Below are 144,179 nucleotides of genomic sequence, written 5' to 3' on the forward strand. Positions count from 1 at the left end.
CCTAACCCGTACGCTGACACTAACCCGCGCCCTCACACGTACGCTCCCCCTAAAGCGTAGTCGTACCCTCACCTGGACCCTAAACCGTCCCCGTCCCCTAACCCTAACCCTAGCCCGAACCCTAACCCTAACCCTTCCCCGAAGCCTGACCCTCACCCGTCCCCTAATCCTAACCCGTACGCTGACACGAACCCGCGCCCTCACACGTACGCTCCCCCTAAAGCGTTGTCGTACCCTCACCTGGACCCTAAACCGTCCCCGTCCCCTAACCCTAACCCTAGCCCGAACCCTAACCCTAACCCTTCCCCGAAGCCTGACCCTCACCCGTCCCCTAATCCTAACCCGTATGCTGACACTAACCCGCTCCCTCACACGTACGCTCCCCCTAAAGCGTTGTCGTACCCTCACCTGGACCCTAAACCGTCCCCGTCCCCTAACCCTAACACTAGCGCGAACCCAAACCCTAACCCTTCCCCGAAGCCTGACCCTCACCCGTCTCCTAATCCTAACCCGTACGCTGACACTAACCCGCGCCCTCACACGTACGCTCCCCCTAAAGCGTAGTCGTACCCTCACCTGGACCCTAAACCGTCCCCGTCCCCTAACCCTAACCCTAGCCCGAACCCTAACCCTAACCCTTCCTCGAAGCCTGACACTCACCCGTCCCCTAATCCTAACCCGTACGCTGACACGAACCCGCGCCCTCACACGTACGCTCCCCCTAAAGCGTAGTCGTACCCTCACCTGGACCCTAAACCGTCCCCGTCCCCTAACCCTAACCCTAGCCCGAACCCTAACCCTAACCCTTCCCCGAAGCCTGACCCTCACCCGTCCCCTAATCCTAACCCGTACGCTGACACGAACCCGCGCCCTCACACGTACGCTCCACCTAAAGCGTTGTCGTACCCTCACCTGGACCCTAAACCGTCCCCGTCCCCTAACCCTAACCCTAGCCTGAACCCTAACCCTAACCCTTCCCCGAAGCCTGACCCTCACCCGTCCCCTAATCCTAACCTGTACGCTGACACGAACCCGCGGCCTCACACGTACGCTCCCCCTAAAGCGTTGTCGTACCCTCACCTGGACCCTAAACCGTCCCCGTCCCCTAACCCTAACCCTAGCCCGAACCCTAACTCTAACCCTTCCCGGAAGCCTGACCCTCACCCGTCCCCTAATCCTAACCCGTACGCTGACACTAACCCGCGCCCTCACACGTACGCTCCCCCTAAAGCGTAGTCGTACCCTCACCTAGACACTAAACCGTCCCCGTCCCCTAACCCTAACCCTAGCCCGAACCCTAACCCTAACCCTTCCCCGAAGCCTGACCCTCACCCGTCCCCTAATCCTAACCTGTACGCTGAGACGAACCCGCGGCCTCACACGTACTTTCCCCCTAAAGCGTTGTCGTACCCTCACCTGGACGCTAAACCGTCCCCGTCCCCTAACCCTAACCCTAGCCCGAACCCTAACCCTAACACTTCCCGGAAGCCTGACCCTCACCCGTCCCCTAATCCTAACCCGTACGCTGACATTAACCCGCGCCCTCACACGTACGCTCCCCCTAAAGCGTAGTCGTACCCTCACCTGGACACTAAACCGTCCCCGTCTCCTAACCCTAACCCTAGCCCGAACCCTAACCCTAACCCTTCCCCGAAGCCTGACCGTCACCCGTCCCCTAATCCTAACCCGTACGCTGACACTAAACCGCGCCCTCACACGTACGGTCCCCCTAAAGCGTTGTCGTACCCTCACCTGGACCCTAAACCGTCCCCGTCCCCTAACCCTAACCCTAGCCCGAACCCTAACAGTAACCCTTCCCCGAAGCCTGACCCTCACCCGTCCCATAATCCTAACCCGTACGCTGACACGAACCCGCGCGCTCACACGAACGCTCCCCCTAAAGCGTTGTCGTACCCTCACCTGGACCCTAAACCGTCCCCGTCCCCTAACCCTAACCCTAGCCCGAACCCTAACCCTAACCCTTCCCCGAAGCCTGACACTCACCCGTCCCCTAATCCTAACCCGTACGCTGACACTAACCCGCGCCCTCACACGTTCGCTCCCCCTAAAGCGTAGTCGTACCCTCACCTGGACCCTAAACCGTCCCCGTCCCCTAACCCTAACCCTAGCCCGAAACCTAACCCTAACACTTCCTCGAAGCCTGACCCTCACCCGTCCCCTAATCCTAACCCGTACGCTGACACTGACCCTCGCCCTCACACGTACGCTCCCCCTAAAGCGTAGTCGTACCCTCACATGATCCCTAAACCGTCCCCGTCCCCTAACCCTAACCCTAGCCTGAACCCTAAACCTAACACTTCCCCGAAGCCTGACCCTCACCCGTCCCCTACTCCTAACCCGTACGCTGACACGAACCCACGCCCTCACACGTACGCTCCCCCTAAAGCGTTGTCGTACCCTCACCTGGACCCGAAACCGTCCCCGTCCCCTAACCCTAACCCTAGCCCGAACCCTAACCCTAACCCTTCCCCGAAGCCTGACACTCACCCGTCCCCTAATCCTAACACGTACGCTGACACGAACCCGCGGCCTCACACCTACGCTCCCCCTAAAGCGTTGTCGTACCCTCACCTGGACGCTAAACCGTCCCCGTCCCCTAACCCTAACCCTAGCCCGAACCCTAACCCTAACCCTTCCCCGAAGCCTGACCCTCACCCGTCCCCTAATCCTAACCCGTACGCTGACACTAACTCGCGCCCTCACACGTATGCTCCCCCTAAAGCGTAGTCGTACCCTCACCTGTACCCTAAACCGTCCCCGTCCCCTAACCCTAACCCTAGCCCGAACCCTAACCCTAACCCTTCCCCGAAGCCTGACCCTCACCCGTCCCCTAATCCTAACCCGTACGCTGACACGAACCCGCGCCCTCACACGTACGCTCCCCCTAAAGCGTTGTCGTACCCTCACCTGGACCCTAAACCGTCCCCGTCCCCTAACCCTAACCCTAGCCCGAACCCTAACCCTAACACTTCCCCGAAGCCTGACCCTCACCCGTCCCCTAATCCTAACCCGTACGCTGACACTAACCCGCGCCCTCACACGTACGCTCCCCCTAAAGCGTAGTCGTACCCTCACCTTGACCCTAAACCGTCCCCTTCCCCTAACCCTAACCCTAGCCCGAACCCTAACCCTAACCCTTCCCCGAAGCCTGACACTCACCCGTCCCCTAATCCTAACCCGTACGCTGACACTAACCTGCGCCCTCACACGTACGCTCCCCCTACAGCGTTGTCGTACCCTCACCTGGACCCTAAACCGTCCCCGTCCCCTAACCCTAACCCTAGCCCGAACCCTAACCCTAACACTTCCCCGAAGCCTGACCCTCACCCGTCCCCTAATCCTAACCCGTACGCTGACACGAACCCGCGCCCTCACACGTACGCTCCCCCTAAAGCGTTGTCGTACCCTCACCTGGACACTAAACCCTCCCAGGCCCCTAACCCTAACCCTAGCCCGAACCCTAACCCTAACCCTTTCCCGAAGCCTGACCCTCACCCGTCCCCTAATCCTAACCCGTACGCTGACACGAACCCGCGCCCTCACACGTACGCTCCCCCTAAAGCGTAGTCGTACCCTCACCTGGACCCTAAACCGTCCCCGTCCCCTAACCCTAACCCTAGCCCGAACCCTAAACCTAACCCTTCCCCGAAGCCTGACACTCACCCGTCCCCTAATCCTAACCCGTACGCTGACACTAACCCGCGCCCTCACACGTACGCTCACCCTAAAGCGTTGTCGTACCCTCACCTGGACCCTAAACTGTCCGCGTCCCCTAACCCTAACCCTAGCCCGAACCCCAACCCTAACCCTTCCCCGAAGCCTGACCCTCACCCGTCCCTTAATCCTAACCCGTACACTGACACTAACCCGCGCCCTCACACGTACGCTCCCCCTAAAGCGTTGTCGTACCCTTACCTGGACCCTAAACCGTTCCCGTCCCCTAACCCTAACACTTCCCCGAAGCCTGACCCTCACCCGTCCCCTAATCCTAACCCGTACGCTGACACTAACCAGCGCCCTCACATGTACGCTCTCCCTAAAGCGTTGTCGTACCCTCACCTGGACCCTAAACCGTCCCCGTCCCCTAACCCTAACCCTAGCCCGAACCCTAACCCTAACCCTTCCCCGAAGCCTGACCCTCACCCGTCCCCTAATCCTAACCCGTACGCTGACACTAATCCGCGCCCTCACACGTACGTTCCCCATAAAGCGTTGTCGTACCCTCACCTGGACCCTAAACCGTCCCCGTCCCCTAACCCTAACCCTAGCCCGAACCCTAACCCTAACACTTCCCCGAAGCCTGACACTCACCCGTCCCCTAATCCTAACGCGTACGCTGACACTAACCCGCGCCCTCACACGTACGCTCCCCCTGACGCGTTGTCGTACCCTCACCTGGATCCTAAACCGTCCCCGTCCCCTAACCCTAACCCTAGCCCGAACCCTAACCCTAACACTTCCCCGAAGGCTGACCCTCACCCGTCCTTTAATCCTAACCCGTACGCTGACATGAACCCACGCCCTCACACGTACGCTCCCCCTAAAGCGTTGTCGTACCCTCACCTGGACCCTAAACCGTCCCCGTCCCCTAACCCTAACCCTAGCCTGAACCCTAACCCTAACCCTTCCCCGAAGCCTGACCCTCACCGGTCCCAAAATCCTAACCAGTACGCTGACATGAACCCGCGCCCTCACACGTACGCTCCCCCTAAAGCGTAGTCGTACCCTCACCTGGACCCTAAACCGTCCCCGTCCCCTAACACTAACCCTAGCCCGAACCCTAACCCTAACACTTCCCCGAAGCCTGACCCTCACCCGTCCCCTAATCCTAAGCCGTACGCTGACACTAACCCGCGCCCTCACACGTACGCTCCCCCTAAAGCGTTGTCGTACCCTCACCTGGACCCTAAACCGTCCCCATCCCCTAACCCTAACCCTAGCCCGAACCCTAACCCTAACCCTTCCCCGAAGCCTGACCCTCACCCGTCCCCTAATCCTAACCCATACGCTGACACTAACCCGCGCCCTCACATGTACGCTCCCCCTAAAGCGTTGTCGTACCCTCACCTGGACCCTAAACCGTCCCCGTCCCCTAACCCTAACCCTAACCCTAAGCCTAACCCTTCCCCGAAGCGTGACCCTCACCCATCCCCTAATCCTAACCCGTAAGCTAACACTAACTCGCGCCCTCACACGTACGCTCCTCCTAAAGCATTGTCTTACCCTCACCTGGACCCTAAACCGTCCCCGTCCCCTAACCCTAACCCTAGCCCGTACCCTAACCCTAACCCTTCCCCGAAGCTTTACACTCACCCGTCCCATAATCCTAATCCGTACGCTGACACTAAACCGCGGCCTCACACGTACGCTCCCCCTAAAGTGTTGTCGTACCCTCACCTGGACCCTAAACCGTCCCCGTCCCCTAACCCTAACCCTAGCCCGAACCCTAACCCTAACCCTTCCCCGAAGCCTGACCCTCACCCGTCCCCTAATCCTAACCCGTACGCTGACACTAACCCGCGCCCTCACACGTTCGCTCCCCCTAAAGCGTAGTCGTACCCTCACCTGGACCCTAAACCGTCCCCGTCCCCTAACCCTAACCCTAGCCCGAAACATAACCCTAACCCTTCCTCGAAGCCTGATCCTCACCCGTCCCCTAATCCTAACCCGTACGCTGACACTAACCCGCGCCCTCACACGTACGCTCCCCCTAAAGCGTAGTCGTACCCTCACCTGGACCCTAAACCGTCCCCGTCCCCTAACCCTAACCCTAGCCCGAACCCTAACCCTAACCCTTCCCCGAAGCCTGACCCTCACCAGTCCCCTAATCCTAACCCGTACGCTGACACGAACCCGCGCCCTCACACGTACGCTCCCCCTAAAGCGTTGTCGTACCCTCACCTGGACACTAAACCCTCCCAGTCCCCTAACCCTAACCCTAGCCCGAACCCAAACCCTAACACTTCCCCGAAGCCTGACCCTCACCCGTCCCCTAATCCTAACCCGTACACTGACACTAACCCGCTCCCTCACACGTACGCTCCCCCTAAAGCGTTGTCGTACCCTCACCTGGACCCTAAACCTTCCCCGTCCCCTAACACTAACCCTAGCCCGAACCCAAACCCTAACCCGTCCCCGAAGCCTGACCCTCACCCGTCTCCTAATCCTAACCCGTACGCTGACACTAACCCGCGCCCTCACACGTACGCTCCCCCTAAAGCGTAGTCGTACCCTCACCTGGACACTAAACCGTCCCCGTCCCCTAACCCTAACCCTAGCCCGAACCCTAACCCTAACCCTTCCCCGAAGCCTGACCCTCACCCGTCCCCTAACCCTAACCCGTACGCTGACACTAACCCGCGCCCTCACACGTACGCTCCCCCTAAAGCGTTGTCGTACCCTCACCTGGACCCTAAACCGTCCCCATCCCCTAACCCTAACCCTAGCCCGAACCCTAACCCTAACCCTTCCCCGAAGCCTGACCCTCACCCGTCTCCTAATCCTAACCCGTACGCTGACACTAACCCGCGCCCTCACACGTACGCTCCCCCTAAAGCGTAGTCATACCCTCACCTGGACCCTAAACCGTCCCCGGCCCCTAACCCTAACCCTAGCCCGAACCCTAACCCTAACCCTTCCTCGAAACCTGACACTCACCCGTCCCCTAATCCTAACCCGTACGCTGACACTAACCCGCGCCCTCACACGTACGCTCCCCCTAAAGCGTAGTCGTACCCTCACCTGGACCCTAAACCGTCCCCGTCCCCTAACCCTAACCCTAGCCCGAACCCTAACCCTAACCCTTCCCCGAAGCCTGACCCTCACCCGTCCCCTAATCCTAACCCGTACGCTGACACGAACCCGCGCCCTCACACGTACGCTCCCCCTAAAGCGTTGTCGTACCCTCACCTGGACCCTAAACCGTCCCCGTCCCCTAACCCTAACCCTAGCCCGAACCCTAACCCTAACCCTTCCCCGAAGCCTGACCCTCACCCGTCCCCTAATCCTAACCCGTACGCTGACACTAACCCGCTCCCTCACACGTACGCTCCCCCTAAAGCGTTGTCGTACCCTCACCTGGACCCTAAACCGTCCCCGTCCCCTAACCCTAACACTAGCCCGAACCCAAACCCTAACCCTTCCCCGAAGCCTGACCCTCACCCGTCTCCTAATCCTAACCCGTACGCTGACACTAACCCGCGCCCTCACACGTACGCTCCCCCTAAAGCGTAGTCGTACCCTCACCTGGACCCTAAACCGTCCCCGTCCCCTAACCCTAACCCTAGCCTGAACCCTAACCCTAACCCTTCCTCGAAGCCTGACCCTCACCCGTCCCCTAATCCTAACCCGTACGCTGACACGAACCCGCGCCCTCACACGTACGCTCCCCCTAAAGCGTAGTCGTACCCTCACCTGGACCCTAAACCGTCCCCGTCCCCTACCCTAACCCTAGCCCGAACCCTAACCCTAACCCTTCCCCGAAGCCTGACCCTCACCCGTCCCCTAATCCTAACCCGTACGCTGACACGAACCCGCGCCCTCACACGTACGCTCCACCTAAAGCGTTGTCGTACCCTCACCTGGACCCTAAACCGTCCCCGTCCCCTAACCCTAACCCTAGCCTGAACCCTAACCCTAACCCTTCCCCGAAGCCTGACCCTCACCCGTCCCCTAATCCTAACCTGTACGCTGACACGAACCCGCGGCCTCACACGTACGCTCCCCCTAAAGCGTTGTCGTACCCTCACCTGGACCCTAAACCGTCCCCGTCCCCTAACCCTAACCCTAGCCCGAACCCTAACTCTAACCCTTCCCGGAAGCCTGACCCTCACCCGTCCCCTAATCCTAACCCGTACGCTGACACTAACCCGCGCCCTCACACGTACGCTCCCCCTAAAGCGTAGTCGTACCCTCACCTAGACACTAAACCGTCCCCGTCCCCTAACCCTAACCCTAGCCCGAACCCTAACCCTAACCCTTCCCCGAAGCCTGACCCTCACCCGTCCCCTAATCCTAACCTGTACGCTGAGACGAACCCGCGGCCTCACACGTACTTTCCCCCTAAAGCGTTGTCGTACCCTCACCTGGACCCTAAACCGTCCCCCGTCCCCTAACCCTAACCCTAGCCCGAACCCTAACCCTAACACTTCCCGGAAGCCTGACCCTCACCCGTCCCCTAATCCTAACCCATACGCTGACATTAACCTGCGCCCTCACACGTACGCTCCCCCTAAAGCGTAGTCGTACCCTCACCTGGACACTAAACCGTCCCCGTCCCTAACCCTAGACCCTAGCCCGAACCCTAACCCTAACCCTTCCCCGAAGCCTGACCGTCACCCGTCCCCTAATCCTAACCCGTACGCTGACACTAAACCGCGCCCTCACACGTACGGTCCCCCTAAAGCGTTGTCGTACCCTCACCTGGACCCTAAACCGTCCCCGTCCCCTAACCCTAACCCTAGCCCGAACCCTAACAGTAACCCTTCCCCGAAGCCTGACCCTCACCCGTCCCATAATCCTAACCCGTACGCTGACACTAACCCGCGCCCTCACACGTACGCTCCCCCTAAAGCGTAGTCGTACCCTCACCTGGACCCTAAACCGTCCCCGTCCCCTAACCCTAACCCTAGCCCGAACCCTAACCCTAACCCTTCCCCGAAGCCTGACCCTCACCCGTCCCCTAATCCTAACCCGTACGCTGACACGAACCCGCGCCCTCACACGTACGCTCCCCCTAAAGCGTTGTCGTACCCTCACCTGGACCCTAAACCGTCCCCGTCCCCTAACCCTAACCCTAGCCCGAACCCTAACCCTAACCCTTCCCCGAAGCCTGACCCTCACCCGTCCCCTAATCCTAACCCGTACGCTGACACTAACCCGCTCCCTCACACGTACGCTCCCCCTAAAGCGTTGTCGTACCCTCACCTGGACCCTAAACCGTCCCCGTCCCCTAACCCTAACACTAGCCCGAACCCAAACCCTAACCCTTCCCCGAAGCCTGACCCTCACCCGTCTCCTAATCCTAACCCGTACGCTGACACTAACCCGCGCCCTCACACGTACGCTCCCCCTAAAGCGTAGTCGTACCCTCACCTGGACCCTAAACCGTCCCCGTCCCCTAACCCTAACCCTAGCCTGAACCCTAACCCTAACCCTTCCTCGAAGCCTGACCCTCACCCGTCCCCTAATCCTAACCCGTACGCTGACACGAACCCGCGCCCTCACACGTACGCTCCCCCTAAAGCGTAGTCGTACCCTCACCTGGACCCTAAACCGTCCCCGTCCCCTAACCCTAACCCTAGCCCGAACCCTAACCCTAACCCTTCCCCGAAGCCTGACCCTCACCCGTCCCCTAATCCTAACCCGTACGCTGACACGAACCCGCGCCCTCACACGTACGCTCCACCTAAAGCGTTGTCGTACCCTCACCTGGACCCTAAACCGTCCCCGTCCCCTAACCCTAACCCTAGCCTGAACCCTAACCCTAACCCTTCCCCGAAGCCTGACCCTCACCCGTCCCCTAATCCTAACCTGTACGCTGACACGAACCCGCGGCCTCACACGTACGCTCCCCCTAAAGCGTTGTCGTACCCTCACCTGGACCCTAAACCGTCCCCGTCCCCTAACCCTAACCCTAGCCCGAACCCTAACTCTAACCCTTCCCGGAAGCCTGACCCTCACCCGTCCCCTAATCCTAACCCGTACGCTGACACTAACCCGCGCCCTCACACGTACGCTCCCCCTAAAGCGTAGTCGTACCCTCACCTAGACACTAAACCGTCCCCGTCCCCTAACCCTAACCCTAGCCCGAACCCTAACCCTAACCCTTCCCCGAAGCCTGACCCTCACCCGTCCCCTAATCCTAACCTGTACGCTGAGACGAACCCGCGGCCTCACACGTACTTTCCCCCTAAAGCGTTGTCGTACCCTCACCTGGACCCTAAACCGTCCCCGTCCCCTAACCCTAACCCTAGCCCGAACCCTAACCCTAACACTTCCCGGAAGCCTGACCCTCACCCGTCCCCTAATCCTAACCCATACGCTGACATTAACCTGCGCCCTCACACGTACGCTCCCCCTAAAGCGTAGTCGTACCCTCACCTGGACACTAAACCGTCCCCGTCCCCTAACCCTAACCCTAGCCCGAACCCTAACCCTAACCCTTCCCCGAAGCCTGACCGTCACCCGTCCCCTAATCCTAACCCGTACGCTGACACTAAACCGCGCCCTCACACGTACGGTCCCCCTAAAGCGTTGTCGTACCCTCACCTGGACCCTAAACCGTCCCCGTCCCCTAACCCTAACCCTAGCCCGAACCCTAACAGTAACCCTTCCCCGAAGCCTGACCCTCACCCGTCCCATAATCCTAACCCGTACGCTGACACGAACCCTCGCGCTCACACGAACGTTCCCCCTAAAGCGTTGTCGTACCCTCACCTGGACCCTAAACCGTCCCCGTCCCCTAACCCTAACCCTAGCCCGAACCCTAACCCTAACCCTTCCCCGAAGCCTGACACTCACCCGTCCCCTAATCCTAACCCGTACGCTGACACTAACCCGCGCCCTCACACGTTCGCTCCCCCTAAAGCGTAGTCGTACCCTCACCTGGACCCTAAACCGTCCCCGTCCCCTAACCCTAACCCTAGCCCGAAACCTAACCCTAACCCTTCCTCGAAGCCTGACCCTCACCCGTCCCCTAATCCTAACCCGTACGCTGACACTGACCCTCGCCCTCACACGTACGCTCCCCCTAAAGCGTAGTCGTACCCTCACATGAACCCTAAACCGTCCCCGTCCCCTAACCCTAACCCTAGCCTGAACCCTAAACCTAACACTTCCCCGAAGCCTGACCCTCACCCGTCCCCTACTCCTAACCCGTACGCTGACACGAACCCACGCCCTCACACGTACGCTCCCCCTAAAGCGTTGTCGTACCCTCACCTGGACCCGAAACCGTCCCCGTCCCCTAACCCTAACCCTAGCCCGAACCCTAACCCTAACCCTTCCCCGAAGCCTGACACTCACCCGTCCCCTAATCCTAACACGTACGCTGACACGAACCCGCGGCCTCACACCTACGCTCCCCCTAAAGCGTTGTCGTACCCTCACCTGGACGCTAAACCGTCCCCGTCCCCTAACCCTAACCCTAGCCCGAACCCTAACCCTAACCCTTCCCCGAAGCCTGACCCTCACCCGTCCCCTAATCCTAACCCGTACGCTAACACTAACTCGCGCCCTCACACGTATGCTCCCCCTAAAGCGTAGTCGTACCCTCACCTGTACCCTAAACCGTCCCCGTCCCCTAACACTAACCCTAGCCCGAACCCTAACCCTAACCCTTCCCCGAACCCTGACCCTCACCCGTCCCCTAATCCTAACCCGTACGCTGACACGAACCCGCGCCCTCACACGTACGCTCCCCCTAAAGCGTTGTCGTACCCTCACCTGGACCCTAAACCGTCCCCGTCCCCTAACCCTAACCCTAGCCCGAACCCTAACCCTAACACTTCCCCGAAGCCTAACCCTCACCCGTCCCCTAATCCTAACCCGTACGCTGACACTAACCCGCGCCCTCACACGTACGCTCCCCCTAAAGCGTAGTCGTACCCTCACCTTGACCCTAAACCGTCCCCTTCCCCTAACCCTAACCCTAGCCCGAACCCTAACCCTAACCCTTCCTCGAAGCCTGACCCTCACCCATCCCCTAATCCTAACCCGTACGCTGACACTAACCCGCGCCCTCACACGTACGCTCCCATTAAAGCGTAGTCGTACCCTCACCTGGACCCTAAACCGTCCCCGTCCCCTAACCCTAAGCCTAGCCCGAACCCTAACCCTAACCCTTCCCCGAAGCCTGACCCTCACACGTCCCCTAATCCTTACCCGTACGCTGACACGAACCCGCGCCCTCACACGTACGCTCCCCCTAAAGCGTTGTCGTACCCTCACCTGGACCCTAAACCGTCCCCGTCCCCTAAACCTAGCCCGAACCCTAAACCTAATCCTTCCCTGAAGCCTGACCCTCACCCGTCCCCAAATCCTAACCCGTACGCTGACACGAACCCGCGCCCTCACACGTACGCTCCCCCTAAAGCGTTGTCGTACCCTCACCTGGACCCTATACCGTCCCCGTCCCCTAACCCTAACCCTAGCCCGAACCGTAACCCTAATCCTTCCCCGAAGCCTGACCCTCACCCGTCCCCTAATCTTAACCCGTACGCTGACATGAACCGGCGCCCTCACACGTACGCTCCCCCTAAAGCGTTGTCATACCCTCACCTGGACCCTAAACCGTCCCCGTCCCCTAACCCTAACCCTAGCCCGAACCCTAACCCTAAGCCTTCCCCGAAGCCTGACCCTCACCCGTCCCCTAATCCTAACCCGTACGCTGACACGAACCCGCCCCCTCACACGTACGCTCCCCCTAAAGCGTTGTCGTACCCTCACCTGGACCCTAAACCGTCCCCGTCCCCTAACCCTAACCCTAGCCCGAACCCTAACCCTAACCCTTCCCCGAAGCCTGACCGTCACCCGTCCCGTAATCCTAACCCGTACGCTGACACTAACCCGCGCCCTCACACGTACGCTCCCCCTAAAGCGTTGTCATACCCTCACCTGGACCCTAAACCGTCCCCGTCCCCTAACCCTAACCCTAGCCCGAACCCTAACAGTAACCCTTCCCCGAAGCCTGACCCTCACCCGTCCCCTAATCCTAACCCGTACGCTGACACGAACCCGCGCGCTCACACGTACGCTCCCCCTAAAGCGTTGTCGTACCCTCACCTGGACCCTAAACCGTCCCTGTCCCCTAACCCTAACCCTAGCCCGAACCCAAACCCTAACCCTTCCCCGAAGCCTGACCCTCACCCGTCCCCTAATCCTAACCCGTACGCTGACACTAACCCGCGCCCTCACACGTACGCTCGCCCTACAGCGTTGTCGTACCCTCACCTGAACCCTAAACCGTCCCCGTCCCCTAACCCTAACCCTAGCCCGAACCCTAACCCTAACCCTTCCCCGAAGCCTGACCCTCACCCGTCCCCTAATCCTAACCCGTACGCTGACACTAACCCGTGCCCTCACACGTACGCTCCCCCTAAAGCGTAGTCGTACCCTCACCTGGACCCTAAACCGTCCCCGTCCCCTAACCCTAACCCTAGCCCGAACCCTAACCCTAACCCTTCCCCGAAGCGTGACCGTCACCCATCCCCTAATCCTAACCCGTACGCTGACACGAACCCGCGCCCTCACACGTACGCTCCCCCTAAAGCGTTGTCGTACCCTCACCTGGACCCTAAACCGTCCCCGTCCCCTAACCCTAACCCTAGCCCGAACCCAAACCCTAACCCTTCCCCGAAGCCTGACCCTCACCCGTCCCCTAATCCTAACCCGTACACTGACACTAACCCACGCCCTCACACGTACGCTCCACCTAAAGCGTTGTCGTACCCTCACCTGGGCCCTAAACCGTCCCCGTCCCCTAACCCTAACCCTAGCCCGAACCCTAAGCCTAACCCTTCCCCGAAGCCTAACACTCACCTGTCCCCTAATCCTAACCCGTACGCTGACACGAACCCGCACCTACACACGTACGCTCCCCCTAAAGCGTTGTCGTACCCTCACCTGGACCCTAAACCGTCCCCGTCCCCTAACACTAACCCTAGCACGAACCCTAACCCTAACCCTTCCCCGAAGCCTGACCCTCACCCGTCCCCTAATCCTAACCCGTACGCTGACACTAACCCGCGCCCTCACACGTACGCTCCCCCTAAAGCGTAGTCGTACCCTCACTTTGACCCTAAACCGTCCCCGTCCCCTAACCCTAACCCTAGCCCGAACCCTAACCCTAACCCTTCCTCTAAGCCTGACCCTCACCCATCCCCTAATCCTAACCCGTACGCTGACACTAACCCGCGCCCTCACACGTACACTCCCATTAAAGCGTAGTCGTACCCTCACCTGGACCCTAAACCGTCCCCGTCCCCTAACCCTAAGCCTAGCCCGAACCCTAACCCTAACCCTTCCCCGAAGCCTGACCCTCACACGTCCCCTAATCCTTACCCGTACGCTGACACGAACCCGCGCCCTCACACGTACGCTCCCCCTAAAGCGTTGTCGTACCCTCACCTGAACCCTAAACCGTCCCCGTCCCCTAAACCTAGCCCGAACCCTAACCCTAACACTTCCCTGAAGCCTGACCCTCACCCGTCCCCTAATCCTAACCCGTACGCTGACACGAACCCGCGTCCTCACACGTATGCTCCCCCTAAAGCGTTGTCGTACCCTCACCTGGACCCTAAACCGTCCCCGTCCCCTAACCCTAGCCCGATCCCTAACCCTAACCCTTCCCCGAAGCCTGACCCTCACCCGTCGCCTAATCCTAAGCCGTACGCTGACACTAACCCGCGCCCTCACACGTACACTCCCCCTAAAGCATTGTCGTACCCTCACCTGGACCGTAAACCGTCCCCGTCCCCTAGCCCTAACCCTAGCCCGAACCCTAACCCTAACCCTTCCCCGAAGCCTGACCCTCACCCGTCCCCTAATCCTAACCCGTACGCTGACACTAACCCGCGCCCTCACACGTACGCTCCCCCTAAAGCGTTGTCGTACCCTCACCTGGACCCTAAACCGTCCCCGTCCTCTAACCCTAACCCTAACCCTAACCCTAACCCTAACCCTGCCCCGAAGCCTAACCCTCACCCGTCCCCTAATCCTAACCCGTACGCTGACACGAACCCGCGGCCTCACACGTACGCTCCCCCTAAAGCGTTGTCGTACCCTCACCTGGACCCTAAACCGTCCCCGTCCCCTAACCCTAACCCTAGCCCGAACCCTAACCCTAACACTTCCCCGAAGCCTGACCCTCACCCGTCCCCTAATCCTAACCCGTACGCTGACACGAACCTGCGCCCTCACACGTACGCTCCCCCTAAAGCCTTGTCGTACCCTCACCTGGACCCTAAACCGTCCCCGTCCCCTAACCCTAACCCTAGCCCGAACCCTAACCCTAACACTTCCCCGAAGTCTGACCCTCACCCGTACCCTAATCCTAACCCGTACGCTGACACTAACCCGCGCCCTCACACGTACGCTCCCCCTAAAGCGTTGTCGTACCCTCACCTGGACCCTAAACCGTCCCCGTCCCCTAACCCTAACCCTAGCCCGAACCCTAACCCTAACCCTTCCCCGAAGCCTGACCCTCACCCGTCCCCTAATCCTAACCCGTACGCTGACACGAACCCGCGCCCTCACACGTACGCTCCCCCTAAAGCCTTGTCGTACCCTCACCTGGACCCTAAACCGTCCCCGTCCCCTAACCCTAACCCTAGCCCGAACCCTAACCCTAACCCTTCCCCGAAGCCTGACACTCACCCGTCCCCTAATCCTAATCCGTACGCTGACAATAACCCGCACCCTCACACGTACGCTCCCCCTAAAGCGTTGTCGTACCCTCACCTGGACCCTAAACCGTCCCCGTCCCCTAACCCTAACCCTAGCCCGAACCCTAACACTAACCATTCGTTGAAGCCTGACCCTCACCCGTCCCCTAATCCTAAGCCATACGCTGACACTAACCCGCGCCCTCACACGTACGCTCCCCCTAAAGCGTTGTCGTACCCTCACCTGGACCCTAAACCGTCCCCGTCCCCTAACCCTAACCCTAACCCTTCCCCGAAGCCTGACCCTCACCCGTCCCCTAATCCTAACCCGTAGGCTGACACGAACCCGCGGCCTCACACGTACGCTCCCCCTAAAACATTGTCGTACCCTCACCTGGACCCTAAACCGTCCCCGTCCCCTAACCCTAACCCTAGCCCGAACCCTAACCCTAACACTTCCCCGAAGCCTGACACTCACCCGTCCCCTAATCCTAACGCGTACGCTGACACTAACCCGCGCCCTCACACGTACGCTCCCCCTAAACCGTAGTCGTACCCTCACCTGGACCCTAAACCGTCCCCGTCCCCTAACCCTAACCCTAGCCTGGACCCTAACCCTAACCCTTCCACGAAGCCTGACCCTCACCCGTCCCCTAATCCTAACCCGTACGCTGACATGAACCCGCACCCTCACACGTACGCTCCCCCTAAAGCGTTGTCGTACCCTCACCTAGACCCTAAACCATCCCCGTCCCCTAACCCTAACCCTAGCCCGAACCCTAACCCTAACCCTTCCCCGAAGCCTGACCCTCACCCGTCCCCTAATCTTAAACCGTACGCTGACACTAACCCGCACCCTCACACGTACGCTCCCCCTAAAGCGTTGTCGTACCCTCACCTGGACCCTAAACCGTCCCCGTCCCCTAACCCTAACCCTAGCCCGAACCCTAACCCTAACACTTCCCCGAAGCCTGACCCTCACCCGTCCTCTAATCCTAACGAGTACGCTGACACTAACCCGCGCCCGCACACGTACGCTCCCTCTAAAGCGTTGTCGTACCCTCCACTGGACCCTAAACCGTCCCCGTCCCCTAACCCTAACCCTAGCCCGAACCCTAACCCTAACCCTTCCCCGAAGCCTGACCCTCACCCGTCCCCTAATCCTAACCCGTACGCTGACACTAACCCGCGCCCTCACACATACGCTCCCCCTAAAGCGTTGTCGTACCCTCACCTGGACCCTAAACCGTCCCCGTCCCCTAACCCTAGCCCTAGCCCGAACCCTAACCCTAACCCTTCCCCGAAGCCTGACCCTCACCCGTCCCCTAATCCTAACCCGTACGCTGACACTAACCCGCGGCCTCACACGTACGATCCCCCTAAAGCATTGTCGTACCCTCACCTGGACCCTAAACCGTCCCCGTCCCCTAACCCTAACCCTAGCCCGAACCCTAACCCTAACACTACCCCGAAGCCTGACCCTCACCCGTCCCCTAATCCTAACCCGTACGCTGACACTAACCTGCGCCCTCACACGTACGCTCCCCCTAAAGCGTTGTCGTACGCTCACCTGGACCCTAAACCGTCCCCTTCCCCTAACCCTAACCCTAGCCCGAACCCTAACCCTAACCCTTCCCCGAAGCCTGACCCTCACCCGTCCCCTAATCCTAACCTGTACGCGGACACGAATCCGTGCCTTCACACGTACGCTCCCCCTAAAGCGTTGTCGTACCCTCACCTGGACCCTAAACCGTCCCCATCCCCTAACCCTAACCCTAGCCCGAACCCTAACCCTAACCCTTCCCCGAAGCCTGACCCTCACCCGTCCCCTGATCCTAACCCGTACGCTGACACTAACCCATGCCCTCACACGTACGCTCCCCCTAAAGCGTTGTCGTACCCTCACCTGGACCCTAAACCGTCCCCGTCCCCTAACCGTAACCCTAGCCCGAACCCTAACCCTAACTCTTCCCCGAAGCCTGACTCACACAGGTCCCCTGATCCTAACCCGTACGCTGACACTACCCCACGCCCTCACACGTACGCTCCCCCTAAAGCGTTGTCGTACCCTCACCTGGACCCTAAACCGTCCCCGTCCCCTAACCCTAACCCTAGCCCGAACCCTAACCCTAACCCTTCCCCGAAGCCTGACCCTCACCTGTCCCCTAATCCTAACCCATACGCTGACACTAACCCGCGCCCTCACACGTACGATCCCCCTAAAGCGTTGTCGTACTCTCAACTGGACCCTAAACCGTCCCCGTCCCCTAACCCTAAACCTAGCCCGAACCCTAAGCCTAACCCTTCCCCGAAGCCTGACCCTCACCCATCCACTAATCCTAACCCGCACGCTGACACTAACCCACGCCCTCACACGTACGCTCCCCCTAAAGCGTTGTCGTACCCTCACCTGGACCCTAAACCGTCCCCGTCCCCTAACCCTAACCGTAGCCCGAACCCTAACCCTAACCCTTCCCCGAAGCCTGACCCTCACCCGTCCCCTAATCCTAACCCGTACGCTGACACTAACCCGCGCCCTCACACGTACGCTCCCCCTAAAGCGTTGTCGTACCCTCACCTGGACCCTAAACCGTCCCCCGTCCCCTAACCCTAACCCTAGCCCGAACCCTATCCCTAACCCTTCCCCGAAGCCTGACCCTCACCCGTCCCATAATCCTAACCCGTACGCTGACACTAACCCGCGCCCTCACACGTACGCTCCCCATAAAGCGTTGTCGTTCCGTCACCTGGACCCTAAACCGTCCCCGTCCCCTAACCCTAACCCTAGCCCGAAACCTAACCCTTCCCCGAAGCCTGACCCTCACCCGTCCCCTAATCCTAACCCGTACGCTGACACTAACCCGCGCCCTCACACGTACGCTCCCCCTAAAGCGTTGTCGTACCCTCACCTGGACCCTAAACCGTCCCCGGCCCCTAACCGTAACCCTAGCCCGAACCCTAACCCTAACCCTTCCCCGAAGCCTGACTCTCATCTGTCCCCTAATCCTAACGCGTACGCTGACACTAATCCGCGCCCTCACACGAACGTTCCCCCTAAAGCGTTGTCGTACCCTCACCTGGACCTTAAACCGTCCCCGTCCCCTAACCCTAACCCTAGCCCGAACCCTAACCCTAACCCTTTCCCGAAGCCTGACCCTCACCCGTCCCCTAATCCTAACCCGTACGCTGACACTAACCCGCGCCCTCACACGTACGCTCCCCCTAAAGCGTTTTCGTACCCTCACCTGGACCCTAAACCGTCCCCGTCCCCTAACCCTAACCCTGGCCCGAACACTAACCCTAACCCTTCCCCGAAGCCTGACCCTCACCCGTCCCCTAATCCTAACCCGTACGCTGACACGAACCCGCGCCCTCACACGTACGCTGCCCCTAAAGCGTTGTCGTACCCTCACCTGGACCCTAAACCGTCCCCGTCCCCTAACCCTAACCCTAGCCCGACCCCTAACCCTAACCCTTCCCCGAAGCCTGACCCTCACCCGTCCCCTAAATCTAACCCGTACGCTGACAAGAACCCGCGCCCTCACACGTACGCTCCCCCTAAAACGTTGTCGTACCTTCACCTGGACCCTAAACCGTCCCCATCCCCTAACCCTAACCCTAGCCCGAACCCTAACCCTAACCCTTCCCCGAAGCCTGACCCTCACCCGTCCCCTAATCCTAACCCGTACGCTGACACTAACCCGCGCCCTCACACGTACTCTCCCCCTACAGCGTTGCCGTACCCTCACCTGGACCCTAAACCGTCCCCGTCCCCTAACCCTAACCCTAGCCCGAACCCTAACCCTAACCCTTCCCCGAAGCCTGACCCTCACCCGTCCCCTAATCCTAACCCGTACGCTGACACTAACCCGCGCCCTCACACGTACGCTCCCCCTAAAGCGTTGTCGTACCCTCACCTGGACCCTAAACCGTCCCCGTCCCCTAACCCTAACCCTAGCCTGATCCCTAACCCTAACACTTCCCCGAAGCCTGACCCTCACCCGTCCCTTAAACCTAACCCGTACGCTGACACTAACCCGCGCCCTCACACGTACGCTCCCCCTAAAGCGTTGTCGTACCCTCACCTGGACCCTAAACCGTCCCCGTCCCCTAACCCTAACCCTAGCCCGAACCCTAAGCCTAACCCTTCCCCGAAGCCTGACCCTCATCCGTCCCCTAATCCTAAGCCGTACGCTGACACTAACCCGCGCCCTCACACGTACGCTCCCCCTAAAGCGTTGTCGTACCCTCACCTGGACCCTAAACCGTCCCCGTCCCCTAACCCTAACCCTAGCCCGAACCCTAACCCTAACCCTAACCCTTCCCCGAAGCCTGACCCTCACCCGTCCCCTAATCCTAACCTGTACGCTGACACGAACCCGCGCCCTCACACGTACGCTCCCCCTGAAGCGTTGTCGTACCCTCACATGGACCCTAAACCGTCCCCGTCCCCTAACCCTAACCCTAACCCTAGCCCGAACCCTAACCCTAACCCTTTCCCGAGGCCTGACCCTCACCCTTCCCCTAATCCTAACCCGTACGCTGACACTAACCCGCCCGCTCACACGTACGCTACCCCTAAAGCGTTGTCGTACCCTCACCTGGACCCTAAACCGTCCCCGTCCCCTAACCCTAACCCTAGCCCGAACCCTAACCCTAACCCTTCCCCGAAGCCTGACCCTCACCCATCCCCTAATCCTAACCCGTACGCTGACACTAACCCACGCCCTCACACGTACGCTCCCCCTAAAGCGTTGTCGTACCCTCACCTGGACCCTAAACCGTCCCCATCCCCTAAACCTAACCCTAGCCCGAACCCTAACCCTAACCCTTCCCCGAAGCCTGACCCTCACCCGTCCCCTAATCCTAACCCGTACGCTGACACGAACCCGCGCCCTCACACGTACGCTCCCCCTAAAGCGTTGTCTTACCCTCACCTGGACCCTAAACCGTCCCCGTCCCCTAACCCTAACCCTAGCCCGAACCCTAACCCTAACCCTTCCCCGAAGCCTGACCCTCACCCGTCCCATAATCCTAACCCGTACGCTGACACTAACCCGCGCCCTCACATGTACGCTCCCCCTAAAGAGTAGTCGTACCCTCACCTGGACCCTAAACTGTCCCCGTCCCCTAACCCTAACCCTAGCCCGAACCCTAACCCTAACCCTTTCCCGAGGCCTGACCCTCACCCTTCCCCTAATCCTAACCCGTACGCTGACACAAACCCGCCCCCTCACACGTACGCTCCCCCTAAAGCGTTGTCGTACCCTCACCTGGACCCTAAACCGTCCCCGTCCCCTAACCCTAACGCTAGCCCGAACCCTAACCCTAACCCTTCCCTGAAGCCTGACCCTCACCCGTCCCTTAATCCTAACCCGTACGCTGACACTAACCCGCGCCCTCACACGTACGCTCCCCATAAAGCGTTGTCGTTCCGTCACCTGGACCCTAAACCGTCCCCGTCCCCTAACCCTAACCCTAGCCCGAACCCTAACCCTTCCCCGAAGCCTGACCCTCACCCGTCCCCTAATCCTAACCCGTACGCTGACACTAACCCGCGCCCTCACACGTACCCTCCCCCTAAAGCGTTGTCGTACACTCACCTGGACCCTAAACCGTCCCCGGCCCCTAACCGTAACCCTAGCCCGAACCCTAACCCTAACCCTTCCCTGAAGCCTGACCCTCACCCGTCCCCTAATCCTAACGCGTACGCTGACACTAATCCGCGCCCTCACACGAACGTTCCCCCTAAAGCGTTGTCGTACCCTCACCTGGACCCTAAACCGTCCCCGTCCCCTAACCCTAACCCTAGCCCGAACCCTAACCCTAACACTTCCCCGAAGCCTGACCCTCACCCGTCCCCTAATCCTAACCCGTACGCTGACACTAACCCGCGGCCTCACACGTACGATCCCCCTAAAGCATTGTCGTACCCTCACCTGGACCCTAAACCGTCCCCGTCCCCTAACCCTAACCCTAGCCCGAACCCTAACCCTAACACTACCCCGAAGCCTGACCCTCACCCGTCCCCTAATCCTAACCCGTACGCTGACACTAACCTGCGCCCTCACACGTACGCTCCCCCTAAAGCGTTGTCGTACGCTCACCTGGACCCTAAACCGTCCCCTTCCCCTAACCCTAACCCTAGCCCGAACCCTAACCCTAACCCTTCCCCGAAGCCTGACCCTCACCCGTCCCCTAATCCTAACCTGTACGCGGACACGAATCCGTGCCTTCACACGTACGCTCCCCCTAAAGCGTTGTCGTACCCTCACCTGGACCCTAAACCGTCCCCATCCCCTAACCCTAACCCTAGCCCGAACCCTAACCCTAACCCTTCCCCGAAGCCTGACCCTCACCCGTCCCCTGATCCTAACCCGTACGCTGACACTAACCCATGCCCTCACACGTACGCTCCCCCTAAAGCGTTGTCGTACCCTCACCTGGACCCTAAACCGTCCCCGTCCCCTAACCGTAACCCTAGCCCGAACCCTAACCCTAACTCTTCCCCGAAGCCTGACCCACACAGGTCCCCTGATCCTAACCCGTACGCTGACACTACCCCACGCCCTCACACGTACGCTCCCCCTAAAGCGTTGTCGTACCCTCACCTGGACCCTAAACCGTCCCCGTCCCCTAACCCTAACCCTAGCCCGAACCCTAACCCTAACCCTTCCCCGAAGCCTGACCCTCACCTGTCCCCTAATCCTAACCCATACGCTGACACTAACCCGCGCCCTCACACGTACGATCCCCCTAAAGCGTTGTCGTACTCTCACCTGGACCCTAAACCGTCCCCGTCCCCTAACCCTAAACCTAGCCCGAACCCTAAGCCTAACCCTTCCCCGAAGCCTGACCCTCACCCATCCACTAATCCTAACCCGCACGCTGACACTAACCCACGCCCTCACACGTACGCTCCCCCTAAAGCGTTGTCGTACCCTCACCTGGACCCTAAACCGTCCCCGTCCCCTAACCCTAACCCTAGCCCAAACCCTAACCCTAACCCTTCCCCGAAGCCTGACCCTCACCTGTCCCCTAATCCTAACCCGTACGCTGACACGAACCCGCGCCCTCACACGTACGCTCCCCCTAAAGCGTTGTCGTACCCTCACCTGGACCCTAAACCGTCCCCGTCCCCTAACCCTAACCCTAGCCCGAACCCTAACCCTAACACTTCCCCGAAGCCTGACCCTCACCCGTCCCCTAATCCTAAGCCGTACGCTGACACTAACCCGCGCCCTCACACGTACGATCCCCCTAAAGCGTTGTCGTACCCTCACCTGGACCCTAAACCGTCCCCGTCCCCTAACCCTAACCCTAGCCCGAACCCTAACCCTAACCCTAACCCTTCCCCGAAGCCTGACCCTCACCCGTCCCCTAATCCTAACCCGTTCGCTGACACTAACCCGCGCCCTCACACGTATGCTCCCCCTAAAGCGTTGTCGTACCCTCACCTGGACCCTAAACCGTCCCCGTCCCCTAACCCTAACCGTAGCCCGAACCCTAACCCTAACCCTTCCCCGAAGCCTGACCCTCACCCGTCCCCTAATCCTAACCCGTACGCTGACACTAACCCGCGCCCTCACACGTACACTCCCCCTAAAGCGTTGTCGTACCCTCACCTGGACCCTAAACCGTCCCCCGTCCCCTAACCCTAACCCTAGCCCGAACCCTATCCCTAACCCTTCCCCGAAGCCTGACCCTCACCCGTCCCATAATCCTAAACCGTACGCTGACACTAACCCGCGCCCTCACACGTACGCTCCCCATAAAGCGTTGTCGTTCCGTCACCTGGACCCTAAACCGTCCCCGTCCCCTAACCCTAACCCTAGCCCGAACCCTAACCCTTCCCCGAAGCCTGACCCTCACCCGTCCCCTAATCCTAACCCGTACGCTGACACTAACCCGCGCCCTCACACGTACGCTCCCCCTAAAGCGTTGTCGTACCCTCACCTGGACCCTAAACCGTCCCCGGCCCCTAACCGTAACCCTAGCCCGAACCCTAACCCTAACCCTTCCCCGAAGCCTGACTCTCATCTGTCCCCTAATCCTAACGCGTACGCTGACACTAATCCGCGCCCTCACACGAACGTTCCCCCTAAAGCGTTGTCGTACCCTCACCTGGACCTTAAACCGTACCCGTCCCCTAACCCTAAACCTAGCCCGAACCCTAACCCTAACCCTTTCCCGAAGCCTGACCCTCACCCGTCCCCTAATCCTAACCCGTACGCTGACACTAACCCGCGCCCTCACACGTACGCTCCCCCTAAAGCGTTTTCGTACCCTCACCTGGACCCTAAACCGTCCCGGTCCCCTAACCCTAACCCTGGCCCGAACACTAACCCTAACCCTTCCCCGAAGCCTGACCCTCACCCGTACCCTAATCCTAACCCGTACGCTGACACGAACCCGCGCCCTCACACGTACGCTGCCCCTAAAGCGTTGTCGTACCCTCACCTGGACCCTAAACCGTCCCCGTCCCCTAACCCTAACCCTAGCCCGACCCCTAAACCTAACCCTTCCCCGAAGCCTGACCCTCACCCGTCCCCTAAATCTAACCCGTACGCTGACAAGAACCCGCGCCCTCACACGTACGCTCCCCCTAAAACGTTGTGGTACCTTCACCTGGACCCTAAACCGTCCCCATCCCCTAACCCTAACCCTAGCCCGAACCCTAACCCTAACCCTTCCCCGAAGCCTGACCCTCACCCGTCCCCTAATCCTAACCCGTACGCTGACACTAACCCGCGCCCTCACACGTACTCTCCCCCTACAGCGTTGCCGTACCCTCACCTGGACCCTAAACCGTCCCCGTCCCCTAACCCTAACCCTAGCCCGAACCCTAACCCTAACCCTTCCCCGAAGCCTGACCCTCACCCGTCCCCTAATCCTAACCCGTACGCTGACACTAACCCGCGCCCTCACACGTACGCTCCCCCTAAAGCGTTGTCGTACCCTCACCTGGACCCTAAACCGTCCCCGTCCCCTAACCCTAACCCTAGCCTGATCCCTAACCCTAACACTTCCCCGAAGCCTGACCCTCACCCGTCCCTTAAACCTAACCCGTACGCTGACACTAACCCGCGCCCTCACACGTACGCTCCCCCTAAAGCGTTGTCGTACCCTCACCTGGACCCTAAACCGTCCCCGTCCCCTAACCCTAACCCTAGCCTGAACCCTAAGCCTAACCCTTCCCCGAAGCCTGACCCTCATCCGTCCCCTAATCCTAAGCCGTACGCTGACACTAACCCGCGCCCTCACACGTACGCTCCCCCTAAAGCGTTGTCGTACCCTCACCTGGACCCTAAACCGTCCCCGTCCCCTAACCTTAACCCTAGCCCGAACCCTAACCCTAACCCTAACCCTTCCCCGAAGCCTGACCCTCACCCGTCCCCTAATCCTAACCCGTACGCTGACACGAACCCGCGCCCTCACACGTACGCTCCCCCTGAAGCGTTGTCGTACCCTCACATGGACCCTAAACCGTCCCCGTCCCCTAACCCTAACCCTAACCCTAGCCCGAACCCTAACCCTAACCCTTTCCCGAGGCCTGACCCTCACCCTTCCCCTAATCCTAACCCGTACGCTGACACTAACCCGCCCGCTCACACGTACGCTACCCCTAAAGCGTTGTCGTACCCTCACCTGGACCCTAAACCGTCCCCGTCCCCTAACCCTAACCCTAGCCCGAACCCTAACCCTAACCCTTCCCCGAAGCCTGACCCTCACCCATCCCCTAATCCTAACCCGTACGCTGACACTAACCCACGCCCTCACACGTACGCTCCCCCTAAAGCGTTGTCGTACCCTCACCTGGACCCTAAACCGTCCCCATCCCCTAAACCTAACCCTAGCCCGAACCCTAACCCTAACCCTTCCCCGAAGCCTGACCCTCACCCGTCCCCTAATCCTAACCCGTACGCTGACACGAACCCGCGCCCTCACACGTACGCTCCCCCTAAAGCGTTGTCGTACCCTCACCTGGACCCTAAACCGTCCCCGTCCCCTAACCCTAACCCTAGCCCGAACCCTAACCCTAACCCTTCCCCGAAGCCTGACCCTCACCCGTCCCATAACCCTAACCCGTACGCTGACACTAACCCGCGCCCTCACATGTACGCTCCCCCTAAAGCGTAGTCGTACCCTCACCTGGACCCTAAACTGTCCCCGTCCCCTAACCCTAACCCTAGCCTGAACCCTAACCCTAACCGTTCCCCGAAGCCTGACCCTCACCCGTCCCCTAATCCTAACCCGTACGCTGACACTAACCCGCGCCCTCACACGTACGCTCCTCCTAAAGCGTTGTCGTACCCTCACCTGGACCATAAACCGTCCCTGTCCCCTAACCCTAACCCTAGCCCGAACCCTAACCCTAACCCTTCCCCGAAGCCTGACCCTCACCCGTCCCCTAATCCTAACCCGTACGCTGACACGAACCCGCGCCCTCACACGTACGCTCCCCCTAAAGCGTTGTCGTACCCTCACATGGACCCTAAACCGTCCCCGTCCCCTAACCCTAACCCTAGCCCGAACCCTAACCCTAACCCTTTCCCGAGGCCTGACCCTCACCCTTCCCCTAATCCTAAACCGTACGCTGACACTAACCCGCCCCCTCACACGTACGCTCCCCCTAAAGCGTTGTCGTACCCTCACCTGGACCCTAAACCGTCCCCGTCCCCTAACCCTAACGCTAGCCCGAACCCTAACCCTAACACTTCCCTGAAGCCTGACCCTCACCCGTCCCTTAATCCTAACCCGTACGCTGACACTAACCCGCGCCCTCACACGTACGCTCCCCATAAAGCGTTGTCGTTCCGTCACCTGGACCCTAAACCGTCCCCGTCCCCTAACCCTAACCCTAGCCCGAACCCTAACCCTTCCCCGAAGCCTGACCCTCACCCGTCCCCTAATCCTAACCCGTACGCTGACACTAACCCGCGCCCTCACACGTACCCTCCCCCTAAAGCGTTGTCGTACACTCACCTGGACCCTAAACCGTCCCCGGCCCCTAACCGTAACCCTAGCCCGAACCCTAACCCTAACCCTTCCCTGAAGCCTGACCCTCACCCGTCCCCTAATCCTAACGCGTACGCTGACACTAATCCGCGCCCTCACACGAACGTTCCCCCTAAAGCGTTGTCGTACCCTCACCTGGACCTTAAACCGTCCCCGTCCCCTAATCCTAACCCTAGCCCAAACCCTAACCCTAACCCTTCCCCGAAGCCTGACCCTCACCCGTCCCCTAATCCTAACGCGTACGCTGACACTAATCCGCGCCCTCACACGTACACTCCCCCTAAAGCATTGTCGTACCCTCACCCGGACCTTAAACCGTCCCCGTCCCCTAACCCTAACCCTAGCCCGAACCCTAACCCTAACCCTTCCCCGAAGCCTGACCCTCACCCGTCCCCTAATCCTAACCTGTACACTGACACTAACCCACGCCCTCACACGTACGCTCCCCCTAAAGCGTTGTCGTACCCTCACCTGGACCCTAAACCGTCTCTGTCCCTTAACCCTAACCCTAGACCGAACCCTAACCCTAACCCTTCCCAGAAGCCTGACCCTCACCCGTCCCCTAATCCTAACCCGTACGCTGACACTAACCCGCGCCCTCATACATACGCTCCCCCTGAAGCGTTGTCGTACCCTCACCTGGACCCTAAACCGTCCACGTCGCCTAACCCTAACCCTAGCCCGAACCCTAACTCTAACCCTTCCCTGAAGCCTGACCCTCACCCGTCCCCTAATCCTAACCCGTACGCTGACACTAACCCGCGCCCTCACACGTACGCTCCCCCTAAAGCGTTGTCGTACCCTCACCTGGACCCTAAACCGTCCCCGTCCCCTAACCCTAACCCTAGCCCGAATCCTAAACCTAACCCTTCCCCGAAGCCTGACCCTCACCCGTCCCCTAATCCTAACCCGTACGCTGACACTAACCCGCGCCCTCACACGTACGCTCCCCCTAAAGCGTTGTCATTCCCTCACCTGGACCCTAAACCGTCCCCGTCCCCTAACCCTAACCCTAGCCTGAACCCTAACCCTAACCCTTCCCCGAAGCCTGACCCTCACCCGTCCCCTAATCCTAACGCGTACGCTGACACTAATCCGCGCCCTCACACGTACACTCCCCATAAAGCGTTGTCGTTCCCTCACCTGGACCCTAAACCGTCTCCGTCCCCTAACCCTAACCCTAGCCCGAACCCTAACCCTTCCCCGAAACCTGACCCTCACCCGTCCCCTAATCCTAACCCGTACGCTGACACGAACCCGCGCCCTCACACGTACGCTCCCCCTAAAGCGTACTCGTACCCTCACCTGGACCCTAAACCGTCCCCATCCCCTAACCCTAACCCTAGCCCGAACCCTAACCCTAACACTTCCTCGAAGCCTGACCCTCACCCGTCCCCTAATCCTAACCCGTACGCTGACACTAACCCGCGCGCTCACACGTAAGCTCCCCCTAAAGCGTAGTCGTACCCTCACCTGGACCCTAAACCGTCCCCATCCCCTAACCCTAACCCTAGCCCGAACCCTAACCCTAACCCTTCCCCGAAGCCTGACCCTCACCCGTCCCCTAATCCTAACCCGTACGCTGACACGAACCCGCGCCCTCACACGTACGCTCCCCCTAAAGCGTAGTCGTACCCTCACCTGGACCCTAAACCGTCCCCATCCCCTAACCCTAACCCTAGCCCGAACCCTAACCCTAACCATTCCCCGAAGCCTGACCCTCACCCGTCCCCTAATCCCAACCCGTACGCTGACACGAACGCGCGCCCTCACACGTTCGCTCCCCCTAAAGCGTTGTCGTACCCTCACCTGGACCCTAAACCGTCCCCGTCCACTAACCCTATCCCTAGCCCGAACCCTAACCCTAACCCTTCACCGAAGCCTGACCCTCACCCGTCCCCTATTCCTAACCCGTACGCTGACACGAACCCGCGCCCTCACACGTACGCTCCCCGTAAAGCGTTGTCGTACCCTCACATGGACCCTAAACCGTCCCCGTCCCCTAAGACTAACCCTAGCCCGAACCCTAACCCTAACCCTTCCCCGAAGCCTGACCCTCACCCGTCCCCTAATCCTAACCCGTACGCTGACACGAACCCGCGCCCTCACACGTACGCTCCCCCTAAAGCGTAGTCATACCCTCACCTGGACCCTAAACCGTCCCCGTCCCCTAACACTAACCCTAGCCCGAACCCTAACCCTAACCCTTCCCCGAAGCCTGACCCTCACCCGTCCCCTAATCCTAACCCGTACGCTGACACGAACCCGCGCCCTCACACGTACGCTCCCCCTAAAGCGTTGTCGTACCCTCACCTGGACCCTAAACCGTCCCCGTCCCCTAACACTAACCCTAGCCCGAACCCTAACCCTAACCCTTCCCCGAAGCCTGACCCTCACCCGTAACCTAATCCTAACCCGTACGCTGACACTAACCCGCGCACTGACACGTACGCTCCCCCTAAAGCGTTGTCGTACCCTCACCTGGACCCTAAACCGTCCCCGTCCCCTAACCCTAACCCTAGCCCGAACCCTAACCCTAACCCTTCCCCGAAGCCTAACCCTCACCCGTCCCCTAATCCTAACCCGTACGCTGACACTAACCACGCCCTCACACGTACGCTCCCCCTAAAGCGTTGTCGTACCCTCACCTGGACCCTAAACCGTCCCCGTCCCCTAACCCTAACCCTAGCCCGAACCCTAACCCTAACCCTTCCCCGAGGCCTGACCCTCACCCGACCCCTAATCCTAACCCGTACGCTGACACTAACCCGCGCCCTCACACGTACGCTCCCCCTAAAGCGTTGTCGTACCCTCACCTGGACCCAAAACCGTCCCCATCCCCTAACCCTAACCCTAACCCGAACCCTAACCCTAACCCTTCCCCGAAGCCTGACCCTCACCCGTCCCCTAATCCTAACCCGTACGCTGACACTAACCCGCGCCCTCACACGTACGCTCCCCATAAAGCGTTGTCGTTCCCTCACCTGGACCCTAAACCGTCTCCGTCCCCTAACCCTAACCCTAGCCCGAACCCTAACCCTTCCCCGAAACCTGACCCTCACCCGTCCCCTAATCCTAACCCGTACGCTGACACTAACCCGCGCCCTCACACGTACGCTCCCCCTAAAGCGTTGTCGTACCCTCACCTGGACCCTAAACCGTACCGGTCCCCTAATCCTAACCCTAGCCCGAACCCTAACCCTAACACTTCGCCGAAGCCTGACCCTCACCCGTCCCCTAATCCTAACCTGTACGCTGACACGAACCCGCGCCCTCACACGTACGCTCCCCCTAAAGCGTAGTCGTACCCTCACCTGGACCCTAAACCGTCCCCATCCCCTAACCCTAACCCTAGCCCGAACCCTAACCCTAACACTTCCTCGAAGCCTGACCCTCACCCGTCCCCTAATCCTAACCCGTACGCTGACACTAACCCGCGCCCTCACACGTAAGCTCCCCCTAAAGCGTAGTCGTACCCTCACCTGGACCCTAAACCGTCCCCATCCCCTAACCCTAACCCTAGCCCGAACCCTAACCCTAACCCTTCCCCGAAGCCTGACCCTCACCCGTCCCCTAATCCTAACCCGTACGCTGACACGAACCCGCGCCCTCACACGTACGCTCCCCCTAAAGCGTTGTCGTACCCTCACCTGGACCCTAAACCGTCCCCGTCCCCTAACCCTAACCCTAGCCCAAACCCTAACCCTAACCCTTCCCCGAAGCCTGACCCTCACCCGTCCCCTAATCCTAACCCGTACGCTGACACTAACCCGCGCCCTCATACATACGCGCCCCCTGAAGCGTTGTCGTACCCTCACCTGGACCCTAAACCGTCCACGTCCCCTAACCCTAACCCTAGCCCGAACCCTAACTCTAACCCTTCCCTGAAGCCTGACCCTCACCCGTCCCCTAATCCTAACCCGTACGCTGACACTAACCCGCGCCCTCACACGTACGCTCCCCCTAAAGCGTTGTCGTACCCTCACCTGGACCCTAAACCGTCCCCGTCCCCTAACCCTAACCCTAGCCTGAATCCTAACCCTAACCCTTCCCCGAAGCCTGACCCTCACCCGTCCCCTAATCCTAACCCGTACGCTGACACTAACCCGCGCCCTCACACGTACGCTCCCCCTAAAGCGTTGTCATTCCCTCACCTGGACCCTAAACCGTCCCCGTCCCCTAACCCTAACCCTAGCCCGAACCCTAACCCTAACCCTTCCCCGAAGCCTGACCCTCACCCGTCCCCTAATCCTAACGCGTACGCTGACACTAATCCGCGCCCTCACACGTACACTCCCCCTAAAGCATTGTCGTACCCTCACCTGGACCTTAAACCGTCCCCGTCCCCTAACCCTAACCCTAGCCCGAACCCTAACCCTAACCCTTCCCCGAAGCCTGACCCTCACCCGTCCCCTAATCCTAACCCGAACGCTGACACTAACCCGCGCCCTCACACGTACGCTCCCCCTAAAGCGTTTTCGTACCCTCACCTGGACCCTAAACCGTCCCCGTCCCCTAACCCTAACCCTAGCCCGAACACTAACCCTAACCCTTCACGAAGCCTGACCCTCACCCGTCCCCTAATCCTAACCCGTACGCTGACACGAACCCGCGCCCTCACACGTACGCTGCCCCTAAAGCGTTGTCGTACCCTCACCTGGACCCTAAACCGTCCCCGTCCCCGTCCCCTAACCCTAGCCCGAACCCTAACCCTAACCCTTCCCCGAAGCCTGACCCTCACCCGTCCCCTAATCCTAACCCGTACGCTGACAAAAACCCGCGCCCTCACACGTACGCTCCCCCTAAAACGTTGTTGTACCTTCACCTGGACCCTAAAGCGTCCCCATACCCTAACCCTAACCCTAGCCCGAACCCTAACCCTAACCCTTCCCCGAAGCCTGACCCTCACCCGTCCCCTAATCCTAACCCGTACGCTGACACTAACCCACGCCCTCACACGTACTCTCCCCCTACAGCGTTGCCGTACCCTCACCTGGACCCTAAACCGTCCCCGTCCCCTAACCCTAACCCTAGCCCGAACCCTAACCCTAACCCTTCCCCGAAGGCTGACCCTCACCCGTCCCCTAATCCTAACCCGTACGCTGACACGAACCCGTCCCCTCACACGTACGCTCCCCCTAAAGCGTTGTCGTACCCTCACCTGGACCCTAAACCATCCCCGTCCCCTAACCCTAACCCTAGCCCGAACCCTAACCCTAACCCTTCCCCAAAGCCTGACCCTCACCCGTCCCCTAATCCTAACCCGTATGCTGACACGAACCCGCGCCCTCACACGTACGCTCCCCATAAAGCGTTGTCGTACCGTCACCTGGACCCTAAACCGTCCCCGTCCCCTAACCCTAACCCTAGACCGAACCCTAACCCTAACCCTTCCCCGAAGCCTGACCCTCACCCGTCCCCTAATCCTAACCCGTACGCTGACACTAATCCGCGCCCTCACACGTACGCTCCCCCTAAAGCGTTGTCGTACCCTCACCTGGACCCTAAACCGTCCCCGTCTCCTAAGACTAACCCTAGCCCGAACCCTAACCCTAACCCTTCCCCGAAGCCTGACCCTCACCCGTCCCCTAATCCTAACCCGTACGCTGACACGAACCCGCGCCCTCACACGTACGCTCCCCCTAAAGCGTTGTCGTACCCTCACCTGGACCCTAAACCGTCCCCGTCCCCTAACCCTAACCCTAGCCCGAACCCTAACCCTAACCCTTCGCCGAAGCCTGACCCTCACCCGTCCCCTAATCCTAACCCGTACGCTGACACGAACCCGCGCCCTCACACGTACGCTCCCCCTAAAGCGTTGTCGTACCCTCACCTGGACCCTAAACCGTCCCCGTCTCCTAACCCTAACCCTAGCCCGAACCATAACCCTAACCCTTCCCCGAAGCCTGACCCTCACCCGTCCCCTAATCCTAACACGTACGCTGACACTAACCGCGCCCTCACACGTAAGCTCCCCCTAAAGCGTAGTCGTACCCTCACCTGGACCCTAAACCGTCCCCGTCCCCTAAACCTAACCCTAGCCCGAACCCTAACCCTAAACCTTCCCCGAAGCCTGACCCTCACCCGTCCCCTAATCCTAACCCGTACGCTGACACGAACCCACGCCCTCACACGTACGCTCCCCCTAAAGCATTGTCGTACCCTCACCTGGAGCCTAAACCGTCCCCGTCCCCTAACCCTAACCCTAGCCCGAACCCTAACCCTAAAACTTCCCCGAAGCCTGACCCTCACCCGTCCCCTAATCCTAACCCGTACGCTGACACTAACCCGCGCCCTGACACGTACGCTCCCCCTAAAGCGTTGTCATACCCTCACCTGGACCCTAAACCGTCCCCGTCCCCTAACCCTAACCTAGCCCGAACCCTAACCCTAACCCTTCCCCGAAGCCTGACCCTCACCCGTCCCCTAATCCTAACCCGTACGCTGACACTAACCGCGCCCTCACACGTACGCTCCCCCTAAAGCGTTGTCGTACCCTCACCTGGACCCTAAACCGTCCCCGTCCCCTAACCCTAACCCTAGCCCGAACCCTAACCCTAACCCTTCCCCGAAGCCTAACCCTCACCCGTCCCTTAATCCTAACCCGTACGCTGACACTAACCGCGCCCTCACACGTACGCTCCCCCTAAAGCGTTGTCGTACCCTCACCTGGACCCTAAACCGTCCCCGTCCCCTAACCCTAACCCTAGCCCGAACCCTAACCCTAACCCTTCCCCGAAGCCTGACCCTCACCCGACCCCTAATCCTAACACGTACGCTGACACGAACCCGCGCCCTCACACGTACGCTCCCCCTAAAGCGTTGTCGTACCCTCACCTGGACCCTAAACCGTCCCCGTCCCCTAACCCTAACCCTAGCCCGAACCCTAACCCTAACCCTTCCCCGAGGCCTGACCCTCACCCGACCCCTAATCCTAACCCGTACGCTGACACGAACCCGCGCCCTCTCACGTACGCTCCCCCTAAAGCGTTGTCGTACCCTCACCTGGACCCTAAACCGTCCCCGTCCCCTAACCCTAACCCTAGCCCGAACCCTAACCCTAACCCTTCACCGAAGCCTGACCCTCACCCGTCCCCTAATCCTAACCCGTACGCTGACAAGAACCCGCGCCCTCACACGTACGCTCCCCGTAAAGCGTTGTCGTACCCTCACATGGACCCTAAACCGTCCCCGTCCCCTAAGACTAACCCTAGCCTGAACCCTAACCCTAACCCTTCCCCGAAGCCTGACCCTCACCCGTCCCCTAATCCTAACCCGTACGCTGACACGAACCCGCGCCCTCTCACGTACGCTCCCCCTAAAGCGTTGTCGTACCCTCACCTGGACCCTAAACTGTCCCCGTCCCCTAACACTAACCCTAGCCCGAACCCTAAACCTAACACTTCCCCGAAGCCTGACACTCACCCGTAACCTAATCCTAACCCGTACACTGACACTAACCCGCGCCCTGACACGTACGCTCCCCCTAAAGCGTTGTCGTACCCTCACCTGGACCCTAAACCGTCCCCGTCCCCTAACCCTAACCCTAGCCCGAACCCTAACCCTAACCCTTCCCCGAAGCCTGACCCTCACCCTTCCCCTAATCCTAACCCGTACGCTGACACTAACCGCGCCCTCACACGTACGCTCCCCCTAAAGCGTTGTCGTACCCTCACCTGGACCCTAAACCGTCCCTGTCCCCTAACCCTAACCCTAGCCCGAACCCTAACCCTAACCCTTCCCCGAAGCCTAACCCTCACCCGTCCCCTAATCCTAACCCGTACGCTGACACTAACCACGCCCTCACACGTACGCTCCCCCTAAAGCGTTGTCGTACCCTCACCTGGACCCTAAACCGTCCCCGTCCCCTAACCCTAACCCTAGCCCGAACCCTAACCCTAACACTTCCTCGAAGCCTGACCCTCACCCGTCCCCTAATCCGAACCCGTACGCTGACACTAACCCGCGCCCTCACACGTAAGCTCCCCCTAAAGCGTAGTCGTACCCTCACCTGGACCCTAAACCGTCCCCATCCCCTAACCCTAACCCTAGCCCGAACCCTAACCCTAACCCTTCCCCGAAGCCTGACCCTCACCCGTCCCCTAATCCTAACCCGTACGCTGACACGAACCCGCGCCCTCACACGTACGCTCCCCCTAAAGCATTGTCGTACCCTCACCTGGACCCTAAACCTTCCCCGTCCCCTAACCCTAACCCTAGCCCGAACACTAACCCTAACCATTCCCCGAAGCCTGACCCTCACCCGTCCCCTAATCCCAACCCGTACGCTGACACGAACGCGCGCCCTCACACGTACGCTCCCCCTAAAGCGTTGTCGTACCCTCACCTGGACCCTAAACCGTCCCCGTCCCCTAACCCTAACCCTAGCCCGAACCCTAACCCTAAACCTTCCCCGAAGCCTGACCCTCACCCGTCCCCTAATCCTAACCCGTACGCTGACACTAACCGCGCTCTCACACGTACGCTCCCCCTAAAGCGTTGTAGTACCCTCACCTGGACCCTAAACCGTCCCCGTCCCCTAACCCTAACCCTAGCCCGAACCCTAACCCTATCCCTTCCCCGAAGCCTAACCCTCACCCGTCCCCTAATCCTAACCCGTACGCTGACACTAACCACGCCCTCACACGTACGCTCCCCCTAAAGCGTTGTCGTACCCTCACCTGGACCCTAAACCGTCCCCGTCCCCTAACCCTAACCCTAGCCCGAACCCTAACCCTAACCCTTCCCCGAGGCCTGACCCTCACCCGACCCCTAATCCTAACCCGTACGCTGACACTAACCCGCGCCCTCACACGTACGCTCCCCCTAAAGCGTTGTCGTACCCTCACCTGGACCCAAAACCGTCCCCATCCCCTAACCCTAACCCTAACCCGAACCCTAACCCTAACCCTTCCCCGAAGCCTGACCCTCACCCGTCCCCTAATCCTAACCCGTACGCTGACACTAACCATGCCCTCACACGTACGCTCCCCCTAAAGCGTTGTCGTACCCTCACCTGGACCCAAAACCGTCCCCGTCCCCTAACCCTAACCCTAACCCGAACCCTAACCCTAACCCTTCCCCGAAGCCTGACCCTCACCCGTCCCCTAATCCTAACCCGTACGCTGACACTAACCCGCGCCCTCACACGTACGCTCCCCATAAAGCGTTGTCGTTCCCTCACCTGGACCCTAAACCGTCTCCGTCCCCTAACCCTAACCCTAGCCCGAACCCTAACCCTTCCCCGAAACCTGACCCTCACCCGTCCCCTAATCCTAACCCGTACGCTGACACTAACCCGCGCCCTCACACGTACGCGCCCCCTAAAGCGTTGTCGTACCCTCACCTGGACCCTAAACCGTACCCGTCCCCTAACCCTAACCCTAGCCCGAACCCTAACCCTAACCCTTTCCCGAGGCCTGACCCTCACCCTTCCCCTAATCCTAACGCGTACGCTGACACTAACCCGGGCCCTCACACGAACGTTCCCCCTAAAGCGTTGTCGTACCCTCACCTGGACCTTAAACCGTCCCCGTCCCCTAACCCTAACCCTAGCCCGAACCCTAACCCTAACACTTCCCCGAAGCCTGACCCTCACCCGTCCCCTAATCCTAACCCGTACGCTGACACTAACCGCGCCCTCACACGTACGCTCCCCCTAAAGCGTTGTCGTACCCTCACCTGGACCCTAAACCGTCCTCGTCCCCAACCCTAACCCTAGCCCGAACCCTAACCCTTCACCGAAGCCTGACCCTCACCTGTCCCCTAATCCTAACCCGTACGCTGACACTAACCCGCGCCCTCACACGTACGCTCCCCCTAAAGCGTTGTCGTACCCTCACCTGGACCCTAAACCGTCCCCGTCCCCTAGCCCTAACCCTAGCCCGAACCCTAAACCTAACCCTTCACCGAAGCCTGACACTCACCCGTCCCCTAATCCTAACCCGTACGCTGACACTAACCCGCGCCCTCACACGTACGCTCCCCCTAAAGCGTTGTCGTACACTCACCTGGACCCTAAACCGTCCCCGTCCCCTAACCCTAACCCTAGCCCGAACCCTAACCCTAACCCTTTCCCGACGCCTGACACTCACCCTTCCCCTAATCCTAACCCGTACGCTGACACTAACCCGCACCCTCACACGTACGCTCCCCCTAAAGCGTTGTCGTACCCTCACCTGGACCCTAAACCGTCCCCGTCCCCTAACCCTAACCCTAGCCCGAACCCTAACCCTAACCATTCCCCGAAGCCTGACCCTCACCCGTCCCCTAATCCCAACCCGTACGCTGACACTAACCCGCGCCCTCACACGTACGCTCCCCCTAAAGCGTTGTCGTACACTCACCTGGACCCTAAACCGTCCCCGTCCCCTAACCCTAACCCTAGCCCGAACCCTAACCCTAACCCTTCCCTGAAGCCTGACCCTCACCCGTCCCCTAATCCTAACCCGTACGCTGACACTAACCCACGCCCTCACACGTACGCTCCACATAAAGCGTTGTCGTTCCGTCACCTGGTCCCTAAACCGTCCCCGTCCCCTAAACCTAACCATAGGCCGAACCCTAACCCTTCCCCGAAGCCCGACCCTCACCCGTCCCCTAATCCTAACCCGTACGCTGACACTAACCCGCGCCCTCACACGTACGCAACCCCTGAAGCGTTGTCGTGCCCTCACCTGGACCCTAAACCGTCCCCGTCCCCTAACCGTAACCCTAGCCCGAACCCTAACCCTAACCCTTCCCCGAAGCCTGACCCTCACCCGTCCCCTAATCCTAACGCGTACGCTGACACTAACCCGGGCCCTCACACGAACTTTCCCCCTAAAGCGTTGTCGTACCCTCACCTGGACCTTAAACCGTCCCCGTCCCCTAACCCTAACCCTAGCCCGAACCCTAACCCTAACACTTCCCCGAAGCCTGACCCTCACCCGTCCCCTAATCCTAACCCGTACGCTGACACTAACCGCGCCCTCACACGTACGCTCCCCCTAAAGCGTTGTCGTACCCTCACCTGGACCCTAAACCGTCCTCGTCCCCAACCCTAACCCTCGCCCGAACCCTAACCCTAACCCTTCCCCGAAGCCTGACCCTCACCCATCCCCTAATCCTAACCCGTACGCTGACACTAACCCGCGCCCTCACACGTACGCTCACCATAAAGCATTGTCGTTCCCTCACCTGGACCCTAAACCGTCTCCGTCCCCTAAACCTAACCCTAGCCCGAACCCTAACCCTTCCCCGAAGCCTGACCCTCACCTGTCCCCTAATCCTAACCCGTACGCTGACACTAACCCGCGCCCTCACACGTACGCTCCCCCTAAAGCGTTGTCGTACACTCACCTGGACCCTAAACCGTCCCCGTCCCCTAGCCCTAACCCTAGCCCGAACCCTAAACCTAACCCTTCACCGAAGCCTGACACTCACCCGTCCCCTAATCCTAACCCGTACGCTGACACTAACCCGCGCCCTCACACGTACGCTCCCCCTAAAGCGTAGTCGTACCCTAACCTGGACCCTAAACCGTCCCCGTCCCCTAACCCTAACCCTAGCCCGAACTCTAACCCTAACACTTCCTCGAAGCCTGACACTCACCCGTCCCCTAATCCTAACCCGTACGCTGACACTAACCTGCGCCCTCACACGTAAGCTCCCCCTAAAGCGTAGTCGTACCCTCACCTGGACCCTAAACCGTCCCCGTCCCCTAACCCTAACCCTAGCCCGAACCCTAACCCTAACCCTTCCCCGAAGCCTAACCCTCACCCGTCCCATAATCCTAACCTGTACGCTGACACGAACCCGCGCCCTCACACGTACGCTCCCCCTAACGCGTTGTCGTACCCTCACCTGGACCCTAAACTGTCCCCGTCCCCTATCCCTAACCCTAGCCCGAACCCTAACCCTAACCATTCCCCGAAGCCTGACCCTCACCCGTCCCCTAATCCTAACCCGTACGCTGACACGAACCCGCGCCCTCACACGTACGCTCCCCCTAAAGCGTTGTCGTACCCTCACCTGGACCCTAAACCGTCCCCGTCCCCTAACCCTAACCCTAGCCCGAACCCTAACCCTAACCCTTCACCGAAGCCTGACACTCACCCGTCCCCTAATCCTAACCCGTACGCTGACACGAACCCGCGCCCTCACATGTACGCTCCCCCTAAAGCGTTGTCGTACACTCACATGGACCCTAAACCGTCACCGTCCCCTAACCCTAACCCTAGCCCGAACCCTAACCCTAACCCTTTCCCGACGCCTGACACTCACCCTTCCCCTAATCCTAACCCGTACGCTGACACTAACCCGCACCCTCACACGTACGCTCCCCCTAAAGCGTTGTCGTACCCTCACCTGGACCCTAAACCGTCCCCGTCCCCTAACCCTAACCCTAGCCCGAACCCTAACCCTAACCATTCCCCGAAGCCTGACCCTCACCCGTCCCCTAATCCCAACCCGTACGCTGACACGAACGCGCGCCCTCACACGTACGCTCCACCTAAAGCGTTGTCGTACCCTCACCTGGACCCTAAACCGTCCCCGTCCACTAACCCTATCCCTAGCCCGAACCCTAACCCTAACCCTTCCCCGAAGCCTGACCCTCACCCGTCCCCTAATCCTAACCCGTACGCTGACACGAACCCGCGCCCTCACACGTACGCTCCCCGTAAAGCGTTGTCGTACCCTCACATGGACCCTAAACCGTCCCCGTCCCCTAAGACTAACCCTAGCCCGAACCCTAACCCTAACCCTTCCCCGAAGCCTGACCCTCACCCGTCCCCTAATCCTAACCCGTACGCTGACACGAACCCGCGCCCTCACACGTACGCTCCCCCTAAAGCGTTGTCGTACCCTCACCTGGACCCTAAACCGTCCCCGTCCCCTAACCCTAACCCTAGCCCGAACCCTAACCCTAACCCTTCCCCGAGGCCTGACCCTCACCCGACCCCTAATCCTAACCCGTACGCTGACACTAACCCGCGCCCTCACACGTACGCTCCCCCTAAAGCGTTGTCGTACCCTCACCTGGACCCAAAACCGTCCCCGTCCCCTAACCCTAACCCTAACCCGAACCCTAACCCTAACCCTTCCCCGAAGCCTGACCCTCACCCGTCCCCTAATCCTAACCCGTACGCTGACAATAACCCGCGCCCTCACACGTACGCTCCCCATAAAGCGTTGTCGTTCCCTCACCTGGACCCTAAACCGTACCCGTCCCCTAACCCTAACCCTAGCCCGAACCCTAACCCTAACCCTTCGCCGAAGCCTGACCCTCACCCGTCCCCTAATCCTAACCCGTACGCTGACACGAACCCGCGCCCTCACACGTACGCTCCCCCTAAAGCATAGTCGTACCCTCACCTGGACCCTAAACCGTCCCCATCCCCTAACCCTAACCCTAGCCCGAACCCTAAACCTAACACTTCCTCGAAGCCTGACCCTCACCCGTCCCCTAATCCTAACCCGTACGCTGACACTAACCCGCGCCCTCACACGTAAGCTCCCCCTAAAGCGTAGTCGTACCCTCACCTGGACCCTAAACCGTCCCCATCCCCTAACCCTAACCCTAGCCCGAACCCTAACCCTAACCCTTCCCCGAAGCCTGACCCTCACCCGTCCCCTAATCCTAACCCGTACGCTGACACGAACCCGCGCCCTCACACGTACGCTCCCCCTAAAGCATTGTCGTACCCTCACCTGGACCCTAAACCGTCCCCGTCCCCTAACCCTAACCCTAGCCCGAACCCTAACCCTAACCATTCCCCGAAGCCTGACCCTCACCCGTCCCCTAATCCCAACCCATACGCTGACACGAACGCGCGCCCTCACACGTACGCTCCCCCTAAAGCGTTGTCGTACCCTCACCTGGACCCTAAACCGTCCCCGTCCCCTAACCCTAACCCTAGCCCGAACCCTAACCCTAACCCTTCACCGAAGCCTGACCCTCACCCGTCCCCTAATCCTAAACCGTACGCTGACACGAACCCGCGCCCTCACACGTACGCTCCCCGTAAAGCGTTGTCGTACCCTCACATGGACCCTAAACCGTCCCCGTCCCCTAAGACTAACCCTAGCCCGAACCCTAACCCTAACCCTTCCCCGAAGCCTGACCCTCACCCGTACCCTAATCCTAACCCGTACGCTGACACGAACCCGCGCCCTCACACGTACGCTCCCCATAAAGCGTTGTCGTACCCTCACCTGGACCCTAAACCGTCCCCGTCCCCTAACACTAACCCTAGCCCGAACCCTAACCCTAACACTTCCCCGAAGCCTGACCCTCACCCGTAACCTAATCCTAACCCGTACGCTGACACTAACCAGCGCCCTGACACGTACGCTCCCCCTAAAGCGTTGTCGTACCCTCACCTGGACCCTAAACCGTCCCCGTCCCCTAACCCTAACCCTAGCCCGAACCTTAACCCTAACCCTTCCCCGAAGCCTGACCCTCACCCGTCCCCTAATCCTAACCCGTACGCTGACACTAACCGCGCCCTCACACGTACGCTCCCCCTAAAGCGTTGTCGTACCCTCACCTGGACCCTAAACCGTCCCCGTCCCCTAACCCTAACCCTAGCCCGAACCCTAACCCTAACCCTTCCCCGAAGCCTAACCCTCACCCGTCCCCTAATCCTAACCCGTACGCTGACACTAACCACGCCCTCACACGTACGCTCCCCCTAAAGCGTTGTCGTACCCTCACCTGGACCCTAAACCGTCCCCGTCCCCTAACCCTAACCCTAGCCCGAACCCTAACCCTAACCCTTCCCCGAGGCCTGACCCTCACCCGACCCCTAATCCTAACCCGTACGCTGACACTAACCCGCGCCCTCACACGTACGCTCCCCCTAAAGCGTTGTCGTACCCTCACCTGGACCCTAAACCGTCCCCGTCCCCTAACCCTAACCCTATCCCGAACCCTAACCCTAACCCTTCCCCGAAGCCTGACCCTCACCCGTCCCCTAATCCTAACCCGTACGCTGACACTAACCCGCGCCCTCACACGTACGCTCCCCATAAAGCGTTGTCGTTCCCTCACCTGGACCCTAAACCGTCTCCGTCCCCTAGCCCTAACCCTAGCCCGAACCCTAACCCTTCCCCGAAACCTGACCCTCACCCGTCCCCTAATCCTAACCCGTACGCTGACACTAACCCGCGCCCTCACACGTACGCTCCCCCTAAAGCGTTGTCGTACCCTCACCTGGACCCTAAACCGTACCCGTCCCCTAACCCTAACCCTAGCCCGAACCCTAACCCTAACCCTTCGCCGAAGCCTGACCCTCACCCGTCCCCTAATCCTAACCCGTACGCTGACACGAACCCGCGCCCTCACACGTACGCTCCCCCTAAAGCGTAGTCGTACCCTCACCTGGACCCTAAACCGTCCCCATCCCCTAACCCTAACCCTAGCCCGAACCCTAACCCTAACACTTCCTCGAAGCCTGACCCTCACCCGTCCCCTAATCCTAACCCGTACGCTGACACGAACCCGCGCCCTCACACGTACGCTCCCCGTAAAGCGTTGTCGTACCCTCACATGGACCCTAAACCGTCCCCGTCCCCTAACCCTAACCCTAGCCCGAACCCTAACCCTAACCCTTTCCCAAGGCCTGACCCTCACCCTTCCCCTAATCCTAAACCGTACGCTGACACTAACCCGCACCCTCACACGTACGCTCCCCCTAAAGCGTTGTCGTACCCTCACCTGGACCCTAAACCGTCCCCGTCCCCTAACCCTAGCCCGAACCCTAACCCTAACCCTTCCCTGAAGCCTGACCCTCACCCGTCCCCTAATCCTAACCCGTACGCTGACACTAACCCACGCCCTCACACGTACGCTCCGCATAAAGCGTTGTCGTTCCGTCACCTGATCCCTAAACCGTCCCCGTCCCCTAAACCTAACCATAGCCCGAACCCTAACCCTTCCCCGAAGCCTGACCCTCACCCGTCCCCTAATCCTAACCCGTACGCTGACACTAACCCGCGCCCTCACACGTACGCACCCCCTAAAGCGTTGTCGTACCCTCACCTGGACCCTAAACCGTCCCCGTCCCCTAACCGTAACCCTAGCCCGAACCCTAACCCTAACCCTTCCCCGAAGCCTGACCCTCACCCGTCCCCTAATCCTAACGCGTACGCTGACACTAACCCGGGCCCTCACACGAACGTTCCCCCTAAAGCGTTGTCGTACCCTCACCTGGACCTTAAACCGTCCCCGTCCCCTAACCCTAACCCTAGCCCGAACCCTAACCCTAACACTTCCCCGAAGCCTGACCCTCACCCGTCCCCTAATCCTAACCCGTACGCTGACACTAACCGCGCCCTCACACGTACGCTCCCCCTAAAGCGTTGTCGTACCCTCACCTGGACCCTAAACCGTCCTCGTCCCCAACCCTAACCCTCGCCTGAACCCTAACCCTAACCCTTCCCCGAAGCCTAACCCTCACCCATCCCCTAATCCTAACCCGTACGCTGACACTAACCCGCGCCCTCACACGTACGCTCACCATAAAGCGTTGTCGTACCCTCACCTGGACCCTAAACCGTCTCCGTCCCCTAACCCTAACCCTAGCCCGAACCCTAACCCTTCCCCGAAGCCTGACCCTCACCTGTCCCCTAATCCTAACCCGAACGCTGACACTAACCCGCGCCCTCACACGTACGCTCCCCCTAAAGCGTTGTCGTACCCTCACCTGGACCCTAAACCGTCCCCGTCCCCTAGCCCTAACCCTAGCCCGAACCCTAACCCTAACCCTTCCCCGAAGCCTGACCCTCACCCGTCCGCTAATCCTAACCCGTACGCTGACACTAACCGCGCCCTCACACGTACGCTCCCCCTAAAGCGTTGTCGTACCCTCACCTGGACCCTAAACCGTGCCCGTCCCCTAACCCTAACCCTAGCCCGAACCCTAACCCTAACGCTTCCCCGAAGCCTGACCCTCACCCGTTCCCTAATCCTAACCCGTACGCTGACACTAACCTGCGCCCTCACACGTACGCTCCCCCTAAAGCATTGTCGTACCCTCACCTGGACCCTAAACCGTCCCCGTCCCCTAACCCTCACCCTAGCCCGAACCCTAACCCTAACCCTTCCCCGAAGCCTGACCCTTACCATCCCCTAATCCTAACACGTACGCTGACACGAACCCACGCCCTCACACTTACGCTCCCCCTAACGCGTTGTCGTACCCTCACCTGGACCCTAAACCGTCCCCGTCCCCTAACCCTAACCCTAGCCCGAACCCTAACCCTAACACTTCCCCGAAGCCTGAACCTCACCCGTCCCCTAATCCTAACCCATACGCTGACACTAACCCGTGCCCTCACACGTACGCTCCCCCTAAAGCGTTGTCGTACACTCACCTGGACCCTAAACCGTCCCCGTCCCCTAACCCTAACCCTAGCCCGAACTCTAACCCTAACACTTCCCCGAAGCCTGACCCTCACCCGTCCCCTAATCCTAACCCGTACGCTGACACTAACCGCGCCCTCACACGTACGCTCCCACTAAAGCGTTGTCGTACCCTCACCTGGACCCTAAACCGTCCTCGTCCCCAACCCTAACCCTAGCCCGAACCCTAACCCTAACCCTTCCCCGAAGCCTGACCCTCACCCGTCCCCTAATCCTAACCCGTACGCTGACACTAACCCGCGCCCTCACACGTATGCTCCCCATAAAGCGTTGTCGTTCCCTCAGCTGGACCCTAAACCGTCTCCGTCCCCTAACCCTAACCCTAGCCCGAACCCTAACCCTTCCCCGAAGCCTGACCCTCACCCGTCCCCTAATCCTAACCCGTACGCTGACACGAACCCGCCCCCTCACACGTACGCTCCCCCTAAAGCGTTGTCATACCCTCACCTGGACCCTAAACCGTCCCCGTCCCCTAACCCTAACCCTAGCCCGAACCCTAACACTAACCCTTCCCCAAAGCCTGACCCTCACCCGTAACCTAATCCTAACCCGTACGCTGACACGAATCCGCGCCCTCACACGTATGCTTCCCCTAAAGTGTTGTCGTACCGTCACCTGGACCCTAAACCGTCCCCGTCCCCTAACCCTAACCCTAGCCCGAACCCTAACCCTAACCCTTCCCCGAAGCCTGACCCTCACCCGTCCCCTAACCCTAACCCTAGCCCGAACCCTAAGCCTAACCCTTCCCCGAAGCCTGACCCTCACCTGTCCCTTAATCCTAACCCGTACGCTGACACTAACCCGCGCCCTCACACGTACGCTCCCCCTAAAGCGTTTTCGTACCCTCACCTGGACCCTAAACCTTCCCCGTCCCCTAACCCTAACCCTAGCCCGAACCCTAAGCCTAACCCTTCCCCGAAGCCTGAACCTCACCCGTCCCCTAATCCTAACCCGTACGCTGACACTAACCCGCGCCTTCACACGTACGCTCCCCCTAAAGTGTTGTTGTACCCTCACCTGGACCCTAAACCGTCCCCGTCCCCTAACCCTAACCCTAGCCCGAACCCTAAACCTAACCCTTCCCTGAAGCCTGACCCTCACCCGTCCCCTAATCCTAACCATTAAGCTGACACGAACCCGCGCCCTCACACGTACGCTCCCCCTAAAGCGTTGTCGTACCCTCACCTGGACCCTAAACCGTCCCCGTCCCCTAACCCTAACCCTAGCCCGAACCCTAACCCTAACACTTCCCCGAAGCCTGACCCTCACCCGTAACCTAATCCTAACCTGTACGCTGACACTAACCCGCGCCCTGACACGTACGCTCCCCCTAAAGCGTTGTCGTACCCTCACCTGGACCCTAAATCGTCCCCGTCCCCTAATCCTAACCCTAGCCCGAACCCTAACCCTAACCCTTCCCCGAAGCCTGACCCTCACCCGTCCCCTAATCCTAACCCGTACGCTGACACTAACCGCGAACTCACACGTACGCTCCCCCTAAAGCGTTGTCGTACCCTCACCTGGACCCTAAACCGTCCCCGTCCCCTAACCCTAACCCTAGCCCGAACCCTAACCCTAACCCTTCCCCGAAGCCTAACCCTCACACGTCCCCTAATCCTAACCCGTACGCTGACACTAACCGCGCCCTCACACGTACGCTCCCCCTAAAGCGTTGTCGTACGCTCACCTGGACCCTAAACCGTCCCCGACCCCTAACCCTAACCCTAGCCCGAACCCTAACCCTAACCCTTCCTAGAAGCCTGACCCTCACCCATCCCCTAATCCTAACACGTACGCTGACACGAACCCATGCCCTCACATTTACGCTCCCCCTAAAGCGTTGTCGTACCCTCACCTGGACCCTAAACCGTCCCCGTCCCCTAACCCTAACCCTAGCCCGAACCCTAACCCTAACCCTTCCCTGAAGCCTGACACTCACCCATCCCCTAATCCTAACGCGTACGCTGACACTAACCCGCGCCCTCACACGTACGCTCCCCCTAAAGCGTTGTCGTACCCTCACCTGGACCCTAAACCGTCCCCGTCCCCTAACCCTAACCCTAGCCCGAACCCTAACCCTAACCCTTCCCCGAAGCCTGACCCTCACCCGTCCCCTAATCCTAACACGTACGCTGACACGAACCCGCGCCCTCACACGTACGCTCCCCCTAAAGCGTTGTCGTACCCTCACCTGGACCCTAAACCGTCCCCGTCCCCTAACCCTAACCCTAGCCCGAACCCTAACCCTAACCCTTCCCCGAGGCCTGACCCTCACCCGACCCCTAATCCTAACCCGTACGCTGACACTAACCCGCGCCCTCACACGTACGCTCCCCATAAAGCGTTGTCGTTCCCTCACCTGGACCCTAAACTGTCTCCGTCCCCTAACCCTAACCCTAGCCCGAACCCTAACCCTTCCCCGAAACCTGACCCTCACCCGTCCCCTAATCCTAACCCGTACGCTGACACTAACCCGCGCCCTCAAACTTACGCTCCCCCTAAAGCGTTGTCGTACCCTCACCTGGACCCTAAACCGTCCCCGTCCCCTAACCCTAACCCTAGCCCGAAGCCTGACCCTCACCCGTCCCCTAATCCTAACACGTACGCTGACACGAACCCGCGCCCTCACACGTACGCTCCCCCTAAAGCGTTGTCGTACCCTCACCTGGACCCTAAACCGTCCCCGTCCCCTAACCCTAACCCTAGCCCGAACCCTAACCCTAACCCTTCCCCGAGGCCTGACCCTCACCCGACCCCTAATCCTAACCCGTACGCTGACACTAACCCGCGCCCTCACACGTACGCTCCCCATAAACCGTTGTCGTTCCCTCACCTGGACCCTAAACTGTCTCCGTCCCCTAACCCTAACCCTAGCCCGAACCCTAACCCTTCCCCGAAACCTGACCCTCACCCGTCCCCTAATCCTAACCCGTACGCTGACACTAACCCACGCCCTCACACGTACGCTCCCCCTAAAGCGTTGTCGTACCCTCACCTGGACCCTAAACCGTCCCCGTCCCCTAACCCTAACCCTTCCCCGAAGCCTGACCCTCACCCATCCCCTAATCCTAACACGTACGCTGACACGAACCCACGCCCTCACACTTACGCTCCCCCTAACGCTTTGTCGTACCCTCACCTGGACCCTAAACCGTCCCCGTCCCCTAACCCTAACCCTAGCCCGAACCCTAACCCTAACACTTCCCCGAAGCCTGTACCTCACCCGTCCCCTAATCCTAACCCGTACGCTGACACTAACCCGCGCCCTCACACGTACTCTCCCCCTAAAGCGTTGTCGTACCCTCACCTGGACCCTAAACCGTCCCCGTCCCCTAACCCTAACCCTAGCCCGAACCCTAACCCTAACACTTCCCCGAAGCCTGACCCTCACCCGTAACCTAATCCTAACCTGTACGCTGACACTAACCCGCGCCCTCACACGTACGCTCCCCCTAAAGCGTTGTCGTACCCTCACCTGGACCCTAAATCGTCCCCGTCCCCTAATCCTAACCCTAGCCCGAACCCTAACCCTAACCCTTCCCCGAAGCCTGACCCTCACCCGTCCCCTAATCCTAACCCGTACGCTGACACTAACCGCGAACTCACACGTACGCTCCCCCTAAAGCGTTGTCGTACCCTCACCTGGACCCTAAACCGTCCCCGTCCCCTAACCCTAACCCTAGCCCGAACCCTAACCCTAACCCTTCCTAGAAGCCTGACCCTCACCCATCCCCTAATCCTAACACGTACGCTGACACGAACCCACGCCCTCACATTTACGCTCCCCCTAAAGCGTTGTCGTACCCTCACCTGGACCCTAAACCGTCCCCGTCCCCTAACCCTAACCCTAGCCCGAACCCTAACCCTAACCCTTCCCCGAAGCCTGACACTCACCCATCCCCTAATCCTAACGCGTACGCTGACACTAACCCGCGCCCTCACACGTACGCTCCCCCTAAAGCGTTGTCGTACCCTCACCTGGACCCTAAACCGTCCCCGTCCCCTAACCCTAACCCTAGCCCGAACCCTAACCCTAACCCTTCCCCGAAGCCTGACCCTCACCCGTCCCCTAATCCTAACACGTACGCTGACACGAACCCGCGCCCTCACACGTACGCTCCCCCTAAAGCGTTGTCGTACCCTCACCTGGACCCTAAACCGTCCCCGTCCCCTAACCCTAACCCTAGCCCGAACCCTAACCCTAACCCTTCCCCGAGGCCTGACCCTCACCCAACCCCTAATCCTAACCCGTACGCTGACACTAACCCGCGCCCTCACACGTACGCTCCCCATAAAGCGTTGTCGTTCCCTCACCTGGACCCTAAACTGTCTCCGTCCCCTAACCCTAACCCTAGCCCGAACCCTAACCCTTCCCCGAAACCTGACCCTCACCCGTCCCCTAATCCTAACCCGTACGCTGACACTAACCCGCGCCCTCAAACGTACGCTCCCCCTAAAGCGTTGTCGTACCCTCACCTGGACCCTAAACCGTCCCCGTCCCCTAACCCTAACCCTAGCCCGAAGCCTGACCCTCACCCGTCCCCTAATCCTAACACGTACGCTGACACGAACCCGCGCCCTCACACGTACGCTCCCCCTAAAGCGTTGTCGTACCCTCACCTGGACCCTAAACCGTCCCCGTCCCCTAACCCTAACCCTTCCCCGAAGCCTGACCCTCACCCATCCCCTAATCCTAACACGTACGCTGACACGAACCCACGCCCTCACACTTACGCTCCCCCTAACGCTTTGTCGTACCCTCACCTGGACCCTAAACCGTCCCCGTCCCCTAACCCTAACCCTAGCCCGAACCCTAACCCTAACACTTCCCCGAAGCCTGTACCTCACCCGTCCCCTAATCCTAACCCGTACGCTGACACTAACCCGCGCCCTCACACGTACTCTCCCCCTAAAGCGTTGTCGTACCCTCACCTGGACCCTAAACCGTCCCCGTCCCCTAACCCTAACCCTAGCCCGAACCCTAACCCTAACACTTCCCTGAAGCCTGACCCTCACCCGTCCCCTAATCCTAACCCGTACGCTGACACTAACCGCGCCCTCACACGTACGCTCCCCCTAAAGCGTTGTCGTACCCTCACCTGGACCCTAAACCATCCTCGTCCCCAACCCTAACCCTCGCCCGAACCATAACCCTAACCCTTCCCCGAAGCCTGACCCTCACCCGTCCCCTAATCCTAACCCGTATGCTGACACTAACCCGCGCCCTCACACGTACGCTCCCCATAAAGCGTTGTCGTTCCCTCACCTGGACCCTAAACCGTCTCCGTCCCCTAACCCTAACCCTAGCCCGAACCCTAACCCTTCCCCGAAGCCTGACCCTCAACCGTCCCGTAATCCTAACCCGTACGCTGACACTAACCCGCGCCCTCACACGTACGCTCCCCCTAAATCGTTGTCGTACCCTCACCTGGACCCTAAACCGTCCCCGTCCCCTAGCCCTAACCCTAGCCCAAACCCTAAACCTAACCCTTCGCCGAAGCCTGACTCTCACCCGTCCCCTAATCCTAACCCGTACGCTGACACTAACCCGCGCCCTCACACGTACGCTCCCCCTAAAGCGTAGCCGTACCCTCACCTGGACCCTAAACCGTCCCCGTCCCCTAACCCTAACCCTAGCCCGAACTCTAACCCTAACACTTCCTCGAAGCCTGACCCTCACCCGTCCACTAATCCTAACCCGTACGCTGACACTAACACGCGCCCTCACACGTAAGCTCCCCCTAAAGCGTAGTCGTACCCTCACCTGGACCCTAAACCGTCCCCGTCCCCTAACCCTAACCCTAGCCCGAACCCGAACCCTAACCCTTCCCCGAAGCCTGACCCTCACCTGTCCCATAATCCTAACCCGTACGCTGACACGAACCCGCGCCCTCACACGTATGCTCCCCCTAAAGCGTTGTCGTACCCTCACCTGGACCCTAAACCGTCCCCGTCCCCTAACCCTAACCCTAGCCCGAACCCTAACCCTAACCCTTCCCCGAAGCCTAACCCTCACCCGTCCCCTAATCCTAACCCGTACGCTGACACTAACCGCGCCCTCACACGTACGCTCCCCCTAAAGCGTTGTCGTACCCTCACCTGGACCCTAAACCGTCCCCGTCCCCTAACCCTAACCCTAGCCCGAACCCTAACCCTAACCCTTCCCCGAAGCCGGACCCTCACCCGTTCCCTAATCCTAACCCGTACGCTGACACTAACCTGCGCCCTCACACGTACGCTCCCCCTAAAGCGTTGTCGTACCCTCACCTGGACCCTAAACCGTCCCCGTCCCCTAACCCTAACCCTAGCCCGAACCCTAACCCTAACCCTTCCCCGAAGCCTGACCCTCACCCATCCCCTAATCCTAACACGTACGCTGACACTAACCCGCGCCCTCACACGTACTCTCCCCCTAAAGCGTTGTCGTACCCTCACCTGGACCCTAAACCGTCCCCGTCCCCTAACCCTAACCCTAGCCCGAACCCTAACCCTAACACTTCCCCGAAGCCTGACCCTCACCCGTCCCCTAATCCTAACCCGTACGCTGACACTAACCGCGCCCTCACACGTACGCTCCCCCTAAAGCGTTGTCGTACCCTCACCTGGACCCTAAACCGTCCTCGTCCCCAACCCTAACCCTCGCCCGAACCCTAACCCTAACCCTTCCCCGAAGCCTGACCCTCACCCGTCCCCTAATCCTAACCCGTACGCTGACACTAACCCGCGCCCTCACACGTAAGCTCCCCATAAAGCGTTGTCGTTCCCTCACCTGGACCCTAAACCGTCTCCGTCCCCTAACCCTAACCCTAGCCCGAACCCTAACCCTTTCCCGAAGCCTGACCCTCACCCGTCCCCTAATCCTAACCCGTACGCTGACACTAACCCGCGCCCTCACACGTAAGCTCCCCATAAAGCGTTGTCGTTCCCTCACCTGGACCCTAAACCGTCTCCGTCCCCTAACCCTAACCCTAGCCCGAACCCTAACCCTTCCCCGAAGCCTGACCCTCACCCGTCCCCTAATCCTAACCCGTACGCTGACACTAACCCGCGCCCTCACACGTACGCTCCCCATAAAGCGTTGTCGTTCCGTCACCTGGACCCTAAACCGTCCCCGTCCCCTAACCCTAACCCTAGCCCGAACCCTAACCCTTCCCCGAAGCCTGACCCTCACCCGTCCCCTAATCCTAACCCGTACGCTGACACTAACCCGCGCCCTCACACGTACGCTCCCCCTAAAGCGTTGTCGTACCCTCACCTGGACCCTAAACTGTCCCCGTCCCCTAACCGTAACCCTAGCCTGAACCCTAACCCTAACCCTAAGCCTTCCCCGAAGCCTGACCCTCACCCGTCCCCTAATCCTAACACGTAGACTGACACTAATCCGCGCCCTCACACGAACGTTCCCCCTAAAGCGTTGTCGTACCCTCACCTGGACCTTAAACCGTCACCGTCCCCTAACCCTAACCCTAGCCCGAAACCTAACCCTAACCCTTCCCCGAAGCCTGACCCTCACCCGTCCCCAAATGCTAACCCGTTCGCTGACACTAACCCGCGCCCTCACATGTACGCTCCCCCTAAAGCGTTTTCGTACCCTCACCTGGACCCTAAACCGTCCCCGTCCCGTAACCCTAACCCTAGCCCGAACCCTAACCCTAACACTTCCCCGAAGCCTGACCCTCACCCGTCCCCTAATCCTAACCCGTACGCTGACACGAACCCGCGCCCTCACACGTACGCTCCCCCTAATACGTTGTCGTACCCTCACCTGGGCCCTAAACCGTCCCCGTCCCCTAACCCTAACCCTAGCCCGAACCCTAACCCTAACCCTTCCCCGAAGCCTGACCCTCACCCGTCCCCTAATCCTAACCCGTACGCTGACAAGAACCCGCGCCCTCACACGTACACTCCCCCTAAAACGTTGTCGTACCTTCACCTGGACCCTAAGCCGTCCCCGTCCCCTAACCCTAACCCTAGCCCGAACCCTAACCCTAACCCTTCCCCGAAGCCTGACCCTCACCCGTCCCCTAATCCTAACCCGTACGCTGACACTAAACCGCGCCCTCACACGTACTCTCCCCCTACAGCGTTGCCGTACCCTCACCTGGACCCTAAACCGTCCCCGTCCCCTAACCCTAACCCTAGCCCGAACCCTAACCCTAACCCTTCCCCGAAGCCTGACCCTCACCCGTCCCCTAATCCTAACGCGTACGCTGACACTAATCCGCGCCCTGACACGAACGTTCCCCCTAAAGCGTTGTCGTACCCTCACCTGGACCTTAAACCGTCCCCGTCCCCTAACCCTAACCCTAGCCCGAACCCTAACCCTAACCCTTCCCCGAAGCCTGACCCTCACCCGTCCCCTAATCCTAACCCGTACGCTGACACTAACCCGCGCCCTCACACGTACGCTCCCCCTAAAGCGTTTTCGTACCCTCACCTGGACCCTAAACCGTCCCCATCCCCTAACACTAACCCTAGCCCGAACACTAACCCTAACACTTCCCCGAAGCCTGACCCTCACCCGTCCCCTAATCCTAACCCGTACGCTGACACGAACACGCTCCCCCACACGTACGCTCCCCCTAAAGCGTTGTCGTACCCTCACCTGGACCCTAAACCGTCCCCGTCCCCTAACCCTAACCCTAGCCCGAACCCTAACCCTAACCCTTCCCCGAAGCCTGACCCTCACCCGTCCCCTAATCCTAACCCGTACGCTGACAAGAACCCGCGCCCTCACACGTACGCTCCCCCTAAAACGTTGTCGTACCTTCACCTGGACCCTAAACCGTCCCCGTCCCCTAACCCTAACCCTAGCCCGAACCCTAACCCTAACCCTTCCCCGAAGCCTGACCCTCACCCGTCCCCTAATCCTAACCCGTACGCTGAAACTAACCCTTGCGCTCACACGTACGCTCCCCCTAAAGCGTTGTCGTACCCTCACCTAGACCCTAAACCGTCCCCGTCCCCTAACCCTAACCCTAGCCCGAACCCTAACCCTAAACCTTCCCCGAAGCCTAACCCTCACCCGTCCCCTAATCCTAACCCGTACGCTGACACTAACCCGCACCTTCACACGTACGCTCCCCCTAAAGCGTTGTCGTACCATCACCTGGACCCTAAACCGTCGCCGTCCCCTAACGCTAACCCTAGCCTGAACCCTAACCCTAACCCTTCCCCGAAGCCTGACCCTCACCCGTCCCCTAATCCTAACCCGTACGCTGACACTAACCGCGCCCTCACACGTACGCTCCCCCTAAAGCGTTGTTGTACCCTCACCTGGACCCTAAACCGTCCCCGTCCCCTAACCCTAACCCTAGCCCGAACCCTAACCCTAACCCTTCCCCGAAGCCTAACCCTCACCCGTCCCCTAATCCTAACCCGTACGCTGACACTAACCCGCGCCTTCACACGTACGCTCCCCGTAAAGCGTTGTCGTACCCTCACCTGGACCCTAAACCGTCCCCGTCCCCTAACCCTAACCCTAGCCCGAACCCTAACCCTAACCCTTCCCCGAAGCCTGACCCTCAACCGTCCCCTAATCCTAACCCGTACGCTGACACTAACCGCGCCCTCACACGTACGCTCCCTCTAAAGCGTTGTCGTACCCTCACCCGGACCCTAAACCGTCCTCGTCCCCAACCCTAACCCTAGCCCGAACCCTAACCCTAACCCTTCCCCGAAGCCTGACCTTCACCCGTTCCCTAATCCTAACCAGTACGCTAACGCTAACCTGCGCCCTCACAAGTACGATCCCCCTAAAGCGTTGCCGTGCCCTCACCTGGACCCTAAACAGTCCCCGTCCCCTAACCCTAACCCTAGCCCGAACCCTAACCCTAACCCTTCCCCGAAGCCACACCCTCACCCGTCCCCTAATCCTAACCCATACGCTGACACTAACCCGCGCCCTCACACGTACGCTGCCCCTAAAGCGTTGTCGTACCCTCACCTGGATCCTAAACCGTCCCCGTCCCCTAACCCTAACCCTAGCCCGAACCCTAACCCTAAGCCTTCACCGAAGCCTGACACTCACTCGTCCCCTAATCCTAACCAGTACGCTGACACTAACCCGCGCCCTCACACGTACGCTCCCCCTAAAGCATTGTCGTACCCTCACCTGGACCCTAAACCGTGCCCATCCCCTAACCCTAATCCTAGCCCGAACCCTAACCCTAACCCTTCCCCGAAGCCTGACCCTCACCCGTCCCCTAAACCTAACCCGTACGCTGACACTAACCCACGCCCTCACACGTACGCTCCTCCTAAAGCGTTGTCGTACCCTCACCTGGACCATAAACCGTCCCCGTCCCCTAACCCTAACCCTAGCCCGAACCCTAACCCTAACCCTTCCCCGAAGCCTGACACTCACCCGTCCCCTAATCCTAACCCGTACGCTGACACTAACCCGCTGCCTCACACGTACGCTCCCCCTAAAGCATTGTCGTACCCTCACCTGGACCCTAAACCGTCCCCGTCCCCTAACCCTTCCCCGAAGCCTGACACTCACCCGTCCCCTAATCCTAACGCGTACGCTGACACTAACCCGCGCCCTCACACGTACGCTCCCCCTAAAGCGTTGTCGTACCCTCACCTGGACCCTAAACCGTCCCCGTCCCCTAACCCTAACCCTAGCCCGAACCCTAACCCTAACCCTTCCCCGAAGCCTGACCCTCACCCGTCCCCTATTCCTAACCCGTACGCTGACACGAACCCGCGCCCTCACACGTACGCTCCTCCTACAGCGTTGTCGAACCCTCACCTGGACCCTAAACCGTCCCCGTCCCCTAACCCTAACCGTAGCCCGAACCCTAACCCTAACCCTTCCCCGAAGCCTGACCCTCACCCGTCCCCTAATCCTAACCCGTACACTGACACGAACCCGCGCGCTCACACGTACGCTCCCCCTAAATCATTGTCGTACCCTCACATGGACCCTAAACCGTCCCCATCCCCTAACCCTAACCCTAGCCCGAACCCTAACCCTAACACTTCCTCGAAGCCTGACCCTCACCCGTCCCCTAATCCTAACCCGTACGCTGACACGAACCCGCGCCCTCACACGTACGCTCCCCGTAAAGCGTTGTCGTACCCTCACATGGACCCTAAACCGTCCCCGTCCCCTAACCCTAACCCTAGCCCGAACCCTAACCCTAACCCTTTCCCAAGGCCTGACCCTCACCCTTCCCCTAATCCTAAACCGTACGCTGACACTAACCCGCACCCTCACACGTACGCTCCCCCTAAAGCGTTGTCGTACCCTCACCTGGACCCTAAACCGTCCCCGTCCCCTAACCCTAACCCTAGCCCGAACCCTAACCCTAACCCTTCCCTGAAGCCTGACCCTCACCCGTCCCCTAATCCTAACCCGTACGCTGACACTAACCCACGCCCTCACACGTACGCTCCGCATAAAGCGTTGTCGTTCCGTCACCTGATCCCTAAACCGTCCCCGTCCCCTAACCCTAACCCTAGCCCGAACCCTAACCCTAACACTTCCCCGAAGCCTGACCCTCACCCGTCCCCTAATCCTAACCCGTACGCTGACACTAACCGCGCCCTCACACGTACGCTCCCCCTAAAGCGTTGTCGTACCGACACCTGGACCCTTAACCGTCCTCGTCCCCAACCCTAACCCTCGCCCGAACCCTAACCCTAACCCTTCCCCGAAGCCTAACCCTCACCCATCCCCTAATCCTAACCCGTACGCTGACACTAACCCGCGCCCTCACACGTATGCTCACCATAAAGCGTTGTCGTTCCCTCACCTGGACCCTAAACCGTCTCCGTCCCCTAACCCTAACCCTAGCCCGAACCCTAACCCTTCCCCGAAGCCTGACCCTCACCTGTCCCCTAATCCTAACCCGTACGCTGACACTAACCCGCGCCCTCACACGTACGCTCCCCCTAAAGCGTTGTCGTACCCTCACCTGGACCCTAAACCGTCCCCGTCCCCTAGCCCTAACCCTAGCCCGAACCCTAACCCTAACCCTTCCCCGAAGCCTGACCCTTACCATCCCCTAATCCTAACACGTACGCTGAAACGAACCCACGCCCTCACACTTACGCTCCCCCTAACGCGTTGTCGTACCCTCACCGGGACCCTAAACCGTCCCCGTCCCCTAACCCTAACCCTAGCCCGAACCCTAACCCTAACACTTCCCCGAAGCCTGAACCTCACCCGTCCCCTAATCCTAACCCATACGCTGACACTAACCCGTGCCCTCACACGTACGCTCCCCCTAAAGCGTTGTCGTACCCTCACCTGGACCCTAAACCGTCCCCGTCCCCTAACCCTAACCCTAGCCCGAACCCTAACCCTAACACTTCCCCGAAGCCTGACCCTCACCCGTCCCCTAATCCTAACCCGTACGCTGACACTAACCGCGCCCTCACACGTACGCTCCCACTAAAGCGTTGTCGTACCCTCACCTGGACCCTAAACCGTCCTCGTCCCCAACCCTAACCCTAGCCCGAACCCTAACCCTAACCCTTCCCCGAAGCCTGACCCTCACCCGTCCCCTAATCCTAACCCGTACGCTGACACTAACCCGCGCCCTCACACGTATGCTCCCCATAAAGCGTTGTCGTTCCCTCACCTGGACCCTAAACCGTCTCCGTCCCCTAACCCTAACCCTAGCCCGAACCCTAACACTTCCCCGAAGCCTGACCCTCACCCGTCCCCTAATCCTAACCCGTACGCTGACACTAATCCGCGCCCTCACACGTACGCTCCCCCTAAAGCGTTGTCGTACCCTCACCTGAACCCTAAACCGTCCCCGTCCCCTAGCCCTAACCCTAGCCCGAACCCTAAACCTAAACCTTCGCCGAAGCCTGACCCTCACCCGTCCCCTAATCCTAACCCGTACGCTGACACTAACCCGCGCCCTCACACGTACGCTCCCCCTAAAGCGTAGTCGTACCCTCACCTGGACCCTAAACCGTCCCCGTCCCCTAACCCTAACCCTAGCCCGAACTCTAACCCTAACACTTCCTCGAAGCCTGACCCTCACCCGTCCCCTAATCCTAACCCGTACGCTGACACTAACCCGCGCCCTCACACGTAAGCTCCCCCTAAAGCGTTGTCGTACCCTCACCTGGACCCTAAACCGTCCCCGTCCCCTAACCCTAACCCTAGCCCGAACCCTAACCCTAAACCTTCCCCGAAGCCTGACTCTCACCCGTCCCCTAATCCTAACCCGTACGCTGACACGAACCCGCGCCCTCACACGTACGCTCCCCCTAATACGTTGTCGTACCCTCACCTGGACCCTAAACCGTCCCCGTCCCCTAACCCTAACCCTAGCACGAACTCTAACCCTAACCATTCCCCGAAGCCTGACCCTCACCCGTCCCCTAATCCTAACCCGTACGCTGACACTAACCCGCGCCCTCACACGTACGCTCCCCATAAAGCGTTGTCGTTCCGTCACCTGGACCCTAAACCGTCCCCGTCCCCTAACCCTAACCCTAGCCCGAACCCTAACCCTTCCCCGAAGCCTGACCCTCACCCGTCCCCTAATCCTAACCCGTACGCTGACACTAACCCGCGCCCTCACACGTACGCTCCCCCTAAAGCGTTGTCGTACCCTCACCTGGATCCTAAACTGTCCCCGTCCCCTAACCGTAACCCTAGCCCGAACCCTGACCCTAACCCGTCCCCGAAGCCTGACCCTCACCCGTCCCCTAATCCTAACGCGTACGCTGACACAAATCCGCGCCCTCACACGAACGTTCCCCCTAAAGCGTTGTCGTACCCTCACCTGGACCTTAAACCGTCACCGTCCCCTAACCCTAACCCTAGCCCGAACCCTAACCCTAACCCTTCCCCGAAGCCTGACCCTCACCCTTCCCCTAATCCTAACCTGTACGCTGACACTAACCCGCGCCCTCACACGTACGCTCCCCTTAAAGCGTTTTCGTACCCTCACCTGGACCCTAAACCGTCCCCGTCCCCTAACCCTAACCCTAGCCCGAACCCTAACCCTAACACTTCCCCGAAACCTGACCCTCACCCGTCCCCTAATCCTAACCCGTACGCTGACACTAACCCGCGCCCTCACACGTACGCTCCCCCTAATACGTTGTCGTACCCTCACCTGGGCCCTAAACCGTCCCCGTCCCCTAACCCTAACCCTAGCCCGAACCCTAACCCTAACACTTCCCCGAAGCCTGACCCTCACCCGTCCCCTAATCCTAACCCGGACGCTGACAAGAACCAGCGCCCTCACACGTACGCTCCCCCTAAAACGTTGTCGTACCTTCACCTGGACCCTAAACCGTCCCCGTCCCCTAACCCTAACCCTAGCCCGAACCCTAAGCCTAACCCTTCCCCGAAGCCTGACCCTCACCCGTCCCCTAATCCTAACCCGTACGCTGACACTAACCCGCGCCTTCACACGTACGCTCCCCCTAAAGCGTTGTCGTACCCTCACCTGGACCCTAAACCGTCCCCGTCCCCTAACCCTAACCCTAGCCCGAACCCTAAGCCTAACCCTTCCCCGAAGCCTGACCCTCACCTGTCCCTTAATCCTAACCCGTACGCTGACACTAACCCGCGCCCTCACACGTACGCTCCCCCTAAAGCGTTTTCGTACCCTTACCTGGACCCTAAACCTTCCCCGTCCCCTAAACCTAACCCTAGCCCGAACCCTAAGCCTAACCCTTCCCCGAAGCCTGACACTCACCCGTCCCCTAATCCTAACCCGTACGCTGACACTAACCCGCGCCTTCACACGTACGCTCCCCCTAAAGCGTTGTCGTACCCTCACCTGGACCCTAAACCGTCCCCGTCCCCTAACCCTAACCCTAGCCCGAACCCTAAACCTAACCCTTCCCCGAAGCCTGACCCTCACCCGTCCCCTAATCCTAACCATTAAGCTGACACGAACCCGCGCCCTCACACGTACGCTCCCCCTAAAGCGTTGTCGTACCCTCACCTGGACCCTAAACCGTCCCCGTCCCCTAACCCTAACCCTAGCCCGAACCCTAACCCTAACACTTCCCCGAAGCCTGACCCTCACCCGTAACCTAATCCTAACCTGTACGCTGACACTAACCCGCGCCCTGACACGTACGCTCCCCCTAAAGCGTTGTCGTACCCTCACCTGGACCCTAAATCGTCCCCGTCCCCTAATCCTAACCCTAGCCCGAACCCTAACCCTAACCCTTCCCCGAAGCCTGACCCTCACCCGTCCCCTAATCCTAACCCGTACGCTGACACTAACCGCGCCCTCACACGTACGCTCCCCCTAAAGCGTTGTCGTACCCTAGCCTGGACCCTAAACCGTCCCCGTCTCCTAACCCTAACCCTAGCCCGAACCCTAACCCTAACCCTTCCCCGAAGCCTGACTCTCAACCGTTCCCTAATCCTAACCCGTACGCTGACACTAAACTGCGCCCTCACACGTACGCTCCCCCTAAAGCGTTGTCGTACCCTCACCTGGATCCTAAACCGTCCCCGTCCCCTAACCCTAACCCTAGCCCGAACCCTAACCCTAACCCTTCCCCGAGGCCTGACCCTCACCCGACCCCTAATCCTAACCCGTACGCTGACACTAACCCGCGCCCTCACACGTACGCTCCCCATAAAGCGTTGTCGTTCCCTCACCTGGACCCTAAACTGTCTCCGTCCCCTAACCCTAACCCTAGCCCGAACCCTAACCCTTCCCCGAAACCTGACCCTCACCCGTCCCCTAATCCTAACCCGTACGCTGACACTAACCCGCGCCCTCAAACGTACGCTCCCCCTAAAGCGTTGTCATACCCTCACCTGGACCCTAAACCGTCCCCGTCCCCTAACCCTAACCCTAGCCCGAAGCCTGACCCTCACCCGTCCCCTAATCCTAACACGTACGCTGACACGAACCCGCGCCCTCACACGTACGCTCCCCCAAAAGCGTTGTCGTACCCTCACCTGGACCCTAAACCGTCCCCGTCCCCTAACCCTAACCCTAGCCCGAACCCTAACCCTAACCCTTCCCCGAGGCCTGACCCTCACCCGACCCCTAATCCTAACCCGTACGCTGACACTAACCCGCGCCCTCACACGTACGCTCCCCATAAAGCGTTCTCGTTCCCTCACCTGGACCCTAAACTGTCTCCGTCCCCTAACCCTAACCCTAGCCCGAACCCTAACCCTTCCCCAAAACCTGACCCTCACCCGTCCCCTAATCCTAACCCGTACGCTGACACTAACCCTCGCCCTCACACGTACGCTCCCCCTAAAGCGTTGTCGTACCCTCACCTGGACCCTAAACCGTCCCCGTCCCCTAACCCTAACCCTTCCCCGAAGCCTGACCCTCACCCATCCCCTAATCCTAACACGTACGCTGACACGAACCCACGCCCTCACACTTACGCTCCCCCTAACGCTTTGTCGTACCCTCACCTGGACCCTAAACCGTCCCCGTCCCCTAACCCTAACCCTAGCCCGAACCCTAACCCTAACACTTCCCCGAAGCCTGTACCTCACCCGTCCCCTAATCCTAACCCGTACGCTGACACTAACCCGCGCCCTCACACGTACGCTCCCCCTAAAGCGTTGTCGTACCCTCACCTGGACCCTAAACCGTCCCCGTCCCCTAACCCTAACCCTAGCCCGAACCCTAACCCTAACACTTCCCTGAAGCCTGACCCTCACCCGTCCCCTAATCCTAACCCGTACGCTGACACTAACCGCGCCCTCACACGTACGCTCCCCCTAAAGCGTTGTCGTACCCTCACCTGGACCCTAAACCATCCTCGTCCCCAACCCTAACCCTCGCCCGAACCATAACCCTAACCCTTCCCCGAAGCCTGACCCTCACCCGTCCCCTAATCCTAACCCGTATGCTGACACTAACCCGCGCCCTCACACGTACGCTCCCCATAAAGCGTTGTCGTTCCCTCACCTGGACCCTAAACCGTCTCCGTCCCCTAACCCTAACCCTAGCCCGAACCCTAACCCTTCCCCGAAGCCTGACCGTCAACCGTCCCGTAATCCTAACCCGTACGCTGACACTAACCCGCGCCCTCACACGTACGCTCCCCCTAAATCGTTGTCGTACCCTCACCTGGACCCTAAACCGTCCCCGTCCCCTAGCCCTAACCCTAGCCCAAACCCTAAACCTAACCCTTCGCCGAAGCCTGACTCTCACCCGTCCCCTAATCCTAACCCGTACGCTGACACTAACCCGCGCCCTCACACGTACGCTCCCCCTAAAGCGTAGCCGTACCCTCACCTGGACCCTAAACCGTCCCCGTCCCCTAACCCTAACCCTAGCCCGAACTCTAACCCTAACACTTCCTCGAAGCCTGACCCTCACCCGTCCACTAATCCTAACCCGTACGCTGACACTAACCCGCGCCCTCACACGTAAGCTCCCCCTAAAGCGTAGTCGTACCCTCACCTGGACCCTAAACCGTCCCCGTCCCCTAACCCTAACCCTAGCCCGAACCCTAACCCTAACCCTTCCCCGAAGCCTGACCCTCAACCGTTCCCTAATCCTAACCCGTACGCTGACACTAAACTGCGCCCTCACACGTACGCTCCCCCTAAAGCGTTGTCGTACCCTCACCTGGATCCTAAACCGTCCCCGTCCCCTAACCCTAACCCTAGCCCGAACCCTAACCCTAACCCTTCCCCGAGGCCTGACCCTCACCCGACACCTAATCCTAACCCGTACGCTGACACTAACCCGCGCCCTCACACGTACGCTCCCCATAAAGCGTTGTCGTTCCCTCACCTGGACCCTAAACTGTCTCCGTCCCCTAACCCTAACCCTAGCCCGAACCCTAACCCTTCCCCGAAACCTGACCCTCACCCGTCCCCTAATCCTAACCCGTACGCTGACACTAACCCGCGCCCTCAAACGTACGCTCCCCCTAAAGCGTTGTCATACCCTCACCTGGACCCTAAACCGTCCCCGTCCCCTAACCCTAACCCTAGCCCGAAGCCTGACCCTCACCCGTCCCCTAATCCTAACACGTACGCTGACACGAACCCGCGCCCTCACACGTACGCTCCCCCAAAAGCGTTGTCGTACCCTCACCTGGACCCTAAACCGTCCCCGTCCCCTAACCCTAACCCTAGCCCGAACCCTAACCCTAACCCTTCCCCGAGGCCTGACCCTCACCCGACCCCTAATCCTAACCCGTACGCTGACACTAACCCGCGCCCTCACACGTACGCTCCCCATAAAGCGTTGTCGTTCCCTCACCTGGACACTAAACTGTCTCCGTCCCCTAACCCTAACCCTAGCCCGAACCCTAACCCTTCCCCGAAACCTGACCCTCACCCGTCCCCTAATCCTAACCCGTACGCTGACACTAACCCTCGCCCTCACACGTACGCTCCCCCTAAAGCGTTGTCGTACCCTCACCTGGACCCTAAACCGTCCCCGTCCCCTAACCCTAACCCTTCCCCGAAGCCTGACCCTCACCCATCCCCTAATCCTAACACGTACGCTGACACGAACCCACGCCCTCACACTTACGCTCCCCCTAACGCTTTGTCGTACCCTCACCTGGACCCTAAACCGTCCCCGTCCCCTAACCCTAACCCTAGCCCGAACCCTAACCCTAACACTTCCCCGAAGCCTGTACCTCACCCGTCCCCTAATCCTAACCCGTACGCTGACACTAACCCGCGCCCTCACACGTACGCTCCCCCTAAAGCGTTGTCGTACCCTCACCTGGACCCTAAACCGTCCCCGTCCCCTAACCCTAACCCTAGCCCGAACCCTAACCCTAACACTTCCCTGAAGCCTGACCCTCACCCGTCCCCTAATCCTAACCCGTACGCTGACACTAACCGCGCCCTCACACGTACGCTCCCCCTAAAGCGTTGTCGTACCCTCACCTGGACCCTAAACCATCCTCGTCCCCAACCCTAACCCTCGCCCGAACCATAACCCTAACCCTTCCCCGAAGCCTGACCCTCACCCGTCCCCTAATCCTAACCCGTATGCTGACACTAACCCGCGCCCTCACACGTACGCTCCCCATAAAGCGTTGTCGTTCCCTCACCTGGACCCTAAACCGTCTCCGTCCCCTAACCCTAACCCTAGCCCGAACCCTAACCCTTCCCCGAAGCCTGACCGTCAACCGTCCCGTAATCCTAACCCGTACGCTGACACTAACCCGCGCCCTCACACGTACGCTCCCCCTAAATCGTTGTCGTACCCTCACCTGGACCCTAAACCGTCCCCGTCCCCTAGCCCTAACCCTAGCCCAAACCCTAAACCTAACCCTTCGCCGAAGCCTGACTCTCACCCGTCCCCTAATCCTAACCCGTACGCTGACACTAACCCGCGCCCTCACACGTACGCTCCCCCTAAAGCGTAGCCGTACCCTCACCTGGACCCTAAACCGTCCCCGTCCCCTAACCCTAACCCTAGCCCGAACTCTAACCCTAACACTTCCTCGAAGCCTGACCCTCACCCGTCCACTAATCCTAACCCGTACGCTGACACTAACCCGCGCCCTCACACGTAAGCTCCCCCTAAAGCGTAGTCGTACCCTCACCTGGACCCTAAACCGTCCCCGTCCCCTAACCCTAACCCTAGCCCGAACCCGAACCCTAACCCTTCCCCGAAGCCTGACCCTCACCCGTCCCCTAATCCTAACCCGTACGCTGACACTAACCCGCGCCCTCACACGTACGCTCCCCATAAAGCGTTGTCGTTCCGTCACCTGGACCCTAAACCGTCCCCGTCCCCTAACCCTAACCCTAGCCCGAACCCTAACCCTTCCCCGAAGCCTGACCCTCACCTGTCCCCTAATCCTAACCCGTACGCTGACACTAACCCGCGCCCTCACACGTACGCTCCCCCTAAAGCGTTGTCGTACCCTCACCTGGACCCTAAACTGTCCCCGTCCCCTAACCCTAACCCTAGCCTGAACCCTAACCCTATCCCTAAGCCTTCCCCGAAGCCTGACCCTCACCCGTCCCCTAATCCTAACCCGTACGCTGACAAGAACCCGCGCCCTCACACGTACACTCCCCCTAAAACGTTGTCGTACCTTCACCTGGACCCTAAGCCGTCCCCGTCCCCTAACCCTAACCCTAGCCCGAACCCTAACCCTAACCCTTCCCCGAAGCCTGACCCTCACCCGTCCCCTAATCCTAACCCGTACGCTGACACTAACCCGCGCCCTCACAGGTACTCTCCCCCTACAGCGTTGCCGTACCCTCACCTGGACCCTAAACCGTCCCCGTCCCCTAACCCTAACCCTAGCCCGAACCCTAACCCTAACCCTTCCCCGAAGCCTGACCCTCACCCGTCCCCTAATCCTAACGCGTACGCTGACACTAATCCGCGCCCTGACACGAACGTTCCCCCTAAAGCGTTGTCGTACCCTCACCTGGACCTTAAACCGTCCCCGTCCCAAAACCCTAACCCTAGCCCGAACCATAACCCTAACCCTTCCCCGAAGCCTGACCCTCACCCGTCCCCTAATCCTAACCCGTACGCTGACACTAACCCGCGCCCTCACACGTACGCTCCCCCTAAAGCGTTTTCGTACCCTCACCTGGACCCTAAACCGTCCCCATCCCCTAACCCTAACCCTAGCCCGAACACTAACCCTAACACTTCCCCGAAGCCTGACCCTCACCCGTCCCCTAATCCTAACCCGTACGCTGACACGAACACGCGCCCTCACACGTACGCTCCCCCTAAAGCGTTGTCGTACCCTCACCTGGACCCTAAACCGTCCCCGTCCCCTAACCCTAACCCTAGCCCGAACCCTAACCCTAACCCTTCCCCGAAGCCTGACCCTCACCCGTCCCCTAATCCTAACCCGTACGCTGACAAGAACCCGCGCCCTCACACGTACGCTCCCCCTAAAACGTTGTCGTACCTTCACCTGGACCCTAAACCGTCCCCGTCCCCTAACCCTAACCCTAGCCCGAACCCTAACCCTAACCCTTCCCCGAAGCCTGACCCTCACCCGTCCCCTAATCCTAACCCGTACGCTGAAACTAACCCTTGCGCTCACACGTACGCTCCCCCTAAAGCGTTGTCGTACCCTCACCTAGACCCTAAACCGTCCCCGTCCCCTAACCCTAACCCTAGCCCGAACCCTAACCCTAAACCTTCCCCGAAGCCTAACCCTCACCCGTCCCCTAATCCTAACCCGTACGCTGACACTAACCCGCACCTTCACACGTACGCTCCCCCTAAAGCGTTGTCGTACCATCACCTGGACCCTAAACCGTCGCCGTCCCCTAACGCTAACCCTAGCCTGAACCCTAACCCTAACCCTTCCCCGAAGCCTGACCCTCACCCGTCCCCTAATCCTAACCCGTACGCTGACACTAACCGCGCCCTCACACGTACGCTCCCCCTAAAGCGTTGTTGTACCCTCACCTGGACCCTAAACCGTCCCCGTCCCCTAACCCTAACCCTAGCCCGAACCCTAACCCTAACCCTTCCCCGAAGCCTAACCCTCACCCGTCCCCTAATCCTAACCCGTACGCTGACACTAACCCGCGCCTTCACACGTACGCTCCCCGTAAAGCGTTGTCGTACCCTCACCTGGACCCTAAACCGTCCCCGTCCCCTAACCCTAACCCTAGCCCGAACCCTAACCCTAACCCTTCCCCGAAGCCTGACCCTCAACCGTCCCCTAATCCTAACCCGTACGCTGACACTAACCGCGCCCTCACACGTACGCTCCCTCTAAAGCGTTGTCGTACCCTCACCCGGACCCTAAACCGTCCTCGTCCCCAACCCTAACCCTAGCCCGAACCCTAACCCTAACCCTTCCCCGAAGCCTGACCTTCACCCGTTCCCTAATACTAACCAGTACGCTAACGCTAACCCGCGCCCTCACACGTACGATCCCCCTAAAGCGTTGCCGTGCCCTCACCTGGACCCTAAACAGTCCCCGTCCCCTAACCCTAACCCTAGCCCGAACCCTAACCCTAACCCTTCCCCGAAGCCACACCCTCACCCGTCCCCTAATCCTAACCCATACGCTGACACTAACCCGCGCCCTCACACGTACGCTGCCCCTAAAGCGTTGTCGTACCCTCACCTGGATCCTAAACCGTCCCCGTCCCCTAACCCTAACCCTAGCCCGAACCCTAACCCTAACCCTTCACCGAAGCCTGACACTCACCCGTCCCCTAATCCTAACCAGTACGCTGACACTAACCCGCGCCCTCACACGTACGCTCCCCCTAAAGCATTGTCGTACCCTCACCTGGACCCTAAACCGTGCCCATCCCCTAACCCTAACCCTAGCCCGAACCCTAACCCTAACCCTTCCCCGAAGCCTGACCCTCACCCGTCCCCTAAACCTAACCCGTACGCTGACACTAACCCACGCCCTCACACGTACGCTCCTCCTAAAGCGTTGTCGTACCCTCACCTGGACCATAAACCGTCCCCGTCCCCTAACCCTAACCCTAGCCCGAACCCTAACCCTAACCCTTCCCCGAAGCCTGACACTCACCCGTCCCCTAATCCTAACCCGTACGCTGACACTAACCCGCTGCCTCACACGTACGCTCCCCCTAAAGCATTGTCGTACCCTCACCTGGACCCTAAACCGTCCCCGTCCCCTAACCCTTCCCCGAAGCCTGACACTCACCCGTCCCCTAATCCTAACGCGTACGCTGACACTAACCCGCGCCCTCACACGTACGCTCCCCCTAAAGCGTTGTCGTACCCTCACCTGGACCCTAAACCGTCCCCGTCCCCTAACCCTAACCCTAGCCTGAACCCTAACCCTAACCCTTCCCGGAAGCCTGACCCTCACCCGTCCCCTTATCCTAACCCGTACGCTGACACGAACCCGCGCCCTCACACGTACGCTCCCCCTAAAGCGTTGTCGTACCCTCACCTGGACCCTAAACCGTCCCCGTCCCCTAACCCTAACCCTAGCCCGAACCCTAACCCTAACCCTTCCCCGAAGCCTGACCCTCACCCGTCCCCTATTCCTAACCCGTACGCTGACACGAACCCGCGCCCTCACACGTACGCTCCTCCTACAGCGTAGTCGAACCCTCACCTGGACCCTAAACCGTCCCCGTCCCCTAACCCTAACCGTAGCCCGAACCCTAACCCTAACCCTTCCCCGAAGCCTGACCCTCACCCGTCCCCTAATCCTAACCCGTACACTGACACGAACCCGCGCGCTCACACGTACGCTCCCCCTAAATCATTGTCGTACCCTCACATGGACCCTAAACCGGCCCCGTCCCCTAACCCTAACCCTAGCCCGAACCCTAACCCTAACGCTTCGCCGAAGCCTGACCCTCACCCGTCCCCTAATCCTAACCCGTACGCTGACACTAACCCGCGCCCTCACACGTACGCTCCCCCAAAGCGTAGTCGTACCCTCACCTGGACCCTAAACCGTCCCCGTCCCCTAACCCTAACCCTAGCCCAAACCCTAACCCTAACACTTCCTCGAAGCCTGACCCTCACCCGTCCCCTAATCCTAACCCGTACGCTGACACTAACCCGCGCCCTCACACGTAAGCTCCCCCTAAAGCGTAGTCGTACCCTCACCTGGACCCTAAACCGTCCCCGTCCCCTAACCCTAACCTTAGCCCGAACCCTAACCCTAACCCTTCCCCGAAGCCTGACCCTCACCCGTCCCCTAATCCTAACCCGTACGCTGACACGAACCCGCGCCCTCACACGTACGCTCCCCATAAAGCGTTGTCGTACCCTCACCTGGACCCTAAACCGTCCCCGTCCCCTAACCGTAACCCTAGCCCGAACCCTAACCCTAACCCTTCACCGAAGCCTGACCCTCAACCGTCCTCTAATCCTAACCCGTACGCTAACACGAACCCGCGCCCTCACACGTACGCTCCCCCTAAAGCGTTGTCGTACCCTCACCTGGACCCTAAACCGTCCCCGTCCCCTAACCCTAACCCTAGCCCGCACCCTAACCCTAACCCTTTCCCGAGGCCTGACCCTCACCCTTCCCCTAATCCTAACCCGTACGCTGACACTAACCCGCACCCTCACACGTACGCTCCCCCTAAAGCGTTGTCGTACCCTCACCTGGACCCTAAACCGTCCCCGTCCCCTAACCCTAACCCTAGCCCGAACCCTAACCCTAACCCTTCCCTGAAGCCTAACCCTCACCCGTCCCCTAATCCTAACCCGTACGCTGACACTAACCCGCGCCCTCACACGTACGCTCCCCATAAAGCGTTGTCGTTCCGTCACCTGGACCCTAAACCGTCCCCGTCCCCTAACCCTAACCCTAGCCCGAACCCTAACCCTTCCCCGAAGCCTGACCCTCACCCGTCCCCTAATCCTAACCCGTACGCTGACACGAACCCGCGCCCTCATACGTACGCTCCCCCTAAAGCGTTGTCATACCCTCACCTGGACCCTAAACCGTCCCCGTCCCCTAACCCTAACCCTAGCCCGAACCCTAACCCTAACCCTTCCCGGAAGCCTGACCCTCTCCCGTCCCCTAATCCTAACCCGTACGCTGACACGAACCCGCGCCCTCACACGTACGCTCCCCCTAAAGCGTTGTCGTACCCTCACCTGGACCCTAAACCGTCCCCGTCCCCTAACCCTAACCCTAGCCCGAAACCTAACCCTAACCCTTCCCCGAAGCCTGACCCTCACCCGTCCCCTATTCCTAACCCGTACGCTGACACGAACCCGCGCCCTCACACGTACGCTCCTCCTACAGTGTTGTCGATCCCTCACCTGGACCCTAAACCGTCCCCGTCCCCTAACCCTAACCGTAGCCCGAACCCTAACCCTAACCCTTCCCCGAAGCCTGACCCTCACCCGTCCCCTAATGCTAACCCGTACACTGACACGAACCCGCGCGCTCACACGTACGCTCCCCCTAAAGCATTGTCGTACCCTCACATGGACCCTAAACTGTCCCCGTCCCCGTCCCCTAACCCTAGCCCGAACCCTAACCCTAACCCTTCCCCGAGGCCTGACCCTCACCCGACCCCTAATCCTAACCCGTACGCTGACACTAACCCGCGCCCTCACACGTACGCTCCCCCTAAAGCGTTGTCGTACCCTCACCTGGACCCTAAACCGTCCCCGTCCCCTAACCCTAACCCTAACCCGAACCCTAACCCTAACCCTTCCCCGAAGCCTGACCCTCACCCGTCCCCTAATCCTAACCCGTACGCTGACACTAACCCGCGCCCTCACACGTACGCTCCCCATAAAGCGTTGTCGTTCCCTCACCTGGACCCTAAACCGTCTCCGTCCCCTAACCCTAACCCTAGCCCGAACCCTAACCCTTCCCCGAAGCCTGACCCTCACCCGTCCCCTAATCCTAACCCGTACGCTGACACTAACCCGCGCCTTCACACGTACGCTCCCCGTAAAGCGTTGTCGTACCCTCACCTGGACCCTAAACCGTCCCCGTCCCCTAACCCTAACCCTAGCCCGAAACCTAACCCTAACCCTTCCCCGAAGCCTGACCCTCAACCGTCCTCTAATCCTAACCCGTACGCTGACACTAACCGCGCCCTCACACGTACGCTCCCTCTAAAGCGTTGTCGTACCCTCACCCGGACCCTAAACCGTCCTCGTCCCCAACCCTAACCCTAGCCCGAACCCTAACCCTAACCCTTCCCCGAAGCCTGACCTTCACCCGTTCCCTAATACTAACCAGTACGCTAACGCTAACCCGCGCCCTCACACGTACGATCCCCCTAAAGCGTTGCCGTGCCCTCACCTGGACCCTAAACAGTCCCCGTCCCCTAACCCTAACCCTAGCCCGAACCCTAACCCTAACCCTTCCCCGAAGCCACACCCTCACCCGTCCCCTAATCCTAACCCATACGCTGACACTAACCCGCGCCCTCACACGTACGCTGCCCCTAAAGCGTTGTCGTACCCTCACCTGGATCCTAAACCGTCCCCGTCCCCTAACCCTAACCCTAGCCCGAACCCTAACCCTAACCCTTCACCGAAGCCTGACACTCACCCGTCCCCTAATCGTAACCAGTACGCTGACACTAACCCGCGCCCTCACACGTACGCTCCCCCTAAAGCATTGTCGTACCCTCACCTGGACCCTAAACCGTGCCCATCCCCTAACCCTAACCCTAGCCCGAACCCTAACCCTAACCCTTCCCCGAAGCCTGACCCTCACCCGTCCCCTAAACCTAACCCGTACGCTGACACTAACCCACGCCCTCACACGTACGCTCCTCCTAAAGCGTTGTCGTACCCTCACCTGGACCATAAACCGTCCCCGTCCCCTAACCCTAACCCTAGCCCGAACCCTAACCCTAACCCTTCCCCGAAGCCTGACACTCACCCGTCCCCTAATCCTAACACGTACGCTGCCACTAACCCGCTGCCTCACACGTACGCTCCCCCTAAAGCATTGTCGTACCCTCACCTGGACCCTAAACCGTCCCCGTCCCCTAACCCTTCCCCGAAGCCTGACACTCACCCGTCCCCTAATCCTAACGCGTACGCTGACACTAACCCGCGCCCTCACACGTACGCTCCCCCTAAAGCGTTGTCGTACCCTCACCTGGACCCTAAACCGTCCCCGTCCCCTAACCCTAACCCTAGCCTGAACCCTAACCCTAACCCTTCCCGGAAGCCTGACCCTCACCCGTCCCCTTATCCTAACCCGTACGCTGACACGAACCCGCGCCCTCACACGTACGCTCCCCCTAAAGCGTTGTCGTACCCTCACCTGGACCCTAAACCGTCCCCGTCCCCTAACCCTAACCCTAGCCCGAACCCTAACCCTAACCCTTCCCCGAAGCCTGACCCTCACCCGTCCCCTATTCCTAACCCGTATGCTGACACGAACCCGCGCCCTCACACGTACGCTCCTCCTACAGCGTTGTCGAACCCTCACCTGGACCCTAAACCGTCCCCGTCCCCTAACCCTAACCGTAGCCCGAACCCTAACCCTAACCCTTCCCCGAAGCCTGACCCTCACCCGTCCCCTAATCCTAACCCGTACACTGACACGAACCCGCGCGCTCACACGTACGCTCCCCCTAAATCATTGTCGTACCCTCACATGGACCCTAAACCGTCCCCGTCCCCTAACCCTAACCCTAGCCCGAACCCTAACCCTAACCCTTCCCCGAGGCCTGACCCTCACCCGACCCCTAATCCTAACCCGTACGCTGACACTAACCCGCGCCCTCACACGTACGCTCCCCCTAAAGCGTTGTCGTACCCTCACGTGGACCCTAAACCATCCCCGTCCCCTAACCCTAACCCGAACCCTAACCCTAACCCTTCCCCGAAGCCTGACCCTCACCCGTCCCCTAATCCTAACCCGTACGCTGACACTAACCCGCGCCCTCACACGTACGCTCCCCATAAAGCGTTGTCGTTCCCTCACCTGGACCCTAAACCGTCTCCGTCCCCTAACCCTAACCCTAGCCCGAACCCTAACCCTTCCCCGAAGCCTGACCCTCACCCGTCCCCTAATCCTAACCCGTACGCTGACACTAACCCACGCCCTCACACGTACGCTCCCCCTATATCGTTGTCGTACCCTCACCTGGACCCTACACCGTCCCCGTCCCCTAACCCTAACCCTAGCCCGAACCCTAACCCTAACGCTTCGCCGAAGCCAGACCCTCACCCGTCCCCTAATCCTAACCCGTACGCTGACACTAACCCGCGCCCTCACACGTACGCTCCCCCAAAGCGTAGTCGTACCCTCACCTGGACCCTAAACCGTCCCCGTCCCCTAACCCTAACCCTAGCCCAAACCCTAACCCTAACACTTCCTCGAAGCCTGACCCTCACCCGTCCCCTAATCCTAACCCGTACGCTGACACTAACCCGCGCCCTCACACGTAAGCTCCCCCTAAAGCGTAGTCGTACCCTCACCTGGACCCTAAACCGTCCCCGTCCCCTAACCCTAACCTTAGCCCGAACCCTAACCCTAACCCTTCCCCGAAGCCTGACCCTCACCCGTCCCCTAATCCTAACCCGTACGCTGACACGAACCCGCGCCCTCACACGTACGCTCCCCATAAAGCGTTGTCGTACCCTCACCTGGACCCTAAACCGTCCCCGTCCCCTAACCGTAACCCTAGCCCGAACCCTAACCCTAACCCTTCACCGAAGCCTGACCCTCACCCGTCCCCTAATCCTAACCCGTACGCTGACACGAACCCGCGCCCTCACACGTACGCTCCCCCTAAAGCGTTGTCGTACCCTCACCTGGACCCTAAACCGTCCCCGTCCCCTAACCCTAACCCTAGCCCGCACCCTAACCCTAACCCTTTCCCGAGGCCTGACCCTCACCCTATCCCTAATCCTAACCCGTACGCTGACACTAACCCGCACCCTCACACGTACGCTCCCCCTAAAGCGTTGTCGTACCCTCACCTGGACCCTAAACCGTCCCCGTCCCCTAACCCTAACCCTAGCCCGAACCCTAACCCTAACCCTTCCCTGAAGCCTAACCCTCACCCGTCCCCTAATCCTAACCCGTACGCTGACACTAACCCGCGCCCTCACACGTACGCTCCCCATAAAGCGTTGTCGTTCCGTCACCTGGACCCTAAACCGTCCCCGTCCCCTAACCCTAACCCTAGCCCGAACCCTAACCCTTCCCCGAAGCCTGACCCTCACCCGTCCCCTAATCCTAACCCGTACGCTGACACGAACCCGCGCCCTCACACGTACGCTCCCCCTAAAGCGTTGTCGTACCCTCACCTGGACCCTAAACCGTCCCCGTCCCCTAACCCTAACCCTAGCCCGAACCCTAACCCTAACCCTTCCCCGAAGCCTGACCCTCACCCGTCCCCTATTCCTAACCCGTACGCTGACACGAACCCGCGCCCTCACACGTACGCTCCTCCTACAGTGTTGTCGATCCCTCACCTGGACCCTAAACCGTCCCCGTCCCCTAACCCTAACCGTAGCCCGAACCCTAACCCTAACCCTTCCCCGAAGCCTGACCCTCACCCGTCCCCTAATCCTAACCCGTACACTGACACGAACCCGCGCGCTCACACGTACGCTCCCCCTAAAGCATTGTCGTACCCTCACATGGACCCTAAACCGTCCCCGTCCCCGTCCCCTAACCCTAGCCCGAACCCTAACCCTAACCCTTCCCCGAGGCCTGACCCTCACCCGACCCCTAATCCTAACCCGTACGCTGACACTAACCCGCGCCCTCACACGTACGCTCCCCCTAAAGCGTTGTCGTACCCTCACCTGGACCCTAAACCGTCCCCGTCCCCTAACCCTAACCCTAACCCGAACCCTAACCCTAACCCTTCCCCGAAGCCTGACCCTCACCCGTCCCCTAATCCTAACCCGTACGCTGACACTAACCCGCGCCCTCACACGTACGCTCCCCCTAAATCGTTGTCGTACCCTCACCTGGACCCTAAACCGTCCCCGTCCCCTAACCCTAACCCTAGCCCGAACCCTAACCCTAACCCTTCCCCGAAGCCTGACACTCACCCGTCCCCTAATCCTAACCCGTACGCTGACACTAACCCGCGCCCTCACACGTACGCTCCCCCTAAAGCGTAGTCGTACCCTCACCTGGACCCTAAACCGTCCCCGTCCCCTAAGACTAACCCTAGCCCGAACCCTAACCCTAAAACTTCCTCGAAGCCTGACCCTCACCCGTCCCCTAATCCTAACCCGTACGCTGACACTAATCCGCGCCCTCACACGTACGCTCCCCCTAAAGTGTTGTCGTACCCTCACCTGGACCCTAAACCGTCCCCGTCCCCTAAGACTAACCCTAGCCCGAACCCTAACCCTAACCCTTCCCCGAAGCCTGACCCTCACCCGTCCCCTAATCCTAACCCGTACGCTGACACGAACCCGCGCCCTCACACGTACGCTCCCCCTAAAGCGTTGTCGTACCCTCACCTGGACCCTAAACCGTCCCCGTCCCCTAACCCTAACCCTAGCCCGAACCCTAACCCTAACACTTCCCCGAAGCCTGACCCTCACCCGTAACCTAATCCTAACCCGTACGCTGACACTAACCCGCGCCCTGACACGTACGCTCCCCCTAAAGCGTTGTCGTACCCTCACCTGGACCCTAAACCGTCCCCGTCCCCTAACCCTAACCCTAGCCCGAACCCTAACGCTAACCCTTCCCCGAAGCCTGACCCTCACCCGTCCCCTAATCCTAACCCGTACGCTGACACTAACCGCGCCCTCACACGTACGCTCCCCCTAAAGCGTTGTCGTACCCTCACCTGGACCCTAAACCGTCCCCGTCCCCTAACCCTAACCCTAGCCCGAACCCTAACCCTAACACTTCCCCGAAGCCTAACCCTCACCCGTCCCCTAATCCTAACCCGTACGCTGACACTAACCGCGCCCTAACACGTACGCTCCCCCTAAAGCATTGTCGTACCCTCACCTGGACCCTAAACCGTCCCCGTCCCCTAACCCTAACCCTAGCCCGAACCCTAACCCTAACCCTTCCCCGAAGCCTGAATCTTACCCATCCCCTAATCCTAACCAGTACGCTGACACTAACCCGCGCCCTCACACGTACGCTCCCCCTAAAGCGTTGTCGTACCCTCACCTGGACCCTAAACCGTCCCCATCCCCTAACCCTAACCCTAGCCCGAACCCTAACCCTAACCCTTCCCCGAAGCCTGACCCTCACCCGTCCCCTAAACCTAACCCGTACGCTGACACTAACCCACGCCCTCACACGTACGCTCCCCCTAAAGCGTTGTCGTACCCTCACCTGGATCCTAAACCGTCCCCGTCCCCTAACCCTAACCCTAGCCCGAACCCTAACCCTAACCCTTCCCCGAAGCCTGACCCTCACCCGTCCCCTAATCCTAACCAGTACGCTGACACTAACCCGCGCCCTCACACATACGCTCCCCCTAAAGCGTTGTCGTACCCTCACCTGGACCCTAAACCGTCCCCGTCCCCTAACCCTAACCCTAGCCCGAACCCTAACCCTAACCCTTCCCCAAAGCCTGACCCTCACCCGTCCCTTAATCCTAACCCGTACGCTGACACTAACCCGCGCCCTCACACGTACGCTCCCCCTAAAGCGTTGTCGTACCCTCACCTAGACCCTAAACCGTCCCCGTCCCCTAACCCTAACCCTAGCCTGAACCCTAACCCTAACCCTTCCCCAAAGCCTGACCCTCACCCGTCCACTAATCCTAACCCGTACGCTGACACTAACCCGCGCCTTCACACGTACGCTCCCCCTAAAGCGTTGTCGTACCCTCACCTGGACCATAAACCGTCCCCGTCCCCTAACCCTAACCCTAGCCCGAACCCTAACCCTAACCCTTCCCCGAAGCCTGACCCTCACCCGTCCCCTTATCCTAACCCGTACGCTGACACTAACCGCGCCCTCACACATACGCTCCCCCTAAAGCGTTGTCGTACCCTCACCTGGACCCTAAACCGTCCCCGTCCCCTAACCCTAACCCTAGCCCGAACCCTAACTCTAACCCTTCCCCGAAGCCTGACCCTCACCCGTCCCCTAATCCTAACCCGTACGCTGACACGAACCCGCGCCCTCACACGTACGCTCCCTCTAAAGCGTTGTCGTACCCTCACCTGGACCCTAAACCGTCCCCGTCCCCTAACCCTAACCCTAGCCCGAACCTTAACCCTAACCCTTCCCCGAAGCCTGACCCTCACCTGTCCCCTAATCCTAACCCATACGCTGACACTAACCCGCACCCTCACACGTACGCTCCCCCAAAGCGTTGTCGTACCCTCACCTGGACCCTAAACCGTCCCCGTCCCTTAACCATAACCCTAGCCCGAACCCTAACCCTAACCCTTCCACGAAGCCTGACCCTCACCCGTACCCTAATCCTAACCCGTACGCTGACACTAACACTCGCCCTCACACGTACGCTCCCCCTAAAGCGTTGTCGTACCCTCACCTGGACCCTAAACCGTCCCCGTCCCCTAACCCTAACCCTAGCCCGAACCCTAACCCTAACCCTTCCCCGAAGCCTGACCCTCACCCGTCCCCTAATCCTAACCCGTACGCTGACGCTAACCCGCGCCCTCACACGTACGCTCCCCCTAAAGAGTTGTCGTACCCTCACCTGGACCCTAAACCGTCCCCGTCCCCTAACCCTAACCCTAGCCCGAACCCAAACCCTAACCCTTCCCCGAAGCCTGACCCTCACCGGGCCCCTAATCCTAACCCGTACGCTGACACTAACCCGCGCCCTCACACGTACGCTCCCCCTAAAGCGTTGTCGTACCCTCACCTGGACCCTAAACCGTCCCCGTCCCCTAACCCTAACCCTAGACCGAACCCTAACCCTAACCCTTCCCCGAAGCCTGACTCTCACACGTCCCCTAATCCTAACCCGTACGCTGACGCTAACCCGCGCCCTCACACGTACGCTCCCCCTAAAGCGTTGTCGTACCCTCACCTGGACCCTAAACCGTCCCCCTCCCCTAACCCTAACCCTAGCCCGAACCCTATCCCTAACCCTTCCCCGAAGCCTGAACCTCACCCGTCCCCTAATCCTAACCCGTACGCTGACACTAACCCGCGCCCTCACACGTACGCTCCCCCTAAAGCGTTGTCGTACCCTCACCTGGACCCTAAACCGTCCCCGTCCCCTAACCCTAACCCTAGCCCGAACCCTAACCCTAACCCTTCCCCGAAGCCTGACCCTCACCCGTCCCCTAATCCTAACCTGTACACTGACACTAACCCACGCCCTCACACGTACGCTCCACCTAAAGCGTTGTCGTACCCTCACCTGGACCCTAAACCGTCTCTGTCCCTTAACCCTAACCCTAGACCGAACCCTAACCCTAACCCTTCCCCGAAGCCTGACCCTCACCCGTCCCCTAATCCTAACCCGTACGCTGACACTAACCCGCGCCCTCATACATACGCTCCCCCTGAAGCGTTGTCGTACCCTCACCTGGACCCTAAACCGTCCACGTCCCCTAACCCTAACCCTAGCCCGAACCCTAACTCTAACCCTTCCCTGAAGCCTGACCCTCACCCGTCCCCTAATCCTAACCCGTACGCTGACACTAATCCGCGCCCTCACACGTACGTTCCCCCTAAAGCGTTGTCGTACCCCCACCTGGACCCTAAACCGTCCCCGTCCCCTAACCCTAACCCTAGCCCGAACCCTAACCCTAACCCTTCCCCGAAGCCTGACCCTCACCCGTCCCCTAATCCTAACCCGTACGCTGACACTAACCCACGCCCTCACACGTACGCTCCCCCTAAAGCGTTGTCGTACCCTCACCTCGACCCTAAACCGTCCCCGTCCCCTAACCCTAACCCTAGCCCGAACCCTAACCCTAACCCTTCCCCGAAGCCTGACCCTCACCCGTCCCCTAATCCTAACCCGTACGCTGACACTATCCGCGCCCTCACACATACGCTCCCCCTAAAGCGTTGTCGTACCCTCACCTGGACCCTAAACCGTCCCCGTCCCCTAACCCTAACCCTAGCCCAAACCCTATCCCTAACACTTCCCCGAAGCCTGAACCTCACCCGTCCCCTAATCCTAACCCATACGCTGACACTAACCCACGCCCTCACACGTACGCTCCCCCTAAAGCGTTGTCGTACCCTCACCTGGACCCTAAACCGTCCCCATCCCCTAACCCTAACGCTAGACCGAACCCTAACCCTAAACCTTCCCCGAAGCCTGACCCTCACCCGTCCCCTAATCCTAACCTGTACGCTGACACTAACCCGCGCCCTCACACGTACGCTCCCCCTAAAGCGTTGTCGAACCCTCACCTGGACCCTAAACCGTCCCCGTCCCCTAACCCTAACCCTATCCCAAACCCTAACCCTAACCCTTCCCTGAAGCCTGACCCTCAACCGTCCCCTAATCCTAACCCGTACGCTGACACTAACCCGCGCCCTCACACGTACGCTGCCCCTAAAGCGTTGTCGTACCCTCACCTGGACCCTAAACCGTCCCCGTCCACTAACCCTAACCCTAGCCCGAACCCTAACCCTAACCCTTCCCCGAAGCCTGACCCTCACCCGTCCCCTAATCCTAACCCGTACGCTGACGCTAACCCGCGCCCTCACACGTACGCTCCCCCTAAAGCGTTGTCGTACCCTCACCTGGACCCTAAACCGTCCCCGTCCCCTAACCCTAACCCTAGCCCGAACCCAAACCCTAACCCTTCCCCGAAGCCTGACCCTCACCCGGCCCCTAATCCTAACCCGTACGCTGACACTAACCCGCGCCCTCACACGTACGCTCCCCCTAAAGCGTTGTCGTACCCTCACCTCGACCCTAAACCGTCCCCGTCCCCTAACCCTAACCCTAGCCCGAACCCTAACCCTAACCCTTCCCCGAAGCCTGACCCTCACCCGTCCCCTAATCCTAACCCGTACGCTGACACTATCCGCGCCCTCACACATACGCTCCCCCTAAAGCGTTGTCGTACCCTCACCTGGACCCTAAACCGTCCCCGTCCCCTAACCCTAACCCTAGACCGAACCCTAACCCTAACCCTTCCCCGAAGCCTGACCCTCACACGTCCCTTAATCCTAACCCGTACGCTGACGCTAACCCGCGCCCTCACACGTACGCTCCCCCTAAAGCGTTGTCGTACCCTCACCTGGACCCTAAACCGTCCCCCTCCCCTAACCCTAACCCTAGCCCGAACCCTATCCCTAACCCTTCCCCGAAGCCTGAACCTCACCCGTCCCCTAATCCTAACCCATACGCTGACACTAACCCACGCCCTCACACGTACCCTCCCCCTAAAAAGTTGTCGTACCCTCACCTGGACCCTAAACCGTCCCTGTCCCCTAACCCTAACCCTAGCCCGAACCCTAACCCTAACCCTTCCCCGAAGCCTGACCCTCACCCGTCCCCTAATCCTAACCTGTACGCTGACACTAACCCGCGCCCTCACACGTACGCTCCCCCTAAAGCGTTGTCGTACCCTCACCTGGACCCTAAACCGTCCCCGTCCCCTAACCCTAACCCTAGCCCGAACCCTAACCCTAACACTTCCCTGAAGCCTGACCCTCAACCGTCCCCTAATCCTAACCCGTACGCTGACACTAACCCACGCCCTCACACGTACGCTGTCCCTAAAGCGTTGTCGTACCCTCACCTGGACCCTAAACCGTCCCCTTCCCCTAACCCTAACCCTAGCCCGAACCCTAACCCTAACCCTTCCCCGAAGGCTGACCCTCACCCGTCCCCTAATCCTAACCCGTACGCTGACACTAACCCTTGCCCTCACACGTACGCTTCCCCTAAAGCGTTGTCGTACCCTCACCTGGACCCTAAACCGTCCCCGTCCCCTAACCCTAACCCTAGCCCGAACCCTAACCCTAACCCTTCCCCGAATCCTGACCCTCACCGTCCCCTAATCCTAACTCGTACGCTGACACTAACCCGCGCCCTGACACGTACGCTCCCCCTAAAGCGTTGTCGTACCCTCACCTGGACCCTAAACCGTCCCCGTCCCCTAACCCTAACCCTAGCCCGAACCCTAACCCTAACCCTTCCCCGAAGCCTGACCCTCACCCGTCCCCTAATCCTAACCTGTACACTGACACTAACCCACGCCCTCACACGTACGCTCCCCCTAAAGCGTTGTCGTACCCTCACCTGGACCCTAAACCGTCTCTGTCCCTTAACCCTAACCCTAGACCGAACCCTAACCCTAACCCTTCCCCGAAGCCTGACCCTCACCCGTCCCCTAATCCTAACCCGTACGCTGACACTAACCCGCGCCCTCACACGTACGCTCCCCCTAAAGCGTTGTCGTACCCTCACCTCGACCCTAAACCGTCCCCGTCCCCTAACCCTAACCCTAGCCCGAACCCTAACCCTAACCCTTCCCCGAAGCCTGACCCTCACCCGGCCCCTAATCCTAACCCGTACGCTGACACTAACCGCGCCCTCACACATACGCTCCCCCTAAAGCGTTGTCGTACCCTCACCTGGACCCTAAACCGTCCCCGTCCCCTAACCCTAACCCTAGCCCGAACCCTATCCCTAACCCTTCCCCGAAGCCTGAACCTCACCCGTCCCCTAATCCTAACCCATACGCTGACACTAACCCACGCCCTCACACGTACGCTCCCCCTAAAGCGTTGTCGTACCCTCACCTGGACCCTAAACCGTCCCCATCCCCTAACCCTAACGCTAGCCCGAACCCTAACCCTAACCCTTCCCCGAAGCCTGACCCTCACCCGTCCCCTAATCCTAACCTGTACGCTGACACTAACCCGCGCCCTCACACGTACGCTCCCCCTAAAGCGTTGTCGTACCCTCACCTGGACCCTAAACCGTCCCCGTCCCCTAACCCTAACCCTAGCCCGAACCCTAACCCTAACACTTCCCTGAAGCCTGACCCTCAACCGTCCCCTAATCCTAACCCGTACGCTGACACTAACCCACGCCCTCACACGTACGCTGTCCCTAAAGCGTTGTCGTACCCTCACCTGGACCCTAAACCGTCCCCTTCCCCTAACCCTAACCCTAGCCCGAACCCTAACCCTAACCCTTCCCCGAAGGCTGACCCTCACCCGTCCCCTAATCCTAACCCGTACGCTGACACTAACCCTTGCCCTCACACGTACGCTTCCCCTAAAGCGTTGTCGTACCCTCACCTGGACCCTAAACCGTCCCCGTCCCCTAACCCTAACCCTAGCCCGAACCCTAACCCTAACCCTTCCCCGAATCCTGACCCTCACCGTCCCCTAATCCTAACTCGTACGCTGACACTAACCCGCGCCCTGACACGTACGCTCCCCCTAAAGCGTTGTCGTACCCTCACCTGGACCCTAAACCGTCCCCGTCCCCTAACCCTAACCCTAGCCCGAACCCTAACCCTAACCCTTCCCCGAAGCCTGACCCTCACCCGTCCCCTAATCCTAACCTGTACACTGACACTAACCCACGCCCTCACACGTACGCTCCCCCTAAAGCGTTGTCGTACCCTCACCTGGACCCTAAACCGTCTCTGTCCCTTAACCCTAACCCTAGACCGAACCCTAACCCTAACCCTTCCCCGAAGCCTGACCCTCACCCGTCCCCTAATCCTAACCCGTACGCTGACACTAACCCGCGCCCTCACACGTACGCTCCCCCTAAAGCGTTGTCGTACCCTCACCTCGACCCTAAACCGTCCCCGTCCCCTAACCCTAACCCTAGCCCGAACCCTAACCCTAACCCTTCCCCGAAGCCTGACCCTCACCCGGCCCCTAATCCTAACCCGTACGCTGACACTAACCGCGCCCTCACACATACGCTCCCCCTAAAGCGTTGTCGTACCCTCACCTGGACCCTAAACCGTCCCCGTCCCCTAACCCTAACCCTAGCCCGAACCCTATCCCTAACCCTTCCCCGAAGCCTGAACCTCACCCGTCCCCTAATCCTAACCCATACGCTGACACTAACCCACGCCCTCACACGTACGCTCCCCCTAAAGCGTTGTCGTACCCTCACCTGGACCCTAAACCGTCCCCATCCCCTAACCCTAACGCTAGCCCGAACCCTAACCCTAACCCTTCCCCGAAGCCTGACCCTCACCCGTCCCCTAATCCTAACCTGTACGCTGACACGAACCCGCGCCCTCACACGTACGCTCCCCCTAAAGCGTTGTCGAACCCTCACCTGGACCCTAAACCGTCCCCGTCCCCTAACCCTAACCCTATCCCAAACCCTAACCCTAACCCTTCCCTGAAGCCTGACCCTCAACCGTCCCCTAATCCTAACCCGTACGCTGACACTAACCCGCGCCCTCACACGTACGCTGCCCCTAAAGCGTTGTCGTACCCTCACCTGGACCCTAAACCGTCCCCGTCCACTAACCCTAACCCTAGCCCGAACCCTAACCCTAACCCTTCCCCGAAGCCTGACCCTCACCCGTCCCCTAATCCTAACCCGTACGCTGACGCTAACCCGCGCCCTCACACGTACGCTCCCCCTAAAGCGTTGTCGTACCCTCACCTGGACCCTAAACCGTCCCCGTCCCCTAACCCTAACCCTAGCCCGAACCCAAACCCTAACCCTTCCCCGGAGCCTGACCCTCACCCGGCCCCTAATCCTAACCCGTACGCTGACGCTAACCCGCGCCCTGACACGTACGCTCCCCCTAAAGCGTTGTCGTACCCTCACCTGGACCCTAAACCGTCCCCGTCCCCTAACCCTAACCCTAGACCGAACCCTAACCCTAACCCTTCCCCGAAGCCTGACCCTCACACGTCCCCTAATCCTAACCCGTACGCTGACGCTAACCCGCGCCCTCACACGTACGCTCCCCCTAAAGCGTTGTCGTACCCTCACCAGGACCCTAAACCGTCCCCCTCCCCTAACCCTAACCCTAGCCCGAACCCTATCCCTAACCCTTCCCCGAAGCCTGAACCTCACCCGTCCCCTAATCCTAACCCATACGCTGACACTGACCCACGCCCTCACACGTACCCTCCCCCTAAAAAGTTGTCGTACCCTCACCTGGACCCTAAACCGTCCCTGTCCCCTAACCCTAACCCTAGCCCGAACCCTAACCCTAACCCTTCCCCGAAGCCTGACCCTCACCCGTCCCCTAATCCTAACCTGTACGCTGACAATAACCCGCGCCCTCACACGTACGCTCCCCCTAAAGCGTTGTCGTACCCTCACCTGGACCCTAAACCGTCCCCGTCCCCTAACCCTAACCCTAGCCCAAACCCTAACCCTAACACTTCCCTGAAGCCTGACCCTCAACCGTCCCCTAATCCTAACCCGTACGCTGACACTAACCCACGCCCTCACACGTACGCTGTCCCTAAAGCGTTGTCGTACCCTCACCTGGACCCTAAACCGTCCCCTTCCCCTAACCCTAACCCTAGCCCGAACCCTAACCCTAACCCTTCCCCGAAGCCTGACCCTCACCCGGCCCCTAATCCTAACCCGTACGCTGACACTAACCCGCGCCCTCACACGTACGCTCCCCCTAAAGCGTTGTCGTACCCTCACCTCGACCCTAAACCGTCCCCGTCCCCTAACCCTAACCCTAGCCCGAACCCTAACCCTAACCCTTCCCCGAAGCCTGACCCTCACCCGTCCCCTAATCCTAACCCGTACGCTGACACTATCCGCGCCCTCACACATACGCTCCCCCTAAAGCGTTGTCGTACCCTCACCTGGACCCTAAACCGTCCCCGTCCCCTAACCCTAACCCTAGACCGAACCCTAACCCTAACCCTTCCCCGAAGCCTGACCCTCACACGTCCCTTAATCCTAACCCGTACGCTGACGCTAACCCGCGCCCTCACACGTACGCTCCCCCTAAAGCGTTGTCGTACCCTCACCTGGACCCTAAACCGTCCCCCTCCCCTAACCCTAACCCTAGCCCGAACCCTATCCCTAACCCTTCCCCGAAGCCTGAACCTCACCCGTCCCCTAATCCTAACCCATACGCTGACACTAACCCACGCCCTCACACGTACCCTCCCCCTAAAAAGTTGTCGTACCCTCACCTGGACCCTAAACCGTCCCTGTCCCCTAACCCTAACCCTAGCCCGAACCCTAACCCTAACCCTTCCCCGAAGCCTGACCCTCACCCGTCCCCTAATCCTAACCTGTACGCTGACACTAACCCGCGCCCTCACACGTACGCTCCCCCTAAAGCGTTGTCGTACCCTCACCTGGACCCTAAACCGTCCCCGTCCCCTAACCCTAACCCTAGCCCGAACCCTAACCCTAACACTTCCCTGAAGCCTGACCCTCAACCGTCCCCTAATCCTAACCCGTACGCTGACACTAACCCACGCCCTCACACGTACGCTGTCCCTAAAGCGTTGTCGTACCCTCACCTGGACCCTAAACCGTCCCCTTCCCCTAACCCTAACCCTAGCCCGAACCCTAACCCTAACCCTTCCCCGAAGGCTGACCCTCACCCGTCCCCTAATCCTAACCCGTACGCTGACACTAACCCTTGCCCTCACACGTACGCTTCCCCTAAAGCGTTGTCGTACCCTCACCTGGACCCTAAACCGTCCCCGTCCCCTAACCCTAACCCTAGCCCGAACCCTAACCCTAACCCTTCCCCGAATCCTGACCCTCACCGTCCCCTAATCCTAACTCGTACGCTGACACTAACCCGCGCCCTGACACGTACGCTCCCCCTAAAGCGTTGTCGTACCCTCACCTGGACCCTAAACCGTCCCCGTCCCCTAACCCTAACCCTAGCCCGAACCCTAACCCTAACCCTTCCCCGAAGCCTGACCCTCACCCGTCCCCTAATCCTAACCTGTACACTGACACTAACCCACGCCCTCACACGTACGCTCCCCCTAAAGCGTTGTCGTACCCTCACCTGGACCCTAAACCGTCTCTGTCCCTTAACCCTAACCCTAGACCGAACCCTAACCCTAACCCTTCCCCGAAGCCTGACCCTCACCCGTCCCCTAATCCTAACCCGTACGCTGACACTAACCCGCGCCCTCACACGTACGCTCCCCCTAAAGCGTTGTCGTACCCTCACCTCGACCCTAAACCGTCCCCGTCCCCTAACCCTAACCCTAGCCCGAACCCTAACCCTAACCCTTCCCCGAAGCCTGACCCTCACCCGGCCCCTAATCCTAACCCGTACGCTGACACTAACCGCGCCCTCACACATACGCTCCCCCTAAAGCGTTGTCGTACCCTCACCTGGACCCTAAACCGTCCCCGTCCCCTAACCCTAACCCTAGCCCGAACCCTATCCCTAACCCTTCCCCGAAGCCTGAACCTCACCCGTCCCCTAATCCTAACCCATACGCTGACACTAACCCACGCCCTCACACGTACGCTCCCCCTAAAGCGTTGTCGTACCCTCACCTGGACCCTAAACCGTCCCCATCCCCTAACCCTAACGCTAGCCCGAACCCTAACCCTAACCCTTCCCCGAAGCCTGACCCTCACCCGTCCCCTAATCCTAACCTGTACGCTGACACTAACCCGCGCCCTCACACGTACGCTCCCCCTAAAGCGTTGTCGTACCCTCACCTGGACCCTAAACCGTCCCCGTCCCCTAACCCTAACCCTAGCCCGAACCCTAACCCTAACACTTCCCTGAAGCCTGACCCTCAACCGTCCCCTAATCCTAACCCGTACGCTGACACTAACCCACGCCCTCACACGTACGCTGTCCCTAAAGCGTTGTCGTACCCTCACCTGGACCCTAAACCGTCCCCTTCCCCTAACCCTAACCCTAGCCCGAACCCTAACCCTAACCCTTCCCCGAAGGCTGACCCTCACCCGTCCCCTAATCCTAACCCGTACGCTGACACTAACCCTTGCCCTCACACGTACGCTTCCCCTAAAGCGTTGTCGTACCCTCACCTGGACCCTAAACCGTCCCCGTCCCCTAACCCTAACCCTAGCCCGAACCCTAACCCTAACCCTTCCCCGAATCCTGACCCTCACCGTCCCCTAATCCTAACTCGTACGCTGACACTAACCCGCGCCCTGACACGTACGCTCCCCCTAAAGCGTTGTCGTACCCTCACCTGGACCCTAAACCGTCCCCGTCCCCTAACCCTAACCCTAGCCCGAACCCTAACCCTAACCCTTCCCCGAAGCCTGACCCTCACCCGTCCCCTAATCCTAACCTGTACACTGACACTAACCCACGCCCTCACACGTACGCTCCCCCTAAAGCGTTGTCGTACCCTCACCTGGACCCTAAACCGTCTCTGTCCCTTAACCCTAACCCTAGACCGAACCCTAACCCTAACCCTTCCCCGAAGCCTGACCCTCACCCGTCCCCTAATCCTAACCCGTACGCTGACACTAACCCGCGCCCTCACACGTACGCTCCCCCTAAAGCGTTGTCGTACCCTCACCTCGACCCTAAACCGTCCCCGTCCCCTAACCCTAACCCTAGCCCGAACCCTAACCCTAACCCTTCCCCGAAGCCTGACCCTCACCCGGCCCCTAATCCTAACCCGTACGCTGACACTAACCGCGCCCTCACACATACGCTCCCCCTAAAGCGTTGTCGTACCCTCACCTGGACCCTAAACCGTCCCCGTCCCCTAACCCTAACCCTAGCCCGAACCCTATCCCTAACCCTTCCCCGAAGCCTGAACCTCACCCGTCCCCTAATCCTAACCCATACGCTGACACTAACCCACGCCCTCACACGTACGCTCCCCCTAAAGCGTTGTCGTACCCTCACCTGGACCCTAAACCGTCCCCATCCCCTAACCCTAACGCTAGCCCGAACCCTAACCCTAACCCTTCCCCGAAGCCTGACCCTCACCCGTCCCCTAATCCTAACCTGTACGCTGACACGAACCCGCGCCCTCACACGTACGCTCCCCCTAAAGCGTTGTCGAACCCTCACCTGGACCCTAAACCGTCCCCGTCCCCTAACCCTAACCCTATCCCAAACCCTAACCCTAACCCTTCCCTGAAGCCTGACCCTCAACCGTCCCCTAATCCTAACCCGTACGCTGACACTAACCCGCGCCCTCACACGTACGCTGCCCCTAAAGCGTTGTCGTACCCTCACCTGGACCCTAAACCGTCCCCGTCCACTAACCCTAACCCTAGCCCGAACCCTAACCCTAACCCTTCCCCGAAGCCTGACCCTCACCCGTCCCCTAATCCTAACCCGTACGCTGACGCTAACCCGCGCCCTCACACGTACGCTCCCCCTAAAGCGTTGTCGTACCCTCACCTGGACCCTAAACCGTCCCCGTCCCCTAACCCTAACCCTAGCCCGAACCCAAACCCTAACCCTTCCCCGGAGCCTGACCCTCACCCGGCCCCTAATCCTAACCCGTACGCTGACGCTAACCCGCGCCCTGACACGTACGCTCCCCCTAAAGCGTTGTCGTACCCTCACCTGGACCCTAAACCGTCCCCGTCCCCTAACCCTAACCCTAGACCGAACCCTAACCCTAACCCTTCCCCGAAGCCTGACCCTCACACGTCCCCTAATCCTAACCCGTACGCTGACGCTAACCCGCGCCCTCACACGTACGCTCCCCCTAAAGCGTTGTCGTACCCTCACCAGGACCCTAAACCGTCCCCCTCCCCTAACCCTAACCCTAGCCCGAACCCTATCCCTAACCCTTCCCCGAAGCCTGAACCTCACCCGTCCCCTAATCCTAACCCATACGCTGACACTGACCCACGCCCTCACACGTACCCTCCCCCTAAAAAGTTGTCGTACCCTCACCTGGACCCTAAACCGTCCCTGTCCCCTAACCCTAACCCTAGCCCGAACCCTAACCCTAACCCTTCCCCGAAGCCTGACCCTCACCCGTCCCCTAATCCTAACCTGTACGCTGACAATAACCCGCGCCCTCACACGTACGCTCCCCCTAAAGCGTTGTCGTACCCTCACCTGGACCCTAAACCGTCCCCGTCCCCTAACCCTAACCCTAGCCCAAACCCTAACCCTAACACTTCCCTGAAGCCTGACCCTCAACCGTCCCCTAATCCTAACCCGTACGCTGACACTAACCCACGCCCTCACACGTACGCTGTCCCTAAAGCGTTGTCGTACCCTCACCTGGACCCTAAACCGTCCCCTTCCCCTAACCCTAACCCTAGCCCGAACCCTAACCCTAACCCTTCCCCGAAGGCTGACCCTCACCCGTCCCCTAATCCTAACCCGTACGCTGACACTATCCCTTGCCCTCACACGTACGCTTCCCCTAAAGCGTTGTCGTACCCTCACCTGGACCCTAAACCGTCCCCGTCCCCTAACCCTAACCCTAGCCCGAACCCTAACCCTAACCCTTCCCCGAATCCTGACCCTCACCGTCCCCTAATCCTAACTCGTACGCTGACACTAACCCGCGCCCTGACACGTACGCTCCCCCTAAAGCGTTGTCGTACCCTCACCTGGACCCTAAACCGTCCCCGTCCCCTAACCCTAACCCTAGCCCGAACCCGAACCCTAACCCTTCCCCGAAGCCTGACCCTCACCCGTCCCCTAATCCTAACCTGTACACTGACACTAACCCACGCCCTCACACGTACGCTCCCCCTAAAGCGTTGTCGTACCCTCACCTGGACCCTAAACCGTCTCTGTCCCTTAACCCTAACCCTAGACCGAACCCTAACCCTAACCCTTCCCCGAAGCCTGACCCTCACCCGTCCCCTAATCCTAACCCGTACGCTGACACTAACCCGCGCCCTCATACATACGCTCCCCCTGAAGCGTTGTCGTACCCTCACCTGGACCCTAAACCGTCCCCATCCCCTAACCCTAACCCTAGCCCGAACCCTAACCCTAACCCTTCCCCGAAGCCTGACCCTCACCCGTCCCCTAATCCTAACCCGTACGCTGACACTAACCCGCGCCCTCACACGTACGCTCCCCCTAAAGCATTGTCGTACCCTCACCTGGACCCTAAACCGTCCCCGTCCCATAACCCTAACCCTAGCCCGAACCCTAACCCTAACCCTTCCCCGAAGCCTGACCCTCACCCGTCCCCTAATCCTAACCAGTATGCTGACACTAACTCGCGCCCTCACACATACGCTCCCCCTAAAGCGTTGTCGTACCCTCACCTGGACCCTAAACCGTCCCCGTCCCCTAACCCTAACCCTAGCCCGAACCCTAACCCTAACCCTTCCCCAAAGCCTGACCCTCACCCATCCCTTAATCCTAACCCGTACGCTGACACTAACCCGCGCCCTCACACGTACGCTCCCCCTAAAGCGTTGTCGTACCCTCACCTAGACCCTAAACCGTCCCCGTCCCCTAACCCTAACCCTAGCCTGAACCCTAACCCTAACCCTTCCCCGAAGCCTGACCCTCACCCGTCCACTAATCCTAACCCATACGCTGACACTAACCCGCGCCTTCACACGTACGCTCCCCCTAAAGCGTTGTCGTACCCTCACCTGGACCCTAAACCGTCCCCGTCCCCTAACCCTAACCCTAGCGCGAACCCTAACCCTAACCCTTCCCCGAAGCCTGACCCTCACCCGTCCCCTAATCCTAACCCGTACGCTGACACTAACCCGCGCCCTCACACGTACGCTCCCCCTAAAGCGTTGTCGTACACTCACCTCGACCCTAAACCGTCCCCGTCCCCTAACCCTAACCCTAGCCCGCACCCTAACCCTAACCCTTCCCCGAAGCCTGACCCTCACCCGTCCCCTAATCCTAACCCGTACGGTGACACTAACCGCGCCCTCACACATACGCTCCCCCTAAAGCGTTGTCGTACCCTCACCTGGACCCTAAACCGTCCCCGTCCCCTAACCCTAACCCTAGCCCGAACCCTAACCCTAAACCTTCCCCAAAGCCTGACCATCACCCATCCCTTAATCCTAACCCGTACGCTAACGCTAACCCGCGCCCTCACACGTACACTCCCACTAAAGCGTTGTCGTACCCTCACCTGGACCCTAAACCGTCCCGGTCACCTAACCCTAACCCTAGCCCGAACCCTATCCCTAACCCTTCCCCGAAGCCTGAACCTCACCCGTCCCCTAATCCTAACCAATACGCTGACACTAACCCACGCCCTCACACGTACACTCCCCCTAAAGCGTTGTCGTACCCTCACCTGGACCCTAAACCGTCCCCATCCCCTAACCCTAACGCTAGCCCGAACCCTAACCCTAACCCTTCCCCGAAGCCTGACCCTCACCCGTCCCCTAATCCTAACCTGTACGCTGACACTAACCCGCGCCCTCACACGTACGCTCCCCCTAAAGCGTTGTCGTACCCTCACCTGGACCCTAAACCGTCCCCGTCCCCTAACCCTAACCCTAGCCCAAACCCTAACCCTAACCCTTCCCTGAAGCCTGACCCTCAACCGTCCCCTAATCCTAACCCGTACGCTGACACTAACCCGCGCCCTCACACGTACGCTGCCCCTAAAGCGTTGTCGTACCCTCACCTGGACCCTAAACCGCCCCGTCCCCTAACCCTAACCCTAGCCAGAACCCTAACCCTAACCCTTCCCCGAAGGCTGACCCTCACCCGTCCCCTAATCCTAACCCGTACGCTGACACTAACCCTTGCCCTCACACGTACGCTTCCCCTAAAGCGTTGTCGTACCCTCACCTGGACCCTAAACCGTCCCCGTCCCCTAACCCTAAACCTAGCCCGAACCCTAACCCTAACCCTTCCCTGAAGCCTGACCCTCACCATCCCCTAATCCTAACTCGTACGCTGACGCGAACCCGCGCCCTCACACGTACGCTCCCCCTAAAGCGTTGTCGTACCCTCACCTGGACCCTAAACCGTCCCCGTCCCCTAACCCTAACCCTAGCCCGAACCCTAACCCTAACCCTTCCCCGAAGCCTGACCCTCACCCGTCCCCTAATCCTAACCTGTACACTGACACTAACCCACGCCCTCACACGTACGCTCCCCCTAAAGCGTTGTCGTACCCTCACCTGGACCCTAAACCGTCCCCGTCCCATAACCCTAACCCTAGCCCGAACCCTAACCCTAACCCTTCCCCGAAGCCTGACCCTCACCCGTCCCCTAATCCTAACCAGTATGCTGACACTAACTCGCGCCCTCACACATACGCTCCCCCTAAAGCGTTGTCGTACCCTCACCTGGACCCTAAACCGTCCCCGTCCCCTAACCCTAACCCTAGCCCGAACCCTAACCCTAACCCTTCCCCAAAGCCTGACCCTCACCCATCCCTTAATCCTAACCCGTACGCTGACACTAACCCGCGCCCTCACACGTACGCTCCCCCTAAAGCGTTGTCGTACCCTCACCTAGACCCTAAACCGTCCCCGTCCCCTAACCCTAACCCTAGCCTGAACCCTAACCCTAACCCTTCCCCGAAGCCTGACCCTCACCCGTCCACTAATCCTAACCCATACGCTGACACTAACCCGCGCCTTCACACGTACGCTCCCCCTAAAGCGTTGTCGTACCCTCACCTGGACCCTAAACCGTCCCCGTCCCCTAACCCTAACCCTAGCGCGAACCCTAACCCTAACCCTTCCCCGAAGCCTGACCCTCACCCGTCCCCTAATCCTAACCCGTACGCTGACATTAACCCGCGCCCTCACACGTACGCTCCCCCTAAAGCGTTGTCGTACCCTCACCTGGACCCTAAACCTTCCCCGTCCCCTAACCCTAACCCTAGCCCGAACCCTAACCCTAACCCTTCCCCGAAGGCTGACCCTCACCCGTCCCCTAATCCTAACCCGTACGCTGACACTAACCCTTGCCCTCACACGTACGCTTCCCCTAAAGCGTTGTCGTACCCTCACCTGGACCCTAAACCGTCCCCATCCCCTAACCCTAAACCTAGCCCGAACCCTAACCCTAACCCTTCCCTGAACCCTGACCCTCACCGTCCCCTAATCCTAACCCGTACGCTGACACTAACCCGCGCCCTCATACGTACGCTCCCCCTGAAGCGTTGTCGTACCCTCACATGGACCCTAAACCGTCCACGTCCCCTAACCCTAACCCTAGCCCGAACCCTAACTCTAACCCTTCCCTGAAGCCTGACCCTCACCCGTCCCCTAATCCTAACCCGTACGCTGACACTAACCCGCGCCCTCACACGTACACTCCCCCTAAAGCGTTGTCGTACACTCACCTGGACCCTAAACCGTCCCCGTCCCCTAACCCTAACCCTAGCCCGAACCCTAACCGTAACACTTCCCCGAAGCCTGACCCTCACCCGTCCCCTAATCCTAACCCGTACGCTAACACTAACCCGCGACCTCACAGTACACTCCCCCTAAAGCGTTGTCATACCCTCACCCGGACCCTAAACCGTCCCCGTCCCCTAACCCTAACCCTAGCCCGAACCCTAAACCTAAACCTTCCCCGAAGCCTGACCCTCACCCGGCCCCTAATCCTAACCCGTAAGGTAACACTTACTCGCGCCCTAACACGTACGCTCCCCCTAAAGCGTTGTCGTACCCTCGCCCGGAACCAAAACCGTCCCCGTCCCCTAACCGTAATCCTAGCCCGAACCCTAACCCTAACCCTTCCCCGAAGCCTGACCCTCACCCGTCCACTAATCCTAACCTATACGCTAACACTAACCCGCGCCCTCACACGTACGCTCCCCCTAAAGCGTTGTCGTACCCTCGCCCGGAACCAAAACCGTCCCCGTCCCCTAACCGTAATCCTAGCCCGAACCCTAACCCTAACCCTTCCCCAAAGCCTGACCCTCACCCGTCCCCTCATGCTAACCCGTATGCTAACACTAACCTACGCCCTCACACGTACGCTCCCCCTAAAGTGTTGTCGTATCCTCACCCGGACCCTGAACCGTCCCCGTGCCCTAACCCTAACCCTAGCCCGAACCCTAACCCTAACACTTCCCCGAACCCTGACCCTCACTCGTCCCCTAATCCTAAGCCGTACGCCAACACTAACCTGCGCCCTCACATGTACACTCCCCCTAAAGCGTTGTCGTACCCTCACCCGGACCCTAAACCGTCCCCATCCCCTAATCCTAACCCTAGCCCGAACCCTAACCCTAACCCTTCCCCGAAGCCACACCCTCACCCGTCCCCTCATCCTAACCCGTACCCTTACACTAATCCGCGCCCTCACACGTACGCTCCCCCTAAAGCGTTGTCGTACCCTCACCCGGACCCTATACCGACCCCGTCCCCTAACCCTAACCCTACCCCAAACCCTAACCCTAACCCTTCCCCGAAACCTGACCCTCACCCGTGCTCTAATCATACCCCGTATGCTAACACAAACCCGCGCCCTCACACCTACGCTCCCCCTAAAGTGTTGACGTACTCTCACCCGAACCCTAAACCGTCCCCGTCCCCTAACTCTATCCCTAGCCTGAACTCTAACCCTAACCCTTCCCCGAAGCCTGACCCTCACCAATCCCCTAATCGTAACCCGTACGCTAACACTAACCCGCGCTCTCACACGTACGCTCCCCCTAAAGCGTTGTGGTACCATCACCCGGACCCTAAACCGTCCCCGTCCCCTAACCCTAACCCTAGCCCGAACCCTAACCCTAACCCTTCCCCGAAGCCTGACCCTCACCCGTCCCCTTATCCTAACCCGTACGCTGACACTAACCCGCGCCCTCACACGTATGCTCCATCTAAAGCGTTGTCGTACCCTCACCCGGACCCTAAACCGTCCCCGTCCCCTAACCCTAACCCTAGCCCGAACCCTAAACCTAACCCTTCCCCGAAGCCTGACCCTCACCCGTCCCCTAATCGTAACCCGTACACTAACACTAACCCGTGCCCTCACACGTACGCTCCCCCTAAAGCGTTGTCGTACCCTCACCCAGACCCTAAACCTTTCCCGTCCCCTAACCCTAACCCTAGCTCAAACCCTAACCCTAACCCTTCCCCGATGCCTGACCCTCACCCGTCCCCTAATCCTAACCCGTACGCTAATACTAACCCGCGCCCTCACACGTACGCTCCTCTAAAGCGTTGTCGTACCCTCACCTGGACCCTAAACCGTCCCCGTCCCCTAGCCCTAACCCTAGCCCAAACCCTAAACCTAACCCTTCGCCGAAGCCTGACTCTCACCCGTCCCCTAATCCTAACCCGTACGCTGACACTAACCCGCGCCCTCACACGTACGCTCCCCCTAAAGCGTAGCCGTACCCTCACCTGGACCCTAAACCGTCCCCGTCCCCTAACCCTAACCCTAGCCCGAACCCTAACCCTAACCCTTCCCCGAATCCTGAACCTCACCCGTCCCCTAATCCTAACCCGTACGCTGACACTAACCCGCGCCCTCACACGTACTCTCCCCCTAAAGCGTTGTCGTACCCTCACCTGGACCCTAAACCGTCCCCGTCCCCTAACCCTAACCCTAGCCCGAACCCTAACCCTAACACTTCCCCGAAGCCTGACCCTCACCCGTCCCCTAATCCTAACCCGTACGCTGACACTAACCGCGCCCTCACACGTACGCTCCCCCTAAAGCGTTGTCGTACCCTCACCTGGACCCTAAACCGTCCTCGTCCCCAACCCTAACCCTCGCCCGAACCCTAACCCTAACCCTTCCCCGAAGCCTGACCCTCACCCGTCCCCTAATCCTAACCCGTACGCTGACACTAACCCGCGCCCTCACACGTAAGCTCCCCATAAAGCGTTGTCGTTCCCTCACCTGGACCCTAAACCGTCTCCGTCCCCTAACCCTAACCCTAGCCCGAACCCTAACCCTTCCCCGAAGCCTGACCCTCACCCGTCCCCTAATCCTAACCCGTACGCTGACACTAACCCGCGCCCTCACACGTAAGCTCCCCATAAAGCGTTGTCGTTCCCTCACCTGGACCCTAAACCGTCTCCGTCCCCTAACCCTAACCCTAGCCCGAACCCTAACCCTTCCCCGAAGCCTGACCCTCACCCGTCCCCTAATCCTAACCCGTACGCTGACACTAACCCGCGCCCTCACACGTACGCTCCCCATAAAGCGTTGTCGTTCCGTCACCTGGACCCTAAACCGTCCCCGTCCCCTAACCCTAACCCTAGCCCGAACCCTAACCCTTCCCCGAAGCCTGACCCTCACCCGTCCCCTAATGCTAACCCGTACGCTGACACTAACCCGCGCCCTCACACGTACGCTCCCCGTAAAGCGTTGTCGTACCCTCACCTGGACCCTAAACTGTCCCCGTCCCCTAACCGTAACCCTAGCCTGAACCCTAACCCTAACCCTAAGCCTTCCCCGAAGCCTGACCCTCACCCGTCCCCTAATCCTAACACGTAGACTGACACTAATCCGCGCCCTCACACGAACGTTCCCCCTAAAGCGTTGTCGTACCCTCACCTGGACCTTAAACCGTCACCGTCCCCTAACCCTAACCCTAGCCCGAACCCTAACCCTAACCCTTCCCCGAAGCCTGACCCTCACCCATCCCCTAATCCTAACACGTACGCTGACACGAACCCACGCCCTCACACTTACGCTCCCCCTAACGCGTTGTCGTACCCTCACCTGGACCCTAAACCGTCCCCGTCCCCTAACCCTAACCCTAGCCCGAACCCTAACCCTAACCCTTCCCCGAATCCTGAACCTCACCCGTCCCCTAATCCTAACCCGTACGCTGACACTAACCCGCGCCCTCACACGTACTCTCCCCCTAAAGCGTTGTCGTACCCTCACCTGGACCCTAAACCGTCCCCGTCCCCTAACCCTAACCCTAGCCCGAACCCTAACCCTAACACTTCCCCGAAGCCTGACCCTCACCCGTCCCCTAATCCTAACCCGTACGCTGACACTAACCGCGCCCTCACACGTACGCTCCCCCTAAAGCGTTGTCGTACCCTCACCTGGACCCTAAACCGTCCTCGTCCCCAACCCTAACCCTCGCCCGAACCCTAACCCTAACCCTTCCCCGAAGCCTGACCCTCACCCGTCCCCTAATCCTAACCCGTACGCTGACACTAACCCGCGCCCTCACACGTAAGCTCCCCATAAAGCGTTGTCGTTCCCTCACCTGGACCCTAAACCGTCTCCGTCCCCTAACCCTAACCCTAGCCCGAACCCTAACCCTTCCCCGAAGCCTGACCCTCACCCGTCCCCTAATCCTAACCCGTACGCTGACACTAACCCGCGCCCTCACACGTACGCTCCCCATAAAGCGTTGTCGTTCCGTCACCTGGACCCTAAACCGTCCCCGTCCCCTAACCCTAACCCTAGCCCGAACCCTAACCCTTCCCCGAAGCCTGACCCTCACCCGTCCCCTAATCCTAACCCGTACGCTGACACTAACCCGCGCCCTCACACGTACGCTCCCCCTAAAGCGTTGTCGTACCCTCACCTGGACCCTAAACTGTCCCCGTCCCCTAACCGTAACCCTAGCCTGAACCCTAACCCTAACCCTAAGCCTTCCCCGAAGCCTGACCCTCACCCGTCCCCTAATCCTAACCCGTACGCTGACACGAACCCGCGCCCTCACACGTACGCTCCCCCTAATACGTTGTCGTACCCTCACCTGGGCCCTAAACCGTCCCCGTCCCCTAACCCTAACCCTAGCCCGAACCCTAACCCTAACCCTTCCCCGAAGCCTGACCCTCACCCGTCCCCTAATCCTAACCCGTACGCTGACACTAACCCGCGCCCTCACAGGTACTCTCCCCCTACAGCGTTGCCGTACCCTCACCTGGACCCTAAACCGTCCCCGTCCCCTAACCCTAACCCTAGCCCGAACCCTAACCCTAACCCTTCCCCGAAGCCTGACCCTCACCCGTCCCCTAATCCTAACGCGTACGCTGACACTAATCCGCGCCCTGACACGAACGTTCCCCCTAAAGCGTTGTCGTACCCTCACCTGGACCTTAAACCGTCCCCGTCCCCTAACCCTAACCCTAGCCCGAACCCTAACCCTAACCCTTCCCCGAAGCCTGACCCTCACCCGTCCCCTAATCCTAACCCGTACGCTGACACTAACCCGCGCCCTCACACGTACGCTCCCCCTAAAGCGTTTTCGTACCCTCACCTGGACCCTAAACCGTCCCCATCCCCTAACCCTAACCCTAGCCCGAACACTAACCCTAACACTTCCCCGAAGCCTGACCCTCACCCGTCCCCTAATCCTAACCCGTACGCTGACACGAACACGCGCCCTCACACGTACGCTCCCCCTAAAGCGTTGTCGTACCCTCACCTGGACCCTAAACCGTCCCCGTCCCCTAACCCTAACCCTAGCCCGAACCCTAACCCTAACCCTTCCCCGAAGCCTGACCCTCACCCGTCCCCTAATCCTAACCCGTACGCTGACAAGAACCCGCGCCCTCACACGTACGCTCCCCCTAAAACGTTGTCGTACCTTCACCTGGACCCTAAACCGTCCCCGTCCCCTAACCCTAACCCTAGCCCGAACCCTAACCCTAACCCTTCCCCGAAGCCTGACCCTCACCCGTCCCCTAATCCTAACCCGTACGCTGAAACTAACCCTTGCGCTCACACGTACGCTCCCCCTAAAGCGTTGTCGTACCCTCACCTAGACCCTAAACCGTCCCCGTCCCCTAACCCTAACCCTAGCCCGAACCCTAACCCTAACCCTTCCCCGAAGCCTGACCCTCACCCGTCCCCTTATCCTAACCCGTACGCTGACACTAACCCGCGCCCTCACACGTATGCTCCATCTAAAGCGTTGTCGTACCCTCACCCGGACCCTAAACCGTCCCCGTCCCCTAACCCTAACCCTAGCCCGAACCCTAAACCTAACCCTTCCCCGAAGCCTGACCCTCACCCGTCCCCTAATCGTAACCCGTACACTAACACTAACCCGTGCCCTCACACGTACGCTCCCCCTAAAGCGTTGTCGTACCCTCACCCAGACCCTAAACCTTTCCCGTCCCCTAACCCTAACCCTAGCTCAAACCCTAACCCTAACCCTTCCCCGATGCCTGACCCTCACCCGTCCCCTAATCCTAACCCGTACGCTAATACTAACCCGCGCCCTCACACGTACGCTCCTCTAAAGCGTTGTCGTACCCTCACCTGGACCCTAAACCGTCCCCGTCCCCTAGCCCTAACCCTAGCCCAAACCCTAAACCTAACCCTTTGCCGAAGCCTGACTCTCACCCGTCCCCTAATCCTAACCCGTACGCTGACACTAACCCGCGCCCTCACACGTACGCTCCCCCTAAAGCGTAGCCGTACCCTCACCTGGACCCTAAACCGTCCCCGTCCCCTAACCCTAACCCTAGCCCGAACTCTAACCCTAACACTTCCTCGAAGCCTGACCCTCACCCGTCCACTAATCCTAACCCGTACGCTGACACTAACCCGCGCCCTCACACGTAAGCTCCCCCTAAAGCGTAGTCGTACCCTCACCTGGACCCTAAACCGTCCCCGTCCCCTAACCCTAACCCTAGCCCGAACCCGAACCCTAACCCTTCCCCGAAGCCTGACCCTCACCTGTCCCATAATCCTAACCCGTACGCTGACACGAACCCGCGCCCTCACACGTATGCTCCCCCTAAAGCGTTGTCGTACCCTCACCTGGACCCTAAACCGTCCCCGTCCCCTAACCCTAACCCTAGCCCGAACCCTAACCCTAACCCTTCCCCGAAGCCTAACCCTCACCCGTCCCCTAATCCTAACCCGTACGCTGACACTAACCGCGCCCTCACACGTACGCTCCCCCTAAAGCGTTGTCGTACCCTCACCTGGACCCTAAACCGTCCCCGTCCCCTAACCCTAACCCTAGCCCGAACCCTAACCCTAACCCTTCCCCGAAGCCGGACCCTCACCCGTTCCCTAATCCTAACCCGTACGATGACACTAACCTGCGCCCTCACACGTACGCTCCCCCTAAAGCGTTGTCGTACCCTCACCTGGACCCTAAACCGTCCCCGTACCCTAACCCTAACCCTAGCCCGAACCCTAACCCTAACCCTTCCCCGAAGCCTGACCCTCACCCATCCCCTAATCCTAACACGTACGCTGACACGAACCCACGCCCTCACACTTACGCTCCCCCTAACGCGTTGTTGTACCCTCACCTGGACCCTAAACCGTCCCCGTCCCCTAACCCTAACCCTAGCCCGAACCCTAACCCTAACCCTTCCCCGAATCCTGAACCTCACCCGTCCCCTAATCCTAACCCGTACGCTGACACTAACCCGCGCCCTCACACGTACTCTCCCCCTAAAGCGTTGTCGTACCCTCACCTGGACCCTAAACCGTCCCCGTCCCCTAACCCTAACCCTAGCCCGAACCCTAACCCTAACACTTCCCCGAAGCCTGACCCTCACCCGTCCCCTAATCCTAACCCGTACGCTGACACTAACCGCGCCCTCACACGTACGCTCCCCCTAAAGCGTTGTCGTACCCTCACCTGGACCCTAAACCGTCCTCGTCCCCAACCCTAACCCTCGCCCGAACCCTAACCCTAACCCTTCCCCGAAGCCTGACCCTCACCCGTCCCCTAATCCTAACCCGTACGCTGACACTAACCCGCGCCCTCACACGTAAGCTCCCCATAAAGCGTTGTCGTTCCCTCACCTGGACCCTAAACCGTCTCCGTCCCCTAACCCTAACCCTAGCCCGAACCCTAACCCTTCCCCGAAGCCTGACCCTCACCCGTCCCCTAATCCTAACCCGTACGCTGACACTAACCCGCGCCCTCACACGTAAGCTCCCCATAAAGCGTTGTCGTTCCCTCACCTGGACCCTAAACCGTCTCCGTCCCCTAACCCTAACCCTAGCCCGAACCCTAACCCTACCCCGAAGCCTGACCCTCACCCGTCCCCTAATCCTAACCCGTACGCTGACACTAACCCGCGCCCTCACACGTACGCTCCCCATAAAGCGTTGTCGTTCCGTCACCTGGACCCTAAACCGTCCCCGTCCCCTAACCCTAACCCTAGCCCGAACCCTAACCCTTCCCCGAAGCCTGACCCTCACCCGTCCCCTAATCCTAACCCGTACGCTGACACTAACCCGCGCCCTCACACGTACGCTCCCCGTAAAGCGTTGTCGTACCCTCACCTGGACCCTAAACTGTCCCCGTCCCCTAACCGTAACCCTAGCCTGAACCCTAACCCTAACCCTAAGCCTTCCCCGAAGCCTGACCCTCACCCGTCCCCTAATCCTAACACGTAGACTGACACTAATCCGCGCCCTCACACGAACGTTCCCCCTAAAGCGTTGTCGTACCCTCACCTGGACCTTAAACCGTCACCGTCCCCTAACCCTAACCCTAGCCCGAACCCTAACCCTAACCCTTCCCCGAAGCCTGACCCTCACCCATCCCCTAATCCTAACACGTACGCTGACACGAACCCACGCCCTCACACTTACGCTCCCCCTAACGCGTTGTCGTACCCTCACCTGGACCCTAAACCGTCCCCGTCCCCTAACCCTAACCCTAGCCCGAACCCTAACCCTAACCCTTCCCCGAATCCTGAACCTCACCCGTCCCCTAATCCTAACCCGTACGCTGACACTAACCCGCGCCCTCACACGTACTCTCCCCCTAAAGCGTTGTCGTACCCTCACCTGGACCCTAAACCGTCCCCGTCCCCTAACCCTAACCCTAGCCCGAACCCTAACCCTAACACTTCCCCGAAGCCTGACCCTCACCCGTCCCCTAATCCTAACCCGTACGCTGACACTAACCGCGCCCTCACACGTACGCTCCCCCTAAAGCGTTGTCGTACCCTCACCTGGACCCTAAACCGTCCTCGTCCCCAACCCTAACCCTCGCCCGAACCCTAACCCTAACCCTTCCCCGAAGCCTGACCCTCACCCGTCCCCTAATCCTAACCCGTACGCTGACACTAACCCGCGCCCTCACACGTAAGCTCCCCATAAAGCGTTGTCGTTCCCTCACCTGGACCCTAAACCGTCTCCGTCCCCTAACCCTAACCCTAGCCCGAACCCTAACCCTTCCCTGAAGCCTGACCCTCACCCGTCCCCTAATCCTAACCCGTACGCTGACACTAACCCGCGCCCTCACACGTACGCTCCCCATAAAGCGTTGTCGTTCCGTCACCTGGACCCTAAACCGTCCCCGTCCCCTAACCCTAACCCTAGCCCGAACCCTAACCCTTCCCCGAAGCCTGACCCTCACCCGTCCCCTAATCCTAACCCGTACGCTGACACTAACCCGCGCCCTCACACGTACGCTCCCCCTAAAGCGTTGTCGTACCCTCACCTGGACCCTAAACTGTCCCCGTCCCCTAACCGTAACCCTAGCCTGAACCCTAACCCTAACCCTAAGCCTTCCCCGAAGCCTGACCCTCACCCGTCCCCTAATCCTAACCCGTACGCTGACACGAACCCGCGCCCTCACACGTACGCTCCCCCTAATACGTTGTCGTACCCTCACCTGGGCCCTAAACCGTCCCCGTCCCCTAACCCTAACCCTAGCCCGAACCCTAACCCTAACCCTTCCCCGAAGCCTGACCCTCACCCGTCCCCTAATCCTAACCCGTACGCTGACAAGAACCCGCGCCCTCACACGTACACTCCCCCTAAAACGTTGTCGTACCTTCACCTGGACCCTAAGCCGTCCCCGTCCCCTAACCCTAACCCTAGCCCGAACCCTAACCCTAACCCTTCCCCGAAGCCTGACCCTCACCCGTCCCCTAATCCTAACCCGTACGCTGACACTAACCCGCGCCCTCACAGGTACTCTCCCCCTACAGCGTTGCCGTACCCTCACCTGGACCCTAAACCGTCCCCGTCCCCTAACCCTAACCCTAGCCCGAACCCTAACCCTAACCCTTCCCCGAAGCCTGACCCTCACCCGTCCCCTAATCCTAACGCGTACGCTGACACTAATCCGCGCCCTGACACGAACGTTCCCCCTAAAGCGTTGTCGTACCCTCACCTGGACCTTAAACCGTCCCCGTCCCCTAACCCTAACCCTAGCCCGAACCCTAACCCTAACCCTTCCCCGAAGCCTGACCCTCACCCGTCCCCTAATCCTAACCCGTACGCTGACACTAACCCGCGCCCTCACACGTACGCTCCCCCTAAAGCGTTTTCGTACCCTCACCTGGACCCTAAACCGTCCCCATCCCCTAACCCTAACCCTAGCCCGAACACTAACCCTAACACTTCCCCGAAGCCTGACCCTCACCCGTCCCCTAATCCTAACCCGTACGCTGACACGAACACGCGCCCTCACACGTACGCTCCCCCTAAAGCGTTGTCGTACCCTCACCTGGACCCTAAACCGTCCCCGTCCCCTAACCCTAACCCTAGCCCGAACCCTAACCCTAACCCTTCCCCGAAGCCTGACCCTCACCCGTCCCCTAATCCTAACCCGTACGCTGACAAGAACCCGCGCCCTCACACGTACGCTCCCCCTAAAACGTTGTCGTACCTTCACCTGGACCCTAAACCGTCCCCGTCCCCTAACCCTAACCCTAGCCCGAACCCTAACCCTAACCCTTCCCCGAAGCCTGACCCTCACCCGTCCCCTAATCCTAACCCGTACGCTGAAACTAACCCTTGCGCTCACACGTACGCTCCCCCTAAAGCGTTGTCGTACCCTCACCTAGACCCTAAACCGTCCCCGTCCCCTAACCCTAACCCTAGCCCGAACCCTAACCCTAAACCTTCCCCGAAGCCTAACCCTCACCCGTCCCCTAATCCTAACCCGTACGCTGACACTAACCCGCACCTTCACACGTACGCTCCCCCTAAAGCGTTGTCGTACCATCACCTGGACCCTAAACCGTCGCCGTCCCCTAACGCTAACCCTAGCCTGAACCCTAACCCTAACCCTTTCCCGAAGCCTGACCCTCACCCGTCCCCTAATCCTAACCCGTACGCTGACACTAACCGCGCCCTCACACGTACGCTCCCCCTAAAGCGTTGTTGTACCCTCACCTGGACCCTAAACCGTCCCCGTCCCCTAACCCTAACCCTAGCCCGAACCCTAACCCTAACCCTTCCCCGAAGCCTAACCCTCACCCGTCCCCTAATCCTAACCCGTACGCTGACACTAACCCGCGCCTTCACACGTACGCTCCCCGTAAAGCGTTGTCGTACCCTCACCTGGACCCTAAACCGTCCCCGTCCCCTAACCCTAACCCTAGCCCGAACCCTAACCCTAACCCTTCCCCGAAGCCTGACCCTCAACCGTCCCCTAATCCTAACCCGTACGCTGACACTAACCGCGCCCTCACACGTACGCTCCCTCTAAAGCGTTGTCGTACCCTCACCCGGACCCTAAACCGTCCTCGTCCCCAACCCTAACCCTAGCCCGAACCCTAACCCTAACCCTTCCCCGAAGCCTGACCTTCACCCGTTCCCTAATACTAACCAGTACGCTAACGCTAACCCGCGCCCTCACACGTACGATCCCCCTAAAGCGTTGCCGTGCCCTCACCTGGACCCTAAACAGTCCACGTCCCCTAACCCTAACCCTAGCCCGAACCCTAACCCTAACCCTTCCCCGAAGCCACACCCTCACCCGTCCCATAATCCTAACCCATACGCTGACACTAACCCGCGCCCTCACACGTACGCTGCCCCTAAAGCGTTGTCGTACCCTCACCTGGATCCTAAACCGTCCCCGTCCCCTAACCCTAACCCTAGCCCGAACCCTAACCCTAACCCTTCACCGAAGCCTGACACTCACCCGTCCCCTAATCCTAACCAGTACGCTGACACTAACCCGCGCCCTCACACGTACGCTCCCCCTAAAGCATTGTCGTACCCTCACCTGGACCCTAAACCGTGCCCATCCCCTAACCCTAACCCTAGCCCGAACCCTAACCCTAACCCTTCCCCGAAGCCTGACCCTCACCCGTCCCCTAAACCTAACCCGTACGCTGACACTAACCCACGCCCTCACACGTACGCTCCTCCTAAAGCGTTGTCGTACCCTCACCTGGACCATAAACCGTCCCCGTCCCCTAACCCTAACCCTAGCCCGAACCCTAACCCTAACCCTTCCCCGAAGCCTGACACTCACCCGTCCCCTAATCCTAACCCGTACGCTGACACTAACCCGCTCCCTCACACGTACGCTCCCCCTAAAGCATTGTCGTACCCTCACCTGGACCCTAAACCGTCCCCGTCCCCTAACCCTAACCCTAGCCCGAACCCTAACCCTAACCCTTCCCCGAAGCCTGACCCTCACCCGTCCCCTATTCCTAACCCGTACGCTGACACGAACCCGCGCCCTCACACGTACGCTCCTCCTACAGCGTTGTCGAACCCTCACCTGGACCCTAAACCGTCCCCGTCCCCTAACCCTAACCGTAGCCCGAACCCTAACCCTAACCCTTCCCCGAAGCCTGACCCTCACCCGTCCCCTAATCCTAACCCGTACACTGACACGAACCCGCGCGCTCACACGTACGCTCCCCCTATATCATTGTCGTACCCTCACATGGACCCTAAACCGTCCCCGTCCCCTAACCCTAACCCTAGCCCGAACCCTAACCCTAACCCTTCCCCGAGGCCTGACCCTCACCCGACCCCTAATCCTAACCCGTACGCTGACACTAACCCGCGCCCTCACACGTACGCTCCCCCAAAGCGTAGTCGTACCCTCACCTGGACCCTAAACCGTCCCCGTCCCCTAACCCTAACCCTAGCCCAAACCCTAAACCTAACACTTCCTCGAAGCCTGACCCTCACCCGTCCCCTAATCCTAACCCGTACGCTGACACTAACCCGCGCCCTCACACGTAATCTCCCCCTAAAGCGTAGTCGTACCCTCACCTGGACCCTAAACCGTCCCCGTCCCCTAACCCTAACCTTAGCCCGAACCCTAACCCTAACACTTCCCCGAAGCCTGACCCTCACCCGTCCCCTAATCCTAACCCGTACGCTGACACGAACCCGCGCCCTCACACGTACGCTCCCCATAAAGCGTTGTCGTACCCTCACCTGGACCCTAAACCGTCCCCGTCCCCTAACCGTAAACCTAGCCCGAACCCTAACCCTAACCCTTCACCAAAGCCTGACCCTCACCCGTCCCCTAATCCTAACCCGTACGCTGACACGAACCCGCCCCCTCACACGTACGCTCCCCCTAAAGCGTTGTCGTACCCTCACCTGGACCCTAAACCGTCCCCGTCCCCTAACCGTAAACCTAGCCCGAACCCTAACCCTAACCCTTCCCCGAAGCCTGACCCTCACCCATCCCCTAATCCTAACACGTACGCTGACACGAACCCACGCCCTCACACTTACGCTCCCCCTAACGCGTTGTTGTACCCTCACCTGGACCCTAAACCGTCCCCGTCCCCTAACCCTAACCCTAGCCCGAACCCTAACCCTAACCCTTCCCCGAATCCTGAACCTCACCCGTCCCCTAATCCTAACCCGTACGCTGACACTAACCCGCGCCCTCACACGTACTCTCCCCCTAAAGCGTTGTCGTACCCTCACCTGGACCCTAAACCGTCCCCGTCCCCTAACCCTAACCCTAGCCCGAACCCTAACCCTAACACTTCCCCGAAGCCTGACCCTCACCCGTCCCCTAATCCTAACCCGTACGCTGACACTAACCGCGCCCTCACACGTACGCTCCCCCTAAAGCGTTGTCGTACCCTCACCTGGACCCTAAACCGTCCTCGCCCCAACCCTAACCCTCGCCCGAACCCTAACCCTAACCCTTCCCCGAAGCCTGACCCTCACCCGTCCCCTAATCCTAACCCGTACGCTGACACTAACCCGCGCCCTCACACGTAAGCTCCCCATAAAGCGTTGTCGTTCCCTCACCTGGACCCTAAACCGTCTCCGTCCCCTAACCCTAACCCTAGCCCGAACCCTAACCCTTCCCCGAAGCCTGACCCTCACCCGTCCCCTAATCCTAACCCGTACGCTGACACTAACCCGCGCCCTCACACGTAAGCTCCCCATAAAGCGTTGTCGTTCCCTCACCTGGACCCTAAACCGTCTCCGTCCCCTAACCCTAACCCTAGCCCGAACCCTAACCCTTCCCCGAAGCCTGACCCTCACCCGTCCCCTAATCCTAACCCGTACGCTGACACTAACCCGCGCCCTCACACGTACGCTCCCCATAAAGCGTTGTCGTTCCGTCACCTGGACCCTAAACCGTCCCCGTCCCCTAACCCTAACCCTAGCCCGAACCCTAACCCTTCCCCGAAGCCTGACCCTCACCCGTCCCCTAATCCTAACCCGTACGCTGACACTAACCCGCGCCCTCACACGTACGCTCCCCCTAAAGCGTTGTCGTACCCTCACCTGGACCCTAAACTGTCCCCGTCCCCTAACCGTAACCCTAGCCTGAACCCTAACCCTAACCCTAAGCCTTCCCCGAAGCCTGACCCTCACCCGTCCCCTAATCCTAACACGTAGACTGACACTAATCCGCGCCCTCACACGAACGTTCCCCCTAAAGCGTTGTCGTACCCTCACCTGGACCTTAAACCGTCACCGTCCCCTAACCCTAACCCTAGCCCGAACCCTAACCCTAACCCTTCCCCGAAGCCTGACCCTCACCCATCCCCTAATCCTAACACGTACGCTGACACGAACCCACGCCCTCACACTTACGCTCCCCCTAACGCGTTGTCGTACCCTCACCTGGACCCTAAACCGTCCCCGTCCCCTAACCCTAACCCTAGCCCGAACCCTAACCCTAACCCTTCCCCGAATCCTGAACCTCACCCGTCCCCTAATCCTAACCCGTACGCTGACACTAACCCGCGCCCTCACACGTACTCTCCCCCTAAAGCGTTGTCGTACCCTCACCTGGACCCTAAACCGTCCCCGTCCCCTAACCCTAACCCTAGCCCGAACCCTAACCCTAACACTTCCCCGAAGCCTGACACTCACCCGTCCCCTAATCCTAACCCGTACGCTGACACTAACCGCGCCCTCACACGTACGCTCCCCCTAAAGCGTTGTCGTACCCTCACCTGGACCCTAAACCGTCCTCGTCCCCAACCCTAACCCTCGCCCGAACCCTAACCCTAACCCTTCCCCGAAGCCTGACCCTCACCCGTCCCCTAATCCTAACCCGTACGCTGACACTAACCCGCGCCCTCACACGTAAGCTCCCCATAAAGCGTTGTCGTTCCCTCACCTGGACCCTAAACCGTCTCCGTCCCCTAACCCTAACCCTAGCCCGAACCCTAACACTTCCCCGAAGCCTGACCCTCACCCGTCCCCTAATCCTAACCCGTACGCTGACACTAACCCGCGCCCTCACACGTACGCTCCCCATAAAGCGTTGTCGTTCCGTCACCTGGACCCTAAACCGTCCCCGTCCCCTAACCCTAACCCTAGCCCGAACCCTAACCCTTCCCCGAAGCCTGATCCTCACCCGTCCCCTAATCCTAACCCGTACGCTGACACTAACCCGCGCCCTCACACGTACGCTCCCCCTAAAGCGTTGTCGTACCCTCACCTGGACCCTAAACTCTCCCCGTCCCCTAACCGTAACCCTAGCCTGAACCCTAACCCTAACCCTAAGCCTTCCCCGAAGCCTGACCCTCACCCGTCCCCTAATCCTAACCCGTACGCTGACACGAACCCGCGCCCTCACACGTACGCTCCCCCTAATACGTTGTCGTACCCTCACCTGGGCCCTAAACCGTCCCCGTCCCCTAACCCTAACCCTAGCCCGAACCCTAACCCTAACCCTTCCCCGAAGCCTGACCCTCACCCGTCCCCTAATCCTAACCCGTACGCTGACAAGAACCCGCGCCCTCACACGTACACTCCCCCTAAAACGTTGTCGTACCTTCACCTGGACCCTAAGCCGTCCCCGTCCCCTAACCCTAACCCTAGCCCGAACCCTAACCCTAACCCTTCCCCGAAGCCTGACCCTCACCCGTCCCCTAATCCTAACCCGTACGCTGACACTAACCCGCGCCCTCACAGGTACTCTCCCCCTACAGCGTTGCCGTACCCTCACCTGGACCCTAAACCGTCCCCGTCCCCTAACCCTAACCCTAGCCCGAACCCTAACCCTAACCCTTCCCCGAAGCCTGACCCTCACCCGTCCCCTAATCCTAACGCGTACGCTGACACTAATCCGCGCCCTGACACGAACGTTCCCCCTAAAGCGTTGTCGTACCCTCACCTGGACCTTAAACCGTCCCCGTCCCCTAACCCTAACCCTAGCCCGAACCCTAACCCTAACCCTTCCCCGAAGCCTGACCCTCACCCGTCCCCTAATCCTAACCCGTACGCTGACACTAACCCGCGCCCTCACACGTACGCTCCCCCTAAAGCGTTTTCGTACCCTCACCTGGACCCTAAACCGTCCCCATCCCCTAACCCTAACCCTAGCCCGAACACTAACCCTAACACTTCCCCGAAGCCTGACCCTCACCCGTCCCCTAATCCTAACCCGTACGCTGACACGAACACGCGCCCTCACACGTACGCTCCCCCTAAAGCGTTGTCGTACCCTCACCTGGACCCTAAACCGTCCCCGTCCCCTAACCCTAACCCTAGCCCGAACCCTAACCCTAAACCTTCCCCGAAGCCTGACCCTCACCCGTCCCCTAATCCTAACCCGTACGCTGACAAGAACCCGCGCCCTCACACGTACGCTCCCCCTAAAACGTTGTCGTACCTTCACCTGGACCCTAAACCGTCCCCGTCCCCTAACCCTAACCCTAGCCCGAACCCTAACCCTAACCCTTCCCCGAAGCCTAACCCTCACCCGTCCCCTAATCCTAACCCGTACGCTGAAACTAACCCTTGCGCTCACACGTACGCTCCCCCTAAAGCGTTGTCGTACCCTCACCTAGACCCTAAACCGTCCCCGTCCCCTAACCCTAACCCTAGCCCGAACCCTAACCCTAAACCTTCCCCGAAGCCTAACCCTCACCCGTCCCCTAATCCTAACCCGTACGCTGACACTAACCCGCACCTTCACACGTACGCTCCCCCTAAAGCGTTGTCGTACCATCACCTGGACCCTAAACCGTCGCCGTCCCCTAACGCTAACCCTAGCCTGAACCCTAACCCTAACCCTTTCCCGAAGCCTGACCCTCACCCGTCCCCTAATCCTAACCCGTACGCTGACACTAACCGCGCCCTCACACGTACGCTCCCCCTAAAGCGTTGTTGTACCCTCACCTGGACCCTAAACCGTCCCCGTCCCCTAACCCTAACCCTAGCCCGAACCCTAACCCTAACCCTTCCCCGAAGCCTAACCCTCACCCGTCCCCTAATCCTAACCCGTACGCTGACACTAACCCGCGCCTTCACACGTACGCTCCCCGTAAAGCGTTGTCGTACCCTCACCTGGACCCTAAACCGTCCCCGTCCCCTAACCCTAACCCTAGCCCGAACCCTAACCCTAACCCTTCCCCGAAGCCTGACCCTCAACCGTCCCCTAATCCTAACCCGTACGCTGACACTAACCGCGCCCTCACACGTACGCTCCCTCTAAAGCGTTGTCGTACCCTCACCCGGACCCTAAACCGTCCTCGTCCCCAACCCTAACCCTAGCCCGAACCCTAACCCTAACCCTTCCCCGAAGCCTGACCTTCACCCGTTCCCTAATACTAACCAGTACGCTAACGCTAACCCGCGCCCTCACACGTACGATCCCCCTAAAGCGTTGCCGTGCCCTCACCTGGACCCTAAACAGTCCACGTCCCCTAACCCTAACCCTAGCCTGAACCCTAACCCTAACCCTTCCCCGAAGCCACACCCTCACCCGTCCCATAATCCTAACCCATACGCTGACACTAACCCGCGCCCTCACACGTACGCTGCCCCTAAAGCGTTGTCGTACCCTCACCTGGATCCTAAACCGTCCCCGTCCCCTAACCCTAACCCTAGCCCGAACCCTAACCCTAACCCTTCACCGAAGCCTGACACTCACCCGTCCCCTAATCCTAACCAGTACGCTGACACTAACCCGCGCCCTCACACGTACGCTCCCCCTAAAGCATTGTCGTACCCTCACCTGGACCCTAAACCGTGCCCATCCCCTAACCCTAACCCTAGCCCGAACCCTAACCCTAACCCTTCCCCGAAGCCTGACCCTCACCCGTCCCCTAAACCTAACCCGTACGCTGACACTAACCCACGCCCTCACACGTACGCTCCTCCTAAAGCCTTGTCGTACCCTCACCTGGACCATAAACCGTCCCCGTCCCCTAACCCTAACCCTAGCCCGAACCCTAACCCTAACCCTTCCCCGAAGCCTGACACTCACCCGTCCCCTAATCCTAACCCGTACGCTGACACTAACCCGCTCCCTCACACGTACGCTCCCCCTAAAGCATTGTCGTACCCTCACCTGGACCCTAAACCGTCCCCGTCCCCTAACCCTAACCCTAGCCCGAACCCTAACCCTAACCCTTCCCCGAAGCCTGACCCTCACCCGTCCCCTATTCCTAATCCGTACGCTGACACGAACCCGCGCCCTCACACGTACGCTCCTCCTACAGCGTTGTCGAACCCTCACCTGGACCCTAAACCGTCCCCGTCCCCTAACCCTAACCGTAGCCCGAACCCTAACCCTAACCCTTCCCCGAAGCCTGACCTTCACCCGTCCCCTAATCCTAACCCGTACACTGACACGAACCCGCGCGCTCACACGTACGCTCCCCCTATATCATTGTCGTACCCTCACATGGACCCTAAACCGTCCCCGTCCCCTAACCCTAACCCTAGCCCGAACCCTAACCCTAACCCTTCCCCGAGGCCTGACCCTCACCCGACCCCTAATCCTAACCCGTACGCTGACACTAACCCGCGCCCTCACACGTACGCTCCCCCTAAAGCGTTGTCGTACCCTCACCTGGACCCTAAACCATCCCCGTCCCCTAACCCTAACCCTAACCCGAACCCTAACCCTAACCCTTCCCCGAAGCCTGACCCTCACCCGTCCCCTAATCCTAACCCGTACGCTGACACTAACCCGCGCCCTCACACGTACGCTCCCCATAAAGCGTTGTCGTTCCCTCACCTGGACCCTAAACCGTCTCCGTCCCCTAACCCTAACCCTAGCCCGAACCCTAACCCTTCCCCGAAGCCTGACCCTCACCCGTCCCCTAATCCTAACCCGTACGCTGACACTAACCCGCGCCCTCACACGTACGCTCCCCCTAAATCGTTGTCGTACCATCACCTGGACCCTAAACCGTCCCCGACCCCTAACCCTAACCCTAGCCCGAACCCTAACCCTAACGCTTCGCCGAAGCCTGACCCTCACCCGTCCCCTAATCCTAACCCGTACGCTGACACTAACCCGCGCCCTCACACGTACGCTCCCCCAAAGCGTAGTCGTACCCTCACCTGGACCCTAAACCGTCCCCGTCCCCTAACCCTAACCCTAGCCCAAACCCTAAACCTAACACTTCCTCGAAGCCTGACCCTCACCCGTCCCCTAATCCTAACCCGTACGCTGACACTAACCCGCGCCCTCACACGTAAGCTCCCCCTAAAGCGTAGTCGTACCCTCACCTGGACCCTAAACCGTCCCCGTCCCCTAACCCTAACCTTAGCCCGAACCCTAACCCTAACCCTTCCCCGAAGCCTGACCCTCACCCGTCCCCTAATCCTAACCCGTACGCTGACACGAACCCGCGCCCTCACACGTACGCTCCCCATAAAGCGTTGTCGTACCCTCACCTGGACCCTAAACCGTCCCCGTCCCCTAACCGTAAACCTAGCCCGAACCCTAACCCTAACCCTTCACCAAAGCCTGACCCTCACCCGTCCCCTAATCCTAACCCGTACGCTGACACGAACCCGCCCCCTCACACATACGCTCCCCCTAAAGCGTTGTCGTACCCTCACCTGGACCCTAAACCGTCCCCGTCCCCTAACCCTAACCCTAGCCCGCACCCTAACCCTAACCCTTTCCCGAGGCCTGACCCTCACCCTTCCCCTAATCCTAACCCGTACGCTGACACTAACCCGCACCCTCACACGTACGCTCCCCCTAAAGCGTTGTCGTACCCTCACCTGGACCCTAAACCGTCCCCGTCCCCTAACCCTAACCCTAGCCCGAACCCTAACCCTAACCCTTCCCTGAAGCCTAACCCTCACCCGTCCCCTAATCCTAACCCGTACGCTGACACTAACCCGCGCCCTCACACGTACGCTCCCCATAAAGCGTTGTCGTTCCGTCACCTGGACCCTAAACCGTCCCCGTCCCCTAACCCTAACCCTAGCCCGAACCCTAACCCTTCCCCGAAGCCTGACCCTCACCTGTCCCCTAATCCTAACCCGTACGCTGACACGAACCCGCGCCCTCATACGTACGCTCCCCCTAAAGCGTTGTCATACCCTCACCTGGACCCTAAACTGTCCCCGTCCCCTAACCCTAACCCTAGCCCGAACCCTAACCCTAACCCTTCCCGGAAGCCTGACCCTCTCCCGTCCCCTAATCCTAACCCGTACGCTGACACGAACCCGCGCCCTCACACGTACGCTCCCCCTAAAGCGTTGTCGTACCCTCACCTGGACCCTAAACCGTCCCCGTCCCCTAACCCTAACCCTAGCCCGAAACCTAACACTAACCCTTCCCCGAAGCCTGACCCTCACCCGTCCCCTATTCCTAACCCGTACGATGACACGAACCCGCGCCCTCACACGTACGCTCCTCCTACAGTGTTGTCGATCCCTCACCTGGACCCTAAACCGTCCCCGTCCCCTAACCCTAACCGTAGCCCGAACCCTAACCCTAACCCTTCCCCGAAGCCTGACCCTCACCCGTCCCCTAATGCTAACCCGTACACTGACACGAACCCGCGCGCTCACACGTACGCTCCCCCTAAAGCATTGTCGTACCCTCACATGGACCCTAAACTGTCCCCGTCCCCGTCCCCTAACCCTAGCCCGAACCCTAACCCTAACACTTCCCCGAGGCCTGACCCTCACCCGACCCCTAATCCTAACCCGTACGCTGACACTAACCCGCGCCCTCACACGTACGCTCCCCATAAAGCGTTGTCGTTCCCTCACCTGGACCCTAAACCGTCTCCGTCCCCTAACCCTAACCCTAGCCCGAACCCTAACACTTCCCCGAAGCCTGACCCTCACCCGTCCCCTAATCCTAACCCGTACGCTGACACTAACCCGCGCCCTCACACGTACGCTCCCCCTAAAGCATAGTCGTACCCTCACCTGGACCCTAAACCGTCCCCGTCCCCTAAGACTAACCCTAGCCCGAACCCTAACCCTAACACTTCCTCGAAGCCTGACCCTCACCCGTCCCCTAATCCTAACCCGTACGCTGACACTAATCCGCGCCCTCACACGTACGCTCCCCCTAAAGTGTTGTCGTACCCTCACCTGGACCCTAAACCGTCCCCGTCCCCTAAGACTAACCCTAGCCCGAACCCTAACCCTAACCCTTCCCCGAAGCCTGACCCTCACCCGTCCCCTAATCCTAACCCGTACGCTGACACGAACCCGCGCCCTCACACGTACGCTCCCCCTAAAGCGTTGTCGTACCCTCACCTGGACCCTAAACCGTCCCCGTCCCCTAACCCTAACCCTAGCCCGAACTCTAACCCTAACACTTCCCCGAAGCCTGACCCTCACCCGTAACCTAATCCTAACCCGTACGCTGACACTAACCCGCGCCCTGACACGTACGCTCCCCCTAAAGCGTTGTCGTACCCTCACCTGGACCCTAAACCGTCCCCGTCCCCTAACCCTAACCCTAGCCCGAACCCTAACGCTAACCCTTCCCCGAAGCCTGACCCTCACCCGTCCCCTAATCCTAACCCGTACGCTGACACTAACCGCGCCCTCACACGTACGCTCCCCCTAAAGCGTTGTCGTACCCTCACCTGGACCCTAAACCGTCCCCGTCCCCTAACCCTAACCCTAGCCCGAACCCTAACCCTAACACTTCCCCGAAGCCTAACCCTCACCCGTCCCCTAATCCTAACCCGTACGCTGACACTAACCGCGCCCTAACACGTACGCTCCCCCTAAAGCGTTGTCGTACCCTCACCTGGACCCTAAACCGTCCCCGTCCCCTAACCCTAACCCTAGCCCGAACCCTAACCCTAACCCTTCCCCGAAGCCTGAACCTTACCCATCCCCTAATCCTAACCAGTACGCTGACACTAACCCGCGCCCTCACACGTACGCTCCCCCTAAAGCGTTGTCGTACCCTCACCTGGACCCTAAACCGTCCCCGTCCCCTAACCCTAACCCTAGCCCGAACCCTAACCCTAACACTTCCCCGAAGCCTAACCCTCACCCGTCCCCTAATCCTAACCCGTACGCTGACACTAACCCACGCCCTCACACGTACGCTCCCCCTAAAGCGTTGTCGTACCATCACCTGGACCCTAAACCGTCGCCGTCCCCTAACGCTAACCCTAGCCTGAACCCTAACCCTAACCCTTCCCCGAAGCCTGACCCTCACCCGTCCCCTAATCCTAACCCGTACGCTGACACTAACCGCGCCCTCACACGTACGCTCCCCCTAAAGCGTTGTTGTACCCTCACCTGGACCCTAAACCGTCCCCGTCCCCTAACCCTAACCCTAGCCCGAACCCTAACCCTAACCCTTCCCCGAAGCCTAACCCTCACCCGTCCCCTAATCCTAACCCGTACGCTGACACTAACCCGCGCCTTCACACGTACGCTCCCCGTAAAGCGTTGTCGTACCCTCACCTGGACCCTAAACCGTCCCCGTCCCCTAACCCTAACCCTAGCCCGAACCCTAACCCTAACCCTTCCCCGAAGCCTGACCCTCAACCGTCCCCTAATCCTAACCCGTACGCTGACACTAACCGCGCCCTCACACGTACGCTCCCTCTAAAGCGTTGTCGTACCCTCACCCGGACCCTAAACCGTCCTCGTCCCCAACCCTAACCCTAGCCCGAACCCTAACCCTAACCCTTCCCCGAAGCCTGACCTTCACCCGTTCCCTAATACTAACCAGTACGCTAACGCTAACCCGCGCCCTCACACATACGATCCCCCTAAAGCGTTGCCGTGCCCTCACCTGGACCCTAAACAGTCCCCGTCCCCTAACCCTAACCCTAGCCCGAACCCTAACCCTAACCCTTCCCCGAAGCCACACCCTCACCCGTCCCCTAATCCTAACCCATACGCTGACACTAACCCGCGCCCTCACACGTACGCTGCCCCTAAAGCGTTGTCGTACCCTCACCTGGATCCTAAACCGTCCCCGTCCCCTAACCCTAACCCTAGCCCGAACCCTAACCCTAACCCTTCACCGAAGCCTGACACTCACCCGTCCCCTAATCCTAACCAGTACGCTGACACTAACCCGCGCCCTCACACGTACGCTCCCCCTAAAGCATTGTCGTACCCTCACCTGGACCCTAAACCGTGCCCATCCCCTAACCCTAACCCTAGCCCGCACCCTAACCCTAACCCTTTCCCGAGGCCTGACCCTCACCCTATCCCTAATCCTAACCCGTACGCTGACACTAACCCGCACCCTCACACGTACGCTCCCCCTAAAGCGTTGTCGTACCCTCACCTGGACCCTAAACCGTCCCCGTCCCCTAACCCTAACCCTAGCCCGAACCCTAACCCTAACCCTTCCCTGAAGCCTAACCCTCACCCGTCCCCTAATCCTAACCCGTACGCTGACACTAACCCGCGCCCTCACACGTACGCTCCCCATAAAGCGTTGTCGTTCCGTCACCTGGACCCTAAACCGTCCCCGTCCCCTAACCCTAACCCTAGCCCGAACCCTAACCCTTCCCCGAAGCCTGACCCTCACCCGTCCCCTAATCCTAACCCGTACGCTGACACGAACCCGCGCCCTCATACGTACGCTCCCCCTAAAGCGTTGTCATACCCTCACCTGGACCCTAAACTGTCCCCGTCCCCTAACCCTAACCCTAGCCCGAACCCTAACCCTAACCCTTCCCCGAAGCCTGACCCTCTCCCGTCCCCTAATCCTAACCCGTACGCTGACACGAACCCGCGCCCTCACACGTACGCTCCCCCTAAAGCGTTGTCGTACCCTCACCTGGACCCTAAACCGTCCCCGTCCCCTAACCCTAACCCTAGCCCGAACCCTAACCCTAACCCTTCCCCGAAGCCTGACCCTCACCCGTCCCCTATTCCTAACCCGTACGCTGACACGAACCCGCGCCCTCACACGTACGCTCCTCCTACAGTGTTGTCGATCCCTCACCTGGACCCTAAACCGTCCCCGTCCCCTAACCCTAACCGTAGCCCGAACCCTAACCCTAACCCTTCCCCGAAGCCTGACCCTCACCCGTCCCCTAATCCTAACCCGTACACTGACACGAACCCGCGCGCTCACACGTACGCTCCCCCTAAAGCATTGTCGTACCCTCACATGGACCCTAAACCGTCCCCGTCCCCGTCCCCTAACCCTAGCCCGAACCCTAACCCTAACCCTTCCCCGAGGCCTGACCCTCACCCGACCCCTAATCCTAACCCGTACGCTGACACTAACCCGCGCCCTCACACGTACGCTCCCCCTAAAGCGTTGTCGTACCCTCACCTGGACCCTAAACCGTCCCCGTCCCCTAACCCTAACCCTAACCCGAACCCTAACCCTAACCCTTCCCCGAAGCCTGACCCTCACCCGTCCCCTAATCCTAACCCGTACGCTGACACTAACCCGCGCCCTCACACGTACGCTCCCCATAAAGCGTTGTCGTTCCCTCACCTGGACCCTAAACCGTCTCCGTCCCCTAACCCTAACCCTAGCCCGAACCCTAACCCTTCCCCGAAGCCTGACCCTCACCCGTCCCCTAATCCTAACCCGTACGCTGACACTAACCCGCGCCCTCACACGTACGCTCCCCCTAAATCGTTGTCGTATCCTCACCTGGACCCTAAACCGTCCCCGTCCCCTAACCCTAACCCTAGCCCGAACCCTAACCCTAACCCTTCCCCGAAGCCTGACACTCACCCGTCCCCTAATCCTAACCCGTACGCTGACACTAACCCGCGCCCTCACACGTACGCTCCCCCTAAAGCGTAGTCGTACCCTCACCTGGACCCTAAACCGTCCCCGTCCCCTAAGACTAACCCTAGCCCGAACCCTAACCCTAACACTTCCTCGAAGCCTGACCCTCACCCGTCCCCTAATCCTAACCCGTACGCTGACACTAATCCGCGCCCTCACACGTACGCTACCCCTAAAGTGTTGTCGTACCCTCACCTGGACCCTAAACCGTCCCCGTCCCCTAAGACTAACCCTAGCCCGAACCCTAACCCTAACCCTTCCCCGAAGCCTGAACCTCACCCGTCCCCTAATCCTAACCCGTACGCTGACACGAACCCGCGCCCTCACACGTACGCTCCCCCTAAAGCGTTGTCGTACCCTCACCTGGACCCTAAACCGTCCCCGTCCCCTAACCCTAACCCTAGCCCGAACCCTAACCCTAACACTTCCCCGAAGCCTGACCCTCACCCGTAACCTAATCCTAACCCGTACGCTGACACTAACCCGCGCCCTGACACGTACGCTCCCCCTAAAGCGTTGTCGTACCCTCACCTGGACCCTAAACCGTCCCCGTCCCCTAACCCTAACCCTAGCCCGAACCCTAACGCTAACCCTTCCCCGAAGCCTGACCCTCACCCGTCCCCTAATCCTAACCCGTACGCTGACACTAACCGCGCCCTCACACGTACGCTCCCCCTAAAGCGTTGTCGTACCCTCACCTGGACCCTAAACCGTCCCCGTCCCCTAACCCTAACCCTAGCCCGAACCCTAACCCTAACACTTCCCCGAAGCCTAACCCTCACCCGTCCCCTAATCCTAACCCGTACGCTGACACTAACCGCGCCCTAACACGTACGCTCCCCCTAAAGCATTGTCGTACCCTCACCTGGACCCTAAACCGTCCCCGTCCCCTAACCCTAACCCTAGCCCGAACCCTAACCCTAACCCTTCCCCGAAGCCTGAACCTTACCCATCCCCTAATCCTAACCAGTACGCTGACACTAACCCGCGCCCTCACACGTACGCTCCCCCTAAAGCGTTGTCGTACCCTCACCTGGACCCTAAACCGTCCCCATCCCCTAACCCTAACCCTAGCCCGAACCCTAACCCTAAACCTTCCCCGAAGCCTGACCCTCACCCGTCCCCTAAACCTAACCCGTACGCTGACACTAACCCACGCCCTCACACGTACGCTCCCCCTAAAGCGTTGTCGTACCCTCACCTGGATCCTAAATCGTCCCCGTCCCCTAACCCTAACCCTAGCCCGAACCCTAACCCTAACCCTTCCCCGAAGCCTGACCCTCACCCGTCCCCTAATCCTAACCAGTACGCTGACACTAACCCGCGCCCTCACACATACGCTCCCCCTAAAGCGTTGTCGTACCCTCACCTGGACCCTAAACCGTCCCCGTCCCCTAACCCTAACCCTAGCCCGAACCCTAACCCTAACCCTTCCCCAAAGCCTGACCCTCACCCGTCCCTTAATCCTAACCCGTACGCTGACACTAACCCGCGCCCTCACACGTACGCTCCCCCTAAAGCGTTGTCGTACCCTCACCTAGACCCTAAACCGTCCCCGTCCCCTAACCCTAACCCTAGCCTGAACCCTAACCCTAAACCTTCCCCAAAGCCTGACCCTCACCCGTCCACTAATCCTAACCCGTACGCTGACACTAACCTGCGCCTTCACACGTACGCTCCCCCTAAAGCGTTGTCGTACCCTCACCTGGACCATAAACCGTCCCCGTCCCCTAACCCTAACCCTAGCCCGAACCCTAACCCTAACCCTTCCCCGAAGCCAGACCCTCACCCGTCCCCTTATCCTAACCCGTACGCTGACAATAACCGCGCCCTCACACATACGCTCCCCCTAAAGCGTTGTCGTACCCTCACCTGGACCCTAAACCGTCCCCGTCCCCTAACCCTAACCCTAGCCCGAACCCTAACTCTAAACCTTCCCCGAAGCCTGACCCTCACCCGTCCCCTAATCCTAACCCGTACGCTGACACGAACCCGCGCCCTCACACGTACGCTCCCTCTAAAGCGTTGTCGTACCCTCACCTGGACCCTAAACCGTCCCCGTCCCCTAACCCTAACCCTAGCCCGAACCTTAACCCTAACCCTTCCCCGAAGCCTGACCCTCACCTGTCCCCTAATCCTAACCCATACGCTGACACTAACCCGCACCCTCACACGTACGCTCCCCCAAAGCGTTGTCGTACCCTCACCTGGACCCTAAACCGTCCCCGTCCCTTAACCCTAACCCTAGCCCGAACCCTAACCCTAACCCTTCCACGAAGCCTGACCCTCACCCGTACCCTAATCCTAACCCGTACGCTGACACTAACACTCGCCCTCACACGTACGCTCCCCCTAAAGCGTTGTCGTACCCTCACCTGGACCCTAAACCGTCCCCGTCCCCTAACACTAAGCCTAGCCCGAACCCTAACCCTAACCCTTCCCCGAAGCCTGACCCTCACCCGTCCCCTAATCCTAACCCGTACGCTGACACTAACCCGCACCCTCACACGTACGCTCCCCCTAAAGCGTTGTCGTACCCTCACCTGGACCCTAAACCGTCCCCGTCCCCTAACCCTAACCCTAGCCCGAACACTAACCCTAACCCTTCCCCGAAGCCTGACCCTCACCCGTCCCCTAATCCTAACCCGTACGCTGACGCTAACCCGCGCCCTCACACGTACGCTCCCCCTAAAGCGTTGTCGTACCCTCACCTGGACCCTAAACCGTCCCCGTCCCCTAACCCTAACCCTAGCCCGAACCCAAACCCTAACCCTTCCCCGAAGCCTGACCCTCACCGGGCCCCTAATCCTAACCCGTACGCTGACACTAACCCGCGCCCTCACACGTACGCTCCCCCTAAAGCGTTGTCGTACCCTCACCTGGACCCTAAACCGTCCCCGTCCCCTAACCCTAACCCTAGACCGAACCCTAACCCTAACCCTTCCCCGAAGCCTGACTCTCACACGTCCCCTAATCCTAACCCGTACGCTGACGCTAACCCGCGCCCTCACACGTACGCTCCCCCTAAAGCGTTGTCGTACCCTCACCTGGACCCTAAACCGTCCCCCTCCCCTAACCCTAACCCTAGCCCGAACCCTATCCCTAACCCTTCCCCGAAGCCTGAACCTCACCCGTCCCCTAATCCTAACCCGTACGCTGACACTAACCCGCGCCCTCACACGTACGCTCCCCCTAAAGCGTTGTCGTACCCTCACCTGGACCCTAAACCGTCCCCGTCCCCTAACCCTAACCCTAGCCCGAACCCTAACCCTAACCCTTCCCCGAAGCCTGACCCTCACCCGTCCCGTAATCCTAACCTGTACACTGACACTAACCCACGCCCTCACACGTACGCTCCCCCTAAAGCGTTGTCGTACCCTCACCTGGACCCTAAACCGTCTCTGTCCCTTAACCCTAACCCTAGACCGAACCCTAACCCTAACCCTTCCCCGAAGCCTGACCCTCACCCGTCCCCTAATCCTAACCCGTACGCTGACACTAACCCGCGCCCTCATACATACGCTCCCCCTGAAGCGTTGTCGTACCCTCACCTGGACCCTAAACCGTCCACGTCCCCTAACCCTAACCCTAGCCCGAACCCTAAATCTAACCCTTCCCTGAAGCCTGACCCTCACCCGTCCCCTAATCCTAACCCGTACGCTGACACTAATCCGCGCCCTCACACGTACGTTCGCCCTAAAGCGTTGTCGTACCCCCACCTGGACCCTAAACCGTCCCCGTCCCCTAACCCTAACCCTAGCCCGAACCCTAACCCTAACCCTTCCCCGAAGCCTGACCCTCACCCGTCCCCTAATCCTAACCCGTACGCTGACACTAACCCGCGCCCTCACACGTACGCTCCCCCTAAAGCGTTGTCGTACCCTCACCTCGACCCTAAACCGTCCCCGTCCCCTAACCCTAACCCTAGCCCGAACCCTAACCCTAACCCTTCCCCGAAGCCTGACCCTCACCCGTCCCCTAATCCTAACCCGTACGCTGACACTATCCGCGCCCTCACACGTACGCTCCCCCTAAAGCGTTGTCGTACCCTCACCTGGACCCTAAACCGTCCCCGTCCCCTAACCCTAACCCTAGCCCAAACCCTATCCCTAACCCTTCCCCGAAGCCTGAACCTCACCCGTCCCCTAATCCTAACCCATACGCTGACACTAACCCACGCCCTCACACGTACGCTCCCCCTAAAGCGTTGTCGTACCCTCACCTGGACCCTAAACCGTCCCCATCCCCTAACCCTAACGCTAGACCGAACCCTAACCCTAAACCTTCCCCGAAGCCTGACCCTCACCCGTCCCCTAATCCTAACCTGTACGCTGACACTAACCCGCGCCCTCACACGTACGCTCCCCCTAAAGCGTTGTCGAACCCTCACCTGGACCCTAAACCGTCCCCGTCCCCTAACCCTAACCCTATCCCAAACCCTAACCCTAACCCTTCCCTGAAGCCTGACCCTCAACCGTCCCCTAATCCTAACCCGTACGCTGACACTAACCCGCGCCCTCACACGTACGCTGCCCCTAAAGCGTTGTCGTACCCTCACCTGGACCCTAAACCGTCCCCGTCCACTAACCCTAACCCTAGCCCGAACCCTAACCCTAACCCTTCCCCGAAGCCTGACCCTCACCCGTCCCCTAATCCTAACCCGTACGCTGACGCTAACCCGCGCCCTCACACGTACGCTCCCCCTAAAGCGTTGTCGTACCCTCACCTGGACCCTAAACCGTCCCCGTCCCCTAACCCTAACCCTAGCCCGAACCCAAACCCTAACCCTTCCCCGAAGCCTGACCCTCACCCGGCCCCTAATCCTAACCCGTACGCTGACACTAACCCGCGCCCTCACACGTACGCTCCCCCTAAAGCGTTGTCGTACCCTCACCTCGACCCTAAACCATCCCCGTCCCCTAACCCTAACCCTAGCCCGAACCCTAACCCTAACCCTTCCCCGAAGCCTGACCCTCACCCGTCCCCTAATCCTAACCCGTACGCTGACACTATCCGCGCCCTCACACATACGCTCCCCCTAAAGCGTTGTCGTACCCTCACCTGGACCCTAAACCGTCCCCGTCCCCTAACCCTAACCCTAGCCCGAACCCTAACCCTAACCCTTCCCCGAAGCCTGACCCTCACACGTCCCCTAATCCTAACCCGTACGCTGACGCTAACCCGCGCCCTCACACGTACGCTCCCCCTAAAGCGTTGTCGTACCCTCACCTGGACCCTAAACCGTCCCCCTCCCCTAACCCTAACCCTAGCCCGAACCCTATCCCTAACCCTTCCCCGAAGCCTGAACCTCACCCGTCCCCTAATCCTAACCCATACGCTGACACTAACCCACGCCCTCACACGTACCCTCCCCCTAAAAAGTTGTCGTACCCTCACCTGGACCCTAAACCGTCCCTGTCCCCTAACCCTAACCCTAGCCCGAACCCTAACCCTAACCCTTCCCCGAAGCCTGACCCTCACCCGTCCCCTAATCCTAACCTGTACGCTGACACTAACCCGCGCCCTCACACGTACGCTCCCCCTAAAGCGTTGTCGTACCCTCACCTGGACCCTAAACCGTCCCCGTCCCCTAACCCTAACCCTAGCCCGAACCCTAACCCTAACACTTCCCTGAAGCCTGACCCTCAACCGTCCCCTAATCCTAACCCGTACGCTGACACTAACCCACGCCCTCACACGTACGCTGTCCCTAAAGCGTTGTCGTACCCTCACCTGGACCCTAAACCGTCCCCTTCCCCTAACCCTAACCCTAGCCCGAACCCTAACCCTAACCCTTCCCCGAAGGCTGACCCTCACCCGTCCCCTAATCCTAACCCGTACGCTGACACTAACCCTTGCCCTCACACGTACGCTTCCCCTAAAGCGTTGTCGTACCCTCACCTGGACCCTAAACCGTCCCCGTCCCCTAACCCTAACCCTAGCCCGAACCCTAACCCTAACCCTTCCCCGAATCCTGACCCTCACCGTCCCCTAATCCTAACTCGTACGCTGACACTAACCCGCGCCCTGACACGTACGCTCCCCCTAAAGCGTTGTCGTACCCTCACCTGGACCCTAAACCGTCCCCGTCCCCTAACCCTAACCCTAGCCCGAACCCTAACCCTAACCCTTCCCCGAAGCCTGACCCTCACCCGTCCCCTAATCCTAACCTGTACACTGACACTAACCCACGCCCTCACACGTACGCTCCCCCTAAAGCGTTGTCGTACCCTCACCTGGACCCTAAACCGTCTCTGTCCCTTAACCCTAACCCTAGACCGAACCCTAACCCTAACCCTTCCCCGAAGCCTGACCCTCACCCGTCCCCTAATCCTAACCCGTACGCTGACACTAACCCGCGCCCTCACACGTACGCTCCCCCTAAAGCGTTGTCGTACCCTCACCTCAACCCTAAACCGTCCCCGTCCCCTAACCCTAACCCTAGCCCGAACCCTAACCCTAACCCTTCCCCGAAGCCTGACCCTCACCCGGCCCCTAATCCTAACCCGTACGCTGACACTAACCACGCCCTCACACATACGCTCCCCCTAAAGCGTTGTCGTACCCTCACCTGGACCCTAAACCGTCCCCGTCCCCTAACCCTAACCCTAGCCCGAACCCTATCCCTAACCCTTCCCCGAAGCCTGAACCTCACCCGTCCCCTAATCCTAACCCATACGCTGACACTAACCCACGCCCTCACACGTACGCTCCCCCTAAAGCGTTGTCGTACCCTCACCTGGACCCTAAACCGTCCCCATCCCCTAACCCTAACGCTAGCCCGAACCCTAACCCTAACCCTTCCCCGAAGCCTGACCCTCACCCGTCCCCTAATCCTAACCTGTACGCTGACACGAACCCGCGCCCTCACACGTACGCTCCCCCTAAAGCGTTGTCGAACCCTCACCTGGACCCTAAACCGTCCCCGTCCCCTAACCCTAACCCTATCCCAAACCCTAACCCTAACCCTTCCCTGAAGCCTGACCCTCAACCGTCCCATAATCCTAACCCGTACGCTGACACTAACCCGCGCCCTCACACGTACGCTGCCCCTAAAGCGTTGTCGTACCCTCACCTGGACCCTAAACCGTCCCCGTCCACTAACCCTAACCCTAGCCCGAACCCTAACCCTAACCGTTCCCCGAAGCCTGACCCTCACCCGTCCCCTAATCCTAACCCGTACGCTGACGCTAACCCGCGCCCTCACACGTACGCTCCCCCTAAAGCGTTGTCGTACCCTCACCTGGACCCTAAACCGTCCCCGTCCCCTAACCCTAACCCTAGCCCGAACCGAAACCCTAACCCTTCCCCGGAGCCTGACCCTCACCCGGCCCCTAATCCTAACCCGTACGCTGACGCTAACCCGCGCCCTGACACGTACGCTCCCCCTAAAGCGTTGTCGTACCCTCACCTGGACCCTAAACCGTCCCCGTCCCCTAACCCTAACCCTAGCCCGAACCCTAACCCTAACCCTTCCCCGAAGCCTGACCCTCACACGTCCCCTAATCCTAACCCGTACGCTGACGCTAACCCGCGCCCTCACACGTACGCTCCCCCTAAAGCGTTGTCGTACCCTCACCTGGACCCTAAACCGTCCCCCTCCCCTAACCCTAACCCTAGCCCGAACCCTATCCCTAACCCTTCCCCGAAGCCTGAACCTCACCCGTCCCCTAATCCTAACCCATACGCTGACACTAACCCACGCCCTCACACGTACCCTCCCCCTAAAAAGTTGTCGTACCCTCACCTGGACCCTAAACCGTCCCTGTCCCCTAACCCTAACCCTAGCCCGAACCCTAACCCTAACCCTTCCCCGAAGCCTGACCCTCACCCGTCCCCTAATCCTAACCTGTACGCTGACAATAACCCGCGCCCTCACACGTACGCTCCCCCTAAAGCGTTGTCGTACCCTCACCTGGACCCTAAACCGTCCCCGTCCCCTAACCCTAACCCTAGCCCGAACCCTAACCCTAACACTTCCCTGAAGCCTGACCCTCAACCGTCCCCTAATCCTAACCCGTACGCTGACACTAACCCACGCCCTCACACGTACGCTGTCCCTAAAGCGTTGTCGTACCCTCACCTGGACCCTAAACCGTCCCCTTCCCCTAACCCTAACCCTAGCCCGAACCCTAACCCTAACCCTTCCCCGAAGGCTGACCCTCACCCGTCCCCTAATCCTAACCCGTACGCTGACACTATCCCTTGCCCTCACACGTACGCTTCCCCTAAAGCGTTGTCGTACCCTCACCTGGACCCTAAACCGTCCCCGTCCCCTAACCCTAACCCTAGCCCGAACCCTAACCCTAACCCTTCCCCGAATCCTGACCCTCACCGTCCCCTAATCCTAACTCGTACGCTGACACTAACCCGCGCCCTGACACGTACGCTCCCCCTAAAGCGTTGTCGTACCCTCACCTGGACCCTAAACCGTCCCCGTCCCCTAACCCTAACCCTAGCCCGAACCCTAACCCTAACCCTTCCCCGAAGCCTGACCCTCACCCGTCCCCTAATCCTAACCTGTACACTGACACTAACCCACGCCCTCACACGTACGCTCCCCCTAAAGCGTTGTCGTACCCTCACCTGGACCCTAAACCGTCTCTGTCCCTTAACCCTAACCCTAGACCGAACCCTAACCCTAACCCTTCCCCGAAGCCTGACCCTCACCCGTCCACTAATCCTAACCCGTACGCTGACACTAACCCGCGCCCTCATACATACGCTCCCCCTGAAGCGTTGTCGTACCCTCACCTGGACCCTAAACCGTCCACGTCCCCTAATCCTAACCCTAGCCCGAACCCTAACTCTAACCCTTCCCTGAAGCCTGACCCTCACCCGTCCCCTAATCCTAAACCGTACGCTGACACGAACCCGCGCCCTCACACGTACGCTCCCCCTAAAGCGTTGTCGTACCCTCACCTGGACCCTAAACCGTCCCCGTCCCCTAACCCTAACCCTAGCCCGAATCCTAACCCTAACCCTTCCCCGAAGCCTGACCCTCACCCGTCACCTAATCCTAACCCGTACGCTGACACTAACCCGCGCCCTCACACGTACGCTCCCCCTAAAGCGTTGTCATTCCCTCACCTGGACCCTAAACCGTCCCCGTCCCCTAACCCTAACCCTAGCCCGCACCCTAACCCTAACCCTTCCCCGAAGCCTGACCCTCACCCGTCCCCTAATCCTAACCCGTACGGTGACACTAACCGCGCCCTCACACATACGCTCCCCCTAAAGCGTTGTCGTACCCTCACCTGGACCCTAAACCGTCCCCGTCCCCTAACCCTAACCCTAGCCCGAACCCTAACGCTAAACCTTCCCCAAAGCCTGACCCTCACCCATCCCTTAATCCTAACCCGTACGCTAACGCTAACCCGCGCCCTCACACGTACACTCCCCCTAAAGCGTTGTCGTACCCTCACCTGGACCCTAAACCGTCCCGGTCACCTAACCCTAACCCTAGCCCGAACCCTATCCCTAACCCTTCCCCGAAGCTTGAACCTCACCCGTCCCCTAATCCTAACCAATACGCTGACACTAACCCACGCCCTCACACGTACGCTCCCCCTAAAGCGTTGTCGTACCCTCACCTGGACCCTAAACCGTCCCCATCCCCTAACCCTAACGCTAGCCCGAACCCTAACCCTAACCCTTCCCCGAAGCCTGACCCTCACCCGTCCCCTAATCCTAACCTGTACGCTGACACTAACCCGCGCCCTCACACGTACGCTCCCCCTAAAGCGTTGTCGTACCCTCACCTGGACCCTAAACCGTCCCCGTCCCCTAACCCTAACCCTAGCCCAAACCCTAACCCTAACCCTTCCCTGAAGCCTGACCCTCAACCGTCCCCTAATCCTAACCCGTACGCTGACACGAACCCGCGCCCTCACACGTACGCTGCCCCTAAAGCGTTGTCGTACACTCACCTGGACCCTAAACCGCCCCGTCCCCTAACCCTAACCCTAGCCCGAACCCTAACCCTAACCCTTCCCCGAAGGCTGACCCTCACCCGTCCCCTAATCCTAACCCGTACGCTGACACTAACCCTTGCCCTCACACGTACGCTTCCCCTAAAGCGTTGTCGTACCCTCACCTGGACCCTAAACCGTCCCCGTCCCCTAACCCTAAACCTAGCCCGAACCCTAACCCTAACCCTTCCCTGAAGCCTGACCCTCACCATCCCCTAATCCTAACTCGTACGCTGACGCGAACCCGCGCCCTCACACGTACGCTCCCCCTAAAGCGTTGTCGTACCCTCACCTGGACCCTAAACCGTCCCCGTCCCCTAACCCTAACCCTAGCCCGAACCCTAACCCTAACCCTTCCCCGAAGCCTGACCCTCACCCGTCCCCTAATCCTAACCTGTACACTGACACTAACCCACGCCCTCACACGTACGCTCCCCCTAAAGCGTTGTCGTACCCTCACCTGGACCCTAAACCGTCCCCGTCCCATAACCCTAACCCTAGCCCGAACCCTAACCCTAACCCTTCCCCGAAGCCTGACCCTCACCCGTCCCCTAATCCTAACCAGTATGCTGACACTAACTCGCGCCCTCACACATACGCTCCCCCTAAAGCGTTGTCGTACCCTCACCTGGACCCTAAACCGTCCCCGTCCCCTAACCCTAACCCTAGCCCGAACCCTAACCCTAACCCTTCCCCAAAGCCTGACCCTCACCCATCCCTTAATCCTAACCCGTACGCTGACACTAACCCGCGCCCTCACACGTACGCTCCCCCTAAAGCGTTGTCGTACCCTCACCTAGACCCTAAACCGTCCCCGTCCCCTAACCCTAACCCTAGCCTGAACCCTAACCCTAACCCTTCCCCGAAGCCTGACCCTCACCCGTCCACTAATCCTAACCCATACGCTGACACTAACCCGCGCCTTCACACGTACGCTCCCCCTAAAGCGTTGTCGTACCCTCACCTGGACCCTAAACCGTCCCCGTCCCCTAACCCTAACCCTAGCGCGAACCCTAACCCTAACCCTTCCCCGAAGCCTGACCCTCACCCGTCCCCTAATCCTAACCCGTACGCTGACATTAACCCGCGCCCTCACACGTACGCTCCCCCTAAAGCGTTGTCGTACCCTCACCTCGACCCTAAACCGTCCCCGTCCCCTAACCCTAACCCTAGCCCGCACCCTAACCCTAACCCTTCCCCGAAGGCTGACCCTCACCCGTCCCCTAATCCTAACCCGTACGCTGACACTAACCGCGCCCTCACACATACGCTCCCCCTAAAGCGTTGTCGTACCCTCACCTGGACCCTAAACCGTCCCCGTCCCCTAACCCTTACCCTAGCCCGAACCCTAACCCTAACCCTTCCCCGAAGGCTGACCCTCACCCGTCCCCTAATCCTAACCCGTACGCTGACACTAACCCTTGCCCTCACACGTACGCTTCCCCTAAAGCGTTGTCGTACCCTCACCTGGACCCTAAACCGTCCCCATCCCCTAACCCTAAACCTAGCCCGAACCCTAACCCTAACCCTTCCCTGAACCCTGACCCTCACCGTCCCCTAATCCTAACCCGTACGCTGACACTAACCCGCGCCCTCATACGTACGCTCCCCCTGAAGCGTTGTCGTACCCTCACATGGACCCTAAACCGTCCACGTCCCCTAACCCTAACCCTAGCCCGAACCCTAACTCTAACCCTTCCCTGAAGCCTGACCCTCACCCGTCCCCTAATCCTAACCCGTACGCTGACACTAACCCGCGCCCTCACACGTACACTCCCCCTAAAGCGTTGTCGTACACTCACCTGGACCCTAAACCGTCCCCGTCCCCTAACCCTAACCCTAGCCCGAACCCTAACCGTAACACTTCCCCGAAGCCTGACCCTCACCCGTCCCCTAATCCTAACCCGTACGCTAACACTAACCCGCGACCTCACAGTACACTCCCCCTAAAGCGTTGTCATACCCTCACCCGGACCCTAAACCGTCCCCGTCCCCTAACCCTAACCCTAGCCCGAACCCTAACCCTAAACCTTCTCCGAAGCCTGACCCTCACCCGGCCCCTAATCCTAACCCGTAAGGTAACACTTACTCGCGCCCTAACACGTACGCTCCCCCTAAAGCGTTGTCGTACCCTCACCTGGACCCTAAACCGTCCCCGTCCCCTAACCCTAACCCTTCCCCGAAGCCTGACCCTCACCCATCCCCTAATCCTAACACGTACGCTGACACGAACCCACGCCCTCACACTTACGCTCCCCCTAACGCTTTGTCGTACCCTCACCTGGACCCTAAACCGTCCCCGTCCCCTAACCCTAACCCTAGCCCGAACCCTAACCCTAACACTTCCCTGAAGCCTGACCCTCACCCGTCCCCTAATCCTAACCCGTACGCTGACACTAACCGCGCCCTCACACGTACGCTCCCCCTAAAGCGTTGTCGTACCCTCACCTGGACCCTAAACCATCCTCGTCCCCAACCCTAACCCTCGCCCGAACCATAACCCTAACCCTTCCCCGAAGCCTGACCCTCACCCGTCCCCTAATCCTAACCCGTATGCTGACACTAACCCGCGCCCTCACACGTACGCTCCCCATAAAGCGTTGTCGTTCCCTCACCTGGACCCTAAACCGTCTCCGTCCCCTAACCCTAACCCTAGCCCGAACCCTAACCCTTCCCCGAAGCCTGACCGTCAACCGTCCCGTAATCCTAACCCGTACGCTGACACTAACCCGCGCCCTCACACGTACGCTCCCCCTAAATCGTTGTCGTACCCTCACCTAGACCCTAAACCGTCCCCGTCCCCTAGCCCTAACCCTAGCCCAAACCCTAAACCTAACCCTTCGCCGAAGCCTGACTCTCACCCGTCCCCTAATCCTAACCCGTACGCTGACACTAACCCGCGCCCTCACACGTACGCTCCCCCTAAAGCGTAGCCGTACCCTCACCTGGACCCTAAACCGTCCCCGTCCCCTAACCCTAACCCTAGCCCGAACTCTAACCCTAACACTTCCTCGAAGCCTGACCCTCACCCGTCCACTAATCCTAACCCGTACGCTGACACTAACCCGCGCCCTCACACGTAAGCTCCCCCTAAAGCGTAGTCGTACCCTCACCTGGACCCTAAACCGTCCCCGTCCCCTAACCCTAACCCTAGCCCGAACCCGAACCCTAAACCTTCCCCGAAGCCTGACCCTCACCTGTCCCATAATCCTAACCCGTACGCTGACACAAACCCGCGCCCTCACACGTATGCTCCCCCTAAAGCGTTGTCGTACCCTCTCCTGGACCCTAAACCGTCCCCGTCCCCTAACCCTAACCCTAGCCCGAACCCTAACCCTAACCCTTCCCCGAAGCCTAACCCTCACCCGTCCCCTAATCCTAACCCGTACGCTGACACTAACCGCGCCCTCACACGTACGCTCCCCCTAAAGCGTTGTCGTACCCTCACCTGGACCCTAAACCGTCCCCGTCCCTTAACCCTAACCTTAGCCCGAACCCTAACCCTAACCCTTCCCCGAAGCCGGACCCTCACCCGTTCCCTAATCCTAACCCGTACGCTGACACTAACCTGCGCCCTCACACGTACGCTCCCCCTAAAGCGTTGTCGTACCCTCACCTGGACCCTAAACCGTCCCCGTCCCCTAACCCTAACCCTAGCCCGAACCCTAACCCTAACCCTTCCCCGAAGCCTGACCCTCACCCATCCCCTAATCCTAACACGTACGCTGACACGAACCCACGCCCTCACGCTTACGCTCCCCCTAACGCGTTGTCGTACCCTCACCTGGACCCTAAACCGTCCCCGTCCCCTAACCCTAACCCTAGCCCGAACCCTAACCCTAACCCTTCCCCGAATCCTGAACCTCACCCGTCCCCTAATCCTAACCCGTACGCTGACACTAACCCGCGCCCTCACACGTACTCTCCCCCTAAAGCGTTGTCGTACCCTCACCTGGACCCTAAACCGTCCCCGTACCCTAACCCTAACCCTAGCCCGAACCCTAACCCTAACACTTCCCCGAAGCCTGACCCTCACCCGTCCCCTAATCCTAACCCGTACGCTGACACTAACCGCGCCCTCACACGTACGCTCCCCCTAAAGCGTTGTCGTACCCTCACCTGGACCCTAAACCGTCCTCGTCCCCAACCCTAACCCTCGCCCGAACCCTAACCCTAACCCTTCCCCGAAGCCTGACCCTCACCCGTCCCCTAATCCTAACCCGTACGCTGACACTAACCCGCGCCCTCACACGTAAGCTCCCCATAAAGCGTTGTCGTTCCCTCACCTGGACCCTAAACCGTCTCCGTCCCCTAACCCTAACCCTAGGCCGAACCCTAACCCTTCCCCGAAGCCTGACCCTCACCCGTCCCCTAATCCTAACCCGTACGCTGACACTAACCCGCGCCCTCACACGTAAGCTCCCCATAAAGCGTTGTCGTTCCCTCACCTGGACCCTAAACCGTCTCCGTCCCCTAACCCTAACCCTAGCCCGAACCCTAACCCTTCCCCGAAGCCTGACCCTCACCCGTCCCCTAATCCTAACCCGTACGCTGACACTAACCCGCGCCCTCACACGTACGCTCCCCATAAAGCGTTGTCGTTCCGTCACCTGGACCCTAAACCGTCCCCGTCCCCTAACCCTAACCCTAGCCCGAACCCTAACCCTTCCCCGAAGCCTGACCCTCACCCGTCCCCTAATCCTAACCCGTACGCTGACACTAACCCGCGCCCTCACACGTACGCTCCCCCTAAAGCGTTGTCGTACCCTCACCTGGACCCTAAACTGTCCCCGTCCCCTAACCGTAACCCTAGCCTGAACCCTAACCCTAACCCTAAGCCTTCCCCGAAGCCTGACCCTCACCCGTCCCCTAATCCTAACACGTAGACTGACACTAATCCGCGCCCTCACACGAACGTTCCCCCTAAAGCGTTGTCGTACCCTCACCTGGACCTTAAACCGTCACCGTCCCCTAACCCTAACCATAGCCCGAACCCTAACCCTAACCCTTCCCCGAAGCCTGACCCTCACCCGTCCCCAAATCCTAACCCGTTCGCTGACACTAACCCGCGCCCTCACATGTACGCTCCCCCTAAAGCGTTTTCGTACCCTCACCTGGACCCTAAACCGTCCCCGTCCCCTAACCCTAACCCTAGCCCGAACCCTAACCCTAACACTTCCCCGAAGCCTGACCCTCACCCGTCCCCTAATCCTAACCCGTACGCTGACACGAACCCGCGCCCTCACACGTACGCTCCCCCTAATACGTTGTCGTACCCTCACCTGGGCCCTAAACCGTCCCCGTCCCCTAACCCTAACCCTAGCCCGAACCCTAACCCTAACCCTTCCCCGAAGCCTGACCCTCACCCGTCCCCTAATCCTAACCCGTACGCTGACAAGAACCCGCGCCCTCACACGTACACTCCCCCTAAAACGTTGTCGTACCTTCACCTGGACCCTAAGCCGTCCCCGTCCCCTAACCCTAACCCTAGCCCGAACCCTAACCCTAACCCTTCCCCGAAGCCTGACCCTCACCCGTCCCCTAATCCTAACCCGTACGCTGACACTAACCCGCGCCCTCACAGGTACTCTCCCCCTACAGCGTTGCCGTACCCTCACCTGGACCCTAAACCGTCCCCGTCCCCTAACCCTAACCCTAGCCCGAACCCTAACCCTAACCCTTCCCCGAAGCCTGACACTCACCCGTCCCCTAATCCTAACGCGTACGCTGACACTAATCCGCGCCCTGACACGAACGTTCCCCCTAAAGCGTTGTCGTACCCTCACCTGGACCTTAAACCGTCCCCGTCCCCTAACCCTAACCCTAGCCCGAACCCTAACCCTAACCCTTCCCCGAAGCCTGACCCTCACCCGTCCCCTAATCCTAACCCGTACGCTGACACTAACCCGCGCCCTCACACGTACGCTCCCCCTAAAGCGTTTTCGTACCCTCACCTGGACCCTAAACCGTCCCCATCCCCTAACCCTAACCCTAGCCCGAACACTAACCCTAACACTTCCCCGAAGCCTGACCCTCACCCGTCCCCTAATCCTAACCCGTACGCTGACACGAACACGCGCCCTCACACGTACGCTCCCCCTAAAGCGTTGTCGTACCCTCACCTGGACCCTAAACCGTCCCCGTCCCCTAACCCTAACCCTAGCCCGAACCCTAACCCTAACCCTTCCCCGAAGCCTGACCCTCACCCGTCCCCTAATCCTAACCCGTACGCTGACAAGAACCCGCGCCCTCACACGTACGCTCCCCCTAAAACGTTGTCGTACCTTCACCTGGACCCTAAACCGTCCCCGTCCCCTAACCCTAACCCTAGCCCGAACCCTAACCCTAACCCTTCCCCGAAGCCTGACCCTCACCCGTCCCCTAATCCTAACCCGTACGCTGAAACTAACCCTTGCGCTCACACGTACGCTCCCCCTAAAGCGTTGTCGTACCCTCACCTAGACCCTAAACCGTCCCCGTCCCCTAACCCTAACCCTAGCCCGAACCCTAACCCTAAACCTTCCCCGAAGCCTAACCCTCACCCGTCCCCTAATCCTAACCCGTACGCTGACACTAACCCGCACCTTCACACGTACGCTCCCCCTAAAGCGTTGTCGTACCCTCACCTGGACCCTAAACCGTCGCCGTCCCCTAACGCTAACCCTAGCCTGAACCCTAACCCTAACCCTTCCCCGAAGCCTGACCCTCACCCGTCCCCTAATCCTAACCCGTACGCTGACACTAACCGCGCCCTCACACGTACGCTCCCCCTAAAGCGTTGTTGTACCCTCACCTGGACCCTAAACCGTCCCCGTCCCCTAACCCTAACCCTAGCCCGAACCCTAACCCTAACCCTTCCCCGAAGCCTAACCCTCACCCGTCCCCTAATCCTAACCCGTACGCTGACACTAACCCGCGCCTTCACACGTACGCTCCCCGTAAAGCGTTGTCGTACCCTCACCTGGACCCTAAACCGTCCCCGTCCCCTAACCCTAACCCTAGCCCGAACCCTAACCCTAACCCTTCCCCGAAGCCTGACCCTCAACCGTCCCCTAATCCTAACCCGTACGCTGACACTAACCGCGCCCTCACACGTACGCTCCCTCTAAAGCGTTGTCGTACCCTCACCCGGACCCTAAACCGTCCTCGTCCCCAACCCTAACCCTAGCCCGAACCCTAACCCTAACCCTTCCCCGAAGCCTGACCTTCACCCGTTCCCTAATACTAAACAGTACGCTAACGCTAACCCGCGCCCTCACACGTACGATCCCCCTAAAGCGTTGCCGTGCCCTCACCTGGACCCTAAACAGTCCCCGTCCCCTAACCCTAACCCTAGCCCGAACCCTAACCCTAACCCTTCCCCGAAGCCACACCCTCACCCGTCCCCTAATCCTAACCCATACGCTGACACTAACCCGCGCCCTCACACGTACGCTGCCCCTAAAGCGTTGTCGTACCCTCACCTGGATCCTAAACCGTCCCCGTCCCCTAACCCTAACCCTAGCCCGAACCCTAACCCTAACCCTTCACCGAAGCCTGACACTCACCCGTCCCCTAATCCTAACCAGTACGCTGACACTAACCCGCGCCCTCACACGTACGCTCCCCCTAAAGCATTGTCGTACCCTCACCTGGACCCTAAACCGTGCCCATCCCCTAACCCTAACCCTAGCCCGAACCCTAACCCTAACCCTTCCCCGAAGCCTGACCCTCACCCGTCCCCTAAACCTAACCCGTACGCTGACACTAACCCACGCCCTCACACGTACGCTCCTCCTAAAGCGTTGTCGTACCCTCACCTGGACCATAAACCGTCCCCGTCCCCTAACCCTAACCCTAGCCCGAACCCTAACCCTAACCCTTCCCCGAAGCCTGACCCTCAACCGTCCCCTAATCCTAACCCGTACGCTGACACTAACCGCGCCCTCACACGTACGCTCCCTCTAAAGCGTTGTCGTACCCTCACCCGGACCCTAAACCGTCCTCGTCCCCAACCCTAACCCTAGCCCGAACCCTAACCCTAACCCTTCCCCGAAGCCTGACCTTCACCCGTTCCCTAATACTAACCAGTACGCTAACGCTAACCCGCGCCCTCACACGTACGCTCCCCCTAAAGCATTGTCGTACCCTCACCTGGACCCTAAACCGTCCCCGTCCCCTAACCCTTCCCCGAAGCCTGACACTCACCCGTCCCCTAATCCTAACGCGTACGCTGACACTAACCCGCGCCCTCACACGTACGCTCCCCCTAAAGCGTTGTCGTACCCTCACCTGGACCCTAAACCGTCCCCGTCCCCTAACCCTAACCCTAGCCTGAACCCTAACCCTAACCCTTCCCGGAAGCCTGACCCTCACCCGTCCCCTTATCCTAACCCGTACGCTGACACGAACCCGCGCCCTCACACGTACGCTCCCCCTAAAGCGTTGTCGTACCCTCACCTGGACCCTAAACCGTCCCCGTCCCCTAACCCTAACCCTAGCCCGAACCCTAACCCTAACCCTTCCCCGAAGCCTGACTCTCACCCGTCCCCTATTCCTAACCCGTACGCTGACACGAACCCGCGCCCTCACACGTACGCTCCTCCTACAGCGTTGTCGAACCCTCACCTGGACCCTAAACCGTCCCCGTCCCCTAACCCTAACCGTAGCCCGAACCCTAACCCTAACCCTTCCCCGAAGCCTGACCCTCACCCGTCCCCTAATCCTAACCCGTACACTGACACGAACCCGCGCGCTCACACGTACGCTCCCCCTAAATCATTGTCGTACCCTCACATGGACCCTAAACCGTCCCCGTCCCCTAACCCTAACCCTAGCCCGAACCCTAACCCTAACCCTTCCCCGAGGCCTGACCCTCACCCGACCCCTAATCCTAACCCGTACGCTGACACTAACCCGCGCCCTCACACGTACGCTCCCCCTAAAGCATTGTCGTACCCTCACCTGGACCCTAAACCATCGCCGTCCCCTAACCCTAACCCTAACCCGAACCCTAACCCTAACCCTTCCCCGAAGCCTGACCCTCACCCGTCCCCTAATCCTAACCCGTACGCTGACACTAACCCGCGCCCTCACACGTACGCTCCCCATAAAGCGTTGTCGTTCCCTCACCTGGACCCTAAACCGTCTCCGTCCCCTAACCCTAACCCTAGCCCGAACCCTAACCCTTCCCCGAAGCCTGACCCTCACCCGTCCCCTAATCCTAACCCGTACGCTGACACTAACCCGCGCCCTCACACGTACGCTCCCCCTAAATCGTTGTCGTACCCTCACCTGGACCCTAAACCGTCCCCGTCCCCTAACCCTAACCCTAGCCCGAACCCTAACCCTAACGCTTCGCCGAAGCCTGACCCTCACCCGTCCCCTAATCCTAACCCGTACGCTGACACTAACCCGCGCCCTCACACGTACGCTCCCCCAAAGCGTAGTCGTACCCTCACCTGGACCCTAAACCGTCCCCGTCCCCTAACCCTAACCCTAGCCCAAACCCTAACCCTAACACTTCCTCGAAGCCTGACCCTCACCCGTCCCCTAATCCTAACCCGTACGCTGACACTAACCCGCGCCCTCACACGTAAGCTCCCCCTAAAGCGTAGTCGTACCCTCACCTGGACCCTAAACCGTCCCCGTCCCCTAACCCTAACCTTAGCCCGAACCCTAACCCTAACCCTTCCCCGAAGCCTGACCCTCACCCGTCCCCTAATCCTAACCCGTACGCTGACACGAACCCGCGCCCTCACACGTACGCTCCCCATAAAGCATTGTCGTACCCTCACCTGGACCCTAAACCGTCCCCGTCCCCTAACCGTAACCCTAGCCCGAACCCTAACCCTAACCCTTCACCGAAGCCTGACCCTCACCCGTCCCCTAATCCTAACCCGTACGCTGACACGAACCCGCGCCCTCACACGTACGCTCCCCCTAAAGCGTTGTCGTACCCTCACCTGGACCCTAAACCGTCCCCGTCCCCTAACCCTAACCCTAGCGCGCACCCTAACCCTAACCCTTTCCCGAGGCCTGACCCTCACCCTTCCCCTAATCCTAACCCGTACGCTGACACTAACCCGCACCCTCACACGTACGCTCCCCCTAAAGCGTTGTCGTACCCTCACCTGGACCCTAAACCGTCCCCGTCCCCTAACCCTAACCCTAGCCCGAACCCTAACCCTAACCCTTCCCTGAAGCCTAACCCTCACCCGTCCCCTAATCCTAACCCGTACGCTGACACTAACCCGCGCCCTCACACGTACGCTCCCCATAAAGCGTTGTCGTTCCGTCACCTGGACCCTAAACCGTCCCCGTCCCCTAACCCTAACCCTAGCCCGAACCCTAACCCTTCCCCGAAGCCTGACCCTCACCTGTCCCCTAATCCTAACCCGTACGCTGACACGAACCCGCGCCCTCATACGTACGCTCCCCCGAAAGCGTTGTCATACCCTCACCTGGACCCTAAACTGTCCCCGTCCCCTAACCCTAACCCTAGCCCGAACCCTAACCCTAACCCTTCCCGGAAGCCTGACCCTCTCCCGTCCCCTAATCCTAACCAGTACGCTGACACGAACCCGCGCCCTCACACGTACGCTCCCCCTAAAGCGTTGTCGTACCCTCACCTGGACCCTAAACCGTCCCCGTCCCCTAACCCTAACCCTAGCCCGAAAACTAACCCTAACCCTTCCCCGAAGCCTGACCCTCACCCGTCCCCTATTCCTAACCCGTACGCTGACACGAACCCGCGCCCTCACACGTACGCTCCTCCTACAGTGTTGTCGATCCCTCACCTGGACCCTAAACCGTCCCCGTCCCCTAACCCTAACCGTAGCCCGAACCCTAACCCTAACCCTTCCCCGAAGCCTGACCCTCACCCGTCCCCTAATGCTAACCCGTACACTGACACGAACCCGCGCGCTCACACGTACGCTCCCCCTAAAGCATTGTCGTACCCTCACATGGACCCTAAACTGTCCCCGTCCCCGTCCCCTAACCCTAGCCCGAACCCTAACCCTAACCCTTCCCCGAGGCCTGACCCTCACCCGACCCCTAATCCTAACCCGTACGCTGACACTAACCCGCGCCCTCACACGTACGCTCCCCCTAAAGCGTTGTCGTACCCTCACCTGGACCCTAAACCGTCCCCGTCCCCTAACCCTAACCCTAACCCGAACCCTAACCCTAACCCTTCCCCGAAGCCTGACCCTCACCCGTCCCCTAATCCTAACCCGTACGCTGACACTAACCCGCGCCCACACACGTACGCTCCCCATAAAGCGTTGTCGTTCCCTCACCTGGACCCTAAACCGTCTCCGTCCCCTAACCCTAACCCTAGCCCGAACCCTAACCCTTCCCCGAAGCCTGACCCTCACCCGTCCCCTAATCCTAACCCGTACGCTGACACTAACCCACGCCCTCACACGTACGCTCCCCCTAAAGCGTTGTCGTACCATCACCTGGACCCTAAACCGTCGCCGTCCCCTAACGCTAACCCTAGCCTGAACCCTAACCCTAACCCTTCCCCGAAGCCTGACCCTCACCCGTCCCCTAATCCTAACCCGTACGCTGACACTAACCGCGCCCTCACACGTACGCTCCCCCTAAAGCGTTGTTGTACCCTCACCTGGACCCTAAACCGTCCCCGTCCCCTAACCCTAACCCTAGCCCGAACCCTAACCCTAACCCTTCCCCGAAGCCTAACCCTCACCCGTCCCCTAATCCTAACCCGTACGCTGACACTAACCCGCGCCTTCACACGTACGCTCCCCGTAAAGCGTTGTCGTACCCTCACCTGGACCCTAAACCGTCCCCGTCCCCTAACCCTAACCCTAGCCCGAACCCTAACCCTAACCCTTCCCCGAAGCCTGACCCTCAACCGTCCCCTAATCCTAACCCGTACGCTGACACTAACCGCGCCCTCACACGTACGCTCCCTCTAAAGCGTTGTCGTACCCTCACCCGGACCCTAAACCGTCCTCGTCCCCAACCCTAACCCTAGCCCGAACCCTAACCCTAACCCTTCCCCGAAGCCTGACCTTCACCCGTTCCCTAATACTAACCAGTACGCTAACGCTAACCCGCGCCCTCACACGTACGATCCCCCTAAAGCGTTGCCGTGCCCTCACCTGGACCCTAAACAGTCCCCGTCCCCTAACCCTAACCCTAGCCCGAACCCTAACCCTAACCCTTCCCCGAAGCCACACCCTCACCCGTCCCCTAATCCTAACCCATACGCTGACACTAACCCGCGCCCTCACACGTACGCTGCCCCTAAAGCGTTGTCGTACCCTCACCTGGATCCTAAACCGTCCCCGTCCCCTAACCCTAACCCTAGCCCGAACCCTAACCCTAACCCTTCACCGAAGCCTGACACTCACCCGTCCCCTAATCCTAACCAGTACGCTGACACTAACCCGCGCCCTCACACGTACGTTCCCCCTAAAGCATTGTCGTACCCTCACCTGGACCCTAAACCGTGCCCATCCCCTAACCCTAACCCTAGCCCGAACCCTAACCCTAACCCTTCCCCGAAGCCTGACCCTCACCCGTCCCCTAAACCTAACCCGTACGCTGACACTAACCCACGCCCTCACACGTACGCTCCTCCTAAAGCGTTGTCGTACCCTCACCTGGACCATAAACCGTCCCCGTCCCCTAACCCTAACCCTAGCCCGAACCCTAACCCTAACCCTTCCCCGAAGCCTGACACTCACCCGTCCCCTAATCCTAACCCGTACGCTGACACTAACCCGCTGCCTCACACGTACGCTCCCCCTAAAGCATTGTCGTACCCTCACCTGGACCCTAAACCGTCCCCGTCCCCTAACCCTTCCCCGAAGCCGGACACTCACCCGTCCCCTAATCCTAACGCGTACGCTGACACTAACCCGCGCCCTCACACGTACGCTCCCCCTAAAGCGTTGTCGTACCCTCACCTGGACCCTAAACCGTCCCCGTCCCCTAACCCTAACCCTAGCCTGAACCCTAACCCTAACCCTTCCCGGAAGCCTGACCCTCACCCGTCCCCTTATCCTAACCCGTACGCTGACACGAACCCGCGCCCTCACACGTACGCTCCCCCTAAAGCGTTGTCGTACCCTCACCTGGACCCTAAACCGTCCCCGTCCCCTAACCCTAACCCTAGCCCGAACCCTAACCCTAACCCTTCCCCGAAGCCTGACCCTCACCCGTCCCCTATTCCTAACCCGTACGCTGACACGAACCCGCGCCCTCACACGTACGCTCCTCCTACAGCGTTGTCGAACCCTCACCTGGACCCTAAACCGTCCCCGTCCCCTAACACTAACCCTAGCCCGAACCCTAACCCTAACCCTTCCCCGAAGCCTGACCCTCACCCGTCCCCTAATCCTAACCCGTACACTGACACGAACCCGCGCACTCACACGTACGCTCCCCCTAAATCATTGTCGTACCCTCACATGGACCCTAAACCGTCCCCGTCCCCTAACCCTAACCCTAGCCCGAACCCTAACCCTAACCCTTCCCCGAGGCCTGACCCTCACCCGACCCCTAATCCTAACCCGTACGCTGACACTAACCCGCGCCCTCACACGTACGCTCCCCCTAAAGCGTTGTCGTACCCTCACCTAGACCCTAAACCATCCCCGTCCCCTAAACCTAACCCTAACCCGAACCCTAACCCTAACCCTTCCCCGAAGCCTGACCCTCACCCGTCCCCTAATCCTAACCCGTACGCTGACACTAACCCGCGCCCTCACACGTACGCTCCCCATAAAGCGTTGTCGTTCCCTCACCTGGACCCTAAACCGTCTCCGTCCCCTAACCCTAACCCTAGCCCGAACCCTAACCCTTCCCCGAAGCCTGACCCTCACCCGTCCCCTAATCCTAACCCGTACGCTGACACTAACCCGCGCCCTCACACGTACGCTCCCCCTAAATCGTTGTCGTACCCTCACCTGGACCCTAAACCGTCCCCGTCCCCTAACCCTAACCCTAGCCCGAACCCTAACCCTAACCCTTCCCCGAAGCCTGACACTCACCCGTCCCCTAATCCTAACCCGTACGCTGACACTAACCCGCGCCCTCACACGTACGCTCCCCCTAAAGCGTAGTCGTACCCTCACCTGGACCCTAAACCGTCCCCGTCCCCTAAGACTAACCCTAGCCCGAACCCTAACCCTAACACTTCCTCGAAGCCTGACCCTCACCCGTCCCCTAATCCTAACCCGTACGCTGACACTAATCCGCGCCCTCACACGTACGCTCCCCCTAAAGTGTTGTCGTACCCTCACCTGGACCCTAAACCGTCCCCGTCCCCTAAGACTAACCCTAGCCCGAACCCTAACCCTAACCCTTCCCCGAAGCCTGACCCTCACCCGTCCCCTAATCCTAACCCGTACGCTGACACGAACCCGCGCCCTCACACGTACGCTCCCCCTAAAGCGTTGTCGTACCCTCACCTGGACCCTAAACCGTCCCCGTCCCCTAACCCTAACCCTATCCCGAACCCTAACCCTAACACTTCCCCGAAGCCTGACCCTCACCCGTAACCTAATCCTAACCCGTACGCTGACACTAACCCGCGCCCTGACACGTACGCTCCCCCTAAAGCGTTGTCGTACCCTCACCTGGACCCTAAACCGTCCCCGTCCCCTAACCCTAACCCTAGCCCGAACCCTAACGCTAACCCTTCCCCGAAGCCTGACCCTCACCCTTCCCCTAATCCTAACCCGTACGCTGACACTAACCGCGCCCTCACACGTACGCTCCCCCTAAAGCGTTGTCGTACCCTCACCTGGACCCTAAACCGTCCCCGTCCCCTAACCCTAACCCTAGCCCGAACCCTAACCCTAACACTTCCCCGAAGCCTAACCCTCACCCGTCCCCTAATCCTAACCCGTACGCTGACACTAACCGCGCCCTAACACGTACGCTCCCCCTAAAGCATTGTCGTACCCTCACCTGGACCCTAAACCGTCCCCGTCCCCTAACCCTAACCCTAGCCCGAACCCTAACCCTAACCCTTCCCCGAAGCCTGAACCTTACCCATCCCCTAATCCTAACCAGTACGCTGACACTAACCCGCGCCCTCACACGTACGCTCCCCCTAAAGCGTTGTCGTACCCTCACCTGGACCCTAAACCGTCCCCATCCCCTAACCCTAACCCTAGCCCGAACCCTAACCCTAACGCTTCCCCGAAGCCTGACCCTCACCCGTCCCCTAAACCTAACCCGTACGCTGACACTAACCCACGCCCTCACACGTACGCTCCCCCTAAAGCGTTGTCGTACCCTCACCTGGATCCTAAACCGTCCCCGTCCCCTAACCCTAACCCTAGCCCGAACCCTAACCCTAACCCTTCCCCGAAGCCTGACCCTCACCCGTCCCCTAATCCTAACCAGTACGCTGACACTAACCCGCGCCCTCACACATACGCTCCCCCTAAAGCGTTGTCGTACCCTCACCTGGACCCTAAACCGTCCCCGTCCCCTAACCCTAACCCTAGCCCGAACCCTAACCCTAACCCTTCCCCAAAGCCTGACCCTCACCCGTCCCTTAATCCTAACCCGTACGCTGACACTAACCCGCGCCCTCACACGTACGCTCCCCCTAAAGCGTTGTCGTACCCTCACCTAGACCCTAAACCGTCCCCGTCCCCTAACCCTAACCCTAGCCTGAACCCTAACCCTAACCCTTCCCCAAAGCCTGACCCTCACCCGTCCACTAATCCTAACCCGTACGCTGACACTAACCCGCGCCTTCACACGTACGCTCCCCCTAAAGCGTTGTCGTACCCTCACCTGGACCATAAACCGTCCCCGTCCCCTAACCCTAACCCTAGCCCGAACCCTAACCCTAACCCTTCCCCGAAGCCTGACCCTCACCCGTCCCCTTATCCTAACCCGTACGCTGACACTAACCGCGCCCTCACACATACGCTCCCCCTAAAGCGTTGTCGTACCCTCACCTGGACCCTAAACCGTCCCCGTCCCCTAACCCTAACCCTAGCCCGAACCCTAACTCTAACCCTTCCCCGAAGCCTGACCCTCACCCGTCCCCTAATCCTAACCCGTACGCTGACACGAACCCGCGCCCTCACACGTACGCTCCCTCTAAAGCGTTGTCGTACCCTCACCTGGACCCTAAACCGTCCCCGTCCCCTAACCCTAACCCTAGCCCGAACCTTAACCCTAACCCTTCCCCGAAGCCTGACCCTCACCTGTCCCCTAATCCTAACCCATACGCTGACACTAACCCGCACCCTCACACGTACGCTCCCCCAAAGCGTTGTCGTACCCTCACCTGGACCCTAAACCGTCCCCGTCCCCTAACCCTAACCCTAGCCCGAACCCAAACCCTAACCCTTCCCCGAAGCCTGACCCTCACCGGGCCCCTAATCCTAACCCGTACGCTGACACTAACCCGCGCCCTCACACGTACGCTCCCCCTAAAGCGTTGTCGTACCCTCACCTGGACCCTAAACCGTCCCCGTCCCCTAACCCTAACCCTAGACCGAACCCTAACCCTAACCCTTCCCCGAAGCCTGACTCTCACACGTCCCCTAATCCTAACCCGTACGCTGACGCTAACCCGCGCCCTCACACGTACGCTCCCCCTAAAGCGTTGTCGTACCCTCACCTGGACCCTAAACCGTCCCCCTCCCCTAACCCTAACCCTAGCCCGAACCCTATCCCTAACCCTTCCCCGAAGCCTGAACCTCACCCGTCCCCTAATCCTAACCCGTACGCTGACACTAACCCGCGCCCTCACACGTACGCTCCCCCTAAAGCGTTGTCGTACCCTCACCTGGACCCTAAACCGTCCCCGTCCCCTAACCCTAACCCTAGCCCGAACCCTAACCCTAACCCTTCCCCGAAGCCTGACCCTCACCCGTCCCCTAATCCTAACCTGTACACTGACACTAACCCACGCCCTCACACGTACGCTCCCCCTAAAGCGTTGTCGTACCCTCACCTGGACCCTAAACCGTCTCTGTCCCTTAACCCTAACCCTAGACCGAACCCTAACCCTAACCCTTCCCCGAAGCCTGACCCTCACCCGTCCCCTAATCCTAACCCGTACGCTGACACTAACCCGCGCCCTCATACATACGCTCCCCCTGAAGCGTTGTCGTACCCTCACCTGGACCCTAAACCGTCCACGTCCCCTAACCCTAACCCTAGCCCGAACCCTAACTCTAACCCTTCCCTGAAGCCTGACCCTCACCCGTCCCCTAATCCTAACCCGTACGCTGACACTAATCTGCGCCCTCACACGTACGTTCCCCCTAAAGCGTTGTCGTACCCCCACCTGGACCCTAAACCGTCCCCGTCCCCTAACCCTAACCCTAGCCCGAACCCTAACCCTAACACTTCCCCGAAGCCTGACCCTCACCCGTCCCCTAATCCTAACCCGTACGCTGACACTAACCCGCGCCCTCACACGTACGCTCCCCCTAAAGTGTTGTCGTACCCTCACCTCGACCCTAAACCGTCCCCGTCCCCTAACCCTAACCCTAGCCCGAACCCTAACCCTAACCCTTCCCCGAAGCCTGACCCTCACCCGTCCCCTAATCCTAACCCGTACGCTGACACTATCCGCGCCCTCAAACATACGCTCCCCCTAAAGCGTTGTCGTACCCTCACCTGGACCCTAAACCGTCCCCGTCCCCTAACCCTAACCCTAGCCCAAACCCTATCCCTAACCCTTCCCCGAAGCCTGAACCTCACCCGTCCCCTAATCCTAACCCATACGCTGACACTAACCCACGCCCTCACACGTACGCTCCCCCTAAAGCGTTGTCGTACCCTCACCTGGACCCTAAACCGTCCCCGTCCCCTAACCCTAACCCTAGCCCGAACCCTAACCCTAACACTTCCCTGAAGCCTGACCCTCAACCGTCCCCTAATCCTAACCCGTACGCTGACACTAACCCACGCCCTCACACGTACGCTGTCCCTAAAGCGTTGTCGTACCCTCACCTGGACCCTAAACCGTCCCCTTCCCCTAACCCTAACCCTAGCCCGAACCCTAACCCTAACCCTTCCCCGAAGGCTGACCCTCACCCGTCCCCTAATCCTAACCCGTACGCTGACACTAACCCTTGCCCTCACACGTACGCTTCCCCTAAAGCGTTGTCGTACCCTCACCTGGACCCTAAACCGTCCCCGTCCCCTAACCCTAACCCTAGCCCGAACCCTAACCCTAACCCTTCCCCGAATCCTGACCCTCACCGTCCCCTAATC

This window comes from Pseudorca crassidens, chromosome 1, assembly GCF_039906515.1.
Source record: "Pseudorca crassidens isolate mPseCra1 chromosome 1, mPseCra1.hap1, whole genome shotgun sequence".
Lineage (NCBI taxonomy): Eukaryota > Metazoa > Chordata > Mammalia > Artiodactyla > Delphinidae > Pseudorca > Pseudorca crassidens.